The sequence below is a fragment of the Ptychodera flava genome, chromosome 13 (genome assembly GCF_041260155.1).
Source record: "Ptychodera flava strain L36383 chromosome 13, AS_Pfla_20210202, whole genome shotgun sequence".
Taxonomy (NCBI): Eukaryota; Metazoa; Hemichordata; class Enteropneusta; family Ptychoderidae; genus Ptychodera; species Ptychodera flava.
Window position 1 is genome coordinate 10,446,021 of NC_091940.1, and position 144,179 is coordinate 10,590,199.

General features: G+C 37.4%; 5 protein-coding genes across 12 annotated transcripts; all 5 read left to right on the forward strand.

Annotated features, from left to right (window-relative positions):
* The first annotated feature begins 4,230 nt into the window (after positions 1-4,230).
* On the forward strand, positions 4,231-13,769 carry LOC139147373 (uncharacterized). Of its 6 annotated transcripts, none has more exons than XM_070718450.1 (10): positions 4,231-4,418; positions 5,462-5,590; positions 5,771-6,235; positions 6,622-6,659; positions 6,747-6,761; positions 9,452-9,508; positions 10,551-10,746; positions 11,213-11,295; positions 12,750-12,891; positions 13,355-13,769. In XM_070718450.1, exons 3-8 carry the CDS (start codon positions 6,097-6,099, stop codon positions 11,218-11,220), a joined length of 453 nt encoding a protein of 150 aa, XP_070574551.1. In that variant the 5' UTR covers positions 4,231-4,418; positions 5,462-5,590; positions 5,771-6,096; the 3' UTR covers positions 11,221-11,295; positions 12,750-12,891; positions 13,355-13,769. The 6 variants fall into 6 exon arrangements, with proteins under 6 accessions (XP_070574551.1, XP_070574547.1, XP_070574549.1 ...); XM_070718446.1 differs by having other exon boundaries at positions 4,234-4,418; positions 11,221-11,295; XM_070718448.1 differs by having other exon boundaries at positions 4,237-4,418; positions 5,771-5,850; positions 6,159-6,659; positions 11,221-11,295.
* A 2,582-nt stretch (positions 13,770-16,351) lies between these two features.
* On the forward strand, positions 16,352-26,436 carry LOC139147375 (beta-1,3-glucan-binding protein-like). Its single transcript, XM_070718452.1, has 9 exons — positions 16,352-16,478; positions 16,678-16,757; positions 17,449-17,523; positions 19,427-19,487; positions 21,678-21,860; positions 24,149-24,344; positions 24,508-24,579; positions 25,636-25,777; positions 26,021-26,436. The coding sequence occupies exons 1-9, from the start codon at positions 16,430-16,432 to the stop codon at positions 26,252-26,254; spliced, it is 1,092 nt and encodes a 363-aa protein (XP_070574553.1). The 5' UTR covers positions 16,352-16,429; the 3' UTR covers positions 26,255-26,436.
* A 6,983-nt stretch (positions 26,437-33,419) lies between these two features.
* Positions 33,420-39,030, forward strand: LOC139147376 (beta-1,3-glucan-binding protein-like). Its single transcript, XM_070718453.1, has 9 exons — positions 33,420-33,538; positions 33,739-33,818; positions 34,629-34,703; positions 35,554-35,614; positions 35,790-35,972; positions 36,742-36,952; positions 37,117-37,188; positions 38,244-38,385; positions 38,614-39,030. The coding sequence occupies exons 1-9, from the start codon at positions 33,490-33,492 to the stop codon at positions 38,845-38,847; spliced, it is 1,107 nt and encodes a 368-aa protein (XP_070574554.1). The 5' UTR covers positions 33,420-33,489; the 3' UTR covers positions 38,848-39,030.
* Positions 39,031-47,131: 8,101 nt separating this feature from the next.
* LOC139147377 (uncharacterized) lies at positions 47,132-70,238 on the forward strand. Its single transcript, XM_070718454.1, has 22 exons — positions 47,132-47,277; positions 47,669-48,242; positions 48,880-49,005; positions 49,807-49,929; positions 50,807-50,956; positions 52,107-52,306; positions 52,778-52,975; positions 54,237-54,498; positions 55,302-55,489; positions 55,705-55,911; positions 56,158-56,302; positions 60,078-60,233; positions 60,635-60,779; positions 61,352-61,458; positions 61,877-62,040; positions 63,472-63,567; positions 64,485-64,590; positions 65,053-65,125; positions 65,708-65,765; positions 66,383-66,456; positions 66,757-66,832; positions 67,361-70,238. The coding sequence occupies exons 2-22, from the start codon at positions 47,756-47,758 to the stop codon at positions 67,499-67,501; spliced, it is 3,282 nt and encodes a 1,093-aa protein (XP_070574555.1). The 5' UTR covers positions 47,132-47,277; positions 47,669-47,755; the 3' UTR covers positions 67,502-70,238.
* A 76-nt stretch (positions 70,239-70,314) lies between these two features.
* On the forward strand, positions 70,315-97,605 carry LOC139147378 (uncharacterized). 3 transcript variants are annotated; one of them, XM_070718457.1, is made up of 22 exons: positions 70,316-70,464; positions 70,880-71,368; positions 71,825-71,950; positions 72,702-72,824; positions 75,358-75,507; positions 76,879-77,078; positions 77,492-77,689; positions 79,323-79,581; positions 83,060-83,247; positions 83,432-83,638; positions 84,162-84,306; positions 86,226-86,381; positions 86,869-87,013; positions 87,655-87,761; positions 88,172-88,335; positions 89,576-89,671; positions 90,270-90,375; positions 90,752-90,824; positions 91,361-91,418; positions 91,940-92,013; positions 92,843-92,918; positions 93,587-97,605. In XM_070718457.1, the coding sequence occupies exons 2-22, from the start codon at positions 70,882-70,884 to the stop codon at positions 93,725-93,727; spliced, it is 3,279 nt and encodes a 1,092-aa protein (XP_070574558.1). In that variant the 5' UTR covers positions 70,316-70,464; positions 70,880-70,881; the 3' UTR covers positions 93,728-97,605. The 3 variants fall into 3 exon arrangements, with proteins under 3 accessions (XP_070574560.1, XP_070574558.1, XP_070574559.1); XM_070718459.1 differs by lacking the exon at positions 91,940-92,013 and having other exon boundaries at positions 70,315-70,464; XM_070718458.1 differs by lacking the exon at positions 70,316-70,464 and having other exon boundaries at positions 70,689-71,368.
* Positions 97,606-144,179: the final 46,574 nt, after the last annotated feature.

A 144,179-nucleotide genomic window follows, 5' to 3' on the forward strand; every position in this document is an offset into this window, starting at 1 on the left:
CCTGACACGCGGCAAACGTGGCACTTGTCAGTTTTCTCGACCGGCCCTGATTGGAGCATTGAACAATTTATCTCTAGACCCTTTTTTCATTTTATTTATGACCTTGCGTTTTGTTGATGTATGAATTACCGTTAAATTATCTTGTCATACCACCCTTTCTTTATACTTCTACTAATTACCTACGGATTCGGGTGCAGTTTATTACCACGCATTTAAAATTAATGATAGATATAGTGGATGTACTTTTGCAAGTTTATTTGATCATATGGGGTTAACGAAAAATCAGTGACCTTGTCCTTTTAAAGCAATCTAACTCATTCTGCATCAGTTACAGGTAAACCTTTGACAATGACTAGGAACAAATTCTACATACTAATTGTACACGCTATAAGTCAGGGGGATTGGCACTCACTCATATGGTCAGGTTATCCGAAACTTGGTCTGTAGTATGTCCAATGAATCGGTATGTAAATTTTCTATACGGTCATCGAACTTTTCATCAGTAATGCCTATTTCTTCTGCCAGCCAAACGTAAAATTCCTGCAAAATATGTAGGCATGTTGAAAACTGCATGAAGAGCTGAGGAAGTCTCAAGAAAACAATGGTAAGAACGTTCACAGAACGGTGTAGTAGTTTTCAGATTCAATTTGGAATGCATAAAACAACTTTTCTGCACACTCTCAACTCGCCACACTGAGTCCATATAATTGTCATGAAATAATATAAGGTTATTCCCAAAATACCGTGATTTTTGTCCGAGTACATCGTGCAGCGAAGGTATTGTCCGAGACGCGCAGCGTCGAAGACAATACCGAAGCGTACGATGTACGAGGACATAAATCCCGGTATTTTGGGAATAACCTTATTATTATACACCTTTTTAGTCCAACTTTACGAAAAAAAAGTCGAAATGAAGGCGTCTTTCGGATGCTCGTCGCGCACTGTACTGAGCGATCGCGAGCAGATTTGGAACGCGTTGAGCGCGTCCGCTAAGCGCGCAGAACGAAATTTCAACCCGCGCTGCGCAGTGCACACGGTAGAAATTGTACGTCAGCAGCATAATTTCACTCGAATTCACAGGTTTTGGACTGACCACGATTTGATTTTGGAAGTACTGAATGCTAAGACGTATATATTTTTGTAAAAAATGTGAAATTTTCCCTTCTTTTTCTCCGTGTTGACGTAAAAGTGTTTTGAGGTCAAAGGTCACATAGCGTCCAATAACCCTGTACAGTTATTATACTCCGTGTCAAAGTTATTGGACTCCGCGTCTTCTGATACCGTAACTTACTGTACGACGAAACTCCATAGGTTACAGACGCAGGTTTATAATAATGATATTGATTAGAGGGCAGCGCCAGAGTACATGTACCTCCATTTGTTACAGTTTGGTAAATGCAGAACAGGAGCCGAGTAATTGCTTAGAAAGTAGGTCGACTAATCAACTTCTTAACTAATTCTTGGTATTAACTTAAGGTAGATCGCGCCTCGGGAACAGATATTCGGAGTCTCAAACTTCTATACCACTTGTGGGTTTCATTTTTAAGCTCTTGGTGAAAGAAAACTTTTCACCGGCTTTGTTTTTTTTCGAACTTCGAAAATTTTATTTTTTCTCCATTGAGTTGACACGGGGATGGCGGCCATTTTGAACTACTTCCAAAATTTGCACTGTGACCCCCTATTTGTATTCTTGATTTTGAAGGAGAATGGTCAAAAGATTCCTTGAGGAAAGTTTGAGCAAAAGTTTAAGTCCTTCACTTTCGAGGCGCATACTACTAGCTTGTTATGTAGTAAGTGAGTCATAAAAGTCTCAGACGACGGTCGAGATATTTTCAATATGGCGGATATCTACAGGTAAAACACATATGATTATACGAAGTCAAAAGTAAAGTTTCTGGTTATACAGGAAGGTAATGCAAGAAATGCCAAAAAATATGAAAAAATGAATGATTTTAGCTAGTTTCACGAGCAAACAGAACATTTTGCAGTGGCAGCAATTACTTTTGCTGTGGTGAGAAATCGATATTTTACCCACGATTAATTTCTATGTCATGTAGTTTGTCCTCTAACCACATGAAAAAGATATGTAAGAGGAGAGAAAATAACAGAAAGAAAGAAACAGAAGGAAGATCAATTCTTTGTAAAAATGAGAACACTATAGGTCAGCAGCTCAGGCGGTAGCACCCAGCTACTCGCCATTTTTCTTGTATCGGGCGAGATTTGACGAGATTTCTCCAACACCTTCCGATATCGATTGGCTTGACCCCGTCGTGTCCCGGAATGTTTTTATTGGGTGCATTATATATATTTAAATGTAAAATCACTGACCTCCTCTGTACATGGTCATTAGTAAAAGCAATCTCCGGGTAGAGATTGTAGCGGCGTGGAAAACTATAACCTAGCTAGGGAGTCTCAGCAGTAGCCACGCTAATCTCTGCCACAGGCGACGGTTTTCACCAACTTTTTTGGTATTGCGCGTTTTCCATGATATACATTTTCTGTCTTTTTTATATATAATACTTCGAACCCCAAAAAATAGATAAATGAATAGTACACTAGTTTCAATATCGATCCTCGTTTTCGTGAACACTTGCAAAACATAGACCTTGCTCTAGGTTACAGGGATGTAAATTGATGGTTCAAAATGTATGCCCCAACGGCCGTCAGCTTTGCAGACGAGATTAGCAAAGTTTTAGCAGATTTAGCGTCTGCGCTTTGAATCACTGTTTATTCTATCTACTGCTACAGTTGGGCGCGCGCGGGACTGAAAGAAGTCCGAATTTGGAATATTTAAATTTGCCTGCAGCAGAGATTGGTGGGGGCGCGCGGTCAACGACTCGGAGACCCTCTAGCTTGGTTCGAATTATCCATGCCGCGCTGCTGACCCACTGCGCTTCAATCTCTATGTGGAGATTGTAGTAAAAGCTGACCCATTAACAGCGCCCTCTGTTTCTGTGATCACGTCTGCCTGAGAGGAAACATTATCAGGGTTTGGCCATAGATCCCGGAGAAAGTTTTTTCTCGAGGGTCTATGGTTTGGCACAGCTTTATGGGAAAATATTTGTATAAGATATAACGTCTGCGCTTTGAATCACTGTTTATTCTATCTACTGCCAATGGATATTGACTTGGACCGATCCATCGCTCTTTTTGTTGGCTTATAAATATATCAAGACATATCGGGAAACTTCGAAAACCAATCTTGTAAATCTGATGTGCCGTTTCCATCATTGTAAGCATGATACGGAATTATAAACTCATCGCGAGCAGACAGATCTGTGCCTTTACGGACTAAATACCGAGCTGTACAAATGCTTGGTCAGATATCCGCAAGTTCAGGGCACGAAAATTTCCAACAACGAGAAACGCGGTATCAATAAAATGAAGAGGCTAATTAACAAAGAGATAACATAATAACATGTACACGTATGCATCTGCCTAAAGTAGTGGAGCTTGTCGAATAAATGTTGTGCGGAGGACTGTTCGGCGGTCTCATCTGAGTGCTGTTGTGAAGTCGTGCTTACGTGTAAAGTGAACAATATCATCAGTACGTATGATTGTTCTATTGTCTTGGTTTACGAGGTCAGCTATACACCCCAGACTCTCCCAGCCTTGAGCCTGACTATCAAAAACGTCAAATTTAAGTCGCCCGGGTGATTTCAGGATAAGAATTTTCGTGCAAACGTTACAGGGTATAAGGCGACGAAATGTTAAACAAACTTACCAAGGACAACGAAATCGGGACATTTCCAGTATTGTAATGACATGTCACATGGTATGACAGCTTCGTCATAGCCTCGAAAGTCATCAATATTTTCCGACTTTACCTTAGATAGCCAAAGTACTGCCTTATAGAGAATCAACTGTTTTCACGATACTATGAGAAGCTGCATTACAGCGCATAGATAGCACTTCACAAGGGTAATTTACAGAATTTATGGGACAGAGGTCGGGTAAAACGCCATGTGTCGAAATAAAGATCTGGAACGGAGACGGAAAAATAATGTCGATTGCCCCTAATCAAAGGAGTGGCCAGGGCGACATTTCCCATCATAAATCGCTACGAATGATTGCAATTGTCATACGTTGAAGAAGTGTGACCTTACCTTGCCCTACCTCGAAACAGTGAGCTAAAGATCGCCGCTGTTAAGGAAAGCTTGACGAATAAATCATCACTCTTTCAGGTCAGGCACTTTTTCGATGACGCCACGTGCCGCTTATCATTTGTTTGTCGCGTGTCTCTAGAAATAGGCGTTTCACACACACTGTACAGTATATCCTTCAGGCGCGTGTCCTTGTTGTTTTGAGATAGATTGTGAAATGTGTTCACTTATTCCTTTTCCTCTAAAATCGATTTCAATCTTCCCATGTCCGCCGTTGGTAAAAAAAAATGCACTATTGCGGCAAATGCTTCGGAGGTAAGGTCAATGTTGAAAGCAACACGATTTTCTTTCATTAGATGCTTCGAGATCATTTTCTTCAAGTTGGCTTGATCAATGTCGAGGATGACGAAACACAAAGGTGACACCGACACTACTCGACAATAACTACAACACATTTATCCTCAAACACGAAGTACATGACATGCAACGTGATGGAACTTGATCTTTAGATGGAATAGACCATGTTCCGAACCGCGCGAGACATTCCGAGATATCGCGAGAATATGTGGTTCGCAGTGGACGTGTTCTCGCAACACAGGACAAACTGCGCAAAACAGGACAAGTCGCTAATTACGTTAAACACTGCATAAAATATATGAAGTTGCAATCTTTGCTCAGTTCTGCACTTTTTCTAGTTCCATACAAAGTTTGACTTGTATTACTAAGCTGGAAACTTGTTCCTACGGGCATGTATTCAAGTCTCGCGAGATCTCGCAATCAGCGGAACATCGTCTATTGCACAGTAGAATAACAGTCACGGAGTTGGGCAGAAGTTCGATTCTCGTATTTGCGTTTGATTTCTACATATGTTTCAAATAGTTGTTTTACTTGTAAAGACAGCATGACTTTGATGGTGACTTTGAGAAGATGTTCAAATATCCAATTTCCTTATGCAGGTTTGTCCCTCAAACATACCTTCTTGCGTGGTCAACAAGACCCTATTCATAATGTGTTGTATGTGTAAGTCTGTCCTGATCTCCTAATGCAGTTAGACACCATGTGTTTCATTTGTGGCTTCGTTTATTAAGTGAGGGATATAATTTTATGAGGGGCCGTAGTTAGATAAATGTTGCAGTTCTTGAGCGGCGCACAATACTTCTTCTTCAATAATCAGGTCACAGTACATCATTGCTTATTTACAGGTGTTTAATCCGTCAACTCCCTGTCTCCCATACTTCTAGTCAGGTACCTCAAAAGCCTGTGATGCGAGCATCGCTTAGTGAAGTTTTGCTGATATATTCTCTTCATAAATAACACGAGTTGATTGTCCTCCCCTATATTAATTGTGTTTTATTTAGGTTACTGATGTGAGGTAGACACGCTTATATAAGTCTGCGCGCGCAACCTCAAGAATGGTAGTCGGCATTTTTAGGTCACCATGATTGTGTTGCTGCTCCTGTTCTGTCTGACAGCCGTTTTGGCGCAAAGTGAGTAGAAGTTCTTCTAAGATTAAGAGCGTTCTCTGCTAACTTGATGTTCTTCCTGCATTTGAGCGGTGTAATAGATTTTATTACACGTTGTTTTTTTTTGTAATTTTCCTCCGTATTCACGAGTTTAACAAAATGGTTTTGCAGAGATCATTTTTGCTATTTTTTACAATTTAACAGACCCACCAATATTCGAAGACGACTTCGATTAGCTTGACTTGTCTACATGGTAACACGAGATAACCGCAGGAGGAGGTGGTGTAAGTAATGAGTGCGAACACTTCCGTTATTGGCCGGCACACTTTTGTCTATTCCCCGCATGAAAAATATTCCAGAAATAAGCATTCCGTGTTTTCGCAGAGGCTACAGTGGGAATTCTTATTGTCATTGTCATCGAAATGCAAATGTACCACTTTAATGATTTATACTTTTTTTGTTATTTTGGAACTGCTATCATTATAGTAGTAAAAACGTTACAGACAGCTGTTCGCACATCTTAATCCACCATGTTTTCCCTGACATCGTTTACAAATTTCATGATTTCCTTTGCGCCACATTTTCTGAACAGAATTGGGAATTCCAATATTACACCAATAATCGCACGAACAGTTACACAGGAGACGGAATACTCTACATCAAGCCTAAGTATAGTAATGACTTTCATTGACGTAAGGTGGTTTTGCATTATCTTCGAGAGTAAGCTATTGCCTTGATGTTATCGCGTTATTTTCGAAGACGACAGAAAATGACAACATATTACAGATCAGAAATTATTCTTAATGTGGAAGTTCATCGTATCAAAGGTCTCAAAAATCAGCCGTACTTTACACATCTACACCTATGACAAAATACCGCGGCTTTCCTTTTCAAAGCACGTAATACAGAGTGTAAAATTGGAAATTTGACGATTTATCTCCAGCCAGGAAGTTTCAATAACAGCAACCAGGTCGCAATTTCCAAAATGATATGTTTCTTTTGCACAGAATTCACGCGCATAGATAAAGTTAGTCATCTAATCATTATTCATACAGGTTTTGGCGTTACGGTTGATGATGATGATGATGATGATGATGATGATGATGTTGTTGTTGTTCTTCATATTGTTCATAGACTCTAACTTCTGAAAAGTTTGGTGAAGCCTTCTTAACGTCTGGAAGGTTTGAATTATGGGGTAAGTTGTCAAAACTACACAGTTCTGTCCTTTAGAGAAATATCACAATAACCCGAGCTACATACAGGCAGGTATACACGAGATTCGATAAGATGCACGACATCAGAGATGCTATATGTCGGGTACTTTCAGACTAAGGCCGCGTTCAAAAAAGTGGTGAGGGGGGGGGGCTGGAGGAATTCAGGGGGGATTCGAAAATTTTGGGGTAGTCGAGGGGGGGACTTGAAAGTTTTGCTCTGCCTATAGGGGGGGACCTGAAAATATTTTGACTCCCAACATTTTGATGTCGTCCAATGGTTCTAATATTAGTAATAATTAAACAAAATCTAGAACTGTTTTGTCATATTTTATGTCTTTAATCTCGAAAAAGTCTAAAAATGTATGAATGCATTAATCTCGAAAAAGTCTAAAAATGTATGAATGCCATTAAATTTTCATAGAACAAGTTGGCCTTGTAATGGGGTAGGAGCTACAACTGTTGATAATTTGTTCAATATTTCTATGCAATGTATCAAACACAGTTTCTTGGTGTCTTTCTACAGCATGCTGCTGAAAAACACAATATTCAGTTGGTCAACAAAGCCCGTTTGTCTAAATATTGGTGATAATTGAATGATGCAAATGCACGGTACACGTAGGCTGTGTTGGCAAGATGAATACTGGATAGCTCAACATTCTGTAGGGAGTAGAACAAGAACACAATTGTATAAACTGAACAAAAATATTGTCAAAATGAAAAGTTAATACAACTACTGCCCTGCTACTACATACTGGCAGTGACAGTGATACATGTAGCTCTGACTCTGATGTAGTTTAAGAAGAGTTTCGGTCCTAGGACACTCAATTGACAGTGAAACAATCACACAAGATCCAGCCAGAGAGCAACACATATAGAAGACTAGGGGACTAACAGTTACCATGAATTTTTGAATTCTGGCATATGAGAACAATCAAATATTAGAAAAAAAAGATGGGGTCACCATACTTGATCTTATACAAATGTACGATGAAAAGCCAGTTTTTCTAAAATCACTTAAAATCAATATATAAAACCATTCATTTCAAGTTCATGCAGTGAATGAAATTTTCACATCTCATTGTACCAATAACACAAAAGTAAAACTCTGAACAGTAAAGACTGTAATTTAAATGGAAAAATGTGTGATTAAATGGAATGTTTTATTTGTTATCAAATTTGCCATTATACACCCAAATTTCTGAGATTAAAACATTAATTTCCTGGAATATTTTAACCTTCCAGTATTGTCAATTTTGTAAAAAATTTTATAAGTGGCATCTAAGTTGTACATGTCTTGTACTTTTGAAAAAAAAAAATTCGGTAGGTCACTGTGCTCATTTTTTCACAATTTGGTTAAACGTAGCTAGGAATACACAATTTTCATACTCTCTCATGATTGTCATTTTGTGTGCTTTTCAGTTGGTGCCATTGAACTGGCCAGAGTTGGATAAACTCAAAGTGGCTTAGACTGAGAAATCCAAAAAGTTCACTGATGCATTTAAAAATGAATCAATTTAAGAACTTGCCCTAGGTATATGGCTCTACAACCTGCTGATAAGAGGTAGTGTTGAACATTTGCGTGCAGAACGACACATTACATTTTTTTTTGCTCTGCGTGCATTCCTAATAAATATGCTGGCTATATGGTAATTTGGGGGGGGACTTGAAAATTTTTGAGGGTATTGAGGGGGGACTTGAAAATTTTTGAGGGTATTGAGGGGGGGATCTGAAAAAAAATAAGATTTCAATCACAATTCCTCCAGCCCCCCCCCACACCTTTTTTTTGAACGCGGCCTAACTATCAAGTATTTTCTGATTCCCTTAAACCCCTTTTTACTTGTATTATTTATTCCTCTTTTACGTGTAACGTATAATTTTTTCGTACATAAACTCAACTTATGCCTATATGGAGCGATTTGTACCCAAATCGAGTGTAAAGCCAGCCAGAGAAGGGAGTCATTGTCATTATATCAACATTTTTGTTAAAGGTATACTGTCACCGGTTGCCACAGTTACCATGGAAAGAGAAAATCTAACCAATCACAGATTTAAAGCGGGTGGCCGCTTTTTAAAAACAGCGCCCTCGCATGGGCATTTTGAATACCAATGAACGCCCCTTTGACCCGATGGGCATATTTAGATTACAGGTGACTGTAGACCTATAATGGCGTTAAAAAGTTGTCTTCTCCAAAATTTTAGCACTAGAAAAGAGAGAAAGTAGAATCAAATCTCGAGCGACTCTTTTCAAACAGAAAGTCATCGCCTGGTACCGCGCGAGCATTGTTTTGGGGAAGGATACGTACATTCCACGCGTACATCGTCTTGGCGGTGAAGGTGACGGAGCGAGACGATGAAAAGTGGCGCCGCTGATTTAGTGAAGCGCAAGCCAAATCAGTGCTCTATTACGGCAGTTCTGAAAGCCACATTCTACGTGTTTACACTACTCTTTTAATGATCTTCACTTATTCTATCACATGATTGGTTTTAGCGTAGATGTTTTCCAGCTATCTAAACGCTCTCTGTCTCCGCTTTAAGCTTGCATGCCGAATGGGGGCCACATTCAGCACTGGTAAAACTTGTTTTTTTTTACCAAGGCCGGCGTGTACTCTCGTTCAATCATGACTAACATGTTGATGTGATATTATTCATTTTTTGTGTCTGCCCCATACAGGGGCGTCTCCGCTTGACCTTTGTACTGGCAATGCCGACTTGGGATGCGACCACACCGGTAATACAATGAACATTCTGAATCCGATTCAGTCTGCTCGACTTAGAATAGTGCACAGTTTCAATTTCAAATATGGCCGGATCGAAGTTCGTGCTAAGATGCCTAGCGGTGATTGGATCTGGCCTGGTATACTATAGGTCGTGCATGCTGATATCAGGTCTAACTTACCTCAGCTCCGCCAGTTGTTACAATTGGAAAACAATCATTCAAAACAAGCAGTGTATGATTGATTGCTTCCCTATTTCAATCACATCAAAGTGGCATGATACTGTTCTTTCACGTAAAGTGAAAATTTATATGAATCATTTAATGCATCATACCCTTGACGAGTCAGTTTCATTCCAACAAGACAACAAGCAACATTAAGCAAACCAGATACTAATTTCTGTACGTGCTTTGTATACTCTCTTTACAACACACTGCCTCTGAAATCGTATCGTAGACCAGCTTGTGTCCATCCTTCAATAATTGTTCTATTCACATGCATTAGAGGTCTAGCATTGAGAATGATCACAGTCACGAGCAGATGTGTTGAGATATTTCTCGGCCACTATTTTGTCGATGTTTTAGATGTTTCGAAATTCTCTCAACAAATCTGACAGCACATGGCACACTAGTGTGGAACAGTAAAAGAGAATCAAAGATGACATTTCTCCGATTGCAAAACAATCCAATCACGTGTACATCTGATTCACGAAAAAATTAATAACGTTAACAGATGTGTTGTGCTATCGAATGTTAAAATTCTTTATGTAGAGTGTATTTACTCATTACATTATATATAGTGTCATCTGACATGTCATGCATTTTTTCAAAATCAACGGCTTTAATTATTGCGTTCCCATTTTTGTCGATTTGTGAAGCCAAGGTATGTTCTACATGATGCGCAGAAAATGGGAGAAAATAACCATAATTATTGTAAATCAGGTTCTTGAATCTTTGTTCGGTTAACTCGAACCCATTTTACAGATATTATTTGGAATGCCCCTTTCATTTGTTATCATTATTTTTCATCATTCCCATGAAGTCATCATGACGTTAGGTATCTGGATGTTACCAGCTCGTGACTCGTATGGAGGCTGGCCTGCATCCGGTGAAATCGACATCGTTTAGAGTCGGGGTAACGAACAGCTGGAAGATCCTGTCGGCAATTCTGTTGGTACAGATGAGATGGGAGCCACAATGCACTGGGGGCCCTATTATCCTCACAACGGCTGGGAGAAGACTCATGCTATTCGGTGAGTACTAAGCTGCTTCATGTATCTGTATCGCCAGATATGCAGTGCGTTTGGGGATGTTCCGAAAACAATTTATCCTAATATCCTATATTCTCATATCTTCCAAACTTTAAATGGCATTTAGCCAGAGTGAAAGTCTTAGAACTGTAGCTCAAACTTTCTAAATGAAACATTTTCGGCCATTCTCTCTTTAAATCTAGAATAAAAATCGGGTGGGGTGGGGGGGGGGTCACCGTTCAAAGTTTGGTACATGTATGTTAGGAAACACATGATCTAACGTCTACTAAAATTTGAAATTCAAAATGGCCGCCATCTCCAAGAGCTCCGACAAGTAGTAATTTAAAAGAGAATTGTAATATTTTGAGAGTTCAAACAGCTGTCTCCGAGGCGTATTCTACCTTAAAATGTTCTATTTAAACTCGCATGTTGTTTTTATTTGACCTAAAATCATGTCTATCAACTTTAGTGTATTAGGTATGCCACTACTGGTACTACATATGCTTCACAATTCCACACCTATGCAGTTGAGTGGTCGAGCAAGGATATCAGGTATTCCTTCTAGTGACTGTTCTTTGTTATGCCCTTCACCAATACACCTTATCTTACGGTCATTCGAGGCGTTTTAGACGAATCAGTGAACTTCAGTATAGCTAGCAGCGAACAAAATGGTAGGGTCTTCGTAGGGATTTAAATCACTAACGACGTTTGCTGCACGTATTGTGACATAGCGCTCTAAAGTTGTGACGTACGTCACCTATCAAATCATCAATTGCTATGCAACCGACTACCAGGCTATCTCGAAAACTAACGTTTTGAAGACGTTAAAACAAACAAACAAACAAACGAACAAACAAACAAACGAACCTGGCAAGCCCAAGCAATTGGATATTATTATTATTATTATTATTATTATTATTATTATTATTATTATTATTATACTTTATTTTCTTAGGGTAGTCTAAGTTACAAATTAAATTGAAATTTACACTAGGGCCCTCAAAATACAGGAAAAAATAATTATATAATTACAAAAATGATAACAATACAGTAAGAATATATGACAAATCTCGTAAAGTCTGAGCAGTAAAGAACTCTAGTCCAGTGAAGAGCCTTCATTTATAAATTTAGTGTGTAGAAAAGTACGTAAATGAGCCATGAATTGAGAAAGGCCTTCCGTATTTCTTATGGAAAAAGGAATATCATTCCAAACGTTCGCTTCACGATACGCAAACGATCTCTGTCCAGCTGCTGTCTTAAACGTAGGAACATATAAAGCAGCATTGCTGGCACATAGAGTGTTAAAATGATACATCTCAGAAACGTAAGAAAATTGATTTAAATAATCAGGCGCAAGCCATGTAGTATTTTAAAGTCTGGACTGCAATAAAGTAATCAGTTCTGAAATCTATAGGCAGCCAGTGGAGAGTTGTCAGATTAGAACGTGAACTCTACCTCTCTTTTCTGAAGTTTGTAAATTCGTTGCAGATTAGTTTTCGAAGTGTTACCCCAAACTGTACAACAATAGTCAGTTACAGAAAGAAAAAATTGCATTGTAAACTGACATAAGAGTATTGAATGGGGCCAAAGGTCGCAGTTTTCTCAGCACCCCTATCCGCATCGACAATTCCTTACAAGAGGCTGAACACGAACTATACGAATACGTTCTAGATCACTCATTTGCTGACAACACATTCTCAAGGGCGATCAGAACCAACATTGCGCTTCGATGGCAACGACAAGGTTCAGATTTAAATTTCACCAGTCGCGTTTCGTATATTATAAATATGTTTTTCTTTTCAACAACATTACCTTGTGGGATAAAGTTTCCCGTATGGCCCTCAAAATAGCGGTTTCATAATTTACAAGCTGGCTAATGCATTCACAACCCACAGACTTTCATCGTGTCAGCAACTGTACCTTTCATGTCTGAGAGGCTATATTTGTCTGGATGAGAAAGAATGAAGTCTCCATTACACAGCCGTTTAAATTCCCTTGTGTTTTAGGTTTTACGTGGACCACGAGGAGATTTTGTTGGTGGATCCGGGAATGAACCGATTTTGGGAGTACGGCAACTTCGACAAAGACCTGCCGTTTGCAGATAACCCCTGGAAAGAGGGCGGCAAAATGGCGCCCTTCGACGAAAAGGTAGGTCGAGGACTGTAAGTGAAATTATTTCCACTATTGTGGTCTAAACGATTGACAATCAATGGGACAAGACATATGATCAATACTTTGCTATGCAGGGGATATTTTTACGCCAATTTAATCGCAAATTAAAAGTTTGAGGGACTTTGACCGGGAGGGCGAAAGAGTTTAAGGGAGAATTTTAAAGCTAGAGAGCTTCGAAAGCGAGAGAGAGAGAGAGAGAGAGAGAGAGAGAGAGAGAGAGAGAGAGAGAGAGAGAGAGAGAGAGAGAGAGAGAGAGAGAGAGAGAGAGAAAGATGCATTGTGATCGTGGTATTATTGATAATCGACAAAAGCATAATATGACTTAACAACCCTGAAAATGTAATAGAAATTTTTTAAATAATTTTGACTGAAAGCTTTGCTGATTCTATAAGACTTTCCGTTTCAATCATGTGCTGCCGTCTGGTTTACCTCCCCACAGTGTATTATATCATCCTGAACGTTGCTGCTGAAGGAACAACGGGGTATTTCGGCGACAACTTGGTGAATTACCCTCCACAATGTCGAAAGCTCTGGAGCAACACCTCGCCGCACACCCAAAAGGAATTCTGGGATGCCAGAAACATGGCGACCGGATGAAGCCAACGGCGAACACGCAGCAATGCAAGTGGACTACGTTCGTTTTGGGGACTTAGCGGCTTGAAAAAACTAAAACAATGAAAGAAAGACTTCCCCCTTCCTTCATTACGATAATCGGACTATATTCTAAAGTCATTTTCTTGGTTAAATTATACTTTCAAATTTAATGCAGCCTTGTAATTTTCAAAACTTATCGAAAATATAAAACTGTAAGCTTGAAAACGAAATAAAATCACCGATGATGTTGAGACACTTAATTTCATGCTTTGCTTCAATCTGTTCTTCAATACAAGTATTATCATCGTTGTGCGGCACCTTGGAGATAAACGGAAACTTTTAAGCAAATAAGTGAGGATTAAACGTCTGCACTATATAGTTCGTTAGACCTCGGATACGTGAGTATGAATTGCCATAAAGTAAATTCCTTTGACTACGAGAAATGTGCATGATAATTGACAGCATGCATTGCAGCCCAGCCCATTCCCGACGTTTAATTTAGAGACGCATCTCAGGAAGGATGTCTTCGTCCAGGACCAAAGGACAAGTTTACTAACCTACGGTCTCACTATCACATCTCAACGAGGTTGACCCGTCTATACGTATGACAGGCTATCGGCCTGACCCTGTGCTCTCAGAAATCATATGCGACTTGAAACGTGCGGCGGAAAGCTTGTAGTCATAAACGATGATACACGTCATACGAGACTTTTTCAAGTTACTCCGAAGTAATTAAAGCACATTTAATTGGTCAGTTTTAGTCATTTCTCAACAAGCCACCAGTGGACAATTTCAACATTATTTGTACAATTTACAGTATTGTCGATACACCTTTATCTGATTTGGCTGCACCAGATGAATTCACCCATCAACATTCCCATACGATAACCTCCTGACCCGAACTACTTCCTTGCCACAGGCATCGCCTGGCCACTCATCTCGGGCGTGACACGCGCGAGTCACACTCGTGACTCCTGTTATCCACCCCCTGCACGCGTGACACACCTGAGTCAAGACCTATGTATGGTTTTGATAAAACTGGGAAAAGTTAACTCAATGAAGTGAATCTTATGAACTGGTACACCTCCAGTATCAAGGTAAATCGGTATCGTCTGAAATGTTCGTTGTATGTCTTATAAAGATGGTCATTCAGCGGAGTGCGGAAAACATTTACATCATTGTGCACTGAGCATCACGTCCGCTGTGACGCAGTGCGCTTCGAGTCAACGACTACAATAGTATAACGTGGGGAACTTCGGCATTGGCAAGCCACTATATATCATTTTTCGACTCATCGCCTGAAACCAACAAACCTTTTCTGCCAATGAAAGACCGGTGATGCACAACTTTCGCAAGTAGAAACATTCAATCTGATCTCTATTACAGTAAAGCAACTAGTAATTTCGATAGTTATCATTCATAACTGAATGGATAGCGTTTTACATTTCATCTCTCAGGATGTAATTGGAAAGCTGTCAGTGATGCGAAAACGTATCTTGTTAACGAAGACTTACATTCCAATAGATGCTCTCTGCAAAGCTACGTTTTATTAAGGCAACAATAGAGTTCGTGGTCATGAATCAGATTGTCGCTCAACAAGAACTAGAATGGTAGAAGAAGTATGAAGAAACAAGGGAAGTATTATTCAAGAAGACGAAACCTTTTAGGTCTGTACATTTCCTTGTGAGAATAAATCGAAATCAGTGCTGAAATAAATGATTTTTTTTAAAATGTGTCATGTTCTTGATGACTGCTCCCCCTTCAGCTTTGTCCTAACGATTCGAGATAGAGATATATCGATCGTTCTAGATGAATCTGTTCTATTAAGGTGGTATGCGCCTCGAAATTGAAAGACTTAATCTTTTGCTCAAACTTTCCTGAACGGCGCTTTCAACCATTCTCTTAAGGTGGAGCTGCACATTACCAACAGTTTATTTTTGAAAGTAATATTTCTCATCAAAGATGACGAGGAAACCCCCGTATATTATATATTTTCTTAAAAGCAGGGAATCTAATGTATTGTAACAATAGTTAGTACTCGAAGAATGAAGGGGTGTATATTTGGGGTATAAACCTTCAATTTTGGTGCTAAAAAATTACTTTAAGTCAAAAACTTGATACTATTTTCGGAAATTTAATATTTCAATTGCAACATGAGTATATACGAAGAAAAAGAACTATTTTATTTTGCATTGTCTATCCTAATTCTAAAATGGCAGTGGTTGAATCACACTAAAAATATGATTAAAATTATGAAGAGCAAAATTAAAATGCCTCTTATTCAAAATGTAAGATTTTTATTGCCAAACAAAATAGTCATTGTGTTTAATAGTATTTATAAAACATAATGTGAAAATTTCAAGCCAAAAAGTTGACCCAGCCAGACTGGAGTTAAATTGTTCGGAAATCTTAAAATTGGAGAAAAAAGAAGCCAAAAAATCGTGTGATTTGCATAGATTGACTCGACAAAAGTTTACGAAAGTTAACTTACTATGTATATTGAAGATATTTCGATAAAACATTATACAAAGTCATTGAGCATTCTATTTCAGTCAACTCCTAATTTGCATATTTAATGAATTTTCCTAATAAGGGATATATACCGGGATTTACTTGATCATAGTGGGCAATTTCGCATTTTCGTGTCAGCTCATATTCCCCAAAGTCTGCCCACTCTCTATCTTTCGTACCACCAACCGACTGACAATACCTTAACAACATGAAAATGCGATAAGTGTGTGCAGACTTAAGTTTTTCTGACGTTCTCTTCATAAACATGCGAATCGATTATCAGTATTTGACCATGATAGCGCGTCTCTTATCTTTATTATGTTTTATTAAGGTCACGATGTAAAGCAAATATTCGTATATAAGTTTACGCGCGCAACCTTCAGAATAGTAGTCTGCATTTGAAGTCACAATGCATGCCTTGCTGGTATTGGCCTGTCTGACGGCCGTTTTGGCCGCAGGTGAGTGGGAATTATTCTTATCATGAGTATATCAGCCGATTTAACAGATATTCATTCTGAATTTGACCGGTATTGTCAATTCTAATTTCACTTTTCCTTTTGCTGACAGTGTGATATTTTAAATATCATAGCAATTTTTTTATTATTGTTCTGTCAAAGCAACTTTCTTAATGACCATTCTCTCTTCACATGTCGACAGATCCACCGATTTTTGAGGACAATTTCGATTACTTTGACTTGTCTGTGTGGCAGCACGAGATTACTGCCGGAGGGGGTGGCGTAAGTAGCCTGCTCGTAGTCTCTACCATTCTATTTTGGCACGCTTTCCCGCATGCGGTTCAGACTTCCCGGGATAAATTTTCATATATCTATCAGACTTGCAAAACCGTGTTCTTGGAGGGATTAAAGTATCATTTTCATTGATGCCGTAATGTTAATGTACCATTGTGTATGTCTTCCCTTTGTATAGCTGCCATGTCGGTAAAATTGAAACAGCTGTCAGCATTGATCTAAGTTCACATCTTCAACGCACTTCAATACACTCTGAAGATTGGCGTAAGGCTTAAGTCAATATATTGCCATTTTCTTTATAATTGCTTATGTTTTAGTACCCATAGAAGACAAGACAAGTAACATCCTCGTCTTAGTTATTTCGATACCTCGTATGGGAATACGCAATCTGCCCTTTTATTTTGTGCAGATCACGCTTGCCCTACTTTATGATAAAATTCGGTAATCCACGCCTTGGAACTTTTTATCTCGAAATACAGCAATTTGACGTCACTTTTAAAGATATTTCGCAAACTAAATCTCATCCGGTGTCTATTCTGAGAATTTCAAGACAGAGACGATATCAAAGGCGATTGTTTTATTTCATTTCTATCAGCAAACCAATGGAAACGATTGACGTTGGGCCACCCATGGATAGCTCCCTTTCTTAATAATATTCTAGTCTTTACATATTTAACAGAACTGGGAATTCCAATATTACACCAATAACCGCACGAATAGTTACACAAGAGATGGTATACTCTACATCAAGCCAGTAAGTAGTAAATTTTCATCACGTAAATATATAGCTTAAGTTTCAAGAATGTGCCGACCTTTCAATTTGTATTGAGCGATAGGAAATGACAACGGTATATTGCCAAAAGTGTAATAAATGTGACAATCCACCGTAGAAGGACACAGATCGGCCGAGTCAAACATGTATTCTGTGGCTTTCCATTCCAAGCAACGTCGCAGAAAATGCAAAACTGGAACGAGTTTCAGTAGTATGCGCCTCGAAAGTGAAAGACTTTAACGTTTGCTCAAACTTTCCTAAAGGAAACTTTCATCCATTCTCATATCAAATAAACAATAATTAAAGCTGCAAGCAACGTTGGCGGGGCCGAAGCGGTTAACATGGTTTCAAGTTCTTCAATGATATTATTATGTGCAAAATTTGAGCTTGGAAAAGTCTTTTAAATCTTTTACCTAAAGAACGATTTTGAACATCATCTCACTGTTACTGTAGGTTTCACTGGTAATCATATCTTCTATGCAAAATCAAATATGGCGGCCAAACTACTTGACAGATCAAAGTGTTTTTTGCAAACTTGGAAGAGAGCACACTTCGGATGACATGAGTAAAATTTCTTTTCAGTCAGTGCTTTGGTTCTAGGATAGAATATTTTTAAAGATTAGATTGTGATTTTCGCAAAATCTAATATGGCGGCAAAATCACATGACCGATCCGAATGTTATTTGGAAACTTGAAAGAAATCACCCTCAGGATGACATGAGTAAAATTTCAGCTCAATCGGTGTTTTAGTTCTGGAGAAGAATATTTTTTAAAGATGAAATTGGTATTTTTCGAAAATCCAATATGGCAGCAAAATCACGCAACAGAACTAAATGTTTTTCGTAAACTTGGAAGAGATCACTCTAAGGATGACATGAGTACAATTTCAGCTGAATCGGTGTGTTTGTTCTGGAGAAGAGGAGTTTTAAAGATTAAATTGGTATTTTTCGAAAACCCAATATGGCGGCCAAATCACGTGACCGATCCAAATATTATTTGCGAACTTTAAAGACATCACTCTGAGGATGACATGAATGAAGTTTCTGCTCGATCAGTGTTTTGGTTTTTGAGAAGACGATTTTTTAAGATTAAATTGGTATTTTTTGAAAATCCAATATGGCGGCCAAACTCACGTGACCGCACGCGATTTTATTTGCAAATTCTAGTTCTGAAGACCTTAGGTCATGCTTGCTATGTAAAAAAATTCAAATTGACCACACACCTGGATAATGAGGAGAAGCAATTTTTAGGTTTTTGAAAAATCCAGGTCACGTGACCAATCAAAATTTCTATACCCAAATGCACGGGAACTCATTGGTACTTATTCGCCCTGCAAGATTGAGAACTTTGCGGTAAGTGGTGTTTAAGTTCCAGGTCGACAAAAAAAGAGCAGAAGAACCGGAAGAAGAAAGTTGAACTCCTTTGAAAAAAATAGGGGCCCAGCCCGTAGGCTTGTGGCCCTAAAAATCAGGGGCCACCGCGCCAATTTTGGAACTTGCGAAACACATTACCCAACATTTTACGATGTTTGAAATTCAAAATGGCCGCCATTACTGTGTTAACTCTATGGGGAAAATAAATTTCAGATTGTCGAAAAACTAAGACGGTGAAAAGTTTTCATACACCAAGCGCTTTAAAATGACCCCCCCCCCCCGTACAAGTGATCGATCAGAAAAGAATAGTAGAAATTTGAGAGTGTAGTGCCAACTTGTAGTGTCTTTAAAATTTTGTTTTAGCGATATAACACGCGAACAACTTGCAACAAAGCTCCGGCTTTGAAATGTTTATATATGACTGTATGGGTCATCAAGTAGTGATGTTAAATTGATGATGATGGTGATAAATGATTATTTGATTAATTTTTTGTTGTCAATATTGTCTGTAGACTCTGACCTCGGAAAAGTATGGTGAGGCATTCTTGACGTCAGGAAGATTGGAATTATGGGGTAAGCCGTGAACGTTTTCTGTCAAATATTTGTATGAGCGTATATTTCGAACACACTGAATTTGAGTGAAGGCTTAATAGACGATGTTCCGCTGATAGCGAGATCTCGCGAGACTTTAATACATGCTCGTAGAAACAGGATTCCAGCTAAGTAATACAAGCCAAACTTTGTATGGAACTAGAAAAAGTGCAGAACTGAGCAAAGATTGCGACTTCATATATTTTATGCAGTTTTTAACGTAATTAGCGACTTGTCCCGTTTTAAGCAGTTTGTTCTTTGTTGCGAGAGCACGTGCACTGCAAACCACATATTCTCGCGATATCTCGGAATGTCTCGCGCAGTTCGGAACATGGTCTATTGCACACTATATCCGACACGTTGTTAAAATGACGCTTCTTTACTCTTTTTAAGCACAACCGAAATGACATAATGTGTTATTTTTAGGTCACGTGTTCATATACGTGGGCTAATGTCATAGCGATGTCTGTCTGTCTGTCCGTGTGTGAGTGTGTGTGTGTATATGTGTGTTTGTTTGTCTGTCTGTCCGTCTGTTTACACGATAACTCAAAAACGCCTGAACAGATTAAGATCAGATTTGGTACACATGTACCATATGCCATTTGCAAGAAGTGATAAATTTTGGTTAGTGTGGCTTGCATATTAATGAAGTTATGAAATATTATTTTTCCGTACAATGGTTTCCCTATGGAGACAGTAATGACAGTGTAGACATATATCAAGAAATACTGCACAAAAATCCATGAAACTTTTCACAGATGGCAATCTCAGAACATTATGATGATGCTGTGAGTGTCATGTCAATTATCTACTCAGTTGCATAATTAAGGAACTTTTGTTATTAGTGTCGTAACTCTGAAATTTCTGCACCAAACTTGATGATATGTGCAACAAATATTGATCTGATATATAATTATACTTAGAAGATTTTGGCAGTGTCAAGTTAATAAATAGCTCATTTGCATATTTTATGAAGTTTTGTAATTAGACATATAGCTCTGATAAAACTCACCAAATGTGATGAAATCTGCAGCAAATACTGATCCGACTGATAGCTAATTGTGGTGCAAAGCATTTAGTAGTGTGAAGTTAATTAAGGATTAGTGTGCATATTTAATGAACTTTGTAATTAGGTATATAACTCTGAAATTACGGCACCTAAGTCAGTAAAATCCCATACAGATATTGATCTGATAAATATCTAATTGTACCGAGAAGCATTTGGCAGTGTCAAGTTAACAAATAGCTCATTTGCATATTTTATGAAGTTTTGTAATTAGTCATTTAACTCCAACATAACAGCACCAAATGTGATGAAATCTGCGTCAGATACTGATCCGACGGATATCTAATTGTGGTGTAAAGCATTTAATTGTATGGAGTTAATTAAGGGTTCATTTGCATATTTAATGAACAATGTAATTCGTGTTATTAGTCCAAAATTACGGCTTTAAATTTGATGAAAATTGCTACAGATGCTGATCTGATAAATATATAATTTTTCTGAGAAGCATTGAACTGTGTCAAGTTAATAAAAAGGTCATTTGCATATTTTAGGAAGTTTAATCATTAGTCATATAACTCTGCAATTACCGCATCAAATGTGATGAAAACTGCTTCATATACTGATCCGACAGATATATGACTGTGTTGTAAAGCATTTAGTAGTGTGAAATTAATTATAGGGTTCATTTGCATATTTAATAAACTTTGTAATTAGGTATATTACTCTGAAATTACGACACCAAATTTGGTGAAACGTGCTACAGATATAGATCTGATAAATATTTAATTGTACTATGAAATATTGAACAGTGTCATGTAAATTAAGGGCTCATTTGCATATTTAATGAACTTGTAATTAGTATTATTACTCTAAAATTACAGCATTACATTTAATTTAACGTGCTACCAATGTTGATCTGATGAATATCTGATTGTTCCATGAATCAATGAGCAGTGTCAAGTTAATTAACAGCTCATTTGCATATTAAATAAAGTTCTGTAATTTCTGATTAAACGCTGAGAGTACTGTGCGAAGTTGATAAAACCTGCTATATATAGTGATATAACAGATATCTGATTGTTTTGTGAAGCGTACTACTATTAATGAACCTGTTGTAAAACACGTGAGCACATTCAGCTCACATCTGGTTTCTATCTGTCCCACAGGGGCGTCTCCGTCTGACCTTTGTACTGGCAATGCCGATTGGGGATGCGACCGCACCGGCAACGCCATGAACATTCTGAATCCGATTCAGTCTGCTCGACTTAGAACAGTGCACAGTTTCAATTTCAAATATGGCCGAATCGAAGTACGTGCCAAGATGCCCAGCGGTGATTGGCTCTGGCCAGGTGAGTATGCCGTCCGTTTCCAAATAGGATGCCACACTACATGTATAGTCACGGTTCTCTCCGTTTTGACCAATGAAAACGATCGATCACTCAAAAGAAACAATCGTTTCAATCAAACCAAACCGGAATACTTTCCCTTCTTTCATGTACGGTAAAAATATGCAGTAGTGTTTCCACCGATCGGGGGCTATTTGAATGACTTTCTTACCCCCCTCCCCCCGCCCACGACGAGGCATGCACAAAGCAGTCACAATAATGAGCAGGACCTGTTGCACACACAGACATTATTCAGCAAATACTTTCCTTCATTGTGACTTCAAAGATTTATTTAGATTTTAAGATACTCCCTCCCAAAACGACGGCACATTTATGGCTCACTAGTGTGAAACGTAAGACCGGAATCACACATACTAGAAACGTATTCAACGGTGATGACAAAACAATCCGCACGCGCTGATATCACGCAAAATTAGAATGTTATAAGGGTATGGTACTCTTGAATGCTGGATGGTTGTTTGCAAATAAAGTGGATCGCTGCACTGTTGATGTCGCTAAAAGTGTCATGTTTCATTGAGTAGTAATGCCATTATGTATAAGGGACTGGTCAGTTTCTTCAGCCTGGGGGGGGGGGGGGCGGTGGATTCATGGGGGGGGGTCACCATGTTTTTGACTTTGGTGATATGGGGGGTCACCATGTTTTTGAAATACCCAATAGGGGGGGTCAGTGTGTTTTTGAATTTTGACACAGGCTCATCATTGCCTAAAATGCTAGTGTCAGCCACAAATTTCATCTTTCAGTTGTATTTTTCGGCGCGCCCTTCGGGCGCGTAACTTTAATAATCAGTCATATTTTTCAGCACGCCCAACTTTAACATATCAAGCATACATACATCAGAGATATCTGTATGTTCAATATTTTTCAGCGTGCTCTTCAAGCTCATTACTTTAATATATCAGACATTTTTCAGCATGCCCTTCAGCTGCATGACTTAAATATACAAGGCATATATATCAGAGATATCTGGATGTTTCATATTTTTCGGCGCGCCCTTCGGGCGCCATACTTTGATAAATCAGAGATATCTTGATGTTTGCAAAGTGAAAGTGTACATTATGAAATCTGCATTTCATATGAAAAGGATGACAAATTCCTGATACTTTTCTGTTCTCTCCATGAGAATTCAGTATGAGAAAGCAACATGAACAAATATTTCACAATATATATTTGATACAGTGACTTATTTTAGAGATAGAAAAATGACAAGATATCTTTCCTTCTCATTGATGCAATTATTTTCCTTTGTGTCACAGGTTTTCTGTACAAAGATGCTTTTTTATGAACAAAATAACAGTTAAAAAAGGCAGTTTTTGTCATTATTAGCTGTGCTTTTATGGTTTCAATGTTACAAGAAAAGGTCCTCTCAGACACTGTACACATCAGATTTGGCTAAAAAGCTCTCTATGGCTCCTCAGGAGATTTAATTGGATGGTTGGCAAGTCTTAACACCCATCAAAGTTTTTGATTCACTGCTTTTTCCTCTTTGATATTAATGATTGACATCCATTTCTGTACAACAGTTCAGGACATCTGGTTAAGCATAGAAAGTGTGAAATACGTTCACAGCTCATTCAAAATACAGCTCATTCAAAATGTACTGTATTCAAACTTTAAGATTGACACTTTGAAATTCCTATCTTACAACTGACATGTCAACAATTTCATTAAACATAGCATAGAATGACTATTTAAAATATATATATATATATGTAAAATGTAAAATATAATATATATACATATATATATATATATTATATATATATATATATATATATATATATATATATATATATATATATATATATATATATATATATTAAATTTATGTCCACCTTTTTTTTTACCTATGTCGCGCGCCGGGGGGGGGGGTCACCCTGTTTTCGAAATTTGGAATAGGGGGGGTCACCCTGTTTTCAAAATTTGGAATAGGGGGGGTCAGCCACTTTTTGACGTCGGCAAAAAATAATCCACCGCCCCCCCCCCCCAGGCCGAAGAAACTGACCAGTCCCTAAAGTCATTTATAATGTTTAATCTTTTTAATGAAAAGTGAGGGAAAATGGAAAAGGAATTCCCATTTCCTCCCAAGAGAGTTCTTGAATGGGCGTCCAAGTAATCGAAAAGACTGAAACCATTTACATGCATACTGTAGAACACGGTTATCATTCCCTTGAAATCATGGTGACTCAGTTTACTTGTCGTGTTGCACAAGTTTATGTTTTTCTGTTTTCAGCTATCTGGCTGTTACCAACTCGTAACTCGTATGGAGGCTGGCCCGCATCAGGTGAAATCGACATAATTGAGAGTCGAGGTAACGAACAGCTAGAAGATCTTTTAGGCAATTCCGTTGGTGCAGATGAGATGGGAGCCACAATGCACTGGGGGCCCTACTATCCTCACAACGGCTGGAGGAAGACCCATGCTACTCGGTGAGTGATGAGTGTTTTGGGTCGGTGGATTTGTTCGAAAATTATCACTCTTTTAAACATTTTCTCGCATCTTGCCAACTTTACCTTTGTTTTCTACTTATTTTGCAAATTAAACGCGCTGCCTTGATATAACCGAATCATTTCTACCAAATTACTGTATTAGGCATGCTACTACTGGTACATACGCCTCACAATTCCACACCTACGCAGTTGAGTGGTCGAGCAAGAATATCAGGTAATGAGAAGTACTCATTTATGTTAAAATGCGCTCTCAGGAAAGCTATTCTGACTCCCACACTTTTAAAACATTCTTTTTGCCTACCACTTGTGGGGGCTCATTTTGAAGCTTATGGAGTAAAGAAAGTTTCCATCTGCTTAGTTTTATGAAAGTCGGGAATTTTATTTCTTCCCATAGCGATAACATCGGGATTGCAACCATTTAGAATTTCGATTCAAATACAGGTAAATATTTAGTAATTTGATTTTCTAGTAGCAAAACTTGCACGGTGACCCCGATTTTTATTTTTTATTGTGAAAGACAATGGTCTCAAACAAAGCTTGAGTAAAACATTGAGCAAAATGTCATCAATTGTGTCATGATTGCTATACCTAGCCATTTTAAGGTAGTATGCGCTTCGAAAGTAAAAGACTTAAACTTTTGTTCAAACTTTCCTCAATGAAACTTTCTACCATTCTCTTACCAAATCAAGATTAAAATCAGACGTCACCGTGCAAAAGTTGGTACTAGAGAGACAAATTACCTAAGATTTCGCGATATTTGAAATTAAAAATGGCCGCCACCCCTGCGTTTGTTTACTCTATGGGGAAAAATACAATTTTCGATTTTCAAAAAACTAAGACGTTGACAACTTTTCCTACTCCGAGAGCTTTAAAATGAGTCACCCCAAGTGGTAGATCAGAATAGAATTGATAAAATTTGAAAGCCTACATCCTAGCTACTACTCAAAGATGATCATAATTGGGACCATTTTCCCGATATCGCTTACAAGGTTGAAAGTGACGTAGTATACTAGTCATGTTTTATTTGAATAGTTTTAAATGCAATAGTTCTTTTCCTTTCCAAAATTTTAAGTTGTCGGATAAAGTTTCCCAAATCCAGCACAGAGTTCATGTTGTAAGAATTTCGCTATTCTGAGCATAAATAAACAACTCACTCACAGTCTAATGTCATCCGATCTTTCCGTGTCTTGGTGATGATATCTCACCAGAATGCCCTAAGAGAAAGATATGAGTTACAATAACTCAATCATTTAATTCCTCTGTGTTTTAGATTTTTCGTGGACGGCGAGGAAATCTTGTTTGTAGATCCTGGAGACAATGGATTCTGGGAGTATGGCGATTTCAACACAAATCTGCCGTTTGCAGATAATCCCTGGAGAGAAGGCACCAAAATGGCGCCCTTCGACGAAGAAGTAGGTTTATTGTCTTAACTGGAATTTTTATTTTTATTTTTTTGGAGAGAGAGAGAGAGAGAGAGAGAGAGAGAGAGAGAGAGAGAGAGAGAGAGAGAACAGCGATGTATAAGTAATTGAAATTGCGGTGATAGTTATAATTAATTGGCCAAACAGTGGATTGTATTTTGGAAAATCAAACGAAAAATTTATATGATTTGTATGTACGTTCAAATGTGCAACCATTTGTTTTCCTGTCAACAGTTTTACATAATCTTGAACGTTGCTGTTGGGGGAACAACGGGGTATTTTGGGGACGACTTGCAGAATTATCCTGTGAACTGTCCGAAGCCCTGGAGCAACAACTCGCCGCATGCTCCAAAGGAATTCTGGGATGCCAGAGACTGCTGGTATCCAACATGGCGACCTGATGAAGAAAACGGTGAACTTGCAGCTATGCAAGTGGACTACGTTCGTGTGTGGGACTTAACAGAATGAGAAAGAAATTACAAAACAAGGTCGATGACTACTGACAGAAAGATTCCGACTTTGTTTTACTACAATACCTAGACTAATTTATGAAATGATTTTGTTATTGTAATTAAGCTTTCAATGCAGCCTTAAGTTTGAATAATAGAAGATTCACTTAAAACGAAATAAACTAAAAAAAACACAATAAAGTGTCTGGTGATGCTTTCTAACTGTCAATTGCATGATTTTATTTCAACGTTTATCTCCGGTGTCAATGTCAGTTACTTTTATTAGGAATGGCTTCAATGTTCATCAAATGAGTGAAAACAAAAACCATAAACTGATTGAAACGTTTCTTGCTAGTTATCTTCATGTACTTAAAAACTATTGCCCATGAATTTGTGACCCATGAAGATAGCCACTGCTAACAATCTGGGTACCATACTGTACGACCAGTCATACTGTCGCCCAAAAATTCTTAATTTTGAAATTCATCATCCCTTTTGCAGTGCTCAAAACGTTTTGAAATTGCTATAGAAATTTCATTTAAGCTTGTACGGTGTCGCCAATAGTTGACCGGGGGGGGGGGGGGGAGCTTCCACTTTTAACTGGTTAATCATGTCATGAGGCAGTTCTTCCCTGACGCCCGTTGCAATTACATGATGCGGAGAAAATGGGGGAAAATAACCATAATTATTGTAAATCAGGTTCTTGAATCCTTGTTCGGTAACTCGAATTCATTTTACAGATATAATTTGGAATGCCCCTTTCATTTGTTATCATTATTCGTCATCATTCACGTGAAGTCATCATGACGTCAGTTGACTTGTCATGTTACACAAATGAATGCTTTGTTGTGTTCAGCTATATGGATGATACCAGCTCGTGACTTGTTTGGAGGCTGGCATGTATCCGGTGAAATTGACATCGTTGAGAGTGGGGTTAACGAACAGCTGGAAGATCCTTTTGGGCAATTCTGTTGGTACAGATCAGATGGGAGCCACAATGCACTGGGGCCCTATTATCCTCACAACGGCTGGGAGAAGACTCATGCTACTCGGTGAGTACTAAGCTGCTTCATGTATCTGTATCGCCAGATATGCAGTGCGTTTGGGGATGTTCCGAAAACAATTTATCCTAATATCCTATATTCTCATATCTTCCAAACTTAAAATGGCATTGAGCCTTAAGTTAGTATGTGCCTCGAAAGTGAAAATCTTAGAACTTTTGCTCAAACTTTCTAAATAAAACAGAATAAAAGTCGGGGGTCACTGCGCAAAGTTTAGTACATGTATGTTAGGAAACACATGATCTAACGTTTACTGACATTCGAAATCCAAAATGGCAGCCATATCAAAAGAGCTCCAACAAGTGGTAATTTACAAATGTAGGAGAGCTAGAATTGTAATATTTTGAGAGTTCAAACAGCTGTCTCCGAGGCATATACTATTAAAACTCGCATTTTGTTTCGATAATAAATTACCAACTTTACTGTCTTAGGTATGCCACTACTGGTACCACATATGCTTCACAATTCCACACCTATGCAGTTGAGTGGTCGAGCAAGGATATCAGGTATTCCTCTTAGTGACTGTTCTTTGTTATGCTCTTCACCAATACACCTTTATCTAACGGTCATTCGAGGCGTTTTAGACGAATCAGTGAACTTCAGTATAGCTAGCAGCGAACAAAATGGTAGGGTCTTCGTAGGGATTTAAATCACTAACGACGTTTGCTGCACATACTGTGACATAGCGCTCTAAAATTGTAACATATGTCACCTATCAAATCATTAATTGCTATGTAACCGGCTACCAGGCTATCTCGAAAGCTAACGTTTTGAAGACGTTAAAAAAAAAAAAACCTGGCAAGACTAAGCAACTGGATATTATTTTTATTAATATTATTATTTTTATTATTATTATAAGTTTAGGGGCTATAAGTATTATATTGAAAACTAAGAACAGTTCATTAGTATTGTTCAAATAAGAGTTGACATAGTTCTATTTGAAATCTGGCTATAATTTCTGTACATCTTGCGAGAGTGGCAATGCATAACATAAACCACACATATTCAATTGATTTTCCTGTACACACCTTCAATTCTAAACTTGTTCACACTTACCTGTATCAAAACACATGCACGGTTTTGATAAGACTAAGAAAATTTAACTCAATGAAGTGAAATAGCTTGCTAACCCATGATCTTATGAACTGGTACACTTCCAGTTCCAGGATATGGAAATCGGTATCGTGTGAAATATTCGTTATATGTCTCATAAAGATAGTCATTCAACGGAGTGCGGAACACATTTACATAATTGTTCACTTAGTCTTGCAGCATCACGTCCGCTGTGACACAGTCCCCTTCGAGTCAACGACTACATACAATTTATAACGTGGGGAACTTCGGCATTGGCAAGCCACGATCATTTTTCGTCTTATCGCCTGACACTTACAATTTGAAACCTTTTCTGCCAATGAAAGACCGGCGATGCACAACTTCCCCAAGTATAAACATTCAATCTGATCTCTATTATAGTACAGTAACTTGTAGAGTAATTTCCATAGTTATCATGACTGAATGGATAACGTTTTACATTCCACCTCTCAAGATGTAATTGGAAAGCTGTCAGTGATGCGAAAACGTATCTTGTTAACGAAGACTTACATTCCCATAGATGCTCTTTGCAAAGCTCACGCTTTCTTAGGGCAACCATAGCGGTCGTGGTCATGAATCAGATTGTCTTAACAAGACCTAGAATCATGGCAAAGGAAGTATGAAGAAACAAAGGAAGTGTGATTCAAGGAGACGAAACCTTTTAGGTCTGTACATTTCAAAATCAGTTCTGAAATGAATGATGTTTTTTTTTAAAACGTGTCATGTTCTTGATGACTGCTCCCCTTTTGCCATTTCGACAAATAGCCTTTTAAATTTTGTTAAGGAAATGTTAGTGTGCAATATTTTTTTGTCGATCATACATTGACTGCGGTTAGGCCGAAGAAAAAAAATTGTGCTGTTCCGATAACCCGACCCAGGCTATTTTTAACCGGCAACCCTAAACTTTTTAGAGCTACGTAAACACGGAAATAAAAAAACGAAGAAAAAACAGTAAAATGACGCGTTCGTTACTTTGCATTTGATTTTTGCTTGAACGAGAATGTCTTTTATGGTTTTTTTTTCCTTTTATATGTACGATACATTTATCTGGAAATGTTGTGGCCAGTGGCAGTGTTTGACAGCCCAGAACTCGTGAAAAAGGCATATTTAAAAATAAAAATATTTTGGAAAAAAAATCCTGCCGAAATATCTACCCTATTTTTGAAAATGCTTGTAATCGGAACAGCACAAATATTTTTTTTGCCTTAGCAGCACATAGTTTCTCCCTTTCCTCTGATGTTGTGTTATGGCGCCAATATACTGAGCCCTCTAAGTGCCTTTCAATTCAAGTGATTTTTTTTCCGGAAAAATATGCTGATAAGTACGTTCGTGCCACACACTTTGAATGTTTGTAGTGCTTCAACTTTGTCGCAAGGATTCGCGATAGAGATACATCGATCGTTCTAGATGAATCTGTTCTATTAAGGTGGTATGCGCCTCGAAATTGAAAGACTTAATCTTTTGCTCGACCTTTCCTGATGGAGCTTTCAACCATTCTCTTAAGGTGGAGCTGCACGTTACCAACAGTTTATTTTTCAAAGTAATATTTCTCATCAAAGATGACAAGGAAACCCCCGTATATTATATATTTTCTAAAAAGCAGGGAATCTAAAGTTTAGTATAATGGTAGCAATAGTTAGTACTAGAAGAATAAAGGGGTGTATATTTTGGGTACAAACCCTCAATTTTGGTGATAAAAAATTAATTTAAGTCAAAAACTTGATACCATTTTCTGAAATTTAATATTTCACTTGCAACATGAGTATATGTAAAGAAAAGGACTGTTTCATTTTGCATTGTCTATCCTAATTCTAAAATGGCAGGGTTGAATAACACTCAAAAATGTGATTAAAATCATGAAAAGCAGAATTAAAATGCCTCTTTAAGTTATTAAAAATGTAAGATTTTTATTGCCAAGCAAAATAGTCGTTGTGTTTAATAGTATTTAAAGAACATAATGTGAAAATTTCAAAATTTGACCCTGCTAGAGTGAAGATATATTGTTTTGAAATCTCGAAATTGGGAGAAAAGAGAAGCCAGGAAATCGGGTGACTTGCATAGATTTGCATAAGTTTACACTTGGTTCGGACCTAACTGAAGACTTCCTTATAAGATAAACGGTGAACCTAATTATTATTTTAATCTTGGGTTGACAAATTACATAAAATTGAATGAAACTTTGCAAAAAATGACTGTGAGCATAATACGCTGTGTCGGGTGCAGCGCCCCCTTAATGAAGGCAAAAATAAAAATAACGGGTCTCTGTGTAAATTTTTGTTCTGTTCTGGCTTGACATGTAACTTACAATGCGTACAGTGACGACTGGTCATTAAGACACAAGTTTACAATAGTGTAGCTTGCATATTAATGAAGTTATGAAACATTTTTTTCATATAATGGTTTCCTATGGAGACAGTAATGACAATGTTGACATATATCAAGAAGTACTGCATAAAATTTCATGAATCTTTTTACAGATGACAATCTCAGAACATTATGATGATGCTGTGAGTGTCATGTCAATTATCTGCTCATTTGCATAATTAATGAACTTTTGTTATTAGTGACATAACTCTGAAATTCCTGCACCAAACTTGATGATATGTGCAACTAATATTGATCTGATATATAATTATACTTAGAAGCATTGGGCAGTGTCAAGTTAATAAATAGCTCATTTGCATATTTTATGAAGTTTTTTTATTAGTCAAATAACTCCGAAATAACTCCACCAAATGTGATGAAATCTGCTGAAGATACTGATCCGACAGATATCTGACTGTGTTGTAAAGCATTTAGTTGTGTGATGTTAATTATGGGTTCCTTTTTATATTTAAGAAACTTTGTAATTAGGTATTTAACTTTGAAGTTACACCACCCAATTTAGTGAAACTTGCTACGGATATTCATCTGATAAATATCTAATTGTGCTATAAAACATTGAATAGTGTGAAGTTAATAAATGGTTCATTTACATATTGAATAAACTTTATAATAAGTGATATTACTCAAAAATTACAGCAATAAATTTGATGAAACGTATTACCACAGTCCCTCTGTGGTATTACAGATGTTGATCTGATATATAACTAATTGGACTGAGAAGCATTCGGCAGTGACAAGTTAATAAATAGCTAATTTGCATATTTTATGAAGTTTTGTAATCAGTCATCTAACTCCAAAATAAATGCACCAAATTGAATGAAATCTGCTTCAGATACTGATCCGATAGATATCTGACTGTGTTGTAAAGCATTTAGTCAATTGAGGGTTCATTTGCATATTTAATGAACTTTGTAATTAGTGGTATAACTCTGAAACTATGGCACCAAATTTGATGAAACCTGCTAGAGATATCGATATCTGATAATTATCTAATTATGAAGCATTGAGCAGTGTCAAGTTAATACACAGCTCATTTGCATATTAAATGAAGTTTCGTAAGTTGATGAAACCGCATACATATAATGATGTGACAGATATTCGATTGTTCTGTGAAGCGTACTAATATTTAATTAACCTATTGTAAATCTAGTATATGTTGTCCTAGGCATTTTATGTTGTACTGCACACTTTATACACAGTTTACAGACTGCCGCACAACACGGCACGCTTTGTATGAAATGTTGATAACAAGAATTACTAAAGTCAAAGTATGGTGAAAAAACAACCAGAAAATATTACTTGATTGAAGCAAGTTCACGAGGGCTTTCTCGTGTCACCAATCGCAGGCGACAGACTGTGCATCGCGTAAATGTTGAATGAACGTGGTCAAAAGCCATAGTACAGGTACATAGGAGCTTTTATGCACAAAATGAGTCAAAATGAAGTCATGTAAAGCCTGTATTTGTCTGGGATCTGTAATTTCCAATACGTTTATTAATTAGTAATCAGCAGTTACTGACGAGACAAGCCTGTAGGTAATTAAATAGGAAACTGGTTGTTCAGTGTGAAAAGAGTAGTGTACCGTTTATTATTTCTGTCTTTAAGAAGCTGCCGCCAGTGAAGCAATATTTGGAACAAGTGGTTTACATTTAGAAACAGAGTAGGTAATATATACCACATCCTTATCAACAGCCAGTTCTACTTAAACGTCAAATCTGCGTCGCTCGCCACTGTAATTGTAATTCTACCGGTCAAATGGTGTAGCCTTTGATTGACTTTGCTGTTCAAGTTGTTTTCTCGGCACTTGGCGAAGCCCCTATATAGTTCGGGTAGGCTCGGCTCAATCTGATTAAATTCGCATTACGGACTTTTACTGCAGTACATTCCTCATTGAGGGTGTGAACGCAGATGAAAAAGACCGTAATAATACCTACCCATGTCAACTTCAGATTTTAATCAGATAATAGATTGGCCTGGGCTAGGCTAGGCGCAATTAGGTCTTGATTTTGGAGTTTGGCAGGCTTATAAGCCTAGGAGTACATTCTACCCCTAATTTGAGTCAGTGCCAAACTGTTTCAGTTAATTTTCTTTGGAGAATTCCGCCAAGTCACGAATCAAACGGACCAAACACTGAATCAGAAAAAGTCATGGCCCTTTCACAGGGCAAAAACAATTATGCATAGGACAACATATCAAATACCTAGGACAACATGTCAAATGCCAAGGACAACATGAAAAACGCCTAGGACAACATATCAAATGCCCACGACAACATGAAAAATGCCTAGGGCAACATATTGAATGCCTAGGACAATATATTAAATGTCCAGGACAACATATTAAATGCCCAGGAAAACATATGAATTCACAGTGCAATATATTGAATGCCTAGGACAATATATGGAATGCCCAGGACAACATGATATTAGACCACGTAAGTCAGTCATGGCTTTCCATGCTCTCATATTCCAATATTGCCTTTCGTACCATCAACCGACTGACAATTACTGATAACTTGAAAATGTGATAAGTGTGTGCAGAGTTAAGTTTTGCTGACGCCCTCTTCATAAACATGCGAATCGATTATCAGTATTTGATCATGATAGCGCGTTTCTTATCTTTATTATGTTTTATTAAGTCACGATGTAAAGCATATATGCGTATATAAGTTTACGCGCGCAACCTTTAGAATAGCAGTCTGCATTTTGAAGTCACAATGCATGCGTTTCTGGTATTGGCCTGTCTGACAGCCGTTTTGGCGGCAGGTTAGTGGGAATTATTCTTATCACGAGTATATCTGCCGATGTGACAAATATTCATTCTGCATTTGACCGGTGCTGTCAATTCTAATTTTATTTTTCCCTATTGCTGACAGTGTGATATTTTACAATATTATAGCAATTTTCTATTGTTGTGCTGTCTAAGCAACTTTCTTAATGACCATTCTCTCTTCACATGTCGACAGATCCACCGATATTTGAGGAAAATTTCGATTACTTTGACTTGTCTGTGTGGCAGCACGAGCTTACTGCCGGAGGTGGTGGCGTAAGTAGCCTGCTCGTAGTCCCTACCATTCTATTTGGCACGCTTTCGCGCATTCGGTTCAGACTTCTCGGAATAACTTGTTCCTATATCTGTCAGATTTGAAAATCCGTGTTCTTGGAGGGATTAAAGTATCATTTTCATTGATGCCGTAATGGTAATGTAACATTGTGTATATCTTCCCTTTGTACAGCTGCCATGTCGGTAAAATTGTTATAAAACAGCTGTCAGCATTTATCTAAGTTCACATCTTCTGCGCACTTCAATATACACTGAAGGTTAGAGCAAGGCTAAAGTCAATATTTTGCCATTTTCTTTATAATTGCATATGTTTTAGTGCCATGAGCAGACAAGACAAGTAACGTCCCTTATTTCGATACCTCGTATGGGAATACGCAATCTGCCCTTTTATTTTGTGCAGCTCACGCTTGCCCTACTTTATGATAAAATTCGGTAATCCACACCTTGGAAGTTGAAAAAGGCCTGAATATTGGCTCCTGCAGCGTAGTGTTCAAAACATTCCTATAAAAATGACTTTCATATTGACTTGAGGCCTGTAGATAATATTTTGTAAAGAAGCGAATAATTCTGCAATTTTATCTCGAAATACAGCAATGTGACGTCACTTTTAAACATATTTCGCAAGCTAAAATCTCATCCCATGTCCATTCTGAGAGTTTCATGACAGAGACGATATCAAAGGCGATTGTTTTATTTCATTTTTATCAGCAAACCAATGGAAACAATTGATGTTTTGCCACCCATGGTTAGCTCCCTTTGTTAATAGTATTCTTGTCGTTACATATTTAACAGAACTGGGAATTCCAATATTACACCAATAACCGCACGAATAGTTACACAAGAGATGGTATACTCTACATCAAGCCAGTAAGTAGTAAATTTTCATCACGCGAGTTTAAAGTACATATATGGCTTTGAAGAATGTGCTGACGTTTCAATTTGTATTGGGCGATAGGAAATGACAACGGTATATTGCCAAAAGTATAATAAATGTGACAATCCACCGTAGAGGGATACAGATCGGCCGAGTCAAACATGTACTCTGTGGCTTTCCATTACAAGCAACGTCGCAGAAAATGCAAAACTGGAACGAGTTTAAGTAGTATGCGCCTCGAAAGTGAAAGACTTTAACATTTGCTCAAACTTTGCTGAATGAAACTTTCAACCATTCTCTTACCAAATCAACAATAAAAATCAAGGGCCACCGTGCAAAGTTTGGAACTTGCGAAACACATTTCCCAACATTTGTACGATATTTATGATTCAAAATGGCCGCCATTCCTGAGTTAACTCTATGGAGAGAAATTAAGTTTTGGATTTTCGAATACTAAGATGGTAAAATTTTTTATTTCTCCAAACGCTTTTAAATGAGACCCCCCAAGTGATAGATCAGAAAAGAATTGTAGAAATTTGAGAGCCCGAATATCTGTCCCCGAGGCGCGTTCTACCTTAAATGTCTAGGGTGTGCAAACTTTTGGCAAACGTTTTGACGAGATCTTCAGCCGGGAAACCTCAAGTGAACTATACTAATAGCTGTAAGTAGTAGTGGCGACTTGTAATGTCTTTAAAATTTTGTTTTAGCCATATAACAAACTTGCAACAAGTTTGGCTTTGAAATGTTTATACATGACTGTATGGGTCGTCAAGTGGTGATGTTAAATTGACTGTGATGGTGATGATTGATTGATTGATTATTTTTTGTCAATATTGTTTGTAGACTCTGACCTCGGAAAAGTATAGTGAAGCATTCTTGACTTCAGGAAGATTGGAATTATGGGGTAAGCCGTGAACGTTTTCTGTCAAATATTTGTGTGGGCGTATATTACGAACACCCTGATGAGTGAAGGTTTAATTGCACACCGTATCCCACGCGATGTTCAAACGACGCTTCTTTACTCTTTTTAAGCACAACCGAAATGACATAATGTGTTATTTTTTCTATCTGTCCCACAGGGTCGTCTCCGTCTGACCTTTGTACTGGCAATGCCGATTGGGGTTGCGACCGCACCGGCAACGCCATGAACATTCTGAATCCGATTCAGTCTGCTCGACTTAGAACAGTACACAGTTTCAATTTCAAATATGGCCGAATCGAAGTACGTGCCAAGATGCCCAGCGGTGATTGGCTCTGGCCAGGTGAGTTGGCCGTCCGTTTCCCAATAGGATGTATAGTCACGGTTCTCTCAGTTTTGACCAATAAAAACGATCGATCACTCAAAAGGAACATTTATTTCAATCAAACGTAAGCGGCATAATTTCCCTTCTTTCATGTTGGGTAAAAATATACAGGAGTGTTTCCAGCGAGGCCATTTGAATGGCTTTCTACCCCCCCCCCCCCCCCGACGAGGCACATAAAACAGTCATAATAATGAGCAGGACCTGTTGCACACACATTTTTCGGACATTATTCAGCAAATAGAATAGAATTTTTTAGAATTTTAGAAACTCCCTCCCAAAACGACGGCACATTTATGACTCACTAGAGTGAAACGTAAGACAGGAATCACACATACTAGTAACGTATTCTACGGTGATGACAAAACAATCCGCACGCGCTGATATCACGCAAAATTAGAATGTTATAAGGGTATGGTACTCTTGAATGCTGGATGATTGTTTGTAAATAAAGTTTGTGGATCGCTACACTGTTGATGTCGCTAAAAGTGTCATGTTTCATTGATTAGTAATGCCATTATGTATAAAGTCATTTATAATGTTTAATCTTTTTAATGAAAAGTGAGGGAGAATGGAAAAGGAATTCCCATTTATTGTTAAGAGAGTTCTTGAATGGGCGCCCAAGTAATCGAAACGACTGCATAACGTAGAACACGGTTATCGTTCCCGTGAAATCATGGTGACGTCAGTTTACTTGTCGTGTTACAAGTTTATGTTTTTCTGTTTTCAGCTATCTGGCTGTTACCAACTCGTAACTCGTATGGAGGCTGGCCCGCATCAGGTGAAATCGACATAATTGAGAGTCGAGGTAACGAACACCTAGAAGATTATTTAGGCAATTCCGTTGGTAGCAATTCCGTTGGTACAGATCACATGACAGCCACAATGCACTGGGGGCCCTACTATCCTCACAACGCCTGGCAGAAGACCTATGCTTCTCGGTGAGTGATGAGTGTGTTGGGTCGGTGGATGTGTTCGAAAATTATTCACTTTTTAAAACATTTTCTCGCATCTTGCCAACTTTACCTCTGCTCTTTACTTATTTTGCAAAATAAACGCGCTGCCTTGATATAACCGAATCATTTCTACCAAATTACTGTATTAGGCATGCTACTACTGGTACATACGCCTCACAATTCCACACCTACGCAGTTGAGTGGACGAGCAAGAACATCAGGTAATGAGAAGTACTCATGTATGGTAAAATGCGCTCGTAGGAAAGATATTTTGACTCCCAAACTTTTACAATATTCCTTTTGCCTTCCACTTGGTGATAGCTCATTTTGAAGCTTATGGAGTAAATAAAGTTTCCACCTGCTTAGTACCAGTAAATATTTGGTAATTTGACTTTCTCAGTAGCAAAACTAACACGGTGACCCCCGATTTTTGATTTTTGATTTTGAAAAAAAAAATGGTTTCAAGGAAAGTTTGAGCAAAATTTTGAGCAAAACGTCATCAATTGTGTCATCATTGCTATACCTAGCCATTTTAAGGTAGTATGCACCTCGAAAGTGACAGACTTAAACTTTTGCTCAAACTTTCCTCAATGAAACTTTCGACCATTCTCTTCCCAAATCAAGAATAAAAATCAGGCGTCACCGTGCAAAAGTTGGTACTAGAGAGACAAATTACTTAAGATTTCGCGATATTTGAAATTAAAAATGGCCGCCACCCCTGTGGTTACTCTACGGGGAAAAATATAATTTTCAAAATACTAAGACGTTGAAAACCTTTCTAACTCCGAGAGCTTTAAAATGAGTCACCCCCAAGTGGTAGAGATCAGAATAGAATTGATAAAATTTGAAAACCCACATATCTGTCCTCGAGGCGCATTTTACCCTAAAGGCTAAGTATGGCGAACATTTCGAAGAGAAAGAGAGGTAACTCCATCCTTCTACATCCTAGCTACCGCTCAAAGATGATCAGAATTGGTACAATTTTCCCGATATCGCTTACAAGGTTTAAAAGTGACACAGTATACTAGTTATGTAATTTGTAAATGTAATAGTTCTTTTCTTTTCCAAAATGTTAAGTTGTTGGATAAAGTTTCTTCAATGCACCACAGAATTCATGTTGTAAGAATTTTGCTATTCTTAGTATAAATGAACAACTCACTCACAGACCCAATGTCATCTGATTCACCCGTGTCTAGGTGACGATATCTTACCGGAATGCCCTAAGAGAAAGAAATAAGACACAACAATTAAATCATTTCATTCCTCTGTGTTTTAGATTTTTATTGGACGGCGAGGAAATTTTGTTTGTAGATCCGGGAGACAATGGATTCTGGGAGTATGGCGATTTCAACACAAATCTGCCGTTTGCTGATAATCCCTGGAGAGAAGGCACCAAAATGGCGCCCTTCGACGAAGAAGTAGGTTTAGGGTCTTAAGTGGAATTCTTTGTGAGAGAGAGAGAGAGAGAGAGAGAGAGAGAGAGAGAGAGAGAGAGAGAGAGAGAGAGAACAGCAATGTATAAGTAATTGAAATTGCGGTGATAGTGATAATTAACGGGTCAAACAGTAGTTGTATTCTGGAAAATCACGTGAAAATTGTATACGATTTACGTTCAAATGTGCTACCATTTGTTTTGCTCTCAACAGTTTTACATAATCTTGAACGTTGCTGTTGGGGGAACATTGGGGTATTTTGGAGACGACATGCAGAATTATCCTCTGAACTGTCCGAAGCCCTGGAGCAACAACTCACCGCATGCTCCAAAGGAATTCTGGGATGCCAGGGACTGTTGGTATCCAACATGGCGACCGGATGAAGAAAACGGTGAACTTGCAGCTATGCAAGTGGACTACGTTCGCGTGTGGGACTTGACAGAATGAGAAAAAAACTACAAAACAAGTTCGATGACTACTGAAAGGAAGATTTCGATTTTGTTTTATTACAATACCTAGACTAATTTATAAAATGATTTTGTGAATGTAATTAAGCTTTGAATGCAGCCTTAAGTTTGAATAATAGAACATTAACTTACAATGAAATAAACTGAAAAAAAACACAATAAAGTGCCTGGTGATGCTTTCTAGCTGTCAATTGCATGATTTTATTTCAACGTTTTTCTCCGGTGTCAATGTCAGTTACTTTTTTAAGGAATAACTTCATTGTTCATCAAACGAGTGGAGACAAAAACCGCAAACCGATTGAAACGTTTCTCGCTAGTTATCTTTATGTACTTAAAATGTATTGCCCATGAATTTGTTACCCATCAAAATAGCCACTGTTTACAATCTAGTTACCATATTGTACATCCAATCATACCGTCGCCCGAAAATTCCTAATTTTGTAACGCATCATCCCTTTTGCAGCGCACAAAACGTTAGAAATTCATTTAAGCTTTTACGGTGTCGCCAATAGTTGACCGGGGGGGGGGGGGCGCTTCTACTATTACCAAGTTAATCATGTAATGAGGCGATCCTTCCCTGAAGCCCTCTGCAGTTGCCATGTAAATATTCATTACCTGGCTGGATTTGGTGATCATTCGATCCCGTGAAACAGAATATTTACACAAAAACTCATTATATCTCGCAAGAATGCAGCAACAGGTATTTTGAAATGTGTCAAATCGTTAAAGGTAGCATCTCAAAATGTTATACGCTATCGAATAATTTGAGGTATAGTGGACTGGGACATCTCACAAGACAACAAGAAACAGCTACAACATCGATGAGAAAAACATATACACATAGGAGATTTGTTAGATTGAGTTCTCAAGTGTAGGCATGCCTAACAAACGGTACGGTACGGTTGTGTGCCGTATCGATTGTTCACACCCGTCAAGCTGATCACAGCTCCCACGCTTCTCTGGAGGACCGAATAGTAGTCAACCAACTTTTACCGTAAAGGGCGTCTTGATTTCGCGATTGAGTTTCGATTTTAGCAGCGCCCAGCGTGGCCGATGATTTTCAGATCCTATTATGATCCACTCCACAATTAATAAAGTCGTTGTAAGATTGTGGCAACAGATTAATCTTTATCGGGGATTCTTTGAAAGTTGAGGGTCGACAACCCAACACTTTAGCCACGTTGAACACGGGGATGACCACAAACAACCTGAATGTTGTTTTCAAAAGGTCTTTATAATCCTAGGGATCAATCGCTACTTAACCATATTGCATGTAAAACTATTCATAAATTTATTCGGCCAGTACGTGATTAACCATTATTAGCCGACACAGAAAGTAAATTGAGTGACACTGTCGGATAATCATACACTTAGAATACTTTTCGATAACTGCAACAAAGCGTCGCCCGGTAGACTTGTATGCGGATCGGAACATTATCAATAGTCTCACTCTAATAATGGCAGATTTCAAATTTAGGTTAATCTTGAGTACACGTTGTCTTAGACAAGAAAAATGTGTAGAGATGCATACAAGAGGAAATAAATCGTTTCGTATCGACATGAAAATTATTTTCAGGGGCAGTTTTGATATGGGAACTCATCATCTACGGCAGAAAGAGGAGTTCACTAACCAACGGCATTTCTGCCAGATATCAGTGTCGATCGTTGGACACGCTGATGTGATGGCCCAGCCGGACCTTGTACTCAGAATTCAGGCTGGCCTGAATTTATAGAGCGGGAAACTTGTAGCAATAAAATATGATATGAATTATTGAATGTATGATATGATTTCAACGTCTGCCATGTAATTTATAGGCTGATTTGGTCAGTTGTTCATTATTTATCTCTCCACTATAGCCAACACACGGCGATTCTTCATGAATCTTTATTTGTAAAATGTGCAGAATTGTGTCGCTGATACTACTTATCTGATAGGGGCTACAGCAGATGAATTCTTCTGCCAAAATTCTCATAACTTGGTGACCCTAACCACCGCTTGCACACTCATGGCGGGCGTGACACGCACGCGTCGCGGTCGTGGCACCTTGCATCCACTCCTCCCAATCGTGGCTTAAGCTTTTCAAATTATTGTACGCGTGACACGTTAAATGTCATGTCTACACTTTATACCTATACAGCTTTCTTTCTCCTTCCTGTCTGTGGTATGTATAAGTGATAAACCATGCCGAACGGTTACCATGAAGAGGAAATCCGGTTCATAGCGGTCATTTCGTGATCTGCATCGAACAAATTATTTGTTATTTGTATATACGTGGGTAAAAATTCGAAGAGATACGAACTACCTAATACAGTAGAGCAAAGCAGAGGATAACAACACAAACGCGTCGACGTCATTTTTAAGTGTGATGACTAAGGGTTGAACACGAAACGGTAGTGTTTTTATCTTCTGCTTTTAACAAGTGTTTTTATCTCCTGCAGGTCGGTTAGAATTTATGGTAAAAATAATTGCTGTGTCGTTAGACATATCAGTAGAGGGGCTGTGGCAAAACATAGCACATTCAGTGTATGAGCAAACAAAAGAAATTAAAAGACAACAGGATTATGAAACTTTCTCGAAGGTCCCTTCACTGTTGAACGAGAAAGAATGATTCACCCATCTCGTGATCTTTGTCGTGACACATTTCGATAAGACCACCAGAAATTAACATCAATCATACATGTGAAGTAGTTTGAAGACATTGAAGATATTCAAAACTAGGTATTTAGTCTATTTAGAAGGCCAAAATTAATGGGGCTGATTATTTTGCGTATAGATTAGCTGATAAGTGCAACTGATACTTGCCACACGACATTTCTGTCGGTTCGTTGCAACCGTTTGAGATAGATAGGCTTACATCTTTCATTCCAATTTAATCGATCTAGTTTGATAGAGAAATATAGTCGTTATATGATACTTACCACTTGAAAACGGTTCTATGAAAGACATGGAGATATTGTGGGGGAAATATGAGATTTCTGTCACTCATATGATGATTAAGAGCACACCTAAGTGATTCGTTAAATTGCATCACTCACAAATTTGTCAATTGTGGACCAATCGTGACGAGTGTAGCATGCTAGCAGGGTACCCTTACCCATTTCGGACACCTGGTACTATCACTTGCAGTTAGTGTTTCAAAGTGGTCCAACTCAATGATATAAAGAATAAGTATCTCACGGACGGTATTGTTTTACCTTGTATTGACTTGATCATTTGACAACTTTTATTTTCATATTATTAGCTACCGGAATCTATGAAAACCCATAAGGGACATTTTCGGAAGAAAAAATATTTTCTTTTCCGCACGAGATTCCAATTCGTGTGCACAAAATAGTATGTCGTTCGCACGAGATAATTGGGATCAAATTGTAAATGCTGAAGCAATATAATTCTTCCTCTGAACTGTAACACTGAAGTTAGAGCTGTACCTGACCGATCTCCTAGGGGGCGTCATTATTTACGGCCGAGGGTTTCAGAGGAATTTCATTTGAAACTCCGAAATTTCGAGTAACCCCTGCCAACCATGATGAATTTGAGTATCCCTCCTCTCTAACAGAGAAATTTTGACTGGCCCCAGCTTGAAAAAATTAAATACCAATACATGTATTTGTATAATTTATGGCTACAGCAATAGTGAAGACCTTTCATATCTGGCTTTACTCTGCTAATTATCATCAGTTGCCTCATGACGGTTGAAAGAGGTGAAAGCAACAAAATGTAATTCAAAGTCACAACAAAAATAAAGATAAAAAAGCTCACCCTATAACCAGTATCCAACCATAGAGTAGTGTTTAAATATGGATGGGTATGGTTAAATGTCAAAATATTCCTGTGATAATAAAGAGAGAATTCATGACAGTTCATTTTTGTCGTAGATCCTGTGCACCAATAATGGTATCCGCTGAGAGCATTTAATAATATACAGTATCAAAAGTAACTTTCTGCAATGTTTGTAAAGAGATTGTCAAAACCTGTGTCCAAGAGGACCCTTACATTTGGTTTAACAATACGAGGAATCTCTATCACCCAGGTATATTTGGAGTATGACAAAGTTTCTTGCAATAAAAGATGTCGAGCAGTCCACTGTTTTATATACTTTGTAGAATAAGCTTCTTTTACGCATTCACCCCAATAATCAGTACCCTATAGAATAGAGAGTAGATGTTCCCCATGCTTGATCAGGCAAATATAAAAATAGCATCAATACAAGACACTTTGTTTAGTAAACAACATTGTTTTAGATGTGGCAGGACCGAGTGTACGTCCAATATTTAACAGTTTCTATGGGACAAAGCTCGTAATATCAATTATGACCAGTGCATCTGAACACATTTTGATGCATCGTCCGTCAAATACAAGGGCAGAGAATGTAATGGTTGCCAACTGTTGCAATGGACACACATATACAACACCTGATGCAGCCTAGGACATCAAAATTAGTGATAAAATCTACCATACTAAAGTATAGTTGTCCTCGTGTAACATTGTGCTACATTGAATTTATGTAACTAATATTGTAGGTTTTGTTTCTGTACAAATCGTACCCAAAACATGTAAAATTCTGACTCACGGTGATTGAGATTTTCACCAAGTTTACACTTTTGCTGCCCATAAGCATGATTTTGGTAAATGGCAACTCCATATGAACATATTCCCATTTAAAGTTGAACATGTATCTACACACCAAATACAAAGGTGCAGAATATGCAGCGGTACAGTTGGAGCAGGGAATTCAGGAATAAGATATATAGCATGTTCTGGACCAGGAAAGCAAAAATTGACCCAAAAATACAATATGACAGATTTTTTCACAATTTTAACAAAACTGATTTAAATCATCGCTATTGAACTTCACATTAAATTTCAAAGCAATAGGAGCAGTAATTTTAGAGGTTTTTTGACCAAATATACACTGTTCACCACATTTGAACAAACCTACCAGCGGTTAACCCTTGGACTATGCATACCAAGTTTCAAAACATTTGGACAAATGATTTTAGTCAACAAGAAACCAAGTTTTAAAACATTTGGACAAATGGTTTTAGTCAACAAGAAACCAAGTTTCAAAACATTTGGACAAATGATTTTAGTCAACAAGAAAGAAAGGCCGAAAGAAGGTTGAAAAGCCTCTAAAGTACAAATACGAAAATTTGACCATGATTTGATAACTTATAGCTTAATTTTCGTTAAGAAACTTGCATACTAACTTTCAAGCAAATCTGGCCAGCTGTTACAGAACTTTAGCAATTTACTGGATTTGGCTTTTTACTACATTTGCATACTTTTAAGACTAAGAAGTTCATTTGAACAAATTAACATCTCCACCCCTGGGTGCACCTATATACCAAATCGTAAGATTGTGAGTGCTGCGGTTTTGTGAGTTTTAGATATGGACCGACATACATACATACATACATACATACATACAGACAGACATACATACATACATACAGACAGACAGACAGACAGACAGACAGAAAGACAGGTGCCACTGATCTCTCAGATTAGCTCACTTTAGTATATGTACTTGTACTGAATGTAAGCTAAAATTACTAACTTTTAAATCTGTATTCAGTGTTTTTCATTCTTTTCTCTTTCGTATCATTTCATAACTGCACTCGACGCTTCATTACATTCCCCCAACAATGGAGTAGCCCTCTTTTAGCTTTCAATTTTTTCACTGACCCCTCACATTCCCCCAACCCCCAGGTCGTAAATAATGACGTCTCCCTTAGTTTGAGTCATCGACGGGCGAGCACCGATGTTTGTACAATTCTTCGGATCGTTAGGGACCTTCAAGAGTTCTCTAGAAACTAACAACGTCGAAGATTTTTTTCAGGACTGGAAAGCACATCTGAACTTGTGACATAAAATGGGATTAATTATTTCTATTTATTGTTGTTTTAAGTATGACCTATAATACTGCTTTTTATCCAGCGACTTACATGGGACAGAAATTTCCATTTTAAAGGAATTAAATGATATAATTTCCTTCAAGTTCAAAACAGAGATACGGAGAGATAGAGACAGAAGCAACAGACAGACAGACGGACTTAGCACATGCACCTGTCAATTAATCAATACGGACTTCTATTGCATTCTTTGATTTCTTGGAAATGTTCCGAGACATAGATCAATTGAAACACAGTAAAATTATGGCTATTTAAATCGGAATGACAAATCCGGAGATATAACATTACATTAGATGACAGTTAAGTTTGTTTTGCAGCTTGTACCGAATATGTGAAGCCGGTACATGTTTGAAGTACGGTGTTCGTTGTGACACCAGCATATTGTGAAGTGTGATGACTAACGATTGCCTTGTATTGAAAACAGATAATCAATTTCTTCGTATCTTCCTATTTATTGTATGTCTTTCTTCGCATTGGATGGTAAGTGCTGGCTGTACATGAAACTGTTTATGCTGACAACGGCGATTGGTCGTTAAGGCAAGAGTATACACACTTTCATTGGCTATGACAGCATGCGTTTGTTTCACAAAAGGCCCATGAATCATTCCAAAACAGTCTGTTTGCAAAAAATGAAACACTGAAATATCGACAAATACCTCTGCTATTACTCATCTCGGACGTAGACGACACCGCCATCTAAACATTTTCCAGAATTGGCGCTTGCGTAAATGGCGCTGTCGAACTTCCCTGAGTGACAGTTTACTGGTCGGGTAACAGTTTCAAAAAATGTTTCACCACTTGCTGGTTCTTCGCTTGTCGCATGTAGAGTAAAAAGCATACAACATGACTAACTTTACACAATAGCATACTGTGCCATGCCCACTATGCAACGAAACGTCTAAAAGATGTGAAAGCGGACAAATTATATTGAAACTCAAACTTGTATTTGCATCAGGGAAATCGGTCACTGGCTGCCGTACATGTTTGAGTGGAATTCACGTATTCTTTCAAAATCAGACGTATACTAATCATGTTGATTGCCTGTATCTCCCTCCAGTAGATTAATCTCATTCGTACTCTCTGAGACCCGTTTGCTGAATACTGTTCGTGTCTCCTGTAAACCTAAAATATATAATTATATCATCAACAAAACGGTACAGTCGAGTGTACAGTATTTGAATTGAGTAGTATTCACCAAAAACACATTGGTGTCCGAGGTAATTAGCATGCAACACCATGCCATCGTCGTTTCATTGCCTACTACGAAAGTCGACATGTGTTTTGAGATATAACATTCTTTAGATGAACTATATGTCATGATAAAGGCGTTTCATATGATTGCGCATATTCCAAACAAAATGGCACACTACACTTACCCCTGACTCAAAAACCATCAGCAAAGGCTTAAATGGGTTCAACCATGGACGTAAAAAAGAAAGAATACTTCCATGGTTTAACAGCCACAGGCATTTCAAACTAATATGTGACGTTACTGTAATGGTTACCTTACTTTGCATGCAACCTGTACGGTAGATATCTCCAAGAAATTGAAATAATTGAATGCTTCGAAAGATAAATACCATCGGGGACTGAAATTTTAATGGCAGAAAATACTCTTAAAAATATAATAAATATGAATATTGTCGTCGTATTCAATTGTGAAAGACTTGCTAATAAACCAGACTGAACTCTGTTTTGAGAAAGTTAATTGTAGATATAAACACAGTCCCGTAATAAATCAGTTCCCGACAAAGAATTGCTCCTAAGGCGATGATGCGTCTTTGAATGCACGTACAATGCCTAGATTGGCCGTGATCTTTTAAGGACATAATTCTCCATTCCCTGCTTTACGTGTGCTGTGTGTCAGTCAACGCTGATACAGTTGATTTCAAAGACTTTGTGTAACATTGGGCGATTATAGCAGTGTTTTGCTATCAGATTCAACATAGCCGACAAGAGGCGATAATTAATGAGAGAAATACATGTCTTCCATACATTTCTTATGACAGACAAGTTCGTTTCTGCCCTTACTTAGATCTTAAACTTACATACAACATCCTGACCAATGCCAGATTTTTCAACTTGGTTTGAAGGAACTCATGCAAATGTTACACGGAATAAAAATACGCAAAAAAATTAAAACATTATTACATTATTTGGGTTACAGATATGTCATGCGCAGTTCAATCATAGTGCCTTGCCTTACAAAATGCCCAGTTGCTTGTTGTTATGTTCTATTTTAATTATTTAAAAGTACAAAGCCAAAGTGAGTTGTCTGTGATTTCCCCTGGGCCAAATGTTATCAAATATTATTGGATGGCTGTCGATAGAATATCGACCAGGCTAGGGGGGTTAAATATCACACTCCAGGGCGACACGTAAACTTAATTTCGTATCGGTTTTCAGTAAAAGCAGAACCTTTTGTGACTGCACGTCATTCGAATCAACAGGCTATGCTGTGATTACGATTGTGTTCAATTTCAGTGCAGTGATTGAGGTAAGCGACATTTTCCCTATGAGTTCATACCTAGTAATAATTATTTCCTTGATGGCGGACATGGCGCTCGAATTTTTCGATTTTGCATAAGCTTATACTTTTATGGCAAGTGTTTGAGTGGCAAATTTTACGGTACGCATCTTCCGAACACCTTGAAATGCCTATACATGTAATGTTAACATGAAAATTAGAGTTAGATTCCATACAACTGAAACATAACAAAAAGGAGCATGACTGTTTCGAATGATTTTTTAATCACAATTCTAACTATGTGCTGGTCAACAGCCCTGTATTTATACAACTCCATACATGTATTTCGCCATGCTTCCAGTTCCCGACCAAAGCAGTGTTTCATGTTGTATATATGTATCACTTCTTGGGTTATTTACAGTCTTGGATGACTTAATAAGGTATGGTGCAATAATTTTACGACAGTTTGCTAAACTTTCAACTCCGAGCGATACTTTTTGCCTGAGTTATGGGAGACAGCAGATTGGACTTGACCGAGACGAAGTTCAGTGATGACACTGATGGTGACTGTGGCGGTTACCGAGTGAACGGTAAACAAGCCGTGACGGAAAGACACAAAGTCCTAAAGTCAGACGGCAACGACACCTCGTGTGGCGGAATAATATGGCGATTTGGACGCACTACGACAATCCACGGACTGCCTCACGTCATCTCCACCAAGGCGACGCTTGGCAAGCTCCTCTGGGCGGTCCTTTTCCTGTCTGCGGTCGGCATCTTCTCCCTACAAGCCTCGGAACTGGTCAGGCTGTACATAGACTACGATGTCAGGGTGAAGATCTCGCTGGGCACGGCGAAGAGTTTGCCGTTCCCGGCTGTGACGCTCTGCAACACCAACATGGTGCGTCAGTCTGCCATTGAACAGAGCCAGCATGCACTGCTTGCAAGGACGGATCCAAAACATCCAGACAGCATTCATAAACTGCTGTCATACGAAGGTGGGATTAACATCTTGACCACTCTCAAATTTTAAATGAAACAAACAATTGGTTGAAACACTCTATAAAGCATAAACTTCACGTGGTGGATACAATATTTTACCCATTGGTATTCATCACCTTGTATACAACATTCATGCAATGTCCTCCTCGTCTATCTTTTCCATATGCAGGTCTGACCTCCATAAACCTGGACTCATAATCATAAAACCCACTTCTAATAAATCCACTCCACTGGAAGGCTTACCAGCGACAAGAATGCATTATGTCAAAGGCTGTGGTTCTATTTTAACGTTACTTAACGCCGATATTTCCAGTTCGGATCTCTTCGGCAAGCAATATAGAGATCTAGCCTAGGTGTAGTCATTACGACACTGCGTAATACTCTATAGAGACGTTCGTATTGCAAACGGATAACAACGCCAAAAGCGCAAAACTAACAAAGGATTGTGATGGATTCTTTTTCGGATTCTCTCAGAATACTTTTGAATCCTGAATTGCCACTGCCTGGATGATGATGAATAATCTCATGGATTCTTCTGTATATCGTAGGAATCAATTAAACTGGATTCTGCTTTAGCTCTCCGAATAATTCACATTTCACATGATGAATCTTGTATCTACTTAAAATTTACAGTTCCATGTCTAATGGGTGACTTCATGTGCGCCGATGGACAGCGCTGCATCAAGCCACATTTGAAGTGTGACGGCTACTTTCACTGCTGGGATAAAAACATAAGTGATGAAGCCAATTGCGTCTACCGTAAGTTTTTTGGCAAAGCAGGCAAATTTGTGTGCGTGTGTGAGAGAGAGAGAGAGAGAGAGAGAGAGAGAGAGAGAGAGAGAGAGAGAGAGAGAGAGAGAGAGAGAGAGAGAGAGAGAGAGAGAGAGAGAGAGAGAGAGAGAGAGAGAGAGAGGCATCTTGCATGAATTCATGACAATCAAACAAACGTAACCTCTAAACAGCTTGGTTAACTGGACTTTCCAAGGAGAAAAAAACGGCTATCGTCACGTATAAAAAGACGACGTCAACACAGACTGACGCAAATTCCAAGGAATCAAGAACTGTCACTTACAACAATCTGCAACAACGAAAATAACACAACAGAAAACGCGGGTCTAAATGTATGTACTTATACCATAAGATCAACGTACTGACATTCTCACAGAAGAGCATACATGATTACACATCTTAGGCTATGTCAGCCATAATTGCGACATGGTTGTTAGTACGTATTGCTCGTTGGTGAACATCATGTTTGCCATTACGTCAAACACGCTTGATTGTCTAATGTTTAAATAATTGTCCTGAGTAATACAGTGTTTAAATTTGTTTTTGATTACTCTCATAAACATATTTGAAATTTTATAATAGAAATTTGAGAATGAATTGTCAGAAATTGTCTGCGAAGAGGTGATAGATTAGAAAATTGTCTTTGTCACAGTGACTTTTCTATGACACCATTTTCTATAAGTGTCAGGATTTTATTTACCATATCATATGTTTCTGTTGGCATTGCGCCGTATCTCCATACAACGTTCTTTCCTGTGCTTATCTTCAAAGCTCCCTGCGGAGGAGACGAGTTCCAGTGCATCAAGCCCGGCCTCTACGGTCGCTGTATTCATGAAAGCAAGCGTTGTGATGGCATACAACATTGTCTTAGCGGTGAAGATGAGATTCACTGTCGTAAGTTGACCAACAGTCCCTATAAAGTCAAGTGTAACTTCAACGCAATCTACACGTGAAAGATATATATTGACCTTCCAAGAAATACAGATACTTTCTCGAATTACCACTTTGGGCAAAAAGTTTAGAATCTTTTTTTGCAGCATCACTAATGTCTCAAATAGATGTATATTGTTTGTCTTTGACGCAGAAGTATCGAATACAGCCAGTGTTTTTTTTTATCCCGTGATTAATCAAAAGCTTTGGATTGACATGACCCGGTGCATCGTTCTCTACCTTTTTTACATGGTGCAAATACGAAAATTGGAATTAAATATAAATTATAACCATTACAAAGCCATCAATACAAATTAAAACAATTATCTTGAACTTAATGCAATGATCTAAAAAGTTTAAATTGTGGTGTTTAAAATAGCTTTGCGGGGCTGAAACATAAATTCATCCACTGGAGGCAAGAAATCGAATGAATATGTGGACAAAATAATATTTTACTATATAATTAATCTCCGATGATGAATTTTCTTTAAAATCCATGCTCGGATATGTGATCAAAACAAAATCAAAACAAGTTCAGTCATGTTCTGTCGATAATTGACCTGTTGACCTCCGGTTTCATTTTGGATGCATACAATGAATACACTCGTTTGCTTTTTAAACATGTAAAATCAAACCAAAAGTCGTCACGTATTATCACAGAAATTTAAATAGGAAAATAATTAGGGCTTTTTCACAGTTAGGGAGAAATGTGTCAATGATACCAAGTGGCGACTCTATATTTGCGTTGCTTTCATTTAAAAGCAAGCTAACACGACAACAATATGTACCTACAATTCATGCTGGCGTAATGTAATACATATTTTGTTTGCCATTCGTCCAGCTTTGTGTTACGGAGAGTCACATGCCTGTGATTTTGGACTCGACAGTTCAGGTTGGAAGTGTGTCTCTCCCGACAGCCTGTGCGATCATTATCCAAACTGCAGAGACGGGTCCGATGAACCGAGTAGTTGTGTCTACGAAGATACATATCGTAAGTTTAACAAGATTTCATTTCTTTCATGTTTCACGATAACACTGTAGTATGAATTTCTTCCTTTAGATTATAATATTTCTCCTGACGTAACAAGTTTTAAAGATTATTTGAAGTTCTTCTATGTGCTAAGAATTGCCGAATATTTCGTTCGGTACGTGTGGAGGACTTGATCGGAAAAATGCGCGATGATGGTGATGAGCTATCTAAACTATTATGTTACAAGATCTACTCGTTGCAGAAAAGCTCGTGTCACTATAGCAACGAATTTAGTTACAAATGAAACCCTAAAGTCGAATGTTATATCCTTCCAATAGGTATATGACGTCAAATTTCAGGCCACCGCGTCAAAATTTTGATCACCAATACTCTATTTAGCTCTAACTACATATATAAAAAAACAATCAGGTAGAAATGTCTTGCGTATCTATTCATTGTATAGATTTTATACAATGGATGATCCTTCAAATATATAATGTATTACCATAGTCGATTGATTACAGATTTTTGAATTTTCACATCAAAACCCACTGAGAGAATTTTGAAGTTGACTAGTCATGTAATATAAAGAAATGAATTTTAGCAGACAAATGATAAAACACTTCACATGCATTTACGATAATACTCTCGGCAAATCTATTATTGACGGTTATCTCGACACTGTAACAATGGTAGAATGGGCCCCAGAGACATATATTCGGACTATCCAACTTTGACAGTACCTTTTTGGTCTACCACGTGTGTTTGTAGGGTGGGGTGGGGTGGGGGGTCATTTTGAAGCTCATGAAGAAACTGAACTTTCCATCGGCTTAGTTTCGTGAAAATAGAATATATGTATATTCACCTTTAGATTAAACAGAGGGATGGTGGCCGTATCGAATTTCAAGTATCAGTAAACATCGTCTGATTTGTATCTCTAGTAACAAATTTTGCACATTCATCCCTGATTATTATTCTTGACTTATAAAACATTATGGCATTTTTACTGTAATACAAATAAGTATCGGAGGACATAACGTCACGGTGTATATCTGCACGTACACCAGTGAAAATTTACTTGGGTACAAGTTTCCATTCGATGTTGTACTACCAAACACACCGTAATAACTACGAAAAGAGTACACTGTGACGATATCTTGTTTATTCTCAGAAAACGGAGTATGTGTCTCAACGAACCTTATAGCAACTTCGGCGTCGAACGTGTTCTACTCGGCAAGGTATCCATCATATTACCCGCACAACGACATGTGTTCCATTTCGATCAGGCCAGGAGGTGACTCGTGTGTGAAGATAAGATTCCTGGAATTAGACATAGGGACTGATGGCGATTGCAATAGCAGTTACGTCGAGGTGAAATATAATATATGATATTATACCATAGACTTTCAGAACTGAAAAATGTGATTATAAGTACACATATTATTTTCTCAGTTGCTTGTCAAAGAGGCTGCAGAATTTTAAAATGCAGTATAATATTGGTGCTACCGTAGTTTAATAAGGTGGTATTAATTGTCTGCCGTGTTTTATATTATCTTACAACCCTTAATTTGCAACACGGATTATAATCTGTTAGCTACACGGATGTACCGTCAGCAGTCTGCTACAGGTCGGCAAAAAGCCAAATGTGTTTTGAAACCAGAGGGTAGTTTGAGGACCACTCTGTAGGCGTTTAGAGGTATTTATGAACGAGTAAATATGATATTGGGTATTTCGTTGTTATGTTTCACTGAGTAGTCAGTTCTAAAGAAATTGTCTTTATTTAAAGCACTTATCTTTACTAAATTATAAGGAATTTTGCATGATCTTACTCATGGCTTACAGATAATAGACACAAACAACGTACGCCTGACAGTCAGACTCTGTGGATTACAAACTCCCCCACCCTGGATCTCTGAGTCATCGTCAGTTCAAGTTGTCTTCGTCAGCGGCGACCGGTCACGGGGCCGAGGGTTTCGTTTCGAGTACATGACGGCAGTATGTCCAAGCACCATAGCCTGGACCACTGAGCCCTGGTCAAAGGTAAGTACAAGATTGCTAAATTATCTTCAAAGACAACTGTTCTCCACCAACAATTGTTGGCAGGTACGGAATCGAACAAATGAAATGCATTCATTGTTAATATTGTACATTCAAGCGGTAATTTCCAAATGTGTAACTTGAAGCATTTATTGGGCAATGAGATTTCACATTGTAAAATTGTGACGGAAATAGTTGACATGATTAATTAAAACATCATTGGTCACTTTTAAAAAGACATATGCGACGAAATTCAATTCATAGTTACATTATCTTGCTATTTGCGATATGAGTGCGCATCTGAAGGGATCGCATCTTACTCCATGACAAAGAAGTGGCCAAGCTGTTTAATGTCCACCTTTTAAATTAAGATTCTCTACAAGTGGTCGATACGAAGGCGTGTCAGGTGACTTCCCTTATTCTGATAACGAAGAAGAAATCAGGAAGCAGCAAGCTTTCGAGCTATTTTTTATCGATAAAAATCAATGGTATTGAAACTTTTGCTAACACTTTCCTCAAGGAACTTTAAAGGGAAACCATCGTCGGAAGTGCGCCTGTGCGAGTTTCTTGTTTACAAACAATGTGTTTCGTGAACGATATCTAGATGCACCTCATCACCATAGCTACAACACTTAAATTATACGATGTAGATTATGACAAACTTTTTTAACGTTCATCAATCACCATCGTACCTTGGATGCAGTGTTTATATTGGTCGTATGAGTCCATACAACCTTTGAGCGCAGTTCCGACGACTGTACCCCTTGAAACCATTCTCTTTCAAAATCAAGAATAAAATTCAGGGGGAGGTCACCTTACAAAAGTTTGATACTAAAGAAACAAATTACCTAACATTTACTCTTATTTTATTTGAAATTGAATAAGGCGGTCATTCCTTTTTTTAACTCAGTAGGAAAAATGAATGTTCACTTTCCACCACGTGACAAGAATGAGGCGATGAAAACGTCATTCACACAAAAGAGCTTCAAAAGGAGTCAATTGTGCCTGGAGACCAAAAATGTGTGGTAAAGAATTAAGACTCCCAATACTGTCTCTGCGGAGAATTCAAGCGTAAAAAAGAAGTTTGTTTAAGGGTATCAATAATGTAGAAACAATGTTGAAAAACTCCGACCATTAGTGGTAGCCATTAAGCTGTATTTCCGTCTGTCCCTCTGTCTTTCTTTCCACCATTGACGCTGCCTCTCACTGTCTTTATGTCTGTCTTTATCTATGCATCTTTCTCCCCTCCCCTTCTTCCTTACAGTGTTCTGCTTCTTGTGGGGGAGGCACACGCCATAGACGAATAGGAACGAGTCGTCCCATAGACCATGATGCACTAGTAATCCCAGGGAACGGCAATTCAACTTTTGAGCCACATGTCCCGTTTGGAAGTCGAAGCCGAAGGTCATCGATAGAGCACGTCCAGAATTCTGAGGCAACGCCCTCTCCCGAACAGTCCGTTGGATATTTCGCCGGGTCTGAACCGCAGACCGTAGAAACATGTAATGTTGTGTATTGCAGTGGAGGTAGGTTGGCTATTTCCTTGTTTTATATATATGTTTCATGACTTTTAGCATGGGTAAAATTATTGATTGTTCCTAATAATAGAGGGATGTATTGACAATATGTCAGGGAGCAAACGATCCGTATTTCATTGATATTACCGCTAAGAAAAAATTGTAACAAAAACATCATTACTTCCGGGAGATGGGGGGGGGGAACCGATCATTAGAATTTGTTCCGAAGTCCTGGAGATTTCATAAACCCCTGGCTCGCACAAGAAATTTGCCATGAAACATTTCTATCATATATTTGGAAATGCCGTGTTTAAGTATGACACGTCTGTCGGTCAAATGAGGCGACTGACAGCATCTGTGACTTGATGAAGTGATTCCTATAATAACCATGGCTCCCAAAGTATAACAGAATGCCATATGTGTCAGCAGTAACTAAGTGAGTTCAGTTCTTCTTGTTCGCTAGGTGTCGTCGCTTCTTTAAATGTACAGTCCCTCTTGAACTCGATGAAATAAACAGACGGTCCTATCTCGAAAAAAGGAACACATTACAAAGTGACCAAAATAATTTAGGCTTTCGGCGAGAGGTTCTTTTAAGAAAGCATATCTCGGTGTACATTACATGTTATCAATAGCACATCCATTTTCCTGAAGACAATTTGCAACAAATGATCTATACATTGCCACTTACACTGGTATACTTACCATAACATCACCAAAAATAAGCCATTAACTAATTTTTACATGCAAATAAACTGTGACTCGAAGTGCATGGTCTTTCCATAATTCAAACTCTAAGTCTTTGATTTTAACAGAAGACTTCTGCGGTCAGAGATTAACTGATTGCTGTCGCTTCGAAATTGCTTCTCCGGGATACCCGGACGCCTATGGCGAAGATATTGATTGTGTCATCGATATCGTCAACTCGGATGGATGTGTCGATTTACTCATTCTGGAAATAGACACGGCGCGGAGCTACTCGTGTTATACAGATTATCTACAGGTATCTTAGAGCTTCTTTTTCCTGGATCCGAGCGTCATGAATTTACACATATATCAAGACTGGAAGTTGTGAATTTCGGGGCCGAGGCAGAGGGACGATTAGTAGTAAATAACCCGTAATGTTTTCCCTCTGGTCTGTGATTATTATCAATAAGACCTGAAGATATCAACCTTGACTTTCGAGTTTAAAGAAACCTTGTCATCTTTAATACACAGATAGAAGACTTAGCCGACATGACCGAGGAACAAGTGATGACGCAACGGTATTGCGGGAAGCAATTCGGTCAAAGATGGAGATCTGCGTCTGGTGACGTTCGGCTGACCTTTCGTAGCGACTCCGACTCTTCTGTCACGGGCAAAGGGTACAGAGCTGTCTACGAATTTATAACGTGTGGAACATGGCAGGTCGCCCCCTGGAGTGAGGTGATGTCAGTTTCTACATCAGCTGGAATGTTGAACTTTTAATATTTAAAACATGCATTACGAATTTACAGAAAATAGCCAAACGTCTGATATATGACTGAAGAATCGATAGTTTAAACCGACTTAAATCGAAATGTGGAAGTTTGTGATATAAAAGGTGTTGAATTTCTTGACAAGTCTATGAGAGTAAACCAGCCTTCTTTAATGTTAACTCGTTTGCTTTTGTTTGGCTTGTCTCCTCTTCAGTGCTCTGTGACTTGTGGTACTGGTGTTAAATTTCGACAAGTGCTGTGTTGGAGCCGAGTCAGCAACAAAGAGATTGACTCACGGTACTGTCCCGATGAAAAACCAGCAGTTGCCGAGGGGTGTGACGCAAGCGGTTGTCAGTTAGGTAGATCGAACTTTACGCAATGGTAATATTGTTAAAAGTACCAATTTGAATGAAGGCGATTAGGATTCCAAGAAAAAAACATTTTGTTTTTCATCTTTGTAAAACTGATTAGAGATTTTGTAATTAAACGTAAACTAAATAAGGACAAATAATTCCTGCAAAATAATTCCTGGAATTGTTTTTTGCTTTGCTCATGCCTTAAAAAGTTATGAGAACACATGATATAAATCTAGTAATGTTCTATATTCCATATTTCTCCGTTTCTCGTTTGTTGTCTTATAGATTGTTTGTTTAACCATCGAGAGAGGAGCACTGTCTATGATTTCATTGTCCCTGTATATATAATTGTACATCATTTAGCTCGATCCCTAGGCATGACTTTAGAATTTGATTAACAGTTCATAGAACTTAAAGCCATAACAAGAGAAAGAACGTGGCAGAGTGAACGACTTATCTCTTCGCTTTGAATTACATGTACCCTTTTACTCATACGTTTATTGATTTGTCACTGTCGGACACTTTAGAAAATCTACAACATGACGGCTCCATTATTAATATTGAAAACTAATAACAGGAGTTTCTTTCCTGTAACTAATAAGAAACACTAAAAAGAGCTCATATTGACATCTTTGAAAGAAACGCGATCTTTCATCTTGGCTTTTAATGCTTCAAAGCTGTTGCATGTCCCCGGGGCTCGGCAAGAAATAAGAAACAACGTCGCGGCTCAAAATGGTTTATAACTTGCCGAAATTGATTTGTTTGCCGATCGACTGTTGAGCAGTCGGCGATGACAATAAAAGCATATGTAAAAGATTCAAATCTTAATCAATCTTTATCAACTTATAAATAAATGACAGATGAAGAGACAGCAATCACTTAAGGAAGAAAACAGGAACAATATGTCTCAAACATTCAACGACAACCAGTTATAAATTGATGCTGCTGCCGCTGCCGATGATGATCGTTATTATCGGTAATTAAATTGAATATCGATACATGAAGCTGCAGTCGAGTCACACTTGGTGATGAAACATTAATATTTTCGATTCTTGACAACACTGAATATTTCCTCTGCCTACTCGAATTAAAGTGTTTCTTCCATCTAAGAACCTAGTTTTCAGCCAAATCACCCTTAAGGCAATTGGAACTAATTTTGGAGAATTGGATTTTCATTTCATTGAAATTTCTAATGAGTGTTAGGTGCCCTATAGTTTAATGTTGCGACATTACAATTTACTCATAAAAACAAGGATGTAACTTCAAAAGAAAAGCAGATGAGCTTACATTTGCAGACCAAACCGACATTACTTCACTAGCCAATTATCCCAAATTAGTTCCAATCGTGTTCCTTACAAGTACCTCCGAAACCAACCGGCCTGACTGCTTTCAAATTTGATTTTTAAGTTGGCAGAGATGTACAAGTGATAGCAAAATGATTATTGAATAACATCTATGCATGAAACGTTTTGTGATTAATTTCCCCATTTTTTGGTCGAAACATAATTTTCTCTAAACCACTGATATCGAAAGTTTGCAAGTGCGTACCTAAACAGATGACTTGATGACGACATTTGCATGTGTAAATTTTTGGGTAAAATATCTTAATGTAATCAAAGTCAGTCCAATTTAGAGGTCTATTTTTAGCTCACGTGTGTAAACACGTGGGCTAATGTCATAGCGATGTCTGTCTGTCTGTCCGTGTGTGTGTTGTGTGTTAGTGTGTGTGTGTGTGTCTGTCTGTCTGTCTGTTTACACGATAACTCAAAAACGCCTGAACGGATTCAAGTCAGATTTGGTACACAGGTACCATATACTACTTGCAAGAACTGATTAGATTTTGGTTAGTGTGGCTTGCATATTAATGAAGTTATGCAATATCGTTTTTTTCCGTACAATGGTTTCCCTATGGAGACGGTAATGACAGTGTAGACATATATCAAGAAATACTGCACAAAATTTCATGAAACTTTTTACAGATGACAATCTGAGAACATTATGATGATACTGTGAGTGTCATGTCAATTGCCTTCTCATTTGCATATTTAATGAACTTTTGTTATTAGTGAGATAACTCTGAAATTCCTGCACCAAACTTGATGATACTTACAACAAATATTGATCTGATATAAATCTAATTATACTTAGAAGCATTGGACAGTGTCAAGTTAATAAATAGGTCATTTGCATATTTTATGAAGTTTTGTAATTAGTCATATAACTTCGATATAACTTCACCAAATGTGATGAAATCTGCTGCAGATACTGATCCGACTGATATCTAACTGTAGTGTAAAGCATTCAGTAGTGTGAAAATAATTAAGGGTTCATTTGCATATTTAATGAACTTTGTAATTAGGTATATAACTCTGAAATTACGGCACCCAAGTCAGTGAAATTGGGTACAGATATTGTTTTGATAAATATCTAATTGTACTGAGAAGCATTTGGCAGTGTCAAGTTGACAAATGGGTCATTTGCATATTTTATGAAGTTTTGTAATTAGTGATATAACTCCAAAATAACTGCACCAAATGTTATGAAATCTGCTGCAGATACTGATCCGACAGATATCTAATTGTGGTGTAGAGCATTTAGTTGTGTGAAGTTAATTAAGGGTTTATTTGCATATTTAATGAACTTTGTAATTAGTGATATTACTCCAAAATTACAGTGTTAAATTTGATGAAACTTGCTACAGATGTTGATCTGATAAATATCCAATTGTACTGAGAAGCATTGAGCAGTGTCAAGTTAATAATTAGCTCATTTGCATATTTCATGAAGTCTTATAATTAGTCATATAACTCAAAAATAACTGCATCAAATGTGATGAAAACTGCTGCATATACTGATCCGACAGATATCTAACTGTGTTGTAAAGCATTTAGTAGTGTAAAGTTAATTAAGGGTTCATTTGCATATTTAATAAACTTTGTAATTAGGTATATAACTCTGAAATTACGGCACCAAATTTTGTGAAACGTGCTACAGATATTGATTTGATAAATATTTAATTGTGCTCTGAATCATTGAACAGTGTCAAGTTAATATAGGGATTATTTGCATATTTAATGAACTTTGTAATTAGTGACATTACTCTTAAACTACTGCATTAAATTAAATAAAACGTGCTACAAATGTTGATCTGATGGATATCTAATTGTCCCATAAAGCATTGAGCAGTGTCAAGTTAATTAACAGCTCATTTGCATATCACATAATTTTTTGTAATTAGTGATTAAAATCTGAGAGTACTGTGCGATGTTGAAAAAACCTGCTTCATTTAGTGATAACATATATCTTATTGTTCTGTGAAGCGTACTACTATTAATGAACCTGTAATAAAACACGTGAGCATATTCAGTTCATATCTGGTTATATTTGTAATCAAAAGTCAGTCTGAACTCATTGTTGTCGAGAACTATTTAGCTTCATGTAGGAGTTCAATACTAATTCAGATTTCCTCAAAATTATGGTTTTTATAGAATACCTGTACTTTCAAACGGTCAATGTTAAGGTGTCATAGCTCATCGTAGCTCATCGAATAATAAAGAGAATCGGGTAAATCTTCAGTGCTACTTTTCCTGGCTTAATGACGTCTTGGTTGAATAAGGCGATGGGTCGTATTCCCTTCTGACCCTCAAAAGGGAGAGATTTTGTAGAAGAGACTTTTAGTGTATTTTGGAAAGGACGATGTTTTACTGACAAGGGAATTCAGAGTGTGTGACATGGACGTGTTTAATGTCGGTTTACTTTACAACTTTCTCTATCCTAGGAAGCCTACTTCCGGCTGAAGTCTCTCTGGAGAATCTCTTTGCACGCTTTCATCACATCACCGACGATGTCTCGGTATTCCAAGAATTTCTTGACGTCTATTATACCAGTAACGAATTTTCTCGAATAAAAAGTGAGATACCTCCAGACTGGAAGGGTAGGTAATCTCGAAACAAAAGGTATATGAATTTCGGTAGTTATATAACAATCGTGAAAGTTGAAGGCAACTTCAAATAAACATAACTAGCATGACCAATTAAACTAAAAAAATCATATCCTTTTCACCATTGAATAAACTTTCTATGCCATTCTTATATACTGGACGAGAAATAATTGACCAATGTGAGTGCCCTGTGCCGTTTACAAGGCAAAGTGGGAGACTATGTTTGCCATTCACACATTGATACTTTTGTCTATATTTGACAAACTCACAAGGTGCTATTATATAGCTCTCTGTCTCCAGTGTGGGGCTGAAAGGGTGGGCAAAGGGACAGATTACAACGGACAGGATAGTCGAATCATTCAACTCAAAGTTGTCCTTTTTCCATTTAATGCTAGGATTCCTAACCTTCAGTTCAAGCCCCGATTACAGTGACATAAAGAAGGTTCTCAAACTAACCAAAGAAGAAATGTCCAAATATGGCCACCAAGTGGAAGATTTTATTCTACAGTGCTCTTTCAATGACATTTCTTGCAGCTCAAGGTAAATCAAATCTTTTGCTCACATCGGAATCGTTGCTGTTCTTTTGTTATTCTCCGCGGATAAACACAGATATACATGCTATGGTGTGTAGGGAAGATTTGTTGATTTGCTTTTATGGTGAAGCTTGGGGATAAGTGACTCAAATGGACGAAACTGTTCGGGTAAACATACAAGTCGACTAATTCTAATACTTGTCGTCTTGAAGTAAAACAAAATGTGGGAGCTACAGGTTCGCTAATTCCGGTGGTTAAAGCATCAACCATTCTATCTTTTCAACACCTGCGACTGCACGCGTGCGATTGTACAGCCATTTTGTATTCTGACTCGGTCGTGCCTGTGTGCATGAAAGCATTTTTTACGCGTTACGATAGAGTTACACGATACACATCGAGTAACGCTTGACAGTATGTAAGAACGACAAAACATAACAAAGGCTTTTAGCAAATGTCGTACGATATCATCCTTGTACCATAAAATGAGGAACAGACCTGTTATTTTACATACGAAAAATTGAAGCAATATTTTAAATGATGATTTCAAATTCATTTTATGTAAACTGCAAACTTCTTTAGGGATTTTGAAGTCTACCAGAACGATTACTATGGCAACTGCTACACTTTCAACAGTGGTAAAGTGGGTACACCGATTCACCAGTCTACTAGGCCAGGTGCACAGTACGGTGAGTATGGGGTCGTTATTTTTTAAAACAATGCGGGATCATACAAAATGACTGATAACAACACACATGATCAGAGAGCATCATGCCAAGAAAACGACTAGCGCCCCAAATTTTCCGATTTCACAATTGAAGTAAATGGCTTACATATGGAATCGAATCGTAGTACTTGTTGAGACGTCGAAGGCGATAACATGGCATCAAAACTTGTCCAATAAATCTATATCATTTGAGATAGATGAATAGTATACCAGTTTAAAGGAACAATTAGAAAATTACAAAAAAAATGACAATAGGTGATTTTGAGCCCCTGCTTACTGGTGGAACAACAAATGAATGATTTTTACGTTGATGAAGTAAAAGTGACCTGTATAATTCCTTGACAGTCGGTCAAATGCACGCCCATCTCTCCTTGTTCTAGGCTTGAAATTGACGTTGTTCATAGAACAAGATGAGTACATACCTCTTTACGGCACACAAGCCGGTGTCAGAGTACTGATTCATTCGCCTGACATCACACCATTTCCTGAAGACAACGGATTCACAGTGCCCCCAGGGATTCAAACATCAATCGGGATCCGAAGGGTAGGTCATCGTCATTTCAAGTCCGCCGTCAAATGATCACGATCGCTTGAGGATTTGAGTGGGTACCATAATTTCCCTGAGAGAATTGTCTTCGCAGACATCTAATATTGAATGTGACGATTGTAAACGACAAGTTTTAAGGCTGTAGAGAACAAAGTCTTTACACCGATGGTGAGCAAACGCGCATGTCTGGTTGGTCACTTTAATTATTCAGTTTTCTTCAGATAACCAGGAAGAAAATAGTAAAATTTATTTCATTTTACGAAATTAGTCATAACTATCAAAAGATAGTGATATTGTCCATTTAATGACATCAAATTCGGTTACTCAATATACTTTATAGAATATGTAGGGGACTACAGTAATGTTAGAACTGTCGTTCTGTGACGGTGATCTGATTTTGATTCAAGGTGAAACTCGCTATATCCCTTACTTTTAATAATTTTAAATCATTATGTTAAAATCTTCCAATCTGTCGAGGATTAGTTGTCTTGATATTGTCAAAGCAATGTAAAAACTGAATTTGTACCTCTTGGTAGATTTAACATAGAGAACTATGGTCATTTTTATGATGTTTGAATATTGGATGTTCATAAATTCTTTGCCTTGCAAACACAGTGCATATAACAACATGCAACGCCATTTATGTCAATGAATGTTCAGAACAAAAATTCAGTCATCCACGATATCATAGAGCATTGCAAACGTACGGCCTATGTCAACATTCGTACGGCAATCCCTCATGATTATTTTCGAAGTAGAGGAAGACAATTTATTCACAAATAGAAGACACTGTATTTACAGTCAAAAGGATTGTATTTTGAAATGCATGAAAATCACAGACAATGAGATTGAGAATGGTGGAAGTGGGTTTTCCCTTGTTTGAGGAAGAGAGGGATATGTCTGAAAAGTTTGTAGCTTTTTTCTTTTCATCGGAGGGGGAAAGCTTTACAAACTTTTAGATTGTATGAGTGTTTGATAATTTTAACATTCAACAATAATGAATTTCACGACTGTGATCAAGATATGTCAAAACAAATCAATTGTGACAGAGAAATGAGTTACGTCTTTTTTTGCGCTGAACCGTCACGAACACAGCCCTTCTCTGTATACATGTTTATTAACTATACCTCACACATTAAATCATCCATTCACTCTTGCTTTTGTTTGCACTACAGCATGCTCGGTGGTAATGTGATAATAAAAGATCTAATTCCTCTCGTTTTAGTACTAGTCATATGACGTCAATGGAACAATGGCACATGTCAATCATCGGACATATTAATACAAAACTATGTCATCGTACAAAATATCTGTTTTCATAAATTACATATTGAATCGTCTAGATTATTTTCTTTCAATCGAAAATGGAGTAAAATTATGGTCTTTCCATTAACCCAATATTAGCCTGTCTCATATTTCAATGTTCAGGATACAATAAAAGGTAGCGGACTGCCGTACACAAACTGCACAGATCAGCGAGATATAGACTCCGTGTTCGGTGATCAGTACGTTTACTCTGATTTGGTAAGAGAATGCTCGACTGTATTCATATTGTTGTTTCATATTTTGCGATTTCCGAGATTAATGTTGCATGTTACACAACATGTACGTTTATAATACATAAATAAATCTGCGTATTAATTGTGAATATGGCCCAGTCTGTTCGCTTCGACAGCCGCAGAAATTACAGCCAACCGGCTGATTCCTGTTCCTTTACGGGCGTATTTTGTCATGGCCAGCAAACGTGTTGCTTAAAGCTTGTAACACGAATCGCCGAAATTACCTTTAAATTGTTTTCAGAATAACGTGTAGAATCTTGTTCGTTTGCGTTCATTGCAGTTAACATAACACACGCTTGTATTTTTATTTATCTTATTGTATTTAAGTCCATCTGTATTGAAATTTATCTGCAAATCATTGTAGTTTTTGTCGTTTTGTTTACTTGTAGTTTTCCAATGCAGAAGTGCGGTTTTCGTCATGACCTTTTCAAGGGCTCAACTAAAACATTTGCATGCACCATGATTGTATAGCACGAATCGCCGAAATCACCTTTAAATTGTTTTCAGAATAACGTGTAGAATCTTGTTCGTTTGCGTTCATTGCAGTTAACATAACAAACCCTTGTATTTTTATTTATCTTATTGTATTTATGTCCATCTGTATTGAAATTTATCTGCAAATCATTGTAGTTTTTGTCGTGTTGTTTACTTGTAGTTTTTCAATGCAGAAGTGCGGATTTCGTCATGACATTTCCAAGGGCTAACTGAAACATTTGCATGCACCATGATTGAATAGCACATCTGAATGTATTGATATCTGACAAAAAACATATCCTACAAATGTTCTGCGTTGTGTCAATCAATCTAGGATCATTTACATTAAGTAATGACGTATCGGTCTCACAGTTGATGTATGTTTAATCTAATTGTGCTCTTCCGTAGGCCTGCCACAAAAACCAAATAGAACGCTACATAGCCAGAGAATGTGGATGTGTCGATACAATCTATATGAATGGCTCGAGATGTCAAATAACAAATGCGCTACAAGGTAATTGATGACTGTACATTAGACCGTTAATATGTTTCTTAAATTGTTTGTCGTATGTCTTGCTGATAAATTTACCTAATTTATCGACGACAATAAAACGCTTTGTATGATTCACTAGAGGTCATATTAATGTTTCGTTACTGAGCTGCAGTCTAGTACATGTATCGTTAATATAGCCTTTTGCTTGAATTGATCGATCAATCAATCAATCCTGATGAAAGCTCACACCATTTAAAGAGCATAAAAGTCCCTTTTCATGATCGATCAAACGATGTAAATCATAACGTTGACTCTCTGTCTGTCAGTCTGTCTGTCTGTGTGTCTGTCTGCCTGTCGAATCTCACTAGCCAAGGTCTCGTCACTTCTACATATAATGGTAATGGTAACAATACTAGTAACTTTATAATCCTTGTCTGTTAAGTGGGCGAGTTTATTAACATATTGGCATTCGTCTTTTGGCAGAACTTTGTCGTCAGCTAATGGAGTTTTTCTATCAACAAGGTCTGCTATCCAGTGAATGCAGAGAACCATGCAGGTGAAATAGAACAGTTTCAGAACAATGCTCACGACAAAATTTTGTTTCGTTGTGATGAAAAGTTGAAAATCGTTATATATATATATATATATATATATATATATATATATATATATATATATATATATATATATATATATATATATATATATATATATTGACGTCGGAAACGCCATATATTCGATAAGCGGCGGCCATTGTGTTTGTTTGTTTGTTTGTTTGTTTATTTGGATTTCGCCACTGTACGTAGTTCGTGACAACCAAAAGAATAATGATTTTTGCATGCATATCTCGACTTTTTTCAGTAAAACACTACTGCTGATACTTTACGCTAAACGACACCGTGATAGGGCTATATTTGCACCTGTATATGACATAATTAGGTCAATCAATTTGCCATTTAGAAAGTACAGTTTACAGTGAAACATAAAAGCATGTCTAAGGAGATAGGTACATGCATCGATTAAAGTAGGGCATGCAACAAAGCTGACGTTTATTATAAAAGGTTTAGTCCATTGATACCTTGTTTGTTTTGGTTTGTTTTTATTTCTCTGATAAATTATTTTTCTATTTGGATATCAGTGAGATTCAATTCACCAAGACGATGTCTCAAGCACAGTGGCCATCAAATAAACATGTGGTAAGTTCTGCAACCAATTTGACCCTCGGTGACTCGATAATCGGTCAGCTTCTCCACTCAAATATCAATAGTACTGGTAGTACGACGAATATATTACCACAAGCCCTATGAGCTGTTCCCTTTTGGGACACTGCCATGAAGGGGTGTTTACATTACATATGTACAACAGATTTGACCCCCACAAGTTAACTTTTCACTGATGAAATGTCTGTAAAATGTAAACTTTTGACCTAGTATCTTGGCTTTTTGCTCCAGCACAACTTGCACCCAAAATAAACACTAGTTGACCCATCATTTTGTAGGAAATGTAGAGTTTATACATAATATCTAACACAACTTGTAGACTTTTGACACCCCGCCCTTTTTAATGGAAATTGCTGTCCAGGGTATCCAAATCGGGACTAAGTACCTCTTGGGATATTGTTTTCCGCTTGTTTTAGACAATCTGATAGTCACCACATCGCCCTCAATGGTCAATTCGAGTGTACTGAAGTGCTGCTCATTAGAGAAATGAATTAACCGAAAGAACTGCGAACGGACATGTAGTGACTCGTGCGCAAAATTCAGAATTTTAACTTTTTTTTTGATTCGATATATATTTTGAAATTTCTATACAGGGTGGCTTGATCAAAGTTTTACGACCGATAAACGACAAAGTGAAAGCTACTGTGGTCGACGAGCAGTCTGCCAGGTATGGTGACACACAAGATGCCCTTTGCCACAATATAAATGTCAGACGAGATTTAAAAAGAATAACTTTTGGCGGACAACTTTTTCCATGAAATTGAATTTTCACAAAACGCTAAATCACGGACAATCAGTCCATTCTCCAACCAATTATAGTATTTAAGGAAGACGGGGTAAAATACAAAACAATTATTCCACTAATTGTTAAAGTATATCGATTCTTGCTGTTTATATCGTGTTCATTTATGTAAAGTATCGAGTGGCAACAATATCGTTCACTTTTCTCTTTCTCTCGTTTTTGAAGGGACAACTTAGTCCGTTTAGAAGTCTACTACAGGGAGCTCAATTATCAAAAAATAACAAAAGTTCCCGCATACAAGGTGAGTGGACGATTTTACATGCAAAACCAGGTTAATGAAAGTATATATGTACAATGATTATGAAAAAAATACATTCATTGGTTTTGAATGCTAGCTGAAAACCTTACTGTCGTACGCAGTCAACGATAAGGTCATGTTAAATACTTTAAAACGCATCCTATAATTTCGCTATGGTCTGATTGGAGAGAAGTGAAATGGACAAAGAATAGTTGTCATTAACTGATAGACAAATAAATCAAAAATGTCTCTCGAAGCTCATTTGGAATGTGATGAAAGCGGCGCTATTTTCATATCGCGTTCATGAAACCAACGATTTGGATGTCATGATTATTCCGTGTACGTCTCAAAATCAAGTTTTCATAGTTGCGCTCATACAGCCGACTCCCTACCATCCAGTTGCCTATGCTGTACTGCTTCAGAGAATTCAACAATTGTTCGTAAAATATTATGAAATCCTGTATTTGGTCCTGGTTTCCGCTGCCTATCTATTTCACATGATATGTATGACATACGCTTCTTGCCTTTCAGATAGAAGAGCTGTTTGGTGACTTGGGTGGACTGCTTGGTTTGTATGTTGGTCTGTCCCTGATGACCGTGGCAGAGTTCTTGGAATTTTTCCTCATTGCTTTACGATTAGCGGTTTCCAAAGTTAGGCGACTATTGGTATAAACAATCGATAGGTTTCGATAGTCAAGAATTATTGTCATTCGAGAAACTTATGAGGGTTGATATAATTTTCTCCTATTTACAGACGCTGGCTGGGGTTCGTTTTGCTGGATAAGTGACAGTGTATATAACTTATTTTTCGTGCCACCTTTTGAAAAGTCATTAAAATTCAATTTACGGTATACGGTGTTATAAGTGTTTGATGTCAAGACAATGCTTGAAAATTGCGGTCGAATATTATCCTAAAAGGCCATTTTCCCTAAATAAGTTGTTTTGGTCATAATTTTTATGGCATGTTAGATTTGTTGACCGCAGATACGAGCGAAGGTTTGTAGTAGAGGAAACAGCATCACAATCGCGTGAACACAACAAAAGACGTATTTAAAAAAATTCTCGTATACTCGAAGGGAAAAGAGTTGAACTACGTCTTCATTGATGAATTGATATCTCCGTTATGAAAACAAGGACCCTAAAGAGAACCCCAAAGCAGAAGTAGGACACGGTTGCAATTTTTTGCAGTGATCAACTTTGCAGATCGGACTAGTTTGTCGTTACCATATATCAAGTTTGTTAAGGTTCCAAAACGTCATTTCGGACGTTTCTCTGTATCACTGTGTATTATCACGACATTCCCAACTTAATAACATTTTTGTGATTCCTGTAGTCGGATATCATTCTTGTAGGGTGGGCGGTTAAGTACTCAGATAACCATATTTTCCAAAATGACGCATATAGTCTTGATATATGTAATTAGCAGATACACAGACCAAGTTATCCCTATAGTATAGCGTCACACTAGTCGTATAAGACTACGATGAATCGATCCATATTCCACATGTGGTGGATATGGCACCCGAACTAATTTCAACAAAAAAACAAACAAAATCAGCTGTTCTAGAACTAATTTTCGAATTCCTGAGACGCAAAAGTGGGAGGGTAATGAAGTATAGGAAATATTAAAATATATGTGTAAAATAGAAAATATAGTCGATACTAGAACTTCTATGAATTTTTGTTTTTTCGTCATCGATTCGAGATGAATTGACCTTCTTCACCAGTGACGCTGCTATGTTGCCGACATGCACTTTAAGTTGTCTACCTCGCCAAAAAGAGCCTCTGTCGATGTCCAACAACAATATAAGCATACAGGATTTAGCAAGACAAGAGTACCATGGCCGCTACAGAAGCGGCAGGGATGATTTCTGAAGCAACATTGACGGGGTTCCAGTTCGACTTCACGATCAACGCTGCTCAACGAGTCGAACCGAGGAAGCGACGATCGTCAGTGATTTGCGTCTGACAGCAATGGCGATACTTATGCTGAATTGAGATATACCAGAAGAAATGCAGTTTTATTCTATGAACAATTTGTTTTCCAATACAAAACTAGCTAAATCTGTGCACGCGTATTTATAGACTTTCGATAATTCATTTCAATTTACTTGTTTAGACTAGGGTGGTTACAAGTGCATGTGTGTGCGAACGATTTAATTTTATAATTTCAACGAAATGTTGATTCACCATACTTAGAAGTCTATGAGGAAACGATGAATATTTTTTTCCGATACAAAACTAACTAAATCTGTGCTTTTATAAATGTTTGACAATTGATATAAATGTACTTGATGAGATTACGGTATTTGAAAGAGCAGATGTGTACAACAAATACTATATCCCGTCACCTAGAGAAGCTGCTGACATATTGTAATTTCACCTACAAATATCACTTCTCTCCTCATGGTAGCCTAGGGGTAACTATTAAATATTTTCCCACTACCAAACTCGCTATATATGTGAATTTATATGTTTGTGTTGTCAAATATTGATGTTTACGCTGTAATAAGTTTCTTAACAAACAATAATAGTGCTCTATGTACAATTACAAGCCAAACTATAAATGAAGGTAAATATTAGTGTTGTTGTCCGTTTTGATTTTAAAAAGTAGATGACAAAGTTATTCATTGTGATTTGTGATTCTCTTTTTCTTATAATTAATTGAAACCTTATATAAAAGTAATTATTGTAAAGGTTAAAAACTTAAGTATTTTTTGAAAGTTCAAATGAGAAATTATATGTCAATTACGGTATTACTGAATACGGAGTGTGAAACGCAGGGGGGGGGAGGGTCACTTGGTTCTGCGCTCGAAAATTCGGGAGGTAATGCTGTAACCATAAACACCAGATCCAGAGTAGCAAGGCTTATCAAGGCAAAGCATCATGAAGTAGCAGCATCTTAAAAAACTACAGAGGGACAGTTCCTATTACGTACAATGTGGTGATGAACGTTAGAGAAGACATCAGAATACAGCGTCAAAGTAATTTTAGCGGGAAACATGCTGAAGTCTAGTTGGACGAAATAAAATGATTGTGATTGGCTGAGAGTTTCTATCTCAGGATGCTAGTGTCTGTATTGAACAAATTTCAAATAACAGTCTAACGTCTTTGCTGACAAAGGCCGAATTTTTCAACTTTGTTCAAAGGAATGATATACTGAACAAAAATACGCAAACAAGAAGGATTTTTAATTTAAAGTGCTGGCAAATCCCAGAATCAATGCCAGGGCGGTGGAGGTGGGAAGGGGTCAGCTGCCCCTCCCCCCGGAATTTTTCATACAATATGTAAATTTCCCAAATCCTAGCAAAGCTAGATTCTACCCATAGCAATTTAGTCTACGGCCCTGCATGCACTGCACTGAAAAATGTACAGTTTCTCGCCATTATAATTATATTTAAATTAATTAAATCGATGCCAAAGTGGGTTGTCTCTTATTTTCTCATGGACGTATTGTAGGATAACTGTCGATAGAATATCGACCAGGTTTGGGAGTCAAATACCACACTCCGGACACGTAAACATAATATCGCATCGATCTTCAATTAAACAGAACCTTTTGAGACTGCACATCAGTCGAATCAACAGGCTATGTCGTCCTTAAGATTGTGTTGAATTTCAGTGCATTGATTGAGGTAAGCGACCGTTTACTTCCAATGGGTTCATGCTTAGGAATGACGAATGAATGCATAATAAGATGTAACGCTCATACTCGTAGATTTGGTAAATACTCTTTTAGGGCTAAGTATTTGAAGAACGAATTTCACGGCCTCCATCTTCCGTACACCTTGAAATATTCATCATGTTTAATCAAAAATCATAATTACGGTTTAAGATATAATTAATACATGATGCAAGTGCGTCTAGATATTTTATAATTAAGCACTATGAGATACTAACCAGCCATCTATTTATAAACTTTTTAGTTGTCCATGCTATCAGTCATCAATCACTCTCAGGTTATTTATAGTCTTGAATGACTTAAAAAGGTAGCATGCAAAAACTTTAAGAGTTTACAAAAATTTCATCTCCACGATTCTGTTGCCTAAGTTATGGGAGACAGCAGACTGGACTTGACCGAGACAAAGTTCAGTGATGACACTGATGGTGACTTCAGTGGTTATCGAGTGAACAGTAAACAAGCCGTGTCGGAAAGACACAAAGTCATAAAATCAGACGGCGACAACACCTCGTGTGGCGGAATAATATGGCAATTTGGACGCACTACGACAATCCACGGACTCCCTCACGTCATCTCCACCAAGGCGACGCTTGGCAAGCTCCTCTGGGCGATTCTGTTTCTGTCTGCGGTCGGCGTCTTCGTCCTGCAAGCCTCGGAATTGGTCAGGCTGTACCTAGACTACGACGTCAGGGTGAAGATCTCGCTGGGCACGGCGAAGAGTTTGCCGTTCCCGGCTGTGACGCTCTGCAACACCAACATGGTGCGTCAGTCTGCCATTGAACAGAGCCAGCATGCGCTGCTTGCAAGGACGGATCCAAAACATCCAGACAGCATTCATAAACTGCTGTCATACGAAGGTGGGATTAACATCTTGACTAACTCTGAAATATTAAAGGAAACAAAAATTTTGGTTGAAACACTTCATAAAGCATAAACTTAATGGAGATACAAGAATTTGACTGTTCATCATTGGGTATACAAGATTTATTGGACTTAATTCAACGGCGTCCTCATTTGTCGGTGGTTTTGGCAGAGTGTTATTTCTATCAGCGGGTTTGAGCTCCGTAAATGCGGACTCAAACAAAATAACCCTCTTCTGATAATTTTTTTAATTGAATTGTAGAGTATAAATAAATATGATGATAAAACAGCATTATCTTAGAGGCTTTGTGTATCATTCAGAGTTACACCAATGTTTCAAATGTTGATATCTTTGGCAAGCAGTATGGAGATATAGCCAAGGTCAAGCCATCGCACATTTGCATTGCTCTCAGAGACGCCACCAAATAACGCCGAATCTTTGAAATTTACAGTTCCATGTCTAATGGGTGACTTCATGTGCGCGGATGAACAGCGCTGCATCAAGCCACATTTGAAGTGTGACGGCTACTTTCACTGTTGGGATAGAAACACAAGCGACGAAGTCAATTGCGACTACCGTAAGTGTTTTTGACAATTTTTTGGCAAATTTGTTAGAGAGAGAGAGAGAGAGAGAGAGAGAGAGAGAGAGAGAGAGTCTCGTGACACTTAAAGAGGCATTTATTTTAAACTTGACCTGCGAACTATACTTATTTGGACTCTGACGGGAGAAAAAGGATAAATCACGACGCAGATCCAAGGATTGAGAACTGCCGCTTCCAAGGCTGCGACACACAGAAAACGCAGGCTTTCGTTACACCATAAGATCAAAGAACTGACATTCTAATATAAAGCATACATGTTTACATATTTTACGCTCTGTCAGCAATAATTGCAACATCGGAGTCTACGTTCTGCTCGTTGGTGGACGAAACGTTTGCCATTATGTAAGTTGTCATGTATCGTTAAACACGCTTGGTTGCCTAATGTTTACAACATTGTGCGGAGCAATAGTTTCAAATTTACTTTATTTTCTGGTAAAGTTTAGCAGAATAGGGTGCGTTTGCAACTGTATTTCAGCGTGTACTGGTATATTTCTTAATCAATTCTCATAAACATATTATCCCTTTCTTCGTATTGATTTCTGAAAAATTATGAATACATTGTCAAAAATTGTCCATAAAGAGATATACAACATTCTAAAATTGTCTTTTCCGTAGTAACTTTTCATAACTATAATTCTGTAAGTGTCATGATTCACTTTCTAGATCTTCAGTTTCTGTTGGTATTGTGCCCTGTCTTCTTGCAATGTTCCTATTTTTCCCCTAATAGCTCCCTGCGGAGGGGACGAGTTCGAGTGCACCAAGCCTGGCCTCTACGGTCGCTGTATTCATGAAAGCAAGCGTTGTGACGGCATACAACATTGTCTTAGCGGTGAAGATGAAATGCACTGTCGTAAGTTGACTGACTTAGTCCAGCGTAACCTCAGCACATTCAGGACGTGAAAGTTTGATACTGACCTACCACAAAACAAACTACCACTTTTGGCAAATGTTTAGAATGTTTTTGCAGTATCACTAATATTTGAAATAGACGTATATTAATTGTCTTTGACGCAGAAGAATGAAATAGAGCCATGCATATTTTTATCCTATGATTAATCGAAATTTAGAGATTAACATGACCTAGTGTATAGTTCCTTACCTTTAACACCGCTGGCGTCTCGAAAATTTATAAACAAATTCAAAGCTCAAAGTATATGAAAACAAACTTAAAGTAGCTTTCCTTAGCATATAATTCATCCACTGCAGGTAATAAATCGAATGAATGTATGTACAAAATAATATTTCACGATACACTTAATCTCAATGAAGAACTTTTCAAATCCTTGATCTGATATGTGATCAAGACAAAACTCAAACAAGTACAGTCATTTACTGTTGATAATTGACCTGTTGACCTTCGGTTTCACTTTGAATGCTTTAATTTTCTGTTATATAAAAGGAGACCAGATATGAACTGAATATGCTCACGTATTTACAACAGGTTCATCAATAGTAGTACGCTTCACAGAACAATGAGATATATGTTATCACTATATGTAGCAGGTTTTTTTCAACTTCGCACAGTACTCTCAGAGTTTAATCACTAATTACAAAACTGTATTTAATATGCAAATGAGCTGTTAATTAACTTGGCACTGCTCAACGCTTTATGGGACAATTACATATCCATCAAATCATATCCATCAAATCAACATTTGTATCACCTTTTATTTAATTTAATGCTGTAATTTTAGAGTAATGTCACTTATTACAAAGTTCATTAAATATGCAAATAAACCCTAAATTAACTTGACACTGTTCAGTGATTCATAGCACAATTAAATATTTATCAAATTAATATCTGTAGCACGTTTCACAAAATTTTGGTGCCGAAATTTCAGAGTTATTACCTAATTACAAAGTTTATTAAATATGCAAATGAACCCTTAATTAACTTTACACTACTAAATGCTTTACGACACAGTTAGATATCTGTCGTATCAGTATGTGCAGCAGTTTTCATCACATTTGATGCAGTTATTTCGGAGTTATGTGACTAATTATAAGACTTCATGAAATATGCAAATGAGCTAACTATTAACTTGACACTGCTCAATGCTTCTCAGTACAATTGGATATTTATCAGATCAACATCTGTAGCAAGTTTCATCAAATTAAATGCTGTAATTTTGGAGTAATACAACTAATTACAAAGTTCATTAAATATGCAAATGAACCCTTAATAAACTTTACACAACTAAATGCTCTACAGTAGAATTAGATATCTGTCGGATCAGTATCTGCAGCAGATTTCATCACATTTGGTGCGGTTATTTTGAAGTTATATCACTAATTACAAAACTTCATAAAATATGCAAATGACCTATTTGTTAACTTGACACTGCTCAATGCTTCTCAGTACAATTAGATATTTATCAAATCGTTATCTGTACCTAATTTCACTGACTTGGGTGCCGTAATTTCAAAGTTATATACACAATTACAAAATTCATTAAATATGCAAATGAACCCTTAATTAATTTCACACTACTAAATGCTTTACACTACAGTTAGATATCAGTCGGATCAGTATCTGCAGCAGACCTCATCACATTTGGTGAAGTTATATCGGAGTTATGTGACTAATTATAGACCTTCATAAAATATGCAAATGAGCTATTTATTAACTTGACACTTCCTAATGCTTCTAAGTATAATTAGATATATATCAGATCAATATTTTTGCAAGTATCATCAAGTTTGGTGCAGGGATTTTAGAGTTATCTCACTAATAACAAAAGTTTATTAAATATGCAAATGAGAAGATAATTGACATGACACTCACAGTATCATCATAATGTTCTAAGATTATCATCTGTGAAAAGTTTCATGAAATTTTGTGCAGTATTTCTTGATATATGTCTACACTGTCATTACCGTCTCCATAGGGAAACCATTGTAGGGAAAAAAACGATATTGCATAACTTCATTAATATGCAAGCCACACAAACCAAAATATAATCAGTTCTTGCAAGTAGCATATGGTGCCTGTGTACCAAATCTGACTTGAATCCGTTAAGGCGTTATTGAGTTATCGTGTAAACAGACAGACAGACAGACAGACACACACACACACACACACACACACACACACTAACACACACACACACACGGACAGACAGACAGACATCGCTATGACAATAGCCCACGTGTTTACACACGTGAGCTAAAAATAAACCAAACGGCGTCACATGCTATCGCACAAGTTTGAATAGGGCCTTCCAACGCGAAAGTAATTTAGTGTATTTCACAGGAATGAGCCAAGTACTTTACGTGGCGGCCCAATATTTGCGTTGTTTTCATTTAAAAACAATCTCACACAATTTTGTATCCATAATTTGTACTGGGGTACTAATACAGATTTTGTTTGCCATCCGTCCAAGCTTTGTGTTACGGAGAGTCGCATGCCTGTGATTTTGGTCTCGATAGTTCCGGCTGGAGATGTATCTCTCCGGACAGCCTGTGCAATCATTATCCAGACTGCAGAGACGGGTCCGATGAACCGAGCAGTTGTGTCTACGAAGATACATATCGTAAGTTTAACCAGATTCCATTTGTTTGCTGTTGCACGGTATATGTACCACCATATATGCATTTCTTCCTTTAAATTGTACTGTTTCTAAAGATGTAATACGTTTTTATTATTATCTCAAGTTCAGTATATGCTTTGAATAGCCGAAATATTTGTGTCGGTACTAAGGGGCTTAATGGCGGAAGTGATCAAAAAACTGTATAATGATAATGATTATGAGGATGAGCTACATAAACAAAAGCTACAGTGCTCGTAGAGCAGAAAGGCTCGCGTCACTCTTTCAACGGATTTAGTTAAAAATGAAACTCTTCAATCGAATTTCATATCCACCAATTATGTACATATTACGTCAAATTTTAGGCCATCGCCTAAAAATCTCGATTTTTTAGTTTACGTTTTGGGTATACGTATGTATACCAAAGAGAGCATACATGTATGGTGGGTTGGCGGCGTATGTATGTCTGTACGTACGTGTATGTAATTATGTCAGTATGTGCGGATGTATGTCCAAAACCACAGCACCAACCATCTTAGTATTTGGTGTACAGGTAGGGGTGGGGATGTGAATTTGTTCAAATGAACATGTCAATGTCAAAAATATTCAAATGAGGTAAAAAGGGACAATCCGTCACTACAGGATAGATTTTGTTGAAGCTTGGTATGCAGGTTCTTGATGATGACTTTAGTTATATTTGTTCAAATTGTGGTGAAATATTTTACGGTTGTATATTTTAGGTCCAAAATCTTCTCTGAAAGCGCTCGTCGCATTGCCTTAAAACTCTCCTCTGAAATCGCTCGTCCGATTGTTTTGAAACTTGTTAGAACGCATATCTATCTTCCCAGGGGAAACATAGTTAAGTGTACTCACTCTGGCCTGCCACATCATACCAAATGTGAGCCAAGTGTCATTAACGCTATGTTTTTAGAACTCTTACAACATTGTGTCAAAAATACTCAGGTAGACATCCATCCATCCGCTTGTTTTACGTATCCCTTCATTGTGCACTATGTACAGAGTAAAAAATGTCTATTTATGTTTGATGGATGCTAGAGTTTGCTTAAATTCGAGTTTACTTGTCAAGGACAGGAAAGTTTCGATGAACGTTTAAGTCTGCTCGTTAAGCCAAAATTCCTAACTACTCTATGTAATCGAGACAATATTTTTTAGTTTCGTGAAAAATTTACTGCATTTTTACTGTTATCGTAATAACTATCTCAGGAAACAACTTTCCTGCTAAGTTGCTGTGCATGTAAATCCTTGACAATTTACTTGAGCATTGTAGCTACAAGTTCCCTCTTGCTATTATATTTTCAAACAAACCGTGATGACAACGAATAAAGAACACAGTCATGATATCTTGTTTCTTTTAAGAAAACGGAGTATGTGTCTTAGTGGACCTTGAAGCGACTTCGGCGTCGAACGTGTTCTACTCGGCGAGGTATCCATCACAGTACCCGCGCAACGACATGTGTTCCATTTCGATTGCGCAAGCAGGTGCCTTGTGTGTGAAGATAAGATTCCTGGAATTGGACATAGGAACTGATGGCGATTGCAATAGCAGTTACGTCGAGGTACGAATATATTTTATGATATGCCATCGAATTTTATGAAGAATATGATTATTAGTATTTTTAAGTTTCTCGCAAAAAAACTGCCGAATTTTATAATGCAATAGAATAGCTACCGTAGTTCAAGGTCTCTTGCAACCCCTAATTTGCTACATGGATTATAATTTGTCAGGCACACGTAGGTACCCTCGTCAGTCCTGCTATATATAGGTCGGCAAAAAGCTAAAAGTGTTGTTAAACAAGTTCATCTAACTATATAGTTTTAAAACCAGGTTAGTTTGAGGGGTGCTCTGAAAGACTTTTAAAGGTCTTTTATTAGAAATTCGCAGTTATGATTTACTAAGTAGTCAGGTCTAAGGCAGTTATCTTTATTTAACGGTAAGGAATTTTGCATGATCTTATCTAATGTCTAACAGATAATAGACGAAAACGACGCACGCCTGACAGTTAGACACTGTGGAGTACAAACTCCCCCATCCTGGGTCTCTGAGTCATCGTCAGTTAAAATTGCTTTCGTCAGTGACGATTTGTCACAGGGCCGAGGGTTTCGTTTCGAGTACATGGCGGTAGTATGTCCAAGTGCCAAAGCCTGGATCACTGAACCCTGGTCGAAGGTAAGTAAAATATTGCCTTTCCTTGAAAGGCAACTCTCTGTCACCAACACTTTTTGGCACTTACGAAATTGAAGAAATGAACTACACTTCCTTTTCAATAGGTATTTTTTTCAAATATGTAACTTAGAGCATTGATTGGACAATGGGATTTTACATGGTGAACTTGTGACGGAAATAGTTAACACAATTAAGTAAGGTATTTTAGGTCACTTTAAAGAAACAGCAAACTAAAGAATTCAATTCATGAAAATTGTAGTTACTATCGGCAATATGAGCGCGCACCTGAAGGGGCCGCATCTTACTCCATGACAAAGAAGCGGCCACTTCTAGCTATTGAATGTCCACCTTTCAATTGAAGATTCTGTGCAAGTGGTCGATGAGAAGGTGTGTCAGGTGACTTCCCTAAAACTGAGATTGATGAAGAAATCAGGAAAACGCAACTGAGCTTTCTAACTATACCGTTTCATTGATACTGTAATATCGCCCGACGATCGTTTAGTATTTAAGCCTTTTGAAGTTAGTTTCAACAAGTGACAATGACTCTGTCCGACAGTCACCCTACACGTGACGCATCGTGAGAATGATCTCTCCTCGTTTATTTTCCGCACCCATGACGTAACCATTTATCTTCATTTATAGTGACGTATTGTTTAAGCTTAAGTCATTAGTAATTACCGGACGTCGACTTTGGACCTCCATGTTCTGTGTTGACCGATCGTTCATCCTGTTTGACATTGTATTTAGATGGAGCGACCCTCCTCTTTGCTTTTGCCGACTCATCTTTGGTCAATTACACATGCATGCCAAACTCGTAATAATATACAGATTTGGAGAAGATTGAAGTTGTTCACTTTCTAGAAAGAGAGGCACTCCTTTGCTAGGCACTCGCGCTTAGACACAGAGATATAGGACTTTTATTGACGTACTGACTCAGTGTACAGCCCAGTCTGTTTTGACTGTGGCCCACACCTAAAAATATACGTACCGGATTATGACCAACTCCACTCGACCAAGCCACGTGACAACATATCAGTATTTAAGATGATACACAGCTCGATACTGAAAAACTTACACTTTTGCTAAAACTTGAGGGAAATTTAAGCCATTCTCTTTCAATATCAAGAATTAAAGGGGGGCCTCATCCTACACATTGTGACACTAAAGAAACAAATTACCTTACGTTTACTAACATTTGAAATTGAAAAAGGGGGTCATCTTATTGTTAACTCAGCGGGGAAAAATTGAATTGTCAATATTTCGGCAATAACGGCACGACGAAAACGTGATTCACACAAAAGGGCTTCAAAATAAGCCAGTTATAGCAGGAGACAAGAAATGTATTGTAAAGAATTGAGACTCCGAATACAGACCTCTGAGCGGTATTCAACCTTAAAAGAGAAGTTTTTTCAAGGTTATCAATCACAGTTCAGCGTGCAAAAAAGCAGTAACAACGTCGGAAAACTGTAGATCACTATAAACGATAGCCGCTAAGATCTGACCTCGTGTTACAAATAATAGTCATTGATCTTTATTTCCGTCTGTCCCTCTACATGCGTCTCTGTCTGTCTCTATGTCTGTTATTATATATGCATCTGTCTCCCTTCCCTTGCCTTCCCCCTCTCCTTCCTCACAGTGTTCTGCTGCTTGTGGGGGAGGTACACGAATAAGACGAATAGGAACGAGTCGTTCCATGGACGATATACCAATAATATCAGAGGAAGTCGACGGTAATTCCACCTTGGAATCAGATGCCCCGTTCGGATTTCGAAGACGGAGGTCATCGCACGTTCTGAATTCGCACACAAGGCCCTCTCCCCAACAGTCAGTTGGATATTTCGCCGGGTCTGAACCGCCGACCGTAGAAACATGCAATGTTGTGTATTGCAGTGGAGGTAGGTTGGCTATTTCCTTGTTTCGTGTACGTTTCACGACGTTGTTCACGGGTAAAATTACACAGATTGTTCCTAATAATCAAGGGTTGTATTGGTAACATGTAACGGAGCAAACGGTTTTAATTTCATTTATATTATCGCTAAATAAAACTGGTAAAAGAACCGTCATTATTTATGGCCAGAGTAGGGGAGTTCGTAAGAATAACTAGATTCATATCACCCATATATTTGAATATGTTGGACTCATCTCGACGGATGTGGCATGCTGGCAGGCTACACTAAGACAAATTGTTGGTCCACTAGTGCATGTACTTCCTATTCCTATTCCTACCTATTGTAACCAGATATGAACTGAATATGCTCACGTGTTTTACAACAGGTTCATTAATAGTAGTACGCTTCACATAATGTTTGATATCCAGTAAACAGACTAGAAAATCTTGACAAAATTACAAACTTAGTTATCAAGCATTGAAATTGACTGCTGATGACTCGACATGTATTGACATTTATCAGATACTACTGGACGCATGAAATAATACAGTATGACATGAAGTACTGCATACTTTTTGACTGTTATGAAGTTGTCTAAAACAATTGTACCTTTGAGCTTTCTCACTTCAAAGTGACAAATCAACGAGCAAGGAGATGTTACGCAACATTTACAGACCTCAAGAAAATCACTAACCAAAACACAAGAACAAAGACAGACAGTGTATATTCTGACAGCAGTTTAATTGAGCATACGACGCGGAGTGGCAGACAGAACTGATGGTTAAGACTAGACGTGTATACGGTCTACTGCCAGAGTAACTATCTCTGACGAGGATTAATTTTATTATGTTTTTCAATATTCCTGTCAATAAACCAAATTCATACCAATATAATCGACAACCGTGTGAGGCGTGTAATAAGAACAATCAGATATCTATTATATCATTATATGTAGCAGGTTTAATCAACTTTTGAACAGTACTCTCCGAGTTAAATCACTTATTACAAAACTTTATTTAATATGCAAATGAGCTAGTTATTTACTTGACACGCCCAATACTTCTCAGTACAATTAAGGATTTATCAGATCAATATCTGTAGCAAGTTTCATCAAATGTAATGCTGTAATTTTGGAGTAATATCACTAATTACAAAGTTCATTAAATATGCAAATGAACCCTAATTAACTCAATACAACTAAATGCTTTACACAATAATACGATATCTGTCAGATCAGTATCTGCAGCAGATTTCATCACCTTTGGTGCAATTAACGTTATTTCGGAGTTATATGACTAATTACAAAACTTCATAAAATATGCAAATGAGCTATTTGTTATCTTGACACTGTTAAATGACTGTCAGTACAATTAGATATTTATCAGATTAATATCTGTACAAGATTTCACTGACTTGGGCGCCGTAATTTCAGAGTTATATACCTTATTACAAAGTTCATTAAATATGCAAATGAACCCTTAATTAACTGGACGCTACTAAGTGCTTTACACCGTAGTTCGATATCAGTCAGACCAGTATCTGCAGCAAATTCATCAAAGTTGGTGTAGTTATATCGGAGTTATATGACTAATTATAAAACTTCATAAAATATACAAATAGGCTATTTATTAACTTGACACTGCCAAATGCTTCTAGGTATAATTAGATATATATCAGATCAATATTTGTTGCACGTATCATCAAGTTTGGTGCAGGAATTTCAGAATTATATCACTATTAACAAAAGTTCATTAAATATGTAAATGAGCAGATGATTGACATGACATTCACAGTATCATCATAATGTTCTTGGATTGTCATCTGTGAAAAGTTTCATGACATTTTGTGCGGCATTTCTTGATATATGTCTACACTGTAATTACCGTCTCCATAGGGAAACCATTGTACGGAAAAAATGATATTGCATAACTTCATTAATTAAAGTGCAAGCCACACTAACCAAAATCTAATCAGCTCTTGCAAGTAGCATATGGTACCTATGTACGATATCTGACTTGAATCTGTTCAGGCGTTTATCGTGTAAACAGACAGACAGACACACACACACACATAATAACATACACACACACACCACACACATACACACACACACACACACACGGACAGACAGACAGACTTCGCTATGACATTAGCCCATGTGTGAACACGTGAGCTAATGATAAATGTCTCATGGATCAGGAAATAAGTGGAAATGACCAGTTTAGATGTATTTGCACTCAACTTATTAGCATTACAATGAACCATGGCTACTAGTGATGATTTTTTACCCTGAGGACAGTGGCCATCTTTAAACTAATACTGCATCATATTGAGCGCATTTGTGTATTTAGCATTCTGTAGAAGGAAAACTGTACAATTGGCCATAAATATCCCCCTTTAACAAGTTAGGCCACTGTCACATCCATATAATGAAATGTGGTTCGAATTTGACTAGGAAATACAGCTGTACTATATAGCGGAAACATAATTATGTCGCAATCGCATGTATTTACCAGATATGAACGGAAAATGCTCATTATATATTGCAATTTGTGTAAATTTAAACTTTTTTCACATGTTTGCAACTTCATTGAAAGTGTTCATAATCAATATCATGAACAGTATTCACCACAGATTAATGTTAATGGTCATTACGTATACAAATATGAAATTAACTGAAATAAAAATACTTTCTTTGACAACTGTCGTTTTATCACCACATAGCAGGTGTAATTGCCTTTGGTCAAGTCCTTTAAGCTCTGTATGCCAACTTGAAACTGTGACAGCTCATTATATGCAAATCATAAATTACCTCACATGAAAATGCGAAATGACTTCCAATATTGTTTTAACCTTGTATCACCAACTTTGAACAACTAAATCCTGGTATATCCCTAATTAGGAATTGGCTGAAAAAAATTAATGCTAAATGACTTTGAATAATGTTGAATCATAGTATCTTCAATGTACATAGCAAATTTTGTCAACTTTGGTCGAATCAATCAAGAAATATATCCTTAATTAGGAAAATTGATTAAATATGCAAATTAGGAATCGGCCGAAGTAAAAATGCTTAACAACTTTCAATAATGTTATATCATAGTATCTTCAATGTACATAGCAAGTTAGTTCTGAGCTAAACTAAAAAAACCTTGTCGCATCTGTTACTAGTTGACCCAAGAAGTTACTGATTTCATCTAGGCATTATATTTATTTGTCATATTTAATATAAATTGCTACATCAGTATGCTTCAGCCATTACACGTATTATCGGGTAACCATGGAGCACGTTACGTGTCATCAACAACACACCAATTTTCCCGAAGACAATCTGCAACAAATGACTGCAATACCACTTACACAGGTATATTTACTACTGCATCACAAAAAGAGCCAGGCACTTACTTACACACGTAAAGTGTGACTCAGAGCACATGGTCTTACCATGATTAAAACTCTAACTTAAAGTCTTTACATTCAACAGAAGACTTCTGCGGTCAGAGATTAAGTGATAGCTGTCGCTTCGAAATCGCTTCTCCCGGATACCCGGATGCCTATGGCGAAGATATCGATTGTGTCATCGATATCGTCAACTGGGATGGATGTGTCGATTTCCTCATTCTGGAAATAGACACAACGTGGAGCTACTCGTGTTATACAGATTATCTACAGGTAAGTTCTTTTTTCCTGGATCCGGACGTTCTGAATTTACATTGCAGGTTGCGAGGCAAAGGGTCGGTTAAAAGTAAATGTCATTAATTTATTTTCCTCTGCTCTGAGATCATTATCGATGAGACCTGAAGATATCAACCTTGACTTTCGTTTTCAAAGAAACCTTGTCATATTTAATACACAGATAGAGGACTTAGCCGACACGACCGAGGACAAAGTGATGACGCAACGGTATTGCGGGAAGCAATTCGGTCAAAGATGGAGATCTGCGTCTGGTGACGTTCGGTTGTCCTTTCGTAGCGACTCCGACTCTTCTGTCTCGGGCAAAGGGTACAGAGCTGTCTACGAATTTATAACGTGTGGAACATGGCAGGTCGCCCCCTGGAGTGAGGTGATGTCCGTCTTTACATCAGCCGGAATGTTGAACTCTAGTATTTTAAACTTCCGTTTCAAATTTACAGAAAATAGTCAAACATGTTACATAAAATGGACAGATCGAATAGTACAAGTTTATATTATATATATATATATATATATATATATATATATATATATATATATATTATATATTACAAATTACTTCAAGTACGAAGTAATAATCTGTTCCTAAAGTTTCATGCATCTTGATGATTGCTAGTTGCATAAGATAGTTACTTTGTACTTAAAATGATTAAAATCATAAAGTATAACTCTCTACGTCTATCGAGCACTGTTATTTCCCACAAGGACACCTGTAATCTGATTATATATATAATATATATATATATATATATATATATATATATATATATATATATAGATATATATATATATAAATATATAACACAAACAAAACCTATTATGAGAAAGATGAAAGTAATCAGTGTTCATAATGGTTCATTTGTTCCCTTTTATTTGGCTTGTCACGTCTTTAGTGCTCCGTGACTTGTGGTACTGGCGTTAGATTTCGACAAGTGCTGTGTTGGAGCCGAGTCGGCAACAAAGAGATTGACTCACGGTACTGTCCCGATGAAAAACCACCGGTGGCCGAAGGGTGTGACGCAAGCTTTTGTTCAAGAGGTAGCTTGAACTCTATGCAATAATAATAATACTGTTAATTACAAATGAAGGCGAGTAGTTAGCCAGTGGCTAGAGCAGTGGACTCACGATCAAACATAACATAAAGTAAATTAAATAAGTACAACATAAAGTAAATTAAATAAGTACAAAAGTTAAAGCAAAATATTTATTGTCATTGTTATTTCGATTCCTTTGCTCATGTCTTGCGATGTTACAAGAATACATGATATAATTCTAGTCGTGTTCTACATTCTATATTTCGCAAATTTTTTTATACATTGGTTATTTAAGCGCACACACTGGAACACTGTCTATGACCGTTTTTCCTGCATTGCACATCAGCTGGATTTCTAGGCTTCAAGGATCTGAAGCTTTCTGTTGTTGGGCTTGACATCTTTCACGTACTGACGCACTGTTGTTCACGTTATTTCCGACGTCAAATGTTCCTTGTATGCGCTGCCGTATATTGACGCTAGGCCGTTATTTACTCTTTGTTCCGCTTTCTCCCACCGATACAAAACGATTACTTTGAGAATTTAATGAGCGGTAATTAGAAAGCCATTTCGTAAGAAAGAAAAAAAGTGACGGAAGTGATAAATTGATCTCTTCACTTTGAATAACATTTTTACTCATACGTTTATCGATTTGTAACTGTTGTCACCATTCCGGTCATTACAGAGAATCTAAACTATGACATTCGTCATTACAGACGTTTCCACTATTTACACTGGAAACTAATAACAGGAGTTTCTTTTCTGTAACTAATGAGAAACACTAAAAAGAGCTTATACTGAAATCTTTGAAAGGAACGCGATCTTTCATCTCGGCTTTTAATGCTTCAGAGCTGTGTCATGTCCCCGGGGCTCGGCAGGAAATAGGAACAATGTCACAGCTCGTAATGCTTTTAACAGAGTTACTTGGCGACATTGATTTGTTTGCCCAACGACTGTAGAGCAGTCGATCGTGACAATGAAGACATTTCAATCTTTAATCAATGTTTATCAGCTAATGAAAATAACAGAAGATGGAACGACGGCAGTCAATTTAGAGAAGCAAACACGAAAATATAATTCCGAAACAATCAACGACAAATTTCAAAACTGAAAATATGAAGTTGATGCTGCTGTTGATGATAATGATATTTTCACTCATTGATATTTACGTATACTCTTGCCACGTTGACAACACTGAATATTTCCACTGCCTACTTGACTCAGTAAAGTTTCTTCCGTCCAACAGTCTCGTTTTCAGCTAATACATCCTTGTTTCCGAAAACTTGATACGTGCGTTCAAAGATGTACAAGTGATGGCAAAATGATTATTCCATAATACTTATAATACTTATACAATTTCCATATTGTTGGTAGAAACATTTTTTCAAATAATCCACTTATTGATTACAAAGGTTTACGAGCGCGTTCCTCCAGATGACTTGATGACGACATTTGCATATGTAAATTCTGGCATAAATTTTCTGAATGCAATCAAAGTCTGTCCAATTAAGAGGTATATTTTCACATAAGTAATCAAAGGTCAGTGTAAATTAATTTGAAAAAAAAAATTCATTAGTCAATTTCAATTGTCTTCAAATGGGCAGTCAATAATGATTCGGATTTCCTAAAAAATGATGCAACTAAAAATAACTTGTAGTTTCAAGCGGTTGCTGATGAGCGTGTTTTGTAGCCCATCGTATACATGTAGTAGAGTGAATCTATTAAACGTTCATTGTTGCTTTCCCTAACAAATGATAGCTTGGTTAAATCAGATGGGTCGTATGTCCATTCTTGTCTTAAAAGGAGAGAGAGTTTTTGTAGGAGAGATTTTCAGTGCAACGAAGATGTTTTGCCAATAAGGGAATCAAGATTCCGTGTCGTTGACTCGTTTTATGTCCGTTTACTTTACAACTCTCTACTTCCTAGAATACCGGGAGCCACCTGACCTCTCTCTGGAGAATATCTTTGCACTCTTTCATCACATCACCGACGATGTCTCGATATTCCAAGAATTTCTCGACGTCTATTATACGAGTAACGAATTTTCTCGAATAAGCAGTGAGATACCTCCAGACTGGAAAGGTAGGAAGTATTGCAAAAAATTAGGTGTATGAATTTCATCAGAGTTATGTAAACAATCATCAAGAAAACTCGAAACACAAATTGTTCGATGCATGGATCCGTCCAGAAATACAAAACGTCGTAAAATGGAGTGTAACTTAGGTGATAATTCATACAACCTAAATCAGATTAGAATTTTTTTATACTATGCAGATTTCCATATCATAAGTAACCGTGAAGTATTTCAACGTGAGTACCCTATGCCATTTTAAGAAGCGAAGTCGGAAGGATTATTTTTCCTAGTGCTCACGTGAATTTTTTATACTTTTTGGCCATATTTGACAAACCTACAAAGTGCTATTGCAGTTCTCTGTCACCAGGTTTGTTTGTTGTTGTTGTTTTTTTTTGGGGGGGGGTTGGGAAGGGCGGGCAGAGCAACGGAGAGGCATAACTTCACTGTGGTTGAGCTATTCAACTCAAAGTTGTCCTTTTTTCGATGTAATACTAGGGTTCCTAACCTTCAGTTCAAGCCCCGACTACAGTGACATAAAGAAGGTTCTCAAACTAACCAAGGAAGAAATGTCGGAATATGGCCACCAAGTGGAAGATTTTGTTCTACAGTGCTCTTTCAACGACATTTCTTGCAGCTCAAGGTAAACTCCGTGTATTGCTCATTTCGTTGTTGATGTTTTGATATTCTTGGCGAAAAAAAACCCAAAATATTTACATGCCGTAGTGTGCGGAGAGGCTTAGATGGGTAGATTTGTTTTATGGTAACATTCGAGAACCATTGATCATGCGGACAACATGGAAGAGTTTAAGCTTTCTTTCTACGGCGACCTAATGATAGTATCGAAGTAAAATATATTCTTGTAGGACCTATAGAATTGGTATAACTCATTCAGATGGGTAACATCGATTGTAACTACCATTGTGCATTGTGACTCGGTCGTGCACAAGAGCTTACGAGCCTTTCACGTGTCATAATAAGGTTACACTGTACAGATCGGGTAACGCTTGACTATATATTCAAACGACGTAACATAAGAAAGGCTCGAGAAAATGGCTTATTTTACCAACAAATTAATGAGGTACGTTGTACAAGCCTGTCATTTTACATATATGGAAGTTGAACCCATATTTTGGAAAATTAGGTTTAAAGAGTTGAGATTCACATTACTTGCTTACATGTTGTCTTTCTTTTTGCGTATAATTGTGTTGTAAAGAACTGGCCCTAGTAATTATAAAGATGTTTTCAAACTCATGTTAATATGTACACTTTATATCATCATAGGGATTTTGAAGTCTACCAGAACGATCACTATGGCAACTGCTTCACTTTCAACAGTGGTAAAGCAGACACACTCATTCATCAATCGACAAGGCCAGGTGCACAGTACGGTAAGCATGGGTTTCTTATTTCTGAAAACAATTACCATACACAATTATTAATGATCATACTGCATGATCAGAAAGCGACTGTCGTCAAGTACGCGACTATAGCCCCTAATTTTCCGTTTTCACTCTTGGAATAAAAGACTTACAATCGAATCGGCCATACTTGTTTTAACGTTAAGCGTCGCTGGCAGTATAAGATATTAAATCTGTATAATTCAAGGCAGATAAATAATATACCAGTTGCGGGGAACGGATAGAAAATGACAATAAAAATAACCAAAAAATAGGGTCATCTTAACCACTTCTAAATGGTGCAACAACGAACAGATTTATTTATTGTAGAATTTTTATAAAGTCAAAGTGACTTGTGGGTCTAATTTCTTGACAGTCGGTCAAATCTCTCCTTATTCTAGGCTTGAAATTGACGTTGTTCATCGAGCAAGATGAATACATACCTCTTTACGGCACAGAAGCCGGTGTCAGAGTGCTCATCCATGCGCCTGACATCACACCATTTCCTGAAGACAACGGATTCACCGTGACCCCAGGGACTCAAACATCAATCGGAATCCGAAGGGTAATTTATCTTCATTTTAGCCTTAAGTTAACCATTAAAATGATCACTTTCACTGAGAATGTTGCCATTTCCGTAAGAATGATGTCCTCCTAGGCACTTGGTATTCGATAAGTCGATGTGCACCAACAAGTTGTGAGGCTGTAGAGAACAAAGTCCTATACCAATGATCAGAAATGAAATATAGTGAAAACATGAGGCAAACGCGCCTGTCTTATCAGTAAGATTTACCTTATTTGGATAACCAAAATTAAAAAAAAAATGGAGACAGTTCTCTATATTAATTCTACCGAGAGGGGAAAAGCAAAGATTGCTTTGACAATACTGACAATAAATTTTATTACAGAAAACACATTTATATTTTTTTTGTTTCTGAAGTATTTTGGTATATAAGGTATTTGCCTTGCAAACACAACGCATGATAAACTGTACGCAGTGCTATAATTACCAAATCGTTCCGGAATAAAATTCAGTCATTCTCATAACAACGAGCATTTCACACAATACAGCTCCTTTCTATAGCATTCCCGGCTGTTGTCGTTTTGGTTGTAGAAGATCATGACAGTTTATTCACAAACGGAAGACACTTTGTCTACAAAATAAGTAATTATAATTTAAATGCTTCAAAACACAGAATGGCCCCAGCGGAAGAGGGGCGCATCTTGATTTTCCCATAGAAAATGACTGAAAAGTTGGTAACTTTGGATTTTCACCCGGAGAAAGTTTAACAGTGCTACCATCGATGGGTTTTGGTAGTTTTAACGTTCTGCAATGGATGCGTTTCATGACAGCGAAATGAGTTCCGTCTCTTTCTGCCCTGACAGAACCGTTAGTCGTATTATATAAGCACCGTCCCTTTGTATGTACATGTATGCTTGGCAACCGTTTTCCATATTCAATTTTCCATTCACTCCTGCGTTTGTTTTCGCTAGCGGTTTTCATGAAATTTTAGGTTTTCAGAAATTGTAGTAATGTAATAAGATGAGATCCATTTTCTTAACGTTTTTATTGTAGTTGTCTCTTTGGACAGAACAATCCCACGTGTCAATCATCGGATCGGGACTTTTAATTCAGAACTACCATGACGTCATGGTACAGAATACAGGCCGTCATGAACTACAATTTTGTATTATACATTTCATTTGGTAGAATATACAAGTTAAAACTATTGTCATTTAAATAAATCTTATGAAATTTAGTGCGTGGCCCAGCATCAGTGTGTGTCTCGTATTTTAATGTTTAGGATACAGTAAAAGGTAGCGGACTGCCGTACACAAACTGCACAGATCAGCGAGATATAGACTCCGTGTTCGGTGAACAGTATGTTTACTCTGATTTGGTAAGAGAATGCTCGACTTTATTCGTACTATTGATTTTTCATATTTTGCGATTTTTTTTAAGTTCATGACATCAATAAATTTGCTACCTTGTGAATAAAGGTGAGCCTGTTCACCATTAGTCTAAAGCCGCACTGATATTATCAACCATTTGATTTTTGATCTCTCTGTGGGGTATTTTGTCATGGCTTCACCACGAATCCACCAAACTCCGGCCAACAAAACAAAGTGAAACTGATTTTTATTGTTTTCGGCATGACGTGTTGAATCTTGTTCGTTTGGGTTAATAGTGGGTAGCATAACGAAACAATCCATATATTTATTTTTGTTTTTATAGTTAAGTTTATATTGTGTTTGTCACGTTTGTTCATTTCAGTATTTTAATGCAGAAGTGCGTGAATAAGGTGACAATGTAACTCAGACATTAGGCTAGCATAATCCATGATGGACTGCATATGACAGCAGCGCCCATAACCATTGACATCAGATGAAGGATAATCCCATAAATTCTCTACAATTGAAAATCAATCTATTAATGTTTACAATGAGAGGTGACATATCGGTCTCACGTAATGTATTTTAAATTGTAATCTTTCATAGGCCTGCCACAAAAACCAAATAGAACGCTACATAGCCAGAGAATGTGGATGTGTGGATACGATCTATATGAATGGCTCGAGATGTCAAATAACAAATGACCTACAAGGTAAATTGAAATGACTCTGCAAGACAAATAATATGCCGAATTTATTCACAAAGTCTGCAAGACACAAGATTTGAAACTTCAAAGGTTTGGAAAGTGTAAAAAGCGAATAAAATATAGGTCACTCCAACTACTCGTACACAAAGACAGACATGCACAGTAAAGCTTACTCCCTCGCCCAACTCTCTGTCTGCTCTGTCTGTCTGTCTGTCTGTCTGTCTCTCCCTGCCTCTCTCTCTCTCTCAATACGCGCGCTCTTGTAATGAGCCTTGTCGTCATGTTACTTCTGCATGTAATGGTATAGTTCTGCAACAACTTCATAGTTCTTCTCTTCAAAGCGGACAAGTTTATTAAAATTTTGGTATGCGTCTTTTCGCAGAACTTTGTCGTCAGCTAATGGAGTTTTTCTATCAGCAAGGTCTGCTATCCAGTGAATGCAGAGAACCATGCAGGTAAAATTGAACAGTTTCAGAACAACGCTTGCGATAAATGATGGAAGCTTCATACTTGTTCCCCGCATAACATAGTCATAGTTATTTGAATCTTTGCTCTATTTACTTTTGTATAGAACATACCAGTAAACCATTGCTGCTATTTTACTATCACATTTTATAATTTTGTCACTGTAAATGTAATTCGGGAACAGACAAAACACTGATGACGTAATAGACAGGGTGACTATCTCAATATTTACGGTAAATACTGCTGATATATTACTGTAAACGATGGCGTGATGGAGATAATTTCTATAGGTTTACGTTAGTAAACGTTGACAATCAGATCGATTCTCCTTCTCAACTTTTACACTCAGAAGACAGGTCGAGGTAATCATACTAATTTCATGCATCGATCAAAGTAGGCGATGGAACAAAGTTAGATTTATTTAACAAATATTTTAGTGTTGAGTATCAAGAGGGTCAACTATTTTTCCTACCTCAAATATTTTATTTGTATTTCTCTGGTTTATTATTTTCTATTTGGATATCAGTGAGGTTCAATTCACCAAGACGATGTCTCAAGCACAGTGGCCATCAAATAAACATGTGGTAAGTTCTCATAGGTTCCCATAGGTGGGGCACTGCCACAGGAAGGGTATTTACGTATGTATGACAGTTTTGATTCCCTATTTTTCGCCTAAAGCAAACATTTGATCGACGAAATGTCGACAAAGTGTAACTTTACTATTCGGTAAGCTTTCATCTGAGAGTGTTTTTTACCGTGTCGCCCTCAACGGTCAATTCCAGTGTATCGCTAGGAGCTCTGCTGAATGGAGAGTACGGTAATGTGCAGCAACAATGGCGCATCGTCATGTTGGGAATGTGAGCCCTAAACCGACCAATGACCTAAAATGATCATCGAAGGATATTTAGTCACTCTGCTGGTCACGCGTATAAATTTTGATGTCGAGAAATTCTGAACACCTATAAGCACATCACTGATGGCGCAACGGCTTGGATAAGTGTCATAAATGTTCTCTTTGATCTAGAATGGAAATCTAAAGTACTTACGCTTGTGCCGTAAATTTTAACGCTTTGTCCAGCCCTGTAATTTTGAAGTTTCTTTACAGGGTGGTTTGATCAAAGTTTTACAGCCGATTAACGACAAAGTGAAAGCTACTGTGGTCGACGAGCAGTCTGCCAGGTATGCTGACGCGTCCTTTGCCACACTTTGAAAAAAACACAGTCGGAAGGAAACTCTTTCCATGAATTTGATATCTGACAAAAATCACAAAAATTCAGTCCATTCTCCAGCAAACCCTGCCCACATCAATGTTTAAACATTCAACAACACATGCCTCAGATTATGCTTCATGGTTTTACAATAAGAACAAAAATGTCATGTAAATCTGTGTACAATATTGTTAACTACGAAGTGCAAGTACGTGCAAGATTGATTAAACGAGTGTTCCTCTAAATATTCCCCCCTATATAGATTGGGAAAATAAGGGTCATGATCATGATGAGTATACATATTGGAGTCGCCACGGGAACACATATTTTCATCCATAAGACACACGGCAATGAATTTCCGCCACTTGAAAATAACCAGGTTCTTTTAAAGATGTCGGGAAATCACAAAGTTTCAAGTTGCAATGAAGTGAAAACTGCATGTCGAGAGTGATTCAATTCTGACAGGAATGAATGTGTTGTTATGTGATGGAAGGCCATTCGGTTTAATGGGTAAAACTCAAAGAATACGTTTAGAAAAAGTGCAAGATATCTTCATTTCGATATTTTACATTGAGATTATTCAAGTCCGATGACCTGTATTAAAGTGACCCGTGCAAAACAACAACTAATGATCTGGCAAGGCGTCGTGGAAACCTATTGACCAATTGTAAATGATTTCCCATATCAACAGTTTTCGCAGACTTGTTTAACAATTATTGGTTTTTGTCGTGTTCAGTTTTCTAAAATATTGACTAGCTATATAGAGCATCGTTCACTTTTCTCCTTCTCTCATTTTGAAGAGACAACTTAGTCCGTTTGGAAGTCTACTACAAGGAGCTCAATTATCAAAACATAACCAAAGTTCCCGCGTACAAGGTGAGTGGTCAGTATTACATGCAAAACCAGGTAAACGAAAGTGTACAGTATACGTATGGAACACGATGAAAAATGTATATGTATCAAATGTAGCTGTAAACCCTAATGACACAACCATTTACATACCAATTCATCGCGTAAAATAAATTGAAATACGTCCTAAAATTTTGCTGAGAGTCTGATTACATCCTGAGCGGAGCGAAATGGACAAAATAGTTGTAATGAAATGATAAACAAATGAACTCAACGGAGAGGTCTCCTGAAGCTCGCTAATCATTAAACTTGCAAAGTCCTTTGGAAATTATGGTATAAAAGCGGCGTTGTTGTCATTTCGCCGTCATTTTAATACCTGTCCGCAATCTTCTTTATCAATCCAGCAGCATTTAACAGTGTTTAGCAGCAGTGTTTATTTGACAATGTACATTATTCGTTGTTTTTTATGGAAAATTCTCCCAAGAAATCCATCTCATTAACATACTTAAACTTTATAAGCAAACGATTATTCCCTTTTGCGCGTATGTAGTGTTGTTGGCTATTAAGGACACAAACTGATAGGTTCTATTAGTAACAAGCTCAGGAACGAACATAACCGATTATATGAAACCCTTTATTGGTTGCTTGATCCTGTTTTCTGTTGTTTATTTGACATGAATGTCTTTACCTTTCAGATAGAAGAGCTGTTTGGTGATTTGGGCGGACTGCTTGGTCTGTATGTTGGTCTCTCGCTGATGACCGTGGCAGAGTTCTTGGAATTTTTCCTCATTGCTTTACGATTGGTGGTTTCCAAGGTTAGGCGACTATTCGTATAAACAACCGATAGGTTTCCCTTTTCGAGAAATATTGTCATCAGAGAAGAATATGTTCGTTGATGTTATGTTTTTCCCCCTTGGAGATAGAGTATTAACCTAATTGAGCCTCTGGGGCAAATCCAGAGTGTAAACATTGTCTGATTGTTTGGTCTACACGCGTTGAATGATCTTGCAACACAACGATGCGCTTCAAAAACGAAGTTTCATCAATTTTGCACAATAATTGAAGTAAAGAAAATGTCCCTTATTTTAATCTTTTATTCAAAACCAAATGTAGGCAGTAAAGAAAACTAAAGACTATAAACACTGTATAGAGTTGTGGACTTTGAGTAGAGCATAAACATTGAATTTACCTTGTGGAGACGAGGAAGATAGAAGGAATGAATTGAGGACTTATGAACTCACTGTGCACTCCGACACCTAAAGTTGGAATCTAGCGTACGGAGGACTATTTGAATTGCTATTGTGAGAAAGTGGACTGTTAGAATCAAAAAACAAAACAAATAGAATCACAATGGTTAAAAAACCGCGGTTAACTCTTCTCGATCCTCTTAAACATCCGCTGAACATTCAAATTTATCACAATATTTGCATAATGATGTATAAAACCATTAAAGTGTCGCACTTGTGCGAATGAATGAGACAGAAAACCTTTTATTTACGATATAGGCTTGAAAATTGGGATAAAAGGCTGAATAAAAACGATAGATGTGGAGCAATAAGAAACATACTTTATGGCCACAACTGACAAAAGGGTTCCATCTGATACGCCTACTTTAATTGCTGCATGTTCAATGGTTATCTCCTTTCTTATCCTTGTTTTCCACTTTACATACGTAATGATTATGAGTATCCGGCTTGTTGCCCAATGCGTTTCAGTTGCGCAGCAAATAGATGACTCATTTATTGCTTATAAGCAGGCCATGTGATAATAAAGTGATATTAATCTTCAATGTCATTATTTCAACACAAATCATAAGTTCGGTCGTTCATACTCGGGTGTTTGACGCCCGGTTTCAATTTTGAGACGACAATTACATATTCTAAATTTTGTCATACAAGAACGTACTAGCTTCACGTTTTTATTTCATTGACATAATTTTCAAATCAAATATGTGTCCTAAAGATTCTGTACGTTCTTAGCTTATGTTTTGCATTTGGGTTTTTTTTTCTATTATCATAATTTGTTTCATACTTCCACTTTTTATTGAACTCCGGACCTTTAGATTTTCATATAATATATTGAAATTTGAGGTCGTGATAATACTTTGGACATGACTCGATTTTCATATACCATATTTTGTAATGTTTGTTTACCCACAGTATAGTTTTAGCAAGTTATTATCAGTACTGTTTAAATGGTTATAAAACTAAATTGGCTGTTTTTAGACAAGAATCTCAAGGCGATATCTACCAAGCTCACCGTATATTGACATCTTTTATGCGTTTCTCGAAATACCCAACACGAAGCAACAGAAGTTGATTTTGTAGCTGATTTTAATTGGGTCAGTCGCTTTTATCATCCCATACCTTACTACCATTTACGATAATATGTCTAATATGTTTTTCAAAAACAGATTTAATGGGCAACTCAAATTTCGTTCGAATCTATTTTTTTCTTTTGGAGAAAACAGTGTTTTTGTCCCACTTTCTTCAGATTATTCATCCCTACGTTGAATTTGCCTTTAGGACAAATCACTAGTCCAAGGTAATTAAATTGTTTTACCTTTTCAAGGTCCGTTCCTCTTAAGAAAAACAGATCACTATCCAGTAATATTTAATATTTATTGCAGATCATAATTTGAGACTTGTCAGTATAGAATGATACTTTCCACCTTGATGTGCATGCATTGCTTTATCAAACAAATTCTGCAGCCCTTGCCTTGATTTTGATGAAATGTCAATGTCGTCTGTATAGAGTAGGCAGCTGAAATGATATTTTTTCCCCGAGAAGACTTGTCATATCTATGGATTTATATGTCATGTAACTACCTAAATGCAATGACTAAGTAAACACAGTTTTAAAGCAAATATGGTAACTTTAGGATCTTATACACCATTTCAAACCAAAAGTTATAATACGAGTGCAGGACAGCAAGTTTATAGACGTTTTATAGTTGACAAAAATGTACGTGTTTAGAAAAGGATGGTTACGAGTGCATATGTGTACAAAAAGTTTTGTTTTGGAATTTTACCAAAATTGATGATCGACTATACATGAGGGTCTATGACAAGACAATATTTTTTTTTCAAATATATAACTAGTAACATTTGTGCATTTATAGATGTTTGATAGCTGACAAAAACGTACTTAATTAGAATAGGGTGGTTACAAGAGCATATGTGTAAAAGAAATTTGATTTTTGAATTTAGCCGAAAATATTTTAGTATAAATGGTAATCTATGAAAAAGCTGTGAACAATTCTTTTCTAATATAAAACTAGTAACATATATACATATGACATAAAGTACCTGATTAGAATAGGGTGGTTACAAGTGCATATGTGTACAGGAAATTAGATTTTGGAATTTTAATGACAATGTTGATCCACTATACATGAAAGTCTATGACAAAAAATGTGAATTCAACTGGAATATTTGTACACATATAGACGTATAATTGACATAATTGTACTTCATAAGAAAATGGTGGTTAAATATGCATTTATGTATAAGAAATTTGATTTCCGAATTTCACCAAAAATGTTGATCCACTATACATGAAAGTCTATGACAAAAATGTGAATTAAACCGGAATATTTGTACACATATAGACGTATAATTGACATAATTGTACTTCATAAGAAAATGGTGGTTACAACTGCATTTATGTACAAGAAATTTGATTTCCAAATTTCACCAAAAATGTTGATCAACTATACATGGGAGTCTATGACAAAACTGTGAATAATTTGTCCCAATATAAAACTTGAAATACTTGTACATACATAGACGTTGGATAATTCACATAATTGCGCTTTGTTAGAATAGTATGGTTACAAGTGCAGTCATGTCACAAAAAATTTGAATTTTGAATTTCACCAAAAATGTTGATTCTCTATACATGGCAGTCTATGATAAAACTATGAACTGCATTTTTAAAATACTAAGCTAACTAAATCCTCTGTTTTATAAGTGTTCGAAAATTGATATAAATGTACTTGATCTAAATAGGGTGTTTGAAGTAATATGTGAACAACAAATATGATATTGAAAATATATTAATGGACTTCTCATAGTAATCTAGGGGTAAACGCTTAAACATTTTCCTCGACAAAACTTGCAGCTATATCTGTGCATTGACATGTAATTTTTTTCATAGTGACTTTTAGACTGTAATAAGTGTCTTGACACACGATAATAATGCTCTCTGTATAATTACAGGCCAAACTATAAACAAAGGTAAACATTACAGTTATTGTTCCTTTTGATTTTAAATAGCCAATTGCATTGCAAGAAGTTAATATAATTATTTATCGTTAAATGGGAACGTTCTCATCGAATTATTTGAAACCTTGCATAAAAGTGATTATTTGTAAAGGTTAAAAAGTATTCGCTGAAAGTTCATTGGTCAAATGAGAAATTGTGTCTGTGAAATTCAAAGGGAGGATCACTGTTTTTTGCGCATGAAAATAAGATAGGATTACTTGTTTTCTCTCAAACACTTTTGAAGGGTCATTATTCTAAGCGTAGCATCATGTCGAAAAACACCGGTCCTCCCCTCTCGTAATTTCTGTCCTGTCCCTTATACTAAAGCACGTATGTCGGGAATGACGCCTTTGCACTCAGATTTCAGACTGAACTGAGTTTGATGTATTCTGACTTTCTGTAGAGATAGGTCTGAAAGATAAAATAAAGAAGGATTACATCAAAAAGGATGGACAGGACTAAGCATTCGGGTTTATAGTGACCTTGTTTGCTAGTACGTATTTTCATAACGTGATGGCCGAACATATACTTGACAAAAGCCTTGTAGAATCACATGTGCGAAAAATAACTTGAAAGACTGAAAAGCACCGGCTGATATTCACAGTGAGTAACAAAAAAATTAATTTTCGAAAACCTTTCTTAGTGTTATTTTTAAGAAATTCCAATGTAAATTTATTTATAAATCGGTATCATTCAAGAAAATCTATTTTAATGGGCTTTATGTAGAGTGTCATTGAATAATGATAGAATGGTATGATAGTTTTTTTAGATTAAGTGTAGTTTTGCAGCATTGACACAATGACATGGAATGCACTAAAAGGATAAAGTTCTCACGTGATGACTTTTTTCCGTGGTCGGTATCGACCGAACAGCAAGATCCCAACACCAACACCTGTCATTACGACAGGAATCGCGGCAAATGCACCTGAAAAATGATGTGCAAAAAATGTGTGAATGGCACATCAATACTATTATTGTTAAATAAATAATTGGCCTAACTGTACTGAATTTGTGTAGTACTTGTTTGTTGTAAAATCTACATACCGTGTGATGCGTGCGGATGATATTTCTCCCCCTGTTTATCTGCCTGCCTATCAAATGTCTTTACATTTCAGTTATTAACTGTGACATTTATGAGTTTGTTTCCTATAACGATACTTTCTATAAAGTGTTCAAATTGAAATTTTCGCTTTTAAGCCAGTAAAATATAAAATCCCGGTAATGTCAACAGACTAAGTTCGAAATTTCTTGCAAAGAGAAATTTGTCTCTTCACCTCGTGATTTCGATGTCGCCGTAATTTCACCCGACCTGTCTTTCCTGTTCGGCGGCGGCGTCGATACAGTGTTTGCAAGATGTGCGGCCAAAGGTCTCCCAGTCCCTTTCACGTCTTCATTTGTAACTGATATGTGCCACAGTAGTTTTGTGATGGTTTTATGGTTTTGATCTGCTGTCAACGTATTCCTCTGTTCCATTGAACTGCCCGTCTTACCACTCGCTGATGATGATTGTGAAGTCTGTATCTTCTGCTGGATTTCTGTAAGTGGTTTTAGGTCACTCTGAGCGTCTCCATCGTCGCGAATTCTTGTAGATCCCCTAGAAATTGTCTCAGGACCACTTCTTGATACGGTGACCTGTTTGTTCGAAGTGTATTGGCCTACGAGTATCACTGACGTATGTGAGAGGCTTCCATCACCTTGTATATTCATGTTACCATCTGAAATTGATGTACCTCGAAGTGTGCCTGTTGTTTCTTGTCTGACGTTTCTTGGCGATGTGGTTCTTTGCCTCTTGGGGAGTTCTTTGTGGCTCTTTGACGGTTGAGTCGGGGTTTGGAGCCTGTAACTTGTTGTTGACATTGCCATTATATCACTATCAGTTGCTTCCTCTTGAACTCTTGCTAACGATGAACGAGGGATATAATCATATAAAGTGCTTTTGTTGACCAGGTATGTGATCAGAGGTTGCAAACATTAACTCAATTAGACAAAGACTTAGGAATTCTATATTGCAATAAAAACAAATGAATTAACCTCCAGCTTGGATAAAATAAAGTATATTTATATTTTATAATATTAATATTTTAAACATAATATTCTAGTTATCCGTGCCGGTTTTCTGAATGACACACTTACATACGTGATCGTGGCCGTCCGAAGAAAGTGAAACCACCACGGTAAACGAGGATGTTTTCAAGTATATTTACTATTATTCAGTCTTTCAGGTTTCGCATTGGAGTTGCGTTTTTACTAGTCTACTGTGCTATAGCAATATCATCTAATATTGGCCAGTATATGAAATAGGTACATATTACCCGCCCTTTCACAGATATACCATGAATCCTTTATGCGAGCGTCAAACGGAGAGTCGTTCCATTCGAAATATGACCAATCACTACTTCTTAACTCCAGCTGGACGTATTTGGTGACGTTGCCATTGTTAGGTTCGAATCTTCGCCATGGCATAAATGTTTGATCCACGTCTGTCCCGTCGGACCATTTGTAACCTTCACCTGGCTATCAAAGAGACCGAACAGAGCATTATTTATGACCCCGTACGATAGAATGCGCCTCGGGGACAGATATTCGGACTCTGAAGGTTTTACCATTAATGTCTGATCTACCACTTGCGGGGTTTCAAATTAAAGCTCCTGGTATAAGAAAACTTTTCACCGTCTTTCGAAAATCGAAAATTTATTTTTTTCCATAGAGTTAACACGGAGAAGTTTGAATTTCAAATATCTGTAAATCTTGGGTAATTTTTTTCTTTAGTTCCAAAATTTGCACGGCGATCCCCGATATTTAGTTTTGATTTTGAAAGAGAATGATTGAACTATTACTTGAGGAAAGTTTGAGCAAAAATTTAAGTCTTTCAATTCCGAGGCGCATACTACCTTAAGATGTACCGATCTTGCATAAGGTAGTTTGCTTCTCGAAACTAAACACAAACTTTTGCTCAAACTTTCAATAAGGAAACTTTCAAACCATTCCCTTTCGAAATCAAGAATAAAAATAAGTGGTCACCGAGCAAACATTTGTGTACTAGAGGAACACTTTATACAATATTTACTTTTTCTTGAAAGTTAAAATGGCCACCATCCCTTTGTTACCTGAATGGGGAAAATTATTATTTTTATATTTACAAAATTAAGCCAGTTGGAAGTTTGATTACGCTGTGAGCTTCAAAGTGAGCAAACACAAGTGGTAAACTAATGAAGTATTGTCCGAACTGTGATATCGCCCTTCGATTGTTTAGTATTTTATCATTTGAATTGAGTTTTTACGACTGACAATGACTCTGACCGACATTTTGTGGAGTAACCGTGATTAACCCTACACGTGATACATCGTGAGAATGATCTCTCTTTGTTTATTTTTCTGACCTTTGATGTAGCCGATCATTGTTTCAACTGCTTAAGTCATTAGCATTGAGCGGACGATATGTTGACAGATGTACTGATGGGAGCGACCTTTCCTGTCTTTCACTACTACCGACTTTCTTTTAGTTAATTATAGATGAATACCAAAGGTATGACAATATGCAGATTTAGAGACGATTTAAGTTTTACACTTTCTAGACAGAGAGACACTTCACTTCTTGACGCATTCCTATACAGAGATGTAGACGCTCTGAGACTTTGACGTACCGACTCTAGTGAGAAGCCCAGTCTGTTTGACTGTGGTGGACCATGTCTTTGTAGACGACCCACCTTTCCAGATACTGAAATGATTGGAACTAATTTGGGATAATTGGATGGAGGAGTAATGTCGATTTAATCTACAAATGTTATCCTATCTGCTTTTCTTTTTATATTACACACTTGTCTTTTACGAGTAATTTGCGATGTTGCAACATTCAGCTATATGGCACCTGAGATGTTTGAGAAATTTGCAAAATATGCAAATCCATATATCCCAAACTAGTTCCGATCGTGTTTATTGTAACCATGTACAAGTATCGTGATTAAACTAAGTGAACCGTGATGTACCACTCGCCTGTATGTGCGTTATTACCGGACCCTGTACGAGAAATCGGAATATTACCGACCACAACGAACAATATACGTACTGGAATGATCACGACCAAACTACCACTCGACCAAGCCACGTTACATAACTTATGTCTCCGATAACACCTAGTCCCGTCGTCACATTTGATTTTAAAGGACGAAATTTTTCACTTCTCTTTCAATTGATCCTCACTCAGTATAGAGAGTTACTTACTCTGTGAATCAAACCGATGGATGGATTACAGTGCCATAGTTGCCGGCAATTACTCGTGTCAAGTTTTGCTATCTCTGTCGACAGAAAAGCATGAACATCACGCGTGTCTTTCGCAAGGTGACCTCCTTGACTCTTGCAATAATCTGCGGCAGCAGGCCAGTCTAGTCTATTTGTCCCGAAGTAATAACACTTATCGCCGAACCCTCTCCAGCCCGGGGAACATCCACCTGTGCGGGAGAGATGTTTGACAAAGAAGAAAGAATATTTTATCTTTCTCTGTTCATGACAGAAAAAAGAATGAAAATGATTTCATTAAGCATTTACGACTTCACTCAAGGGGCAGCTTAAGTTATCGCCTCTTTCATGAAATTGACTGTAATTAATATACATTCACCGTGAACTACGTGTAAATATCATATATATATATCTATACAGATCAAATCTATCATACAATATCTTACTCAAACACTTACTCAGCGACGTAGAGCGATGAATATAATATTTAAGATTGCGTTGGTAATCAGTGTCCGGTGCTATGCCTTCAAGGGGAGTTGGAAGACCTCATCGAAAGAAATTCAGTAAATTCTCGATGGGGATCGAACTCACAATCTACAGTGCCTATGCTCCGTAAGCCAGAAAAGACACACGATTAAAACTGATCGTTAAAAGCCTGAAAGCCCTACGTCGAACATCGGAGGTTCACCACCCGAGCTAAATCTAGTTGTTGAAATTTTCTGACCCTGACAGCTCTCTACACATTTCATGCAGCTAAGTACTATACAGCTCCTATAGCACTTGTACACAAACTCGGTCAAAAAGAAGTTACAGCTGTATACCGAGCTTCAGGTAGCATCGGGGAATATTTGTCCACTGAGCAGAAATGTAGCTCTCTTGTTCTCATATAATGCCTTTTTTATGTTTAGTAATTCTCACATATCTCATCCATGAGTTACCGTAAAGCTCAAAACGAATAAATAAATGCTAAACTTATAGGGCTGTACAGCTTGCAGTAATACTAACAGAAATAAACCATTTTGATATCAAGTATTTAATCCTTATGCTGCTGAGCACTAACTATCCCCTACCAGTTCAGTAGTTGAAATGGGTAGTACCCACAATACCATGGTTTAACTGTCGAAAGCACCACGATATACAGTCACAGTCCGGCCTGTGTCACTGTTTAAGAAAGAGGAGCTGATGAACCCATCCAAAGTCACAGATATTTACCCGACTTATTACAATGTCTGCTACATGTATTTCTCGTTGCCTGTTCCGTCAATCGCTCTGAGTTGTTGAAAATCTCGAAAACAGCTGCTATTGGTAGAGCCACTCTGTCTTTTTCAGTGCTCACTGATAATGCAATACTGCGTAAAGCGCGAGCAATTACTGCTGATATAAAGCTTCCTTTGTACTCCTTTTTACGAATTATTGCCCTCAGTTCGGAGATTTCGCTGCCTAAGCTAAAGTCGCATAAGTTGCGGTACTGTAGCAAGAGCTTTCAACAGCCATCAGGGACTCAATCCCTTAACTGTACTTTTCTTGTGATTGCTTTATATATTCTGTGTTTATTTGCCTGCCTGTTTTTTATTTTCTTTTTAGCTGTAAGTTATCCTTTCTTTAGGACCATCAAGTATAATAATAATAATAATCCTATGCTACCATTTCTGTCCCAACGCATGCAATGCAATGCAATGCAATGCAATGCAAAATTATTCAATGCTATGCAATGCAGTGCAATACAGTGCAATGCAATGCAGGCAATTTAACGCCATGCAACGTAATGCAGTACAGTGCGATACGATGCAATGTAATGAAATGCTGCCTCACATCCGCATTCGCAGAAGTTGCCTAATCACCTAACAGCCCGGTTACAAATATTTGGATGACACAGTGTTGTGCCGATCTTCCCTTTTTGGTGTATAAGCAACATGTATATTGAAAACTTTTCCGCTCCTACCTTTCTACATGAAGTGAAGTATACTTAATACAAACGGTGCCACAGTAATTGTATAATAATACTGAGCTGACACGTAGTTGGTACTCTTTGCCTAGAGGCACCAAGATACTAGACTGCTTCAGCGCCGAAAGTAGAAGTCATGGCTATGGACTTACACTCAACGTTAACATTTTTACTTTATTTTATTCAAACTGCATCCAACCGGCGAAATGTAATACCAGGATTTTGATACTACACATTGGCAAATACATCGAAAAAGAGAAAAAAACTTCACTAGGCAAAACTAGACAAATACAACTGTACATGAATTAATTTATTGTAACGATTGAAGCGTACGCGTATATATATTTTGAAAACTTGAACTATATTGTATAAATGTCTTACCTTCGATGACATTCAGATGCATGGAAGTGACAATAACGAGATACGAGAAAGTTTCCATCTTCATTAAGTGGCAAATCATTGTCTTGCAATTAAACTTTACACGTAAGCCTACTTAACAGCACTATGAAATAAAATTCACGGTTATCGATCGTCTATGTTTTTAGCCAAGACAGACTAGAACTCTTCACAAATTATGTACAGGTGTGCTTGAAGATCACTCATGTCTGCGAAAACCGATGACAGTCCAAGGTAAATAAAGAACTCAGACCGTACATGTAACAACACATTTGAAGACACCTGCAGGCGCCAAACTGTTGGTGCTGGACATCGAGTATGTGGACATAAAAGCATTTCTGTGTTTGCCGCTGGACTATAAACCTACGCGTAGGAAACGATTCAGCGTCAAAGATTCAAAAGCCGACTACCAGATGAAGCTGACTGAAATATTACCTGTATTCAACATGCCTGTTGGTACGTATTGCATGAAAAACGTACTCATTATAATCATAAATAAATCTCAGAAAACTGAGGGTATCTTACCAACTGAGCTCATGAACAGCGCTAAATTGAATTTCGTTTTGCGTTCATCGTCCTGTTGCTATTTCAGTTCCCGCAAGACAACTCATATTTGAATAGTAGGCCACAGGATTCATGATATGAGGCAACTGCGCATTTATAAATCTTTCAAGGACAAGGTTTATTGACTATCCAGATCCTAAAAACAAACACAAAGTTTTCGGCCCTTTTTCATCGTTGATTTTCCAGGCAGCCAGCTATTCAAAGTTTCTGTTTGACTGTTCAAGTATTTGTCATATACATCTGCGTTTTTTTCCTCCTGAGAGCTGTACGTCTCGATACTGAGCTACTGATTTAAAGGTAAATTTGCACATTAATTCAGTCATAATAGTCATAACAGTCAGCCCATACTTTTGTCAAACAATCAGGTACTCGGGAGTGAACCCCATTAGCTGCTAGACAACTATTTTTCACTCTCGTTTTCTCAGACATGTCGTGATACTATCTTTATATATATTTGACCGTTTTTATAAGTTTTTTTTTCACACTTTAGAATGGGAATAAAGCGTTATTATAACATACTGTAAAACATATACAGATGAAGTATATATAGATGTTGAAGATGGGCATACGTCTTACAATCAATTACGTGCCGATGGTTTGAATATAAAAAGGGTAGAGTCATATTTCTTCCCCGAAAGAAGGGCAGGATTAAGAGTAATATTATCCCCTGTACTGCACGGCTTTTTGACATCATCAGATCATTTACTAAAAAGGAACTTCAGCAAGTTGTTTTAAAATGAACAATTCCCATCACGACTTTCAAAGTCGTCGCTTTCGCATTTATCTGATAGTATTACACCATGAAATCTACTTTAATAAGGATAAAGTAACGCTATCGGCGCATTCTTTATCTTTATTTAAGTAGATTTCAAGGAACAAAGGATTTAAATTTTATTTCTCAGTAACTTTGTAAGGAGACCATGATACGCTGTGAAAATGGGTTTAAACATTTGAAAGGTTTCTTTGTTGGAGCAAAATTCAAAAAGCATGCATCACTTTCATCTGAACCAGCTTTTAAGATAATTCTTACCAGAAGACAAATGCTCTAAGACATTTGTTTGAAGCTTTTTATATTTCATTTTGCCAACTCTCTAAAATGGAAGTTCCAAAAGCAATTCCCTAAACGCTTCCACTACTCTTGTAATGATTGCCATGCATTTAATCATTAAAAAAATTTTCTTTTGTTCTAAAGTCAACTTTTTACGCTGTCTGAACACTCTGTCTGCTCGCAAAGCTGCAGCACCAGTTGACAGGTCTGTTTTAGCACCTGTAGGACAGCTAGGGTATCTTACCAAATAAGCAAATGAATAACGTCAAATTGAATGAAGATTTACGTGTATCGTAGCCTGCAAGACATCTCAGATTTTCAATCAAAGTAAGATATGTGTGTAAAATCTTCCTATGTTGTAAAAGTAGAAAATGTTAAAAGAGAGTATTCGTTGAGAGTCCATGTGCTGCCATGAAAATGACTATCGACAAAAACAACAAAATAGACTCCCCCTATATGGAAGTGAACTAGTGAGGGTTGAATTGACAACGGGTTTGCATGTTGTCAACACGTGTACGTGTATATGCAAACGTACGTTTACATATAAAATTAAGAATGATAATGTATGTATGTATGTATGTATGTATGTATGTATGTATGTATGTATGTATGTATGTATGTATGTATGTATGTATGTACGTACGTATGTATGTATGTATGTATGTATGTATGTATGTATGTATGTATGTATGTATGTATGTATGTATGTATGTATGTATGTATGTATGTATGTATGTTTTGATCACCTCTTTTTCGCCTGAAGCAGACACTTGATAAACGAAATGTCGACAAAATATTGATATTTTGTTAAACCAGCACAGCTTACCCCTGACAGTGTTTTACCATCTCGCCCTCAGTGGCCATTTCCAGTGTATGGCTGGGAGCTCTGCTGATTGGAGAGAATGGTAATGCGCAGCAACAAGAGCGCATAATCATGTTGGGAAGGTGAGCCCTAAACGTCCAATTATTGGAAATGAACTTCGAAGAATATTTGTTCATTATACTGGTCACGCGTACAAATTTACATCTCAAGAAATGCTGAACATCTTAGCACGTCGCTGATCAATTCGAGTGTATCGCCGAGGAGTTCTGCCCATTGGAGACTACGGTAAAGCGCAACAAGGGCGTATCATCATGTTGGGAAGGTGAGCCCTAAAACATCCGATGACCGGAAATGAACTTCGAAGAATATTTAGTCATTCTGCTGGTCACACGTACAAATTTAGATCTCTGGGAATGCTGATCATCTTAGCACGTCACTGATCGCGCACCGCTTAGAGAAAATGTAGTAAATGTTCCTTCTGATCCAGAATGGAAATCTAATGTACTTGAGATAAGTGCTGTAAATTTTAACATTTCCCTGTCTTGTAATGTTGAAGTTTCTATACAGGGTGGTTTGATCAAAGATTTACAGCCCATTAACGACAAAGTGAAAGCTACTGCGGTCGGCGAGCAGTTTGCCAGGTATGCTGACGCGTCCTTTGCACACTTTGAAAACTACGCAGTCGGCGGGAAACTCTTTCCATGAATTTGAAATCTGACAAAAAATCATAAACAATCAGTGACCCTGCCCACAGCAATGTTTAAATTTACAACAACCACCTGCCTCAGGTTATAGCCCATGATTTTACAATAAGAACAAAAATGTCATGTAAATTTGCTACGAAGTGCAAGTACACATACAAGGTTGATTAAACGAGTGTTCCTCTAAATATTTCTGCCTCTATTTGGGAAAGTAAGGGTCATGGTGAGCATACACAGCGGAGTCGTCACGGGAAAACATATTTTCATCCATTAGAACACATGACAGTAAATTTCACCCACTTAAAACATAACCAGTTTTTTGAAAATGGCAGGCAATTTCAAATTGAAATGAAGTGAAAACTGCCTGCCGAATGTGATTCAATTCTGTAAGGAATGAATGTGTCATTGTGTGATTGAAGGCCATTCGATTTAATGGGTAAAATTCAAAGAATAAGTTTAGAAATCCAGCAAGATATTTTCATTCGATATTTCACATTGAGATCATTCAGCTCATGACCTGTAAGTGACCTCTGCAAAGCAACAACTAATGATCCGGGAAGGCGGCGTGAAAAACACAAATATGCAGCTTTCACCTATTGTAAATTATTTCCAATATAATCAGTTTCACAGAATCTTGTTTATCAATTCTTGGTTTTTGTCGTGTTCAGTTTTCTAAAATATTGACTAGCGAGAGCATCGTTCACTTTTCCCTTTCTGTCATTTTGAAGAGACAACTTAGTCCGTTTGGAAGTCTACTACAAGGAGTTCAATTATCAAAATATAACAAAAGTTCCCGCGCACAAGGTGAGTGGCCAGTAAGCTTATTACCTCCAAACCAGATAAACGAAAGTGTACGTATGGAATCACGATAAAAAAGTTTACATACTGGTATTGAATGTAGCTGTAAACCCTAATGACACTGCGGTGAACATAGTCAGCAATAGACCGCGTTAAATAAATTGAAATGCGCCCTAAAACTTTGTTCAGAGTCTGACTGCAGCCTGAGAGGAGCGAAAGGGATCAATGAGCTATTATGTAATGACAAATAAAGGAGAGGTCTATTGAATCTCGCTGATGCAGAATCCTTTAGGAATTGTGGATAAAAACGGCGATGCTGTCATTTCGCAGTTATGAAATACCTGTCTTCCATATCACTCTAGCATCATTAAACAGCCATTAGCACTGATTACTTGTACACCATTGGTTGTTTTATGGGAAACTTCTCGCAAATAATCCATCTCATTAACATATTGAAACTTTCATAGGCAGATGGTTAATCCCTTTTGCGCATATGCAGCCGCTCCTTGTTAACCAGTCGTCGATACTTCTGCGGAGAATTTAAAAATGATTATAGTGTTATTGGCGTTTGAGGACAGAAACTGATAGGTTCTATCAGTTACAAGCTCAGGAACGAACAAAATTGAAGTAAAATAATGTATCACCCTTTATCGGATACTTGATCCTGTTTTTTGTTGTCTATTCGGTATGGTTTTCTTTGGCTTTCATATTGAAGAGAAATTTGTTGACTTGGGTGGGCTGCTTGATTTGTATGTTGGTCTCTCGCTGATGACTGTGGCATAGTTCTTGGAATTTTTCCATATTGTTTTACGATTAGCGATTTCCGAAATTCGGCGACTATTGATATTAACAACTGATCGGTTTGACTTTTTCGAGAAATATTGTCATCAGAGAAGAATATATGGGTTGATGTAAAGTTTTTTTCCCTGTTTGAGATAGAGTATTTACTTTAAGGGAGCCTTCGAGGCAAATCTAGTGTGGAGAGATAATTGTATCCAATCGTAAACTCAACACATACGCGCGCACACACAATAATTGAAATAATCATTGATTAAAATACAAATGAAGGTAGTGAAGAAAACTAAAGACTATATAGAGTTGTGACCTTTAAGTAGAAACGTTGAATTTACCTTGTTGAGACGAGGAAGCTAGAAAGAATAAATTTTGAGGACGTATTAACTCACTTTGCATATATCATATACTCACAAATGCCAAGCACAATATATTTAATGCCCAGCACAACACATTGAATGCCCAGAACAATGTATTGAATGCCCAGCACAACATATTGAATGCTGCTCAGCACAATATACAGGAAGCCCAGGACAACATATTGAATGCCCAGCACAATATATTGAATGCCCAGGACAACATATCATATGCCAAGCAGGATACATTGAATGCCCAGCACAACATATTGAATGCACCAGGACAATATATTGAATGCCCAGCACAATATATTGAATGCCTAGGACAACATGTAAACTGCTTAGGATAATATATTAAATGCCCAGGACAATATGGGTAATGCCTAGAGCAACATGATATTAGACCACTAAAGTCAGTCAAGGCTTTCCATAGCATAGGGTGGTTACAAGTTCATGTATGTACACGAAATTTAATTTTGGGATTTCACCAAAAATGTTGATCCACTAAACATGGGAGTCTTTAACAAAACTATGAATAATTTTTCCAAACTGGTATATTTGTGCATCTGTAGACACTGGATAATTGATAGAAGTATTCTTGATTAGAATAGGGTGGTTACAAGTGCATAAGTGTAAAGAAATTTGATTTTTTGATTTCAGCGACTTTTACGCTGTAATAAGTTTCTTGACACACAGTAATAGTGCTCTCTGTTTAGCCAAATTGTAAATAAAGGTAAAGATTACAGTCAACGTCCCTTTTGATTTTAAAGTAGTCGATAAAATTATTTATAGTTAAATGTAAACATTTTCATCGAATTATTTCAAACCTTGCATGAAAGTGATTATTTGTAAAGGTTAAAAAAAGTGTTCTCTGAAAGTTCATGGGTGAAATGAGATATTATGTGTCTGTGAAATTCAAAGGGAGGCTCATTTTTTTTGCGTGAAAATAGGAGAGGGTCACTTGTTTTCTCGCAAACACTTTTGAAGGGTCACAATTTTTCGCGAAGCATCATCATCATTTTGAAAAACACCGGTCCTTCCCACTTGTAATTTTTACTGAAGGTATGTCGCCTTTGCACCCGGACTTCAGAATGAAGGGAGTTTGTTGTATTCTGGCTTTCTGTAGAAACCGGTCTGAAAGATAATATAAAGAAGGATGATGTCAAAAAGGATGGACAGATAAGCATTTCGGGTTACTTTCTTTGCTATACGTATTTTCATAACGTAATGGTAAAACAAATACTGGACAAAAGCCTTGTAAAATCAAGTGCGGAAAATAACTTGAAAGACTGAAATGCAAAGGCTGATATTAACAGTGAGTAACAAGAAAGTTAATTTTCATAAACCTTTCTTAGAGTTATTGTTAAGAAATTCAATGTAAATCTATTTATGAATGGGTATCATTCACATAAAATCTATTTTAATGAGATTTATGTAGATTTTAATTAAATAATGATAAAATCGTATGATATTTTTAAAATCTTAGTGTTGTTTTCAGGCATTGCTGCATATTGACATGGAATGCACTAAAAAGGATAAAGTTCTCACGTGATGACTTTTTCCTGGACGGTATCGACCAAACAGCAAGGTCCCAACACAAACAGCTGTCATTGCGACTGGAATCGCGGCAAAAGCAGCTGAAAAATGATGTGCGAAAGGTGTGAATGGCATATCAATAGCAAACAAGAAATTTAAAAACTAATAATAAGCTGAACGGTACTGAATTTCTAGTACTTGTTTGATGGATTATCTATATCGTGTGATACATGTGGAGTTCAGTTCAGTTCAGTATACTAGGGATTGACTATCTTGCGATAATAACATCCCATGTCAGATCCTGTTAATGGTACGGAAGTATCTATCAATGTTGTTCTTGAAGCTATTTACATCCTTCGAAAGTACTACATAGTCCGGTAATGAGTTCCACTCATCAACAATGCGAAGGGAAAAGGAGTATTTACGGATATCCAGTCTACACAATTTCTTTTGTAGTTTCTCTACATGTCCTCTTGTAGTATTAGACAAACATCGCTCCATTATTATGTTGCAGTCTCTATATTATTCAAGATCTTGTACACTTCTATCATATCACCTCTCACACGGCGAGTTTCCAAGGTAGTTAATTCAAGTAAGGATAGTCTTTCAAAATAAGATTGCCTCTACATTCTTGGATAGCCTTGGTAAAGCGAGCCTGAACTTTCTCCAATAAACATATATCCTTTTGTAACCAAGAGACCACGCTTGAACAGCATACTCCAGGTGAGGCCTCACAAATTGCTTATAAAGCCTGAGCATGATATCTCTTGTGTGGGATGTGAATGATCTCTTAATCATACCAATTACACGATTTGCCTTTTTAACTGCCTCTGAACACTGACGACTGGGTTTTAAACTTCTGTGCACTATAACTCCAATATCCTTTTCTTCCTCAACTTCTTCCAGAAGCACATTGCCCATCTCATAATATACATGTGGATGACATTTCTCCCCTGTTGTCTACCTGTCCTGTCAGTCTGTCTATCTGTCTATTAAATGTTATAACTGTGACATTTATGAGTTTGTACCTTCGGACGATAGTTTCTCTAAAGCTTACAAATCGAAATTTTCGCCTGTAAGCCAGTATAGTATAAACTCCCGGCAACACCGTAGGTTTATATAAACAGACTAAGTTCGAAATTTCAAAGTATTTTGTCTCTTAACCTTGTGTTTTCGATGTTCCTGTGATTCCATCAGACCTGCCTCTTCTGTTTGCAACCATTGGCGGAGACGGCGTCGATACAGTGTTTGAAAGATGCGCGGTCAAAGGTCTACTATTCGCTTTTACATCTTCATTTGTAACTGATATGTGCCACAGTAGTTTTTTGGTGGTTTCATGTCCTTGATCTGCTGTCAACGTATTCCTCTGTCTCATGGAACTTTCTGACTTACCACTCTCTGATGCTGGCTGTGAAGTTTGTATCTTCGGCTGGCCCTCTGTGAGTGGTACTAGTTCACTGCGTGCGTCTCCGTCGTCGTGAATTCTTGTAGATCTCCTGGTGATTGTCCTAGGACCACTTCTTGATACGCTGACCAGTTTGCTTGAAGTGTCTTGGTCTACGAGCATCACTGACGTATGTGAGAGGCTTCCATCGTCTTGCATATGCATGTTACTAACTGAAATTGACGTACCCTGAAGTGTGCCTGTTGTTTCTTGTCGGACGTTTCTTGGCGATGTGGTTCTTTGCCTCTCGGAGATTTCCTTGTGGCCAGTTGACGATTCTGTTGGGGTTTGTAGCCTGTAACCTGTTGTTGACATTATCATTATATCTCCGGCAGTTGCTTCCTCTTGAACTCTTGCTAATGATGAATGAGGAAAATAGTCATAAAAAGTGGTTTTGATGACCAGGTATGTGATCAGAGGCTGCAAACATTAACATAATTTGACAAGACTCAGGAATTCTAGAGTGCAATAAAACAAATGAATTAACCTCCAGCTTAGATAACATAAAGTCTAGTTTTATTTTAGAATATCAATATTTTCAACTTATGTTCCAGTTATCCCTGCAGGTTTCCTGAATAATTACATACGTGATCGAAGCCGTCCGAGTAAGGTGGAACCGTCACGGTAAACGAGGGTGTTTTGAAGTGTATTTACTATTATTCAGTCTTTCAGGTTTCCCATTGGAGTTGCGGTTTTACAAGTCTACTGTGCTATAGCTATACCATCTAACATTGGCCAGTATATATGAAATAGATAAATGTGGTACATATTACCCGCCCTTTCACAGATATACCATGAATCGGTTATGCGAGCGTCAAACGGACGGTCGTTCCATTCGAAATATGACCAGTCACTACTTCTTAAGTCCAGTTCGACAGATTTGGTGACGTTGCCATTGTTAGGTTCGTTCCTCCGCCATGGCATAAATGTTTGATCCACGTCTGACCATTTGTAACCTTCACCTGGCTATCAAAGAGACCGAGCAGAGCATAGTTATGACCTCGTGAGGTAAAATGCGCCTCGCGGACAGATATTCGAACTCTGAAGCTGTTACCATTCTTGTCTGATCTACCGCTTGTGGGGTTTCAGATTAAAGCTCCTGGTGTAAGAAAACTTCATCGTCTTAGTTTTTCGAAAATTGAAAAGTTATGTTATCTCCATAGAGTTAACCCAGGGAAGGCGGCCATTTTGAATTTCAAATAAGGGTAAATCTTGGGTAATTCTTTTCTCTAGTAGCAAAATTTGCACGGTGACCCCTGATTTTTATTCTTGATTTGGAAAGTAAATGGTTGAAATATTTCTTGCGGAAAGTTTGATCAAAAGTTTAAGCCTTTCAATTTCGAGGCCCATGCTACATTAAGATGTACATATTTTGCATAAGGTATTTTGCTTCTCGAAATTAAAACACAAACTTTTGCCCAAACTTTCAATAAGGAAACTTTCAAACCATTCCTTTTCGAATCAAGAATAAAAATAAGGAGTCACCGAGCAAAAATTTGTGTACTACAGGGTCACTTTATCCGATGTTAAAATGGCTCTATGGGGAAAATTAGTATTTTTTATATTTACAAAATTAAGCCAGTGGGAAGTTTGATTACACTGTGAGCTTCAAAGTGAGCCCACTCAAGTGGAGTCCGAATTTATGTCTCTGATAACACATATTCCCGTCGTTACATTTGATTTTAAAGGACGAAAATTTTCACTACTCTTTAAATTGTAGTTTTGGTTCTCACTCAATATCGAGACTTACTCTGTGAATCATTCCAATGAATGGATTACAGTGCCATAGTAGCCGGCAGTTACTCGTGTCAAGTTTTGCTACCTCTGTCGACAGAAAAGCATGAACATCACGCGTGTCTTTCGCGAGGTGACCTCCTTGACTCTGGCAATAATCTTCGGCAGCAGGCCAGTCTAGTCTGTTAGTCCCAAAGTAGTAACAATTATCGCCAAACCCCTTCCACCCAGGGGAACATCCACCTGTGCGGGGGAGATGTTTGACAAAGAAGAAAGAATATCGTATCTTTCTCTGTTCGTAACAAAGAAGAAAGAATATTGTATCTTTCTCTATTCATGACAGAGAAAAAAAAGAAATTGATTTCATTAGTCACTTACTCAAGGGGTAGCTTACTCAAGGGGTAGCTTAACTTAAAGCCTCTTTCACGAAATTTATTGTAGTTAATATACATTCACCGTGACCTACGTGTAAGGATCATCCAAGAGACTGACAAATAAAATCTATCATACAATAATTCTCAAACATCTACTCAGCGACATAGAGCGAAGAATATAATATTGTAGATAGCGTTGGTAATCAGTGTCCGCTGCTAATGAAGCGGATCGGCAATGGTAGCGAATATAGGCTTCTGCTGCATAAGTTCTTTTTACCATAGGCCCAGGGCCTATGGCTATACAATGTTTACCTATCGCTAGAATTGTTTGTCCGGATGTGTCCCAAAAGCTGCTAAATGTAGTTTCCAATTCCCCGCCAACAAAGTGTAGAATGCTTCACATACTTAAATCAAGCACACAACGGGAGCTAGTATACCTTCAAGGTTGACTTAAAGGTATACAGTCACCTGTTATCTAAATATGCCCATATATGGTCAAAGGGGCGTTCCTTGTATTCAAAATGCCCATGTGAGGGCGCTGTTTTTAAAAAGCGGCCAACCGCATAATATCTGTGATTGGTTAGAGTTTCTCTTTCCATGCTAGCTGTGGCAAAATTTGAACAGGTGACAGTAAGCTTATACCTTTAAAAGAATACATCGAAAGAATTTCGTTTAATTCTTGATTGGATTCGTACTCAAAACCTACAGTACCTTTTATATTAATAGAAAAGACATCAACGATCAAATGTCTACCTCTAAAATTGGTAGCTTGCTAACCGAGCTAAATTAAGTAGTCGCAATTTTTTGACCGTTACGCCTCTATACAGCTTCAAAGTTTATGCGGCAAACATATACTACATACATGTATACTCACTATCTTATACTCGTACACAAACTCAGTCATAAGACGATACTTTACTAAACATGGCGTCATTTAGCATCGAGGATATTTATGTCTACCAGCAGAAAATGTCGCTCTTGTTCTCATTGATTGCATTTTTTATGATTTGTGATTTTCACATGTCTCATGCATGAGGTCATATGAAGTTACCGTTATTAAAAGTAACTCGGTCGCCAAAAAAGGGTTAACTAAATGCTATATTACGTGCATAGATGTAGAACCTGCGATATCACCTATTGGCAGAAATCAACAGTTTTGATATCAAGTTTATATTCCGTATGTGCTGCTAAGCACTAATTATCCTCTCTTGGTCCAATAGTGTAAATGGGTGGTTACCATCATACCATCATGGTTAAACTGTCGAAGGCGCCACCATATACAGTCGTGGTCCGTCCTGTGTCAATGTTTAAGAAAAAGGAGCTGGTGAACCCATCCGAAGTGCGAGAGATTTACCTGACTTATTGCAATGCCTGCTCTTTCTCGTTGCTTTCTACTGTAAATGGCAACAAGTTGTTGAGAATTTCGCAATCAGCCGCCAAGATTATTGGTAGACCCACTCCGAATCTTTCAGAGATCACTGACTGCGCAAAGATTTGTACCCCTCTTTTGAATTATTGCCTTCAGGTAAGAGATTCGCTGCCTAAAGTGTTATTAGTACAGCAAGAGCTTTCAGTTTGTTCCACCGGTCATCAGGGGAGTCAATCTCTGATATGTATTTTTCGTGTATTTGCTTGATATATTCTGTGTTTATTTGTCAGCCTGTTTGTTGTGTTTATCCTCTTTTGAGCTGTAAGGTAGTTATCCTTTTTAGGACAATAAGTATAATGATAACAAGTCATATGCTACCATTTCTGTCCCAACACATGCAATGCAATGCAATGCGATGTAATGTAATGCAATGTAATGTTATGCGATGCAATAAGATGCAATGCAAGGCAATGCAATGCAATCCAATGCAATGCAATCCAATCCAGTGCGATGCGATGCAGTGCGATGCAATGCAATGCAATGCAGTGCGATACGATGCAATGCAATGGAATGGAATGTGACGCAATGCAATGCAATGCAATGCAATGCAATGCAACGCAATGCAATGCAATGCAATGCAGTGCGATACAATGCAATGCAATGCAATGCAATGCAATGCAATGTGACGCAATGCAATGCAATGCAATGCAGTGCGATACGATGCAATGCAATGCAGTGCGATACGATGCAACGCAATGCAATGCAATGCGATGCGATGCAATGCTGTCTTACAGCGCATTCGCAGGAGTTACTAATCACCCAACAGCCCGGTTACAAATATTTGGATGACACAGTGTTGTGCCGATCTACCGTTTTTTGTTGTATGAGCAACATATGTATGGTCAAACCTTTCCCGCTCTTAACTGTCTGCATGAAGTGGGGTAAACGTAATGTAACGGGCGCCATTGTAATTGTATGATCACACTGAGCTGACACGTAGTTGGTACTCTCGGCCTAGGGGCACCGCAAGATACTAGACTGCTTCAGTGCCGAAAGTACAAGTCATTGCTATGGACTTGAACACAACGTTAATATTTTTACTCCATTTTATTCAAACTGCATTCAACCGACGACATCTAATAGCAGATTGTGACACTATGCATTAGCAAAAAAAGGCACAATAAAAGCACCTTTACAATCAAAACAAGACAAATACACTGTACATAAGTTGATAAATGTAACGCGTGAAACGGGCAATTCATGGCCACAGAAACATGACATTATGATTCTCGTTATTAATATATATTTATCTCACAGTATCACTGTTTCAAACTGTGAAAAATCTTTGAAAATCGCCGAGTTTGAACCTCGGCGATGGATTTGGTCGGTTGAACACCCGACACTTTAATATGCGTATGTTTGCGGCGACCATCTTTGAATGGCAGCTCGAGAATTATTCAGTCGTTAAAATCTAACTTTCGCAATCGTCGAAACTGTTTGAAAACTCACTGCGTTCACGTTCCAGTAAGCATATTAACATAAGTTGTATTTGATTTCAAAGAGCCTTATCAAAAGTTGCGAAAAGATACTGCTGATTGGGCATGTATATATATTTAGTATTCTTCGACGGAGTTGTAATAAAAATCCATATATATAGGTTCTTTAAATCTTATATTCGTAAAGGCTACACTCTTATAATAAATGAACCAGGGGTACACATTGATTCAAAGATAAACTGTACTTAAAAAGATCCATTTTTTTCCGACTGGAGTCAGTAATGAAGCTGTAACCCGTCGAAAACGAGAGAAATTAGCTGAACAAAGTTTCAACCTCTGAGAATTTCTCTAGTGTGCGGCGGGCTCAAAAGAACGACATACCAGATGAATCCCGAGCGATCCATTTTTGTCTTTTTTCAGAGGCGAAAGAAAAAGAAACAGCGAAACTATATTGAATAAATGTCTTACCTTCGATGACATTAAGACACATGGAAGTGATAATAACGAGATACATGATTGCTTCCAACTTCATTAAGTGGCAAATCATTGTCTTGCAATTAAACTTTACACGTAAGCCTATTTAACAAAACTATGGAATAAAATTTCCACGGTAATCGATCGCCAATGCCTTTTAGCCAAGAAGACAAGAACCCTTTACCAACATGCACAGGTATGTTTGAAGATCAATCCTGTCTGGGAAACCGATGACAGCCCAAGGTAAATAAAGAACTCAAACCGTGCATGTGGCAACACATTTGAAGTCACCTACAGGCGCAAAACGACTAACAGACGAAGCTGACTGAAATATTACTTGTACAGTATTCAACGTTCCTAAGTGCCTAAAAAAGTACTCATCATAAAAAGTGGGGATATTTTACCGACTTAGTTCATGAACAACGTTAAAGTTTCTATTTCAGTTCCAGCAAGATGTCTCAGATTTTGAATATTAGGCCACAGAAATGATATGAGGCAACTTAGCATTTACAAATCTTCCAACGGCAAAGTTAATGGGCTTTGTCGATCCTAAATACAAACACAAAGCATTTGGGCTTTTTCATCGTTGATTTTCCAGGCAGCCAGCTATTCAAAGTAAATATTGTAAAACAAATACATATCGAGCATGTCGATGTTTTGAAGACGGACATACATCTTAAGATCAATTACGTGCCGATGGTTTGAATATAAAAAGGGTAGAGTCATATTTCTTTCCGAAAGAAGGGCAGGATTAAGAGTAATATTATCCCCTGTACTGCACAGCTTATTGACATCATCAGACCATTTACTGATAAAGGAACTTCAGAAAGTTGTTTTAAAATGAACAATTCCCATCACGACTTTCAAAGCCGACGCTTTCGCATTAATCTAATAGCATTTTATCGCGAAATCTACTTTAATGAAGATAAAGTAGCGCTATCAGCGCTACTTTATCTTTATTGAAAAAAGTTTCTAACGTGATCTGAACTAGCTCTCAAGTCATTTTAATTACTCACCAGAAGACACAATTCTTTAAGACAAAAGTTTGAAGCATTTTATATTTGATTTTTGCGTTGCGCAAGCCAAATGTCTCAAATCTAAAAGAAATATTATAACCATAATGATTTACATGTATTAATAATTTATTTAGTTTAAACGTCACTGCTTGCTGCTGTCTGAATACTAATGGCCTAAAGCATTTTCAGTACCCGCAAGACATCTCGAATTTCCATTCAGCTGTTCAAAGTAAGATTCACACGTCTAATCTTCCCATGTCGAAAAGTAGAAAATGTTAAAAGAGAGTCCTCGTGGGTATTCAAGAGCTGCCACAAAAAAACACGCTTACCAAACGAAGGAATAACACGACGGAGTCCCCTGCTTGCGTACATTCAATCATAACATTCAGAATAATGTATGTGTGCGTCTGTCTGTCTATCTGTCTGTCTGTCTGTCTGTCTGTGTATGTATATATGTATGTATGTATGTATGTATGTATGTATGTATGTATGTATGTATGTATGTATGTATGTATGTATGTATGTATGTATGTATGTATGTATGTATGTACGTATGTATGTACGTACGTACGTACGTATGTATGTATGTATGTATGTATGTATGTATGTATGTATCTATGTATCTATGTATCTATGTATCTATGTATGTATCTATGTATCTATGTATGTATGTATCTATGTATGTATCTATGTAATCTACGTACCTATATGTATCTATTTATCTATTTATGTAGATAGATAGATAGATAGATAGATAGATAGATAGATAGATAGATAGATAGATAGATGGATGGATGGATGGATGGATGGATGGATGGATGGATGGATGGATGGATGGATGGATGGATGGATGGATGGATGGATGGATGGATGGATGGATGGATGGATGGATGGATGGATGGATGGATGGATGGATGGATGGATGGATGGATGGATGGATGGATGGATGGATGGATGGATGGATAGATAGATAGATAGATAGATAGATAGATAGATAGATAGATAGATAGATAGATAGATAGATTAACTCAATTAACTCAAAATAATATATATTATTCTATTGCTAAGCATTGGAACGAAATTCCAATGACGATAAAATCTGTACAATCAAGAAATTTATTTAAAACCTCACTTAAAAATTTTCTTTTGAACTCAGAATAGTGAATATCTGTATTTTTTGTTTTTTTTATGTGTTGTCACCTCGCTGTTGAAATGTAATATGTACTTCTTGAAAAGGATGGCAAACTATATTACTTTGATATCATAATTTGTATGAATTCTGGGCCAGGAACTAGATTAGTTCCACTAGAACTACTTCCCTTGTCCCCACCAGTAATGTTGACACATTTTTTTACTGGTGAAATAAAGTCATTATGTTTATAGATAGATAGATAGATATAGACAGACAGACGGAGAGACAGAATGCATTTCATTCATCATCGTATGGTTCGTCGCGATGCGAAACAATGCACTACATCGTTGTTTTGAAGACGGGCATTCGTCTTGCAGCAAATTACGTGCCGATGCAGAGTAGACTCAAATCTCCTTCTGGAAAGGGGGAAGGATTAAGAATAATACTGTCCCCCGGTCCGCAAGGTACTTTGACACCTTGGATATTGTTCTGCTGACAAAGGAACTTCAGTAAGTTGTGTGAATATGAATGATCCCCATCAAGACTTTCAAAGCCGTCGCTTTCGCATTTATATAATAGTGCTTCACTTCGAAGTGTCCTTAAGTAAGAGTAAAGTAACGCTATCAGCGCCGATTTTATGTTTATTGAAGTAGATTTTACTAAAAGGGAAATATTTCTCATTCACATTGTAATAGGGATACCATATGCTGGGTAGATGGATGGAAACACTTCAATTGTTTCAGCTGAATCTTAACTGCATACAATTTAAATTATTTCAATTACGCACCAGAAGAGACAATTCTTAAGGCGATATGTTTGAATATATACAGTTGAAGTAAAAGGAATTTTACAAGTGAAAGATGTATTTAAGCAAGCTTTTGCTTTTTCCGATGTTGGTGAACGGTTAACCTGAATATCATGCAATAAAGCTATCTGCTTTTCTTACTTAGATCTACTGGATCTCTACTTTACGGACAGTTTTCTTGCATAATCGAAACAAAAGATAACGACAGTTTCCGTCGATGATATGGCGTCTTGGGGTCCGCAGATATCTTCTCGACACTTTTAGAAGAATGTGTTACAAACACGATTGGAACTAAATTGGGATAATTGGATTTTCACTCAAATTTCAAAAGTGTTAGATGCTCTAGAGCTGAATGTTGCAATAATTCAAATTACTCCTAAAAGCAATGTGTAAGTTAGAAAGAAAAGTAGACGAGGTTGCATTTGCAGATTACCTCGTCATTAATTCATCGTCCAATTATCCCAAATTAGTTCCAATCGTGTTTACAGAGTTCATTCCCTTTGAAGTCAACTTTGCCTCCAGCTGGCAATTTCCAGACAGGGGATTAATATAACGAGGACCTCAAATAAAGCAAGCGTACCGCGCAACACTTTGGTCGTAGCTGTCATAACATTTGAGGGCAACCATCTGCATCATGTGTTTGCTGCCCGGGGCTACTCCTATAGAAAAGTATACATGTATGAAAGTATTTGGAGACCCCCTGCCCTAGACATAGCCACCAGAAATTGAAAAATTTAAATTAAAAGTAATTACAAGTGCAGTAAACTCAACTCAATAAACAGCGAGGAAACCATCAACGTGGACCATAGATTAATCTACGCATTCCGTTTCAGAACAGGAGAATGTGTTACCTGCATGAGCGACTTGTATTTGCCTCGAAATCATCGACGAAGACAGAATTAAATTCTTCAATATCATCAGACTGTCTGAAATTCTTGAAAAAAAAATAAACTTTCGATTTTTATGAGAGTGCAACATGGAAAGATTGGTTAAATTTGTTTTATATCTTTCTCAACCACCAACACTATCATATTATATTACCTGCTTTACGTATCTGATCAGATACATGATCATAATCTGGTAGAGACCACCCAGTCGACACAGTATAAATGAACAGCTGACCCATGGCCATGTTATGCCGCCGATCGACACAGTATAAAGTAAACGTGTACCTTGCAGTTACGGGAGGAGCCTTCATGTTGTCAATGTAAAACTAGGCCACTTTTTGAAATTTCAGCACAACAGTAGATGACTTGGCGAAAGAATAAATACAATCAATCAAGATAATTGTCCAGCCAATTATCCATGAGAGTAACTTAAGATGTGCACTTGCAAAGGTCAGAGGTCAAATACACTCATAGCTTATTTCGATGATGGCGACTGTCCGAGCAAACTCAAGTTACTTTTTTATAGAAATATCGCCTTTACAACTCATTGCTTTTTCCGACCAATGACCTCAATTGAAAATTCCAGATTTAAAGAGATTGCAGTGATTTTAGTCAGGTGGCTTAACAAAAATATCGTTACACCACGGATGACAAAAGTGCCAAATTTGCTACAGAGGCTCGCATATATGTGTAGATCAAAATTAGCTATTGCTCCAAAAATTTGGGCCGGCGGAAAGGCTCGATGACGTCATAAATTCAAAATGGCCGCCGTTATATTGCTTAAAAATGATAAAATACGGCTAATTCAGGCAGTTTTCAATATTTTTTTGAATAAACTGACAGAAACATCCCAAATTACAAATACAGCATAACATTGATGCAAATCAATTATTTTTATGACGTCATAAAGCTAAAATGGCCGACCAAATTCAAAATATCCCCCATAATATCGTGTAATAATGTTCAATACTCTTAATTAAGTCTGTGTCCAGCATTTTAGTGCCTGAGCTGAAATTAACACCTCCAATCACGGACAACACCTATAAGTTGATGAAAATTAATTATTGTGATGACGTCATAAAACCAAAATGGCAACTGAAAATTACTAAATGGCCTATTATGACGTTCACTATGCTTAGTACAATGACCCATTTATGTGACAAAATGATAGTTCAAAGGTAATGTACAATTTGTCTTGATGATCCATCAACTCAAAATAAATGATAAATGTACCAAAACTCAGCCAATAACCTCAACACAAGTTACAAAACTATTATGAAATTATTGATTATTTAACAATGGCCTCTGTCTGAAAAACTGAATCAACGTAAAGGAAATGAGGGCAACTTTACGCATCGGTTCTACCTTTGAAAGTGTTACGATATAGTGAGTAGATCAATCATAGTAGTGTGATTTCATGATAACAAAAAATATGGCGAGAAACCGGTGAATAAATCATTCCTTGACCTTGGTCATGTGACCTTGGTCCCCGAAAAAAGGTTTTATGTTTGTGATTTGGGTCTTTTGCTTCCTGTGTTTGAGAAGCCGTTTTCGTTTGTTGAATTTTCTGTTATTTATATCTCGATGTGTGGTGACAGACACATAATTTTGTACTACAGTATTTCTCTTTTCGGAGGATGTGCTGGCCTAAAAAGACCGTTTCGTTAGAGTTATATGAACAAAGAGAATACTTTTTTGCCTTTTGAAGTTAGTTTACCTTTTGCAGCTTTCGTGAATTTTATGAAAAGCGTCTTTGCCTTTCGTGTTTGGCATCGTTATGCTGTTTGGAAAACAAAAACATAAAAATCGCCAGGAAAAACATAAACAGAAATTCGAAGATTAAACAAAAACAAGAACTCAGAAAGATTCTCAGATTCATCAAAATCTTGCAAATCACACCTTACCAAATTTTGAAATCAAAGCATTAAACAAAGGCTTGAAATTTATTTCCATTCCAAAGTGCCTATACAGAAAAATTGTCCTATCAGATATCAACAAATTTATTCGCATCATAAGATTGTGCAATATCATGAGAAACGAACGATCAATCAATCAGTCAGACATCTGTGCTAAGATAAGTCCAATGTCGACACTACTAACAGCGGAAAACCAAAAATTGTAAAACTATATCAAAGCAACTTAGATCGATAGAGGAAATTCTGTTCGCAACCCACATCAGAAAGAACATAACTCTAATAGAAAAGACTGCTCTGAACAATCTGACTGAAAACAAACAAGTCGCAATAAAACCCATCAATAAAGGAAGAGGCATAGCAATTGTGAATACGACAAATGACATTAAAGACATTAACTATACGTTGGATATTGTATATGAAATCATTTATCTGCGACACGAAGATCCTTGACGAAGTGATTTACAGTTTCCCCATTCCCATAAGTAAAATAATTTGTACACCACGATAGTATTTCCTACCAAACATACACAGAACCCAAGCAGAAGGAACAATCATCATCCAAAGTCTCAATAGAAATGGCTGCTCGAGCCCAATAAACCAAATCTCGAAATTTCTAGACTTTGTCATAAAACCAATCACGCAAAGACGTCTTACATATGTCAGGGACACAAAAACTTCATTAACTAGTTAGAATCAATAAAATACAAGCAAACTCTATTCTGGTAACATTAGACGTTGTATCGAAGTAGAAAAACATGTCAAAATGCAGCCATAAATGCAGCGATCATAGCGTTGGACTCTGAAACAGTACCAGCCAACTGATACGATACAGAAACCCACTAACAATGTACATGAAAGCCTTACTGCCGATTATTCTGAAACGCAACATATTTTAATTCAACAGAGAAAATTACAAACATATCTATGGATGCAGCATGGGCTCACCAGAAATATCTGATATCACATACCATGAAACGGAGAAAGTTATATTAAATCCCGATCCGAACAAATAATCGTATGGAAACGTTTAAAAGCCGACATTTTCATGATTTACTCAGGAACAGAACATAAACCAATAACATTCAGAACATTTGTCGAGGAGTGCAACACCATGTACCCTACGTTCAACTTGGGATTTCATAATTGAACATTCTATCGACAAAATCTCATACCCTGACCTTGTGATCTTCAAATGCCAGAGACGCAATTGAGAGAGATTGCTAGACTGCAGAACCCACACCAAACCATCTGACGATATTATCTGCCACCAATCTTCAAATGATTTACTCAGATATGTTCGTACATACAGCAACAATATGGACTTCATAAAAAAGGTCAATTTCTCAACGCAAAAACTTAAACAACGAGATTAGAAAAAGAAAGACATAGCTTGTGTCGAAAAGAAGTTAATGTAACGAAAAGTAAGCCATCCTTCAACAACAAAAATAAGAGTAATGATGCAACAAAAAACTTGTCAGCACAACCTCATCAAAACCAGCCTAATCAAACAATGTGATAAGAAACTGGAAAATAATGAAGGGCGATTAAACGCTGGCCATGGTTTTCCAGAAAACCTGTAATAACGTATAAAAGGAAGAAAAACATACAGGATATCCTCCTTTAAGCAAAATTCAAACACAAGGAGAGTACAAATGAACGGTCTGAGCAACAATTCACGCAACAATCAGACCACAACATAATGATCTTAGCATCTCTACTTGATGGCTACCATCAAACTAAGCATGTTGGAATACAAGACCATTCAAGTGACCGAAGAAGGGACCCCACTTTGGCCCGAAACGCCGCTAGGAGGAATCACCATCATAAAACCTTTTCTCTGAGACCAAGGTCACATTACGAGGGTCAAAGCACTATCGATTCACTGGTTTCTCACCATTTTCCCTTATCACGAAACCACATTGATTTATTCACTATACCGTATCATAAACAAGGTTGAAGTTGCCTTCATTTTGATTTTTCGAACACAGATCATTGTTTAATAATACATATGATGTCATAAGAGAGTATGTTAATTGTGTTGAACTTATCGGCTAAGTTTGGTACTTTTATCTTTTATTTTGAGTTTATGGAATATTAATACAAATTGTACATTACCTTGAAACTATCATTTGTCACGTAAATGGGCTATTGTACCAAGCATAGTTAACTTCATAATCGGCCATTTTATAACTTTTGGTTGCCAATTTTGGTTTTATGACGTCATCACAATAATTAATTTGCATCAATTATATGTTTTGTCTGTAATTTGGGGTGTTAATTTCTGTTCAGGCGATAAAATGCTGAAACAGGCTTAATTAACAGTGCTTTAACATTTTAGACAATGTTACGGCGGACATTTTGAATTTGGTCGGCCATTTTGGATTATGACGTCATCATAATAATTGATTTGTGTCAATTTAATGTTTTATAATGTTTGTGTCAGTTTATTCAAAAAAATATTGAAAATTGGCCGAATAAACCGTATTTTACCATTTTTAAGCAATATAATGGCGGCCATTTTGAATTTATGACGTCATCAAGCCTTTCCGGTGACCCAAATTTTTGGAGCAATGGCTAATTTTGATCTACACATATATGTGAACCTCTGTACCAAATTTGGCACTTTTGTCATCCGTGTAACGATCTTGCTGTTTTTTGTTGCTAAGCCACCTGACTATTTCTTCATATTTGCGGTGAGTGGATGTTTAAAGGTATTCAGTCACCTGTAATCTAAATATTCCCATATATGGTCAAGGGGCGTTCCTTGGCATTCAAAATGCTCATGTGAGGGCGCTGTTTTTAAAACGGCCACCCGCTTAAAATCTGTGATTGGTTAGATTTTCTCTTTCTATGGTAACTGTGGCAAAATTGGAACAGGTGATAGTATACCTTTAACTTCTCTCTATCAATACTTCATGGTAGATGACCATGAATAGATTGTGCAACCTCAAGCGAATTCTGTCGACTTGCTGTAGAGTACTAGTGTAAGAACATTATGGAATTCTAATATTGCCATTTCGTTAAGCAGTCACAAAAAATACACCACAAGGGAAGTCAAATTCATATATGAATTCAGAAATGGTGACAAGAGGTTAGGCATCAAGATAAAATTTGTTTCTCCTGTAAAAAAAAGGCTGACTCATCAATAACTTCAATAGACGAATGCATAAGGAATCATGACTGTTATTCTTCGTACCATCGATTAATGTACCTCCCACATCTACAAGGCAAATATAAGGATGCAGCTTGTTTCTTCATACACTTGGACTTTATTTGAATATGAAAAATTTGAGAAATGTACATCGAAAGAAGCGACGGTTCAGCAGTGTTAATGAGGTCCCTTCTCCATATTGTAGACTGAAGACTGCCATAAAGGATAAACTCTAATGATAGGCTCTCTTTCTGTCCTATGTTCAGAAAGTAAATGGAAACACCACATTGTCTCATTGTTCGTTAACTACCGCCACCTACGACAGTATACGAAAAAACTGTTAGTGTAGATTTTGCCAGGTCTATGCTGCACTGGTATTAAGAAAAGATGGCCTTAAAATGCTAACAGTAAAGTTAAATACCTCCTCTCTGAATTTCTCATAACATGGCCATGGGTCAGCTGTTCATTTATTTTACTCCTTTGGATCTGTCGTTCTTCAAACATTTGTTTTGCTGCCCGCTGTCGCAAACAGGTCATGTCAATGCCCGACTCGATTACTTTAATTCTGCTTTATTGTTATTTTACTTTTTTGTGTTTTTACAGCTAAACTCGACGGGCAAAGTATAACATCAGAAGGCCGATACGGAAAAAATTATATACGATACCCAAAAAATGGAAAAAATAAAAAACTCAACACAATGATTTAAAATCAAGCAATTGTAAATACCACATAATGAGTAAAGAATGTTTTAAAGATTTGAAAGAAACAGCTCTACATGCACAAACAAAACATTTGATTTAAAATCAGAAAAGACTGAAAAATTTATCTATATTGTAAGATATGCACTGTTTGAATCAGAAACACCTTATGGAAAATGCATGTTTAATTTCGTTACCTTGTCAGAAGTATGACCTAGGAAGGTCACATTTCATTTTTATCGAACGAAACAAAAATCTATGATTTAATCGTTTAAAAGAAGTCCGCGTAGTCTTGTAAAAATAACCAACTCTGATAAAAACAGAATGCATTGCACTTCCCTTTTCACATTTTCAGTCTTCTCAATATTGTATTTCGGGTGAAAGGACCAATTATACTGTGAGAATTTTCAAGGAAAATGCCTTTTGACGGCACGTTTTCCATGACCGTCCGTCTGCCCTGTCGATTTTTGTAATGATAGGGAATGACGCATCGACTTAAAAATACACGACCTGAATGTACTCTTACTGAGCTCGAGATTGAATATCTATAATTTATACTACTTTACCCCCGGGATAAATATCTGAGTAGTCTGCAATCTTCCCGCGCCGACTTTGATGAAGACGAAACGGTTCGATTCGTCTGCGTAAAGAAATACTGTTGAATTGTTCATAGCTGTGATGAAATTACTGATTCACATCATGCCGCTGTCTGGATTTGAAGTCAACGAATCGAATCGAATCGGCACATCCGGAAATTGTGTCGGTACGGTGAAACTTTTTTTACGGAACGTCAACTGTCGTTACCTGTCATGAGTCCTATAGCTGGAACTTCTTTTATCAGGGAAAATATGGCATTGGATTGTAGAATCACATGCGCGAACTGTTAATGTACAGTAATGTGTGTCAGATATCTTCCGACTTTAATAAACCTGTCTCTTGTTAATTTGATGTCGGGAGTTCAACCTTGAGAGGTAAGAATGAACGTAAATTAAGAAACCGCAATCCTAACAACTCCAGTCGTCCAACAGTAAGACGTTATTGCAAAGTACATCAATTACGGTACGCGCGGAAGCTTATCACTTGTTTTCTGTGATCGGGAAAAGTAGTCCCTGCTTTCGGGTGCTGGACCCTTTCCTACTTGCAATAATATATAATATATAACAGCATTCGATAGAGCGTGAAAAGAAGAGGTCAAGAAAAGCACCGTAGGGAAACTTGAACCAAAGATGAGATCAGGCTCTCACCCTCTCTTTTCTGCCTCAACGAATTTACTTCAACCCTGGAGGCAGATCGCCGCAGAAACTCATAAATTTGCAACTTGAGATCAAGTTATTTCAGAAAGACAAAAATGTTTTTAACCAAAGCTTTAGAAATGCATTAGTAAAATGCTGTCAGTTTGATCGTTTAAAAGGATTGCCTCTTTGAAAATTGAAAGTCGGCGTATAATTTATGTGTAACTAATAACTATTAACTGTAGTGTAATAATTCACTTTTCTAAAAACGTGACAGAAGAGAATAAGATGGAAGTTGGCGGGTGTTAAATCTAATTTTTGGGTCTAAAATAGGAATAATATTTATGAATTTTTTAAACTTTCAGGGAAACGAGCAGTCTCGGGTGATTATGCATTTTCAACGGCTATTGGAGCCCCCAGAGATCCCGTACACGTAGATTGAAAAGGGAAGACTATAAAGTTAGTAAGCGTGTAAATTCTCCTCACAAGTGACTTTACGGAAATTCCACGACATGATATCTGCAGTGCCGTATGAGACTTAAGTCTCGCTGAGAACCAAAATCAGCTTTAGGATATCGCTAATTTCGAAGCATGCAGAATCATTAGATAATAGTCGACGGAACAGTGGCAATATTTATTTACACGTAACAAATACGAAGCACTAGCAATTAATCGCGGCCGCTAAATAAATTTAAAAAATCCTGTTAAGGTAGCATGCGCTTCGAAAGTGAAAATCTTAAACTTTTTGATCAAACTTTCCTAAATGAAACTTTCAACCATTCTCTTGCCAAATCAACAATATAAATCTGGGGTCACCGTGCAAAGTTTGAAACCAGCGAAACAAAGTACCCAATATTTTGCGACATTTGTAATTCAAAATGGCCGCCATCCCTGTGTTATCTCTATGGGGGAATATTACATTTTGGATTTTCGAAAAACTATGACGGTGAAAGTTTTCTTTCTCCAAGAGCCCCCACAAGTGGTAGTAGAATTGTAGAAATTTGAGAGTCTGAATATCTGTGCTAAGGCGCGTTGCACGTTTCAAGTTCCGACTCAATGTATTTAATATAGTTTGTCCGCAAGTTTGAAAACAAACAGCAATCGTAAAACATTCAGCGGAGGCTCCATTCAAATTATATGGCCCGATAATTAAAATTCCTTGAAAAGCACCTTCGTCTAACACCTGTAAGAGCGCATTAAAAAAAAACAAAGGCATACAAAGAAAATCCCAGACACGGTTTTGAAGGATATTGTCAGGCTTGTCAATGAAGAAATTCCAACCGGAAATCTTGCAGCGTGTTCGCATAAGGCGGGAAAAACCGGTTTTTGGAAGGTTCAGCAAAACGCTTGTCACGTGACTCTTATGCAAATAATGACCGTGTACTGTGCTTGGTCGGATAGCTCTATATCTGGCTTTCAGAAAATGTATACTTTATATGGTTTGGGACGTGTTCAATTGAGAAAAAATAAAAAATCTGAAAGTGTCTAAAAGGTATGTAGCTACTTAAAACAAGTATAAGCGTTCACTTAGATAAAGTAAACTAAACAAAATGGCGATCTTAGGCTACCAAAAATGAAATTTAGAAGGGCGATCCTGACAACAGGAACTTACTGTAACACCCGACTCCAGAACCGCGTACCGAAATTCATAGACGAATTTTAACAATTGTGACGTCAATCTCTAACGACGACGACACTAACAACTTAACTCTTAGCCTTAAATGACAAGGATCGTCGAATTTCAGAAGAAATGCATGTCAATAAATAATTATTAAAATACACGCGGAGACAGAGCTCCACAGACCACCCGTGGCTATCGCTCTCTTTCATTCAGTAGATTGATAATGGTCGACGGCATGTTGCTCAGTTAATAACGTTTGCCTAATCTTTCCCTAGCGAAGGATGTGGTTATTCTTGGTACATGCGTTGCATAACGACGAGCGAGAGACAAGTCTCGAGTCTCGAATTGTCCATTAACAATGTTTAGTATCGCATAGTCATTTAGAATCGTATATTACGAATTCATCAAGTATTTGATGGCAAGGATGATGATGATGATAAGCCATGATGATATATATCATTCTGAGACTAGGGTCATGATACACAACGCCTTTTTGATGAACTTTTCCCCTCCATTAACTTTTGATCGGCATGAATGCGCCGTTAATGAACAGTCTATCATCGCAAGTGATATAGGACTTCGAAATAAGGACACAAAAGAGCTCGGAAAATCATTGTCGCTCTCCACAATCAAACAGTCATCGAAACATGTTTCGCGCTCAAACACGTTCACAGATTTGAGTATCATCAGACACCGAAACGCGCCAGCCATTCCTATTCATCCGGAAACGGCCACAATCAAATATGTTCTCGTGACTCCCTATCGTGACGAATAAACTATCAATAGGGGAGTGGTTGAATTAATCCGATACTACAGGTGGACGAGATAAAATTGAGATATAGGTCGCGAGTTCCGCTTTGACCACATTAGAATTTTGTCCGAGTGATTTTACATAATCGACCCATTACATGAGTGCTTACTGTTCGATTAAAGTATATACATTCTGAGTCGTGCGATGAATATTTCAATCAGTTGCTTGGTACTGAGAGTCTATATTTAGTAGTTTTGTGATTTATTCTTTTAGATTACATTAATTGGCAGAGTTTGCTCTGTCTCTTCTGCAGAGATATCAAATTTCACGATCGACACTTCGGTATAGATATTATTTGATGAGCTTTTCAAGCACTAACTTTGGATCCCATATTGCACTGCGAGACCGTGAAAGAAGCTAATGTGTAATGTCTCATGGCCACTTAAATCAGGTGCTGGGAGATTCACACTATAGTAACTGCTTGATTTGAAATCGCAGGGAACTCTCAAGAGTAAAATGACTAGCATGACAAGTTTCGAATGATAGTGGTTAGAAGGAAAAACGATGCCCGCTAAAGTATTAATGAGGCATACAAGATTAGAGTTCAACGAACCAGAAATAGTTGACTTTACAAACACGTATGCACGCAACACGTGAGTCATCTTTGAAAAGTTTTATTGTGATAATAAGCCCCTCCCCCCTCTCTCTCTCTCTCTCTCTCTCTCTCTCTCTCTCTCTCTCTCTCTCTCATTTAAACCTGTGCCTGAGATTACTTGGCACAGCACATTTATCGGACCGTAGTGTGCTTTGCAGGGGGAGTGGGGGCAGCTGCCCCTGGAATATTACACACTGTCAATATTTAAGTGTATGAAAATTACCAGAATCCTAGCTAAGCTAGGTCCTGCCCCTCCCCCTGGCTGTTTGGTCGTGCTACGGTCCTGTATATTTCACCTGATGGCTCGGTTTTGTGTTTTTATTGGAATTATTTATTAACAACTAGAGTCACTGGACTAGTATTATACTTGCAGAGAGTGTAGAGTATTATAAAGATCTAAAGTTTGCATTGACATTACATCGTATGAACGCAATGTGTATCCCATATGAATTAACAAAAAAATCTCCTGTTAGTATGCTCCTCGAAAGTAAAAGACTTATTTATTTATTTATTCATTCATTCATTCTGACATCCAACAGGCATAGCCCAATAACTGGATGTAAACAGAGAAAAATTAAAACATGAAAAAGACAAATTACAACATGCAGAAACTAACTAAAAAAGGCACTAAACAAGTAACAACAGAGACTGACAAACATCAAAAACTCTCGGTAGTAAAATGACTATCAGCCAGAGATAATAAAACGGATGACACTTGGGTTTTTGAAAGCACTACGACTGGTAAACAACTCAATATCAAAACGATAGACACTATTTAAAAGTGACATTGCCCGAGACGAAAAACAATATTTAGACAGGTTAACGCGGTGATTTGGTATCCGGAAAAGGTCAGAAGACCTGAGACGCCTTGGGGCACAAAGAAATTGAGGGAGCTATTAATATCTGGACAATCGGTAATGAAATTGACACACTTGTGAATGAAACAAAGATCTAAACCTTGACGACGAATAAACAGAGGCGAAAGTTTAAAATATGAACATAATGTAAATTAATTATCAGCATTGTACTCCATACCCTCCTTAAAATTAAGAAATTTAATAAATTTCTTCTGAACTCGTTTAATTCTATAAATGTACGACTTCTGATGTGGAGACCACACTACCGAACAATACTCAAGGATACTCCTAACAAGTGCAATGTAAATTCTTTTGATGGCAGTGGTATTAGTGAAGTCGCAGCAAGTCCGTTTAATAAAACCGACCAATTGATGTTCTCTCTTGATTGTGCAATTGATGTGATGTACAAAGCTTAGATTTTTGGAGAAATAAACACCAAGATCCTTGATGACATCAACACGTGTGATTGATTGCTTATAAAGCTTATAATTGGAATTAACCGGAATACGCTTGTTTTAGAATGAAATAACATAACATTTTTAAGATATGGTTTAACTTTCCAAGCTTTGCACCAATTACCAACGAGAGAAATATCTGATTGCAGTAGCCTGCAATCCGATTCAGTTTTGATGATCCGAGAAAATTTCGAATCATCGGCATACAGAAACATGGTCGAATGATGGATAGACATGGGCAGGTCATTAATATATAAAATAAATAAAAGCGGACCCAGTAGTGAACCTTGAGGCACACCAGAGGGAAGACACATCTCCGCAGACTCGTACCCACCGATGACAACCCTTTGTCTCCTACCCTCTAGGTACAAATAAAACCAAGAGAGTAGGTTTCCATGTATGCCGTAATAATTTAATTTGTAAACCAGAAGCTGATGATTAACTGAATCGAAAGCTTTTAAAAAATCAGTGTAAATTGTATCTACTTGAAAACCAGTGGAAACAGCCTCAGTAATACACTTTTTGTATGACAGAAGATTAAGCTTAGTGGCTGTTGATCTGCGCGGAAAACACCCATGCTGAGAATCGTTAATAGTACTTTTAACGTGATTGTAAATATACTTATGAACTACACCCTCAAAAAGTGGCAAAAGAGATATTGGTCTGTAATTTGTGACATCGTTCCTGGCACCAGACTTAAAAATCGGAACAATTCGCGATTTTAAAGGCAGACGGAAAATAGCCAGCACTGAGAGACTTATTAAAAATAATGCAGAGCGGGACACTTAACTCATCTGTGCACTGTAATAAAATTGTGGGCGGAATTTTGTCTAGGCCGCATGCCTTATTACAATCGACCGTCTTCAGTGCCCTAGAAACTTCGTCAACTGTAAAGAGCAAATTACTTAAGTATCAATTTTGAAAACCTGACTGGATGGGACATCGGTAAGATCAGAATCTATACAATATGTGCTCAAAAATAACAACGGAACATATCCGTGATATCATCGATGGTCGAACATTGAGAATCGTTGTAGCATAAAGTTGAGGGGAAAGAAGAAGATTTAAGTTTGCATTTAACGAATGAACAAAAGCGTTTAGAATTATCGACAATCGACTCCTGGATGTTGTTGATAAACTCTGCATAAGTAGCACGCTGTAGATCTTTGAATTGGGCACGTAAACGGGAAAAGGTCAGGTAGTCAGAATACTTGCCCGTACGTTTAAAACGGGAATGAGCATTCCTTTTCTCCTGCAGCAAGAAAATCATATCAGTCATGTACCATTGTGGGTATTTACGTGAACGAATTCTGGAGATAGGAACGCTGTCTTTGATTGCTGCGTACAGAAAACCATAGAAGATCTGCACGCAGTCTTCTACCTCGAATGAATTTAAAAAAATCCAGGGAATCAATTGCAGCTGCTTTTCAAGATGATCAAAATCAGCCTTTCTATAATTAAAGACAAATTTATCAGCAGATTTAACACCTTTGTCAACTTTACATGAGAGATGGCATTCTAGCGGTAGATGATCTGATTGCACAGCCCCCCTCGCACACGCTAACTGACACGCCTGTATCATTAGCGCAAATCAGGTCAAGAATATTGGAATTTGTAGTACAATGATAATTTAAGGGTTTCGATAATGTAATGTACACGTTTATGTAAACGTTTGCTCACATTTTCCTCAAGGAATATTTCAACCATTCTCTTTCAAAATCAATAATAAAAATCGGGGGTCACCTAGCAAATTTTGGTATTAGAGATTTCAATGACCCAAGATTTACCAATATTTAAAATGTAAGGTGGCCGCTATCTCTGTGTTAACTCGATGGAGAAAATAAAATTTCCGATTTTCAAAAAATTAAGATTGTGAAAATTTTTCTTACTCAAGGGGCTTCAAAATGAACACCCACAAGTGATAGATCAGAAAAGATTCGTAAAAGTTTAATAGTCTGTCCCCTTTGGCGCATTCTAACTTAAGCGGCAACAGTAACCCCCTCAATGGCGTCGTTGTGTCGAAGACAACAGCTTTTGATGTGGCCCGATATCTATCATTTGCCGATGGCGTGCACTTGCACTCACCACCTTGTAACGCAACTTCAGAACAAGAACTCTAGGAGATGACTGGTGTTGCTGGGCAACTAAATCAGGTAAATAAACACGAAATTTTACATGGCCGGGATGATCAAACATCATCGCCATAATTCAAATGACTAAATGTATTGTCATTACTGTCCCCTGTATGCCATTAGTCGCTCGTAAACGCTATATGCCACAGTATGAAAAGCTGCGATATCTCGGCATTTTCTGTAGCAAACGTTGAGTGTTGACTGTCAACTCTTTAAAGCATGTAATCGCCAGATCCGGAAGTTGTATAACGCGCATTGTCTGTCAATTTGAGTGCATATAAGGCAGTTTGACCAACTTTAAGAGATACATCTACAATTTGAAATTTTATATGAGTAACGTTTCTTTCTATTTTGATTTTCATCTGAAGCTGTGGTTTATATATTTCCTCTCCATCTTTCATACAGGTAGCAGTTTTAGGAATTTCTGTCACAAGGGAATCAAAAGCAAAGCATTTTTGTACACAAAATGTCCACTTTTGTGAGTGGGCATAGGCTTCTAATGGCAATGAAGTTTTGCCTGAGGTCAGGCATGAATGTGACATGACGCATGGATAGGTTACGTGAAGAAGTTCAAGGTCACTTATCAGCTATGAATTAATTCGAATTCCATTTCTTTACAAATTGATTTCTGCTGAAGCGGTCATTAATTTCAAAATGAGTGAATATGCCTAACCCTTTGAACAATGCTTTCCTAAATTTGCAATTATAGAATTAAGCATATTAAAGTAAAGAATATCTTTATTAATTTATTTTCTTCTCTGTATACTTGAAGCTCATGCTTTTTAGCAAAGATTCATTCAAATTAGTCATTTTGACTTCCCATTGTCTAACAAGACCAATTTACACTTGATGTTAAATTTTCTAAAAATGAACGGGAAACATTGAACAAAACTGAATAGACTGCATATAACAATAATATTCATGAGCGAACAATAGCCGATTATAAAAGACCAAGAGGAAATATTTATCGTAGAATGAACCTAAGGGAACAGATATTCGAATTCTCAAACTTTTACGGTAACACTACTTTTCTGCTCTTCCGCTTTATGGGCTTTTTTCAAAGTTCTTGGAGTAAACAGAGTTTTGACAGTCTCATTTTTGTGAACATCAGAAATTCAATCCTTCCTAATCGAAGTGCACGGGATGGAAGCCATTTTGGATTTCAAACTTTGGTAAATTTGAGGTAATATGTTTCATATCACTAAAATTTGCACGATGACGCCCGATTTTTATTCGGACGGGTGTAAAGTTTCCTTTGGGAAAGTTTGGGCAAAAGTTTGTCTTTCACATTCGAAGCGCATACTACTGCAAGATGGATCGTCTTACGTCAGGTTTAATCCCATTGAACGAAACCTAACGACTAAAATTGATTGCTGCTTTGGTTACAGTGGAGTAATTCATTTAAAATGTTAGTGCATTAAATAATTGCTGAAAAATGACGTACGTTAATGGAATCTAACACGTTTTCTTGACATGAAATATAACAATAATATTTACAAATGCATAATTCCATGGCTTCCGTCAGTGATTACTGTATATACCAGGAAAGACAATACCATAATATACTGCCGTGCCATACTTGTACAGTTCGAGATATTGATCGAGTTAAAACTTTTACTGCAACAACATTCTGATTGCTTATGTTCCAATTTGTTGACAACTGCAGACGTTTAGATAAAGTACTTATGAAAATCTTTAGGGGAATTGCCGCCACAGATGACGGCCTGTGTATTATTTAAAAAAAACAAACTATTGTTCTTTACAGAGGGACAAGAGCTATAGTTTTTTATTACTTTTCATTCAAAACGTCAGGTAACTTTTCTTTCCAATGTATGTTTACATTTGCAGTACGTACACTGTAAAAATAGCGGACGCTAGACGCGTCTTTACGCGTTCAAAATGTACATGTCGGTGTTCAAATTTGAACGGCTAGTGTTCATATTGTTAACACTAGTGTTCATAATATTAACAATGATGTTCTAAACCTGAACACTATGTGTTAACAACGATCTCCTTCAAGTGTTCAAAAACTCAGCATCACAGAAATTTTACAATACTGTGAAACAATTAACAGTCTTTTGTGTTTTTACTTTACAATGGCTATATTAAATTTACTATTGCTTCACTGTCCGGTAAACGTACACGGATTTTGGTGTAACGAATTTCACACTAAGTGAAAAATATTTCCGGCCTACAATTGCTGAAAGCATGTTTTTTCTAAAAAAGGAAGTATACAAAATAATTTTACACGTTTATTACGGGTTGAAAGTTTAAAGATTAGAAAAGAAAATCAGAAAACCACCATGAACGTTTTAATTTTAACATCGGCGTGCAAGAGGCGTTCTACTTCTAAACACTTGGTGTTCAATTTTGGTGCCTTTTCCTATCCCATGATGCATCAAAACGGAAGTTGCGACATTTTTCTTGTAAGCGCACCCTGAAGTCGTGATCGTGCGGAAGCAAGACCAGAAAGGGTAAGTTTCCTCTCCAAAATAGTAAAAGGTATTAGATTTTTGAAGCATCCGATATTATCGTCCTTTGAAATTATTGTATTGTACCTTGTAATAGCTTAACTACGTGAAGAAACCTTTTTTTCTGTCAGTAGCTGCTATACCAACAACTAGCTGTGACTACGCAGTGGTACTTTTGGCCATAGCCTATCGATCGATCTCACTCGGGTCAAGGGTCATCTGAACACAACTGTAGCGATAACCCTTGACCTGAGCGCGATCGATACGCCTTGCATAGTACCGCTGCGTAATCACAGCTAACACATGTCTTTTAGTAAACGCAATAGCATGTAAAACATCAGTTAAACATCGTGGAATATACAATGTATTGTTTCAGCATATGAGAGTTTGGCTTTTTTATTTTAATCAGTTGATGACAAGAAGCAGCAAATATTTTGTAACAGTATTGAAGAGAGGCACATTATATGAAAGTCTCCCCTTTTCCTTAACCTAATTAGTCCCTTGTCTTTCATTTAAACTTTCATCTCGCCATATTACCTATTGTTGCATTTTTTCAGGATGTAAAAAGTTGGATTTAACTGAAAATCGAAGAGTTGTTATAGAAGCTGGTGGTACAGATAACGAAGAAGATGAGTGTACAGGTAGCTGTCTGGAAACAAGCTTGAGAACCTCAGTTCATCTCTAATGTAGATTTAAACTTCCAAGGGTCAGTAACTGAATTTTGATAAATTTCTGTATTTGTGTTCTGAATTAATCTAAGCTTTGGTAGCATGCTATGATCAACTAAATGTTGCCGGAGAATAAGTTTTCACAGACGTGTAGTCTCCCTTATTTAAATTAAAGCTGAAAGCGACAGACCATTCAGAGTAAAAATGTCCACTCTGAATTACTGATTTTTCTGAAATTTTCACTCTTAATTTTCTGTCACTTTCTGCTTTAATTTTTCATCCCCCCTTGCATCTGATGAAGGAGACTTCACGTCTTTGAAAGCTTGTGCCCTTGTAACATTTAGTTGATCACAGCCTGCTACCAAACCGTAGATTATTTTGTATTGTAGCTCAACACGTCTCTTGTACTTAGCAACTGGTTTTTAGCTTGTTGTCAGCTAAATAGGTGGATGTGTAGCATTGTCCTCAAATTTGTACATCCAAAGGTTTTTCTTCAAAACAGCCTGTACGAATCCTTTAATATTTGGATAATAGGTCCCAAGGGATTACCCTAATCAGATATGCTCAAATTATGATGAAATATGCAAATTTATATTTTTTGAGGTTAATTTTGCTATTTTTTTGGCAAAAATCTTCTTCTCTTTTACTGCCGTCTTCAATATTTGGTAAACATGTCCCTAAAAATGACCTTAGTCAAATTTGTGCTAGTTGTGATGAAATATTCAAATTTTTATATTTCATGGCAATTTTTGTCATTTTTGGTCAAAAAATCTTTAAAAAATCTTTTTCAAAACTGCTAATCGAACAGCTTTGATATTTAGGACATAGATCGCTACTGATAGTCTTTTTCAGATTGTTCAAATTATGCAGAAATTTGCAACTTTGTATTTTTAGGACATTAAAGACATTTCAGACATTTTTAAGACATTAGGGATTACCAGAATGTGATATATTCAAGTTATGATGAAATGTACATTTTTTTATTTTAAGGGTGATTTTTACCATTTTTGGCAAAAAAAATTTGTATAAAAATTAATAGCAGGGTACACCAGAATTTGAAAGGTCTTTACGAATATGTTTTAAATTTCTGAGAAGTATATTTTTGAAATGTCACCCATTTATTTCAGGGATTATTTAAAGATATTACAAACAAACAAACCTTTTTGTTTATGAAGGACTTTGTTGGACAAGGAAATAGGTTTTACCCTGCCAAGGACCCACTTTCCCCACTTTCTGCATGTTGTGCCTTACTGTGACACTTTGACAACTTGACATGTTGTGTTTACTTTGGTGTGGACAACTATATACCATGTGCACTAGAGAAGCCTTGACTAACTTCTTTTTTCTTCAAAATTTACAATTGTCTATACAAGAGGAAATGTCTTTAAGAAACCATCTTACAAAAATGGAGTATGCATTTCATACATATACGTCTTTTCAACACAATAAGTATGCCAAATTTTGAGCTTTTTCATATGATTTTTGTACATTTTAAACAAGTATGGACATAAAACGTAATCCACAATGGTGATTTTTATTGCTTATGTTTTTGATAGGAAGGTGTTAACACTATTGGTTTTTTCCTCTGACAAACTTTACATACAAAGTTGCAATGTTTATTTGCCTATTTTGCAGTAAATTATTGTATTTTACTCTAGAAATGTTTCGTGTATTTTTAGAATAAAATAATTTTACTGGATATCAATGGTCTGTAATGTTATTTCAAGGCTTGAACACCCCGTGAACGCCCAAAATTAAAGGTGTTCAACACACGCGCATCATGTGTTCTAGCCTTTAACACACTTATCGTTGAACGGCGTCCATGCGTTCAAAAAGTGTTACAGCCCTTTGAACGCGTAAAAGCGTTCAATTTTTTGAACACATTTCCTGTGCAACGTGTGTTCAGATATGGAACACCATGGTGTTCAATATAATGTCTGATGAACACGTAGCGTTCAAAATCTGCACACGTGTGTTCAAAAATTGAACGTTGGTTGAACACGTAGTGTTAAATTTCTGAACGTCTAGAGGCGTTCAAAAAGTGTTACAAAAAGGCGTTTAATTGGTGTTCTATCCTTGAACACTTAACTTTACAGTGTATATATACCATCATTAATATTACAGTGCCATTTAGTTCAATATGTAATCTTACTGTTGACAAACGAATCATACAATGTAGCCAGGGCCACATTTCAGCTGTCGACGATAACATTTACCGAACACACATACAGGCAGTGTTGGCTTACTGAACAATGGGCATTTCATCACTTGAAGAGTACAGATAGGTCTTAAAATGATGGAAAGTACATCGTATGCTACTGCTGATTGAGCTTTCAAATCTATGAAATATTAAAGCACTAGATTATTTGTCAGGTGCAACGCTGCTCAAAGGATGCTCTTCTGTTTCCTAATTGCAAACGGGTGACTGTCCTCTTGTAAAAAGTTCACCGGCCTTTAGGTGTATTATGTATTTGTACGCCGTCGTATTTATATAGCAATGATAAACATTTTGCTGTCCCAGTTTGTTCAGTGTACATATTCCGTATTCCCCTCCTCTCTCTCTCTCTCTCTCTCTCTCTCTCTCTGACGTTTCGTCTCATCCTCCCTCTCTGTCTTTGTTACTGTGTGTATCACTGCTCCTTACACTGGGTCTTAGTCCCTGTCAGTGTCTCAAGCGAGGTTGTCTGTCCGCCCCTGTTGTCTATTAACGTATCCGTCTGCCTAAGTGTATCTGTTCTCTCTGTCTGTTTGCTTGTCTGTCTGTCAGCCTGTCTCCCTCTCCCTCCCCCCTCTCTCTTTACCCCTCTCTCTGATTCCAATTATACAATTTCTGAGTGACATTTTTATATTGCTGATAATTAGTCGAGGGATCGCGTTATACGATAATATTAACAACACAACCTTGCAGCAAATTAGTTTTCGAATCCCATTCGAATAGATTGATGACAAAGTCCCGAAGGAATTACTCAATTATTTCGTCAGCAGTGACGCGGCAAACGTCAGCATCTGTAGAACGGAAGGGGATGCATCAGTGAATATCAGCGTTCGATGCCAGGTTGACGACGCTCACCATTCGACGTGTGAAGACCTCAAAGTGGTCCCTGACTTCAAAGTGGTCCCCGCAGTTGTAATTGAACTAATATTTTACGCAGTCCAGGGATTTTTTCATTCATATATTTGCATAAAGTTGTTGAACTTTGTAACATTGCCAATACTAACCTGTTATTTTGGTCCATTTGATATATGCGCTCACTTTTATTACTTTTTCAAAATTCCGATGCATTTTACCATGCGAAACCAGCCAAAACTGCACGTCAAATTTTTTCACCTGGTTAGGGTGTCTCATATTAGCATGATAATTTGTTTAAAAAATCACTTAAAATTGACACAAACTGTAAGGCATAAGCTTTGTAACTTTAAAATATGGACTTTTCCCAATAAAACTATACATGTTTGGAAAGGCCCATTTCAGAGCTTTCAAACGGTATAACATTTATATGGTTTCATAATTCATGGTTCAAGGCAGAACGGGAAACATTACCCCTACCCCTTATATTAAAATTTTGTTGAAAAAAATGACTTAAAATTGACACAAACTGAAAGGTTTAAGCTTTGTAACTTTCAAATATGGACTTTTTCCAATAAAACTATACATGTTTGGAAAGGCCCATTTCAGAGCTTTCAAACGGTATAACATTTATATGGTTTCATAATTCATGGTTCGAGGCAGAAAGGGAAACATTACCCCTACCCCATATGTTGTAATTTCGTCCTTAAAAAAATCACTTAAATTTACACAAACTGAAAGGCATAAGCTTTGTAAGTTTAAATATGGACTTTTCCCAATTAAACTATACATGTTTGGAAAGGCCTATTTCAGAGCTTTCAAACAATATAACATTTATATGGTTTTATAATTCATGGCTCGAGGCAGAAAGGGAAACATTACCCCTACCCCATATGTTGTAATTTCGTTCTTAAAAAATCACTTAAAATCGACACAAACCGAAAGGTTTAAGCTTTGTAACTTTTAAATATGCAATTTTTCCCCATAAATCTATATATATTTTTAGAAAGGTCTGATGCAGCACTTTCAAAACATGTAACATTTTTATGGTTTCATCATTCATGATTCGAAACAGAAAGGGAAACATTACCCCTACCCCTTATGTTACACACGGATATGTGGCATACCGCGTAATAATAAAACAAGCTCATGCACCCACTAAATCTCAAGACACATACTTTTAATCTTGTTTTTCTTGTTTATTGCACTGAGTTCTTCCAAAAAATATATAAATACCTTATGAAAAATTGTTTGGAGGAACGGGAACTTAATTATTTGGTGTGAAATTTAGCAAATTTTACGATTTACGGCCAATGGCCGATATAAAGTCTAATCGACGTTCGAATATTAATTAATCCCTATTAAGTTATATATCAATGAAAAGGCCATGATCTTGGCTTTCTAAAAATGTAACGTTTATAGTATTTTATTGTTTCTGTTTCCGTCGAGCGGTAGATACGTGACCCCTACCCCATCGTTGAAATCCAAGATGGCGGCCAAGATGGCGGTAAAGATGGCGCCAAATGAACCCCATGGGACACGATTTGATTTTGGGAACATCAAAATTCATTAAATATAGACCCTAAGGATTACAAAAATGTAGGTTAAAAAAATACATCCATGGGGTGCATGGGAACTCTACCTTCCGACCCGACTATCATGGGAGTTTGCGATGCACACGGCGGCCATTGTCTTCATTCAAAATCAAATTACACTGAGTGAACTTACACAGAAACATCGCAATTCAGCCATGTTGGAACAATGATGGCCCTGCATACGATGCTGCGTGTTTCCGGCGTTATATAACGCAGAGTTAGAACGATGGAGAAGTGCGTGCGCTCATAAGTTGCTGTAAATCTCTTTGCCAAATTAGATTTGTTTTACCTGTCCGTGGTATTTTTTGGGAAAGGGTTTTTAAACACAGTTTGTCAGGAATTTACGATGATAGTTGAAAGAATAGAAATATACTCCGACACCCGACCCTAGCCCACTAAACCCCAGGGCTGTATCGTGCACGCACAGAAAAGCAAGTCTAGCTACATAGAGTAGCTGTTATAGCTATTGGTAATTGTACAGTTGTGGTAAGGAGCCGTTATTGTTTGCGGCGTTGGAGTCCGAGGCTCGAAAAGCCGAAAATGTTGAAGACTTTCTCTATTGTTTTACAGGCTGTGAGAAGCTCCCTGGCTTTGTTGGACGCGTTGAGTTGCCCCTCCCCCCAATAATTACACTTTGATGCCTAAAAGTAAGATGCATGTTTCTAGTAACCCGGCCAACTCACAGGTGCTTTGGATTGCCAGTGTGGTATACACAAATCAGTTTGACTCCAAAAGTGTCCTTTTGACCTCAAAGTGGTCCCCGAAAAATTGGGATGATTATGCGCTCTCTCTGCTGTTTTCAACATCGTTTATGTTATAGAAAGAATGTTCTAACTTGAAAAATGCGACCTGAGAATCATCAAGCAAGCAAGCGCGCCACAGCACTGCTGCAAATTGTATTTGATACCCGTTTATGTTTTTCCCAACTTTAGGTATTAAATAGCAGCTGATATTACATCAGAAACGTTCATGTGACAACAAAAGCGTCCATCATGCGCTAGGTGTCGTCAGACTTGAGTTTTACCCCCCATCTTACCGGACATTTAGGATGGGGGACCACTTTGAAATCGGAGACCACTTTGAGGTCTTCACATGTGTGCCCGGTTGACGACGCTGTAGTTGTGCCCTAGTCAATTCTGAATCAGATGCTCTCAAATTGGGCCTAAGCCATTTTCAAATTGATAAGAAGTAACGGAAAACGCTGTCACTATAGCTATATTAAATCTACGGTTTTCCCGAGTGTTGGCATGGTGAAAGGAGAACTTCGTTTTCATTTAATTAAATACACGCACCAGGGTGAATTAATTTTTCGGATTATATTTTCAACAGAGAGTACAATCGCATGAAAGTTGTGTCTTCTCCCTTGGCGAGTGTTAACTCAGGCTATCAATCTACATGACAGGCTTAAGGATAATGGGGAGAGGTGTTTCATAAGGGTTACTCCGTGAAGATAGTCGCCATAACAACGTAGCTATCTGTTGTCTCTTGCTACTTTAAGTTCAATTATATTTCTAAATCATTTCATTGGTTGCGTAGCTCACAGAAACAACCCACTTTAGATTTGTACTGACATGGCTAGACTGACTCTATGTCATTGATTCCATGATTTTGTCATTGATTAAAGAGCCTTTAGGTTTTGTTTGTTTTTAAATTCATCCACGTTGTAGTGCATGGCCTTCAGGACTTCGAAACCGGGCTTTTAAATCAAAGTGTGAAATTCGAGGTTGATATGAGTCATGCACTATAAAAGCAACGCCGCTCAGCTCAGTCAACATTAAAGTTGAAGTGTTCCGGCAGATGAACAAACACAATTATCACCGTCATCAA

Coding starts and splice junctions, on each gene's coding strand:
- LOC139147373 (XM_070718446.1), top strand. CDS start 6,097: ATGTTTTCCCTGACATCGTTTACAAATTTCATGATTTCCTTTGCGCCA. Junction 6,236..6,621: donor ATACTCTACATCAAGCCTAA/GTATAGTAATGA, acceptor TTATTCATACAG/GTTTTGGCGTTACGGTTGAT. Junction 11,296..12,749: donor TGGTCGAGCAAGGATATCAG/GTATTCCTTCTA, acceptor CTTGTGTTTTAG/GTTTTACGTGGACCACGAGG.
- LOC139147375 (XM_070718452.1), top strand. CDS start 16,430: ATGCATGCCTTGCTGGTATTGGCCTGTCTGACGGCCGTTTTGGCCGCA. Junction 17,524..19,426: donor GTATACTCTACATCAAGCCA/GTAAGTAGTAAA, acceptor TATTGTCTGTAG/ACTCTGACCTCGGAAAAGTA. Junction 24,580..25,635: donor TGGTCGAGCAAGAATATCAG/GTAATGAGAAGT, acceptor TCTGTGTTTTAG/ATTTTTCGTGGACGGCGAGG.
- LOC139147376 (XM_070718453.1), top strand. CDS start 33,490: ATGCATGCGTTTCTGGTATTGGCCTGTCTGACAGCCGTTTTGGCGGCA. Junction 35,615..35,789: donor AGGAAGATTGGAATTATGGG/GTAAGCCGTGAA, acceptor TCTGTCCCACAG/GGTCGTCTCCGTCTGACCTT. Junction 38,386..38,613: donor TGGCGCCCTTCGACGAAGAA/GTAGGTTTAGGG, acceptor TGCTCTCAACAG/TTTTACATAATCTTGAACGT.
- LOC139147377 (XM_070718454.1), top strand. CDS start 47,756: ATGGGAGACAGCAGATTGGACTTGACCGAGACGAAGTTCAGTGATGAC. Junction 49,930..50,806: donor TGAAGATGAGATTCACTGTC/GTAAGTTGACCA, acceptor CCATTCGTCCAG/CTTTGTGTTACGGAGAGTCA. Junction 52,307..52,777: donor GCAATAGCAGTTACGTCGAG/GTGAAATATAAT, acceptor CATGGCTTACAG/ATAATAGACACAAACAACGT.
- LOC139147378 (XM_070718457.1), top strand. CDS start 70,882: ATGGGAGACAGCAGACTGGACTTGACCGAGACAAAGTTCAGTGATGAC. Junction 90,825..91,360: donor GAATGCAGAGAACCATGCAG/GTAAAATTGAAC, acceptor TTTGGATATCAG/TGAGGTTCAATTCACCAAGA. Junction 91,419..91,939: donor GGCCATCAAATAAACATGTG/GTAAGTTCTCAT, acceptor GTTTCTTTACAG/GGTGGTTTGATCAAAGTTTT.